This window comes from Spea bombifrons, chromosome 11, assembly GCF_027358695.1.
Source record: "Spea bombifrons isolate aSpeBom1 chromosome 11, aSpeBom1.2.pri, whole genome shotgun sequence".
Classification (NCBI taxonomy): Eukaryota; Metazoa; Chordata; class Amphibia; order Anura; family Pelobatidae; genus Spea; species Spea bombifrons.
This window is the reverse complement of record NC_071097.1, coordinates 8526187-8633081: the sequence shown is the minus strand read 5'-3', so window position 1 is coordinate 8633081 and position 106895 is coordinate 8526187. Positions and strand designations below refer to the sequence as shown.

The 106895-nt window shown below is 43.3% G+C and overlaps 1 protein-coding gene, 1 long non-coding RNA gene and 1 pseudogene across 2 annotated transcripts; all 3 read left to right on the top strand.

Annotated features, from left to right (window-relative positions):
• The first annotated feature begins 24735 nt into the window (after positions 1–24735).
• On the top strand, positions 24736–32234 carry LOC128468153 (uncharacterized). Its single transcript, XR_008345816.1, has 3 exons — positions 24736–24868; positions 28386–28416; positions 31545–32234. It is a non-coding gene; the product is annotated as an uncharacterized LOC128468153 (long non-coding RNA).
• Positions 32235–36027: 3793 nt separating this feature from the next.
• Positions 36028–36207, top strand: LOC128469524 (uncharacterized; annotated as a pseudogene).
• A 5627-nt stretch (positions 36208–41834) lies between these two features.
• Positions 41835–106580, top strand: VSTM4 (V-set and transmembrane domain containing 4). Its single transcript, XM_053449838.1, has 8 exons — positions 41835–41953; positions 61406–61795; positions 68542–68598; positions 71988–72095; positions 78449–78473; positions 81197–81300; positions 84631–84677; positions 105727–106580. Exons 1-8 carry the CDS (start codon positions 41902–41904, stop codon positions 105955–105957), a joined length of 1014 nt encoding a protein of 337 aa, XP_053305813.1. The 5' UTR covers positions 41835–41901; the 3' UTR covers positions 105958–106580.
• The last annotated feature ends 315 nt before the right edge of the window (positions 106581–106895 follow it).

The window sequence follows — 106895 nt, the reverse complement described above, 5'->3', positions numbered from 1 at the left end:
TGGCACTGAAAGGGTTAACCGCTGGTGTGTCTGCAGAAGGAAGCACAGCTTGGCGGAAGTACCCAGTTGAGGTACAGGGCTTCTCATCACACAATATATAATTTGTGGGGGTGCGCTACATGAGTAAGTGGGCAATCACAATTACATATAGCAAAAACAAAAAAAATGACTCTGGTCATTTAGCACAAGCATGGTAAAAAAAAGGTCCTGAACTAGAGGGGTTCTAGTAGGGAATTTACATAATGCAGAACAAAAACGAGGATTTGGTTTATATTAACCAACAGGGTTTAGGGGAAGGGCAGAATAAAAAACCTAGTTTTCCTCATTGAATATAGGGAACCAGCGCAAGCCAATAAAGGGCTAAACCTTTATTGAGAAAGGCTGCAATATGCTGAGTAGAATGGGTTTATCTTCACCAGCGGTGCAGTGGATGCGGGACAATGCATCTGCCTTGGTGTTCTTGGATCCACGACAGTAAGAAATGATGTAGCTGAATCGGGATAAAAACAGGGCCCAATGAGCTTGGCAGGGGTTACATTTTTTAGCATCACTGATGTATTGTAGGTTTTTATGGTCAGTAAGTAACAAGTAATGACACCATTGTGTGAGGGCTAAAATGACAGCAAGGAGTTCTCAGTTGCTTATGTCATAATTCTGCAGGAGTACATTTTTTAGAAAAGAAGCCACATGGATGAAGTGGCTTATCGTACAATTTCCTTTGATATAGTACAATGCCTGCTCCTATTAAAGAGGCATCTACTTCTAACATGAAAGATTGAGACAGGTCTTGGTGAATCAGAACTGCAGCAAAAGCAGTTATGTTCAATTTGTCAAAGGCCCAAATGGCCTTAGGAGGCCAATGATGGCAGTCAGCCCCCTTCTTGGTGAGAGCGGTCATAGGGGCCACCACCTTGGAAAAGTCTCTGATAAATTGCCTATAATAATTGGCAAAGCCCAAGAATCTTGAGTGGTTTTAGTCCACTGGGTTGGTGCCATTGCTGAACAGCTTAGAGCTTAGCTGGGTTCATTTCAAACCTGGTGCTGCTGATAACATACCCAATGAAAGACACCCTGGACACTTCAAATTCACACTTTTCTAGAGTAGCATAGAGTTTGTTTTCTCTCGATCTGAGTAGCACATGTTCCTCAAGGGAAGATAAGCCTGGGGAATGAACCAGAATATCATCAAGGTAAACAGTAACAAACTGTTGTAAGTAGTCCCGGAAGCATTCGTTTACAAACTCTTGAAAAACTGCAGGGGCATTGAATGGCATAACTGTATACTCGTAGGGGCCCAAGTAGGTGTTAAAGGCAGTCTTCTATTCATCATTCTGACGGATGCGTATTAAATTGTAAGGTCTAATTTAGTAAACACCGTGGAACCCTTGAGTCTATCAAACAGTTTAGATATCAGTGGAAGAGGGTAGGTGTTTTTGATAGTGATGCAATACAGTCCTCTGTAGTCAATGCAGGCTCCACCCTTCTTGGAGCCAAAAAAGAAACCCGGTCCCGCAGAGGAAGTGGAGCGACAAATAAAATCTTTTTGAGATTCTCCTAGATGTATTGGTCCATGGCCTCAGCCTCAGCAGGGATAAAGGGTAGACTCTACCAAGAGGTGGGATAGTACCTGACAACAAATCAATGGGGCAGTCATAGGCACGTGTGGAGGAAGGGAATCAGCCTCCTTTTTGCTGAAGACATCCGCAAAGCCCTAGCATTGGGGTGGTAAAGCTGCCAGGTGTATCCTAGGACCGGTGGAGTAGATGAAGAAATTACATTGAATAAGTCTCCTTATGAACTGTTTCAAAGATTATAGTGGCAAGTTGAAGGGGGTGGCCGTTGATGGCTTCCACATGAATTTGAGTCTTCTTAGCCAGCAACAGTATGTTGTTTACTTGGCAAAACTGTTGATCAACAAAATCCCCTGCTGCACCAGAATCAATGAGGGCCTGGGTGGGGATGCACCTATCCTGAATCCTGAAGCAAGCCCCCTAATCTTCTCTAGGAGTTGTAGCTTTCCGGTTTATTGGGACAAGCGTGGGCAAAGTGTCCCTTATGACCACAGTAGAAACAGAGTCCTTATCTACGGCGAAGGGCCTTCTCTTCCTCTGAAAGTCTGGTTGAACCAATCTGCATGGTTTCATCGGATGGAGAAGGAGATGACTCATGAGGGGTGAAGCAAGGAGCCATGCGATGAACAGGTCTCATTAGGCAATCTCATTGCTTCTGGCATTCTCGGAGTCATAGATCTATGCATCTTACAAGGGATATTATTTGCTCCAGGTCAAAGGGTAAATCATGGGTAGCCAATTCGTCCTTCAGGTGTTCTCATAAGCCGTTACTAAATGAGGCCACTAATGCTTAGTTATTCTATGCAACTTCGGCAGGGTCCAGAACTCGATGGCGTAGTCAGATAAACTACAGGAGCCTTGGTGGAGTGAAAAGAGACTGGAAGAAGCAATATAGCTGCGGCCTGGTATATCAAATACCTGCCTGAAAGCAGTGCCAAAGTCATTGTGGTTGTTCACAATAGGTGCACTACATTACGAGTGGAGAGGCCCAGGTCAGTGTCAGGAGGGTTATAACATACCCCACTCTGGCTCTGTCGGACAGAAACAGGTGAGGGCACATCTTGAAGTGGATTAAGCACTGGTTGAGGAATCCCCTGCATAGGGATGGATCGCACCTGTACCGAGGAGGAGTCGGAAGCTGCATAGTCTGCTGAAGCAGTGGGTCCAGCGGCGGAGGTGAAGGTGCCATAGCAGGGGGTTGGTCAGTGGGTGCAAGGAGCGTCTGCAAGGCCTGAGCAAACTGATCCATACGACGGTCAAGGCTTTCAATCCAGGCCTCACAAGCCGACATCTTCTGACCTATTTCTGCGAGGTCCATGATGACCCTTGGAACTGTTATGCGACTATACACTGGATCCTATAGGAGGGAGCAAAGTCAAACAGTCCCGGTCACAACATGTTAATGAGATCAAAACAGTAGAAGCACGTAAAAAGAAATAAAACACTGTCTAGGGACAAACATAGCAGAAACAAGATGTTTCTTGACAAAGATGACACTGGGAAGCTGTTTGGGTGCAAAGATAGCAGAAGAAAGCTGTTTGGGGACAACTATGACATAGTTAAGCGGTTTTCAGACAAAGATGGTACTGTTAAGCTGTTTGGGGACAAATATGGCATTGTTAGGCTGTTTGGGGACAGCTATGTCAGCGACAAGCTGTTTCGGCACAATTATGGCATTGTTAAGATTTGGCCACAAAGAGGGCACTGTATTTATGGTGCAAATGGTGTATGAATGTGCAGTTACAGCGGTTGCACACGCATCATGCTCAGATGATGGACTGATCACATCCTAATTCAACCAATTTGAACATATATGATCTTTCTAGTATACTGCAGTTCACATGGATGACTGATCTTTATGAAAATGCTTCACACTTTTAATTATTTTAACTATTATTATTATGGCTTAAAATAATAGATAAAGCATTTGACATTGTGCACAAAACAACAAAATATACCAGTAGGTACTCGCTCAACACCGCTATCACGGTAACCCAGGTCGCTATGGACACCTGTTGTCCCACCACGTCGTTCCTCTAAGGTTACATTATGCTCGTGGTGGGCAACATGCAGTGGTGGTTACTGAAAGGAAGCTCATTTAGGAACCCTAGTTTTATTACCCACCCTTAGCACTGGGGTTTACCCAGGTATGTCTATGGAACTCATCTACTGTGACATTCTGCCCTGGTTTCCTGGCTCCTGTATTGTGCATTCAGGTTTTTGGACTGTTCCTAGTTCAGCCTCTAGTGGCCGCTCTGCCTATGTTTCTGCTCTCTTCCTTTTGTTGTCACCTGGCCTCGTTACCTGCTGCCCTGCAGTATAAAGGGCTGTAGCTTCCTGCAAACTGGGCCTTGGCATTGTAGTAATAGGATCGTTTTGCCCTGGTCCTGTTCCTGAATTATTCCTGGCTTCCTTTTGTACCTGATTCTGTATTGCTCCTGCCTTCAGCCCTGCGAGTGGGCTTCTTGTCGTGTGCCCTGCGAGTGGGCTTCCTGTCGTGTGCCCAGCCTGAGGGCTTCCAGCAGCATGTCCAGTCCTGTGCTCTGCCAGTGAGCTTCCAGTCGTGTGCCCTGCCGGTGGGCTTCTATTTCAGCATCAGCCTTGCCAGTTCCAGTCCCGCACTTCTGTCTGCTGTGTGCCTGTCTACCTTGCACCATGAATCGCAGTGTACAAACAGACAACGCTATCCCTACACCGAGGCCCCTCGCCAACCTGCTTACCCAGTGTGTGACATCTACCACTCGGACTATTCCCAGACGTTTCCGATGCTGTCACTCAGGGTCAGAGTTTTTTGGAACATAACATCCTCAGACCCTGAGCTCTCCATTGGTACCACAGGATTGACGCCGCTTCTTCAGTTATTTTGTTTTTCTTTAATATTAGACCCTGCTGAAAATATATATATAAATATTAGACCCGATCAAAACCACACAAGTGTCTGCGCAACCAATTAATAAGTGAGTAAATTATATGTGCAACACAAAAATAATATATACAAAGATACCCTTCCAGCGAGCGTTCCCACACACAGTATCCAAAAGGTTCGTATATAAAAGGAAGAGAAAAAAGAAAGAAAAAATTATGGTGTAGTATATCAAAGTAGGTCTTACAAAAAAAAATTAAAAAAAACACTATTAAGCAGATCGGACCCTTACAATTTAAAGGGCATAAATACCCTTAGTCCTCTGATCCACTTCCTTGATGCTACTCCTCCTCCCAATGTCGTCAACATGCACCGGATGAAGCAATAAGCGAAACGCGTAGTGCGTGTTGACGACATTGGGAGGAGGAGTAGCATCAAGGAAGTGGATCAGAGGACTAAGACGGCGTCTCTTTGTGGTAGCGCTGCTACGAAGTTTGAAGCCTGGACTCTGTGACATCCGAGACGGAGGACAACAAGTTTGCCTTTCTTTTATACATTAAAATTATCGTTTTTACCTACTCCCCTCCGCTGCCTACCCTCTTTTATCTACAAATACCAGTGTGGGATAAAGAAACTCCTAAGGAGACCACTACACTCTATGTATGGGCATATTTATGCCCTTTAAATTGTAAGGGTCCGATCTGCTTAATAGCGTTTTTTATTTTTTATTTTTTTTTATTTTTGTGTTGCACATATAATTTACTCACTTATTAATTGGGTGCGCAGACACTTGTGTGGTTTTGATTGTGTTTAATTTGGAACATTTTTGGGGAGTTTGTTCCTGTGTCTTTGCAGCACCACTTCACCAGAAGGTGCAATACTTATATTTAATTCGAATATTGCGCTTCACTTTTTTGTATTTTAAATATTAGACCCGGCTGACAATATATTTTATATTGGAAAAATTGGACCCTAGGCAAGCATTCCCTTGTTAGTTTTCATTCTTTAATATTAGACCCTGCTGCTAATATATATTAATATTATACCCTGCTGCCAATATATATATATATTAATATTAGCCCCTGCTGCCCATATGTACTAATATAAGCCCCTGCTGCCAATATATATATATATATATATATATATATATATATATATATATAAATATTATACCCTGCTGCCAATACATATTATATTGAAAAAATTGGACCCCAAGCTAGAAAAGTATAAAAGCTTAAAGTGCAACTATTTGTAGCCAGCTGATATGCTGTTTGGTGGCCACTATTTTGCAATAAAAAAACACTATTATATTACTATTTTTGTGTAATGGTTCAACAATTTTGTAATACTAGTCAATAATAAATGCTAATTAGATAAATGTATAATCTTTCACTAACATATACATTATTCACTATACTATAGAACCTCTCTATTTAATTACTGGCACTATATTGACATAATATTAAGTAAAACTAATTGTATCAGTCCTTAATGTCATTTAAGTGTGTGCTAGATATTATCCTTTATATAGTTTCCATTAGCATATGTATTATTAATAAGGACACTGTTGGTCTTAGTGGTAATTAGCTACGGTATATTGGCCTGCTGTATTAGCTAGCTATGTGATATTATGGTTCTCTGCTTTGCATATGTCATATGCGTGCTGGATAATTCATTTTCATAAGCCTTTCACTGCCTCACAATTCAGTCTGTGATTGTTTTTCAGACTGACAATGCATGCACAGACACTAACTGTTGAAGCCTTAGGCAGTACATTGTTACCATAATTTCCCTATAACTGGAAAACATGTATGGAAAATGCACCCCGCATACCCACTTTAAATCATTGCTTTCTTGCTCTGCATATGTGCTTAATACACTATTTTGGTTGTGGTTGTTTTAATAAATTACCCAGTGAACTGTTGAAGTAAGGAGCACATTTATTTTTATTAAAAAAGCATAGGCTACATACAATACTGGTACACAAAAGAGTAGCTAAATTGACATAAATACACAATGTCAGAAAAGAAAGTACCGTATTTGCTCGATTATAAGACGAGGTTTTTTCCAGAGCAAATGCTCTGAAAAATACCCCTCGTCTTATAATCGGGGTCGTCTTCTCAGACCCCCCAAAAAATGTCTTATGGGGCCATGCTGCTTACCGGTCGCGAGCAGCGTCTCTTCTGTTAGAAGCAGGAGGACAGGAAGCTTGCAGCGTCCTCACAGAGCTCTATCTCCCCCTCCCTCCTCTGGGGGCGGGGCCAGAGAAGTTGCTCTACAGCCGGTCCCCTGCAGAAGTCTTCGAGTGAGAGATCTGCAGTTCAGGTAAGGGGGTGGGGGAGGGTTTTTGGGTAAGTATGTGTGATTAATGTGTGTTTAATGTGTGAAGTATGTGTGATTAATGGAATGAATGAGTATTTAAATGTGTTTGTGTGTGATAGCATGGATGTGTAAGGGGGGTGGGGGTTGTAGCATGGCATAGGGAGGCTGTAATCCCACTACTATCATCCCCAGGTTCCAGCATGTACTGGCTGCCTTGGCTTGATAGGAGTGTGATTGCTGTTAGCAGTTTGATATATATATATATATATATATATCAAACTGCTAACAGCAATCACACTCCTATCAAGCCAAGGCAGCCAGTACATGCTGGGTTAAAAGGCATATCATGGGGCTGAGTGGCATATAGGGGGTTAAAATGCATTTCTGGACCTCCAGAAATGCATTTTAACCCCCTATATGCCACTCAGCCCCATGATATGCCTATATACCTCCAGAAATGCATTTTAACCCCCTATATGCCACTCAGCCCCATGATATGCCTTTTAACCCCCTATATGCCAGAGTGGCATATAGGGGTATAAGGCATATCATGGGGCAGAGTGGCAAATAGGGGGGTATAAAGCATTTCTGGGGGCAGAGTGGCATAACTGGGGGGGGGGCAGGTTGGCAAATAAAAGGAAATTTAAAAAATATATTTTTCTCAATCATAGCTTTTATTAAACATGAAAAAATAATTTACATGAATTAATATTTACTGGTAAAACTTTTTTCCTATAGGGTCGTCTTATATTCAGGCTTTTTGTTTTTTTCCTAAATTAATATTTTGATTTTGGGGGGTCGTCTTATAATCGGGGTCGTCTTATAATCGAGCAAATACGGTACATTTGTTTGGGGATGCTTGGGAGTTGACAAAAAGAGAATTTGCAGCAGCTGGAGAAAAACAAGGTTTGTGTCAGGAACTGGGTCCATACAGAGGACTGTAAAGACCCAGAGCGCCCAAAGATTGTGTTCAGGAGTTACGGTGCAGTAGCGGAGTTGGACAGGGCCTGGTGCAGGGTGAAATCACTCTCACGGTGGGCATCTAGGGTTGTGCAGCCACATACCAGTACCATGACATAGCAGCAGATGATGACAGAACAGAACTTGGAGAAATCCGGCAGGCACCCTGGAGCAGGCATGAGACATATCACTGGCATCATGTGCAGGATGCTGCAGGCTGAGAATAGGGAAGCTAAGCAGAGTATATAGCAGAAACCTATAATCAGACAAGATATACATAATACAGTGCACTACAGTGAACAAGACAAGGAATACTCAAGATCAGAACAGGACACCCCTCTACCGGGGTTACAAGACAGGACACCCCTCTACCGGGGTTACAAGACAGGACACCCCTCTATTGGAGTTACAAGACAGGACACCCCTCTACCAGGAATACAGGACAACAAGGCACAGAGCTGACAAGACTTACCAGGCAACATATGACAAGAATACACAGAAACCACAGGACCAAACAGGACAAGCCTAGGACTACAAGATAACAATTGGAGATATGCAGCTCCACAGCCTGGGTAGGACATGATAGTTTGTACTTATTACTGCCAACTGCCCTTTGGCAAAGAGCTGTTTTTTATTTCTGTACCCTTCGTGACAATGGCTGTTTTAACATTTTTGCAGTGTTGCTGTTTAGGTGTAATTTTCATCTCTCTTTTAGTGTACCTGTCATGTCAACCTTCTGAGACTGAGGACACACAGGAGTTATGTTTGAGTTTGGGAGGGGAGGTGACGGGACACCCTGTACCCCAACTGGGTACTCCTGCCAAACATTGCTTCCTCCTGCAGGGACACCAGCGATTAACCCCTTCAGCACCAGACAGAACCAGCGTTGTACTGAGAAGGGGGGATGCCACTGCACCAGTGTGCCTATTGTCCTAAAAAGTGCAATAAAGTATCAGAGCAGCCCACCCCAAGCATCAGATAGCACTCATGTTGAGGTGAAAACAGGACTCGGCTTATTGACAGTTTAAGACAAAAAAGATATTTTTATAGGGTTAAGGGTTCAATCCCAACAACTACCAGACAGCCCTGCGTTCTATGGCCAGCAATGCCCACTTGACAAAGAATCACTATTTCAGGGTGATTCAGAGGGAGCGGTGCCAATCCCAGGGTTGAGAGCTCAGGGTCCAAGAATGTTATGGTCTAAAAAGCGACTTGATCCAACCTCGGGACCCTGAGCGACAGCGGCGGAAACGTCCCCTGGAATAGTCGGCGCGGTAGCCAGGCCAGCGTTACATAGCTGCTGCTGGGTAAACCCCGGTCCTAAAGATTGGTAATAAAACCAGGGTTCCCAAATTAACTCCCTCTCCGTATCCACCAGCGAATGTTGTCCACCATGAGCAAAGTGTAACCTCAAAAGAGTAGCGTGGTGGGACAAAAGGTGTCCATAGCGATGCAGTTCTAATTGTCGGCAGGCATCTCCACAGTTCCTAGCCGCACAGTTCCATGGAATTGTGGCTAGGTCCCGGTAAGCGGTAAGGCGTATGGAGTGTTTCCAACCATGTAGAGCCCCCATAGCCGGCTAGTTCATGGGAGTCTGGTTAGGGCAAACCAGATGGGGTTTCCCGTTCACTTAGACCAAAGAGGGGGCTGGGTATGCAGGCAAGGAGTCTCCCCAGAAATCCATCAGTATCCCCCTCCCAAACTCAAATCTACCCCCATGTGTCTTCAGCCTCAGGGGGTTACCGTGACAGAAAAGTCTTGAAAAAAAACAACCGATGCCCTTGATAGGGAAGATCTCGCACTTTATGGTAAGCTTCAAATATTCTTGTTTTGTCCTGAAAGTTCAGAACTTGAAAAATAAGCGCACAAGGTCGAGCCTGAGAACTCTTATTGTCAGGTCCAATCCGATGAACCCTTTCCACAGGGATCTTATTATAGGGAGAGGAGAGACCCAATTCTCTTGGTAGCCAGTTGCTAACTATGTCCATCAGGGAAGAGGCCTTCTGAGATTCCAGAAGTCCTAACAGCCTGTTGCGTGGGCTACGATTTCCTATATCCTCCAGACGACCTTGTAACTGAAGAATAACAGCCGCCTGATCCTATACTGTAGCCGTTAAGGATGTGTGGTCATCCTCCAGGTCTGAAACTCGCGTCTCAAGTTCACCGATCCTCTGACTCTGTGAAGTAAGCTCAGCCAGCGTACTATCTATTGAAGTTGTCAGTTTGTCGAGTTTCACGTCTAAGAGAGGAGAAATCAGATTGATTATATCATGTGCCATAAGTGGAGGCAGCTCGGCCGGATCGTGATAGCAGAGCCACGGGTTAGAGCAGGGTGACTACCGTTTGGCAGCCGGGAAAATGCAGACCAGGGCAGGAGATGATGTGGCGGCCAGGCAGAGGTCTTCTCGCAGCCGTCATCAAAGAAATGGGTGTGTGGAGATCGTCAATGTCGGGCCTATAGCTCCAGACAAGGCCTCGACTCCCGGGCCGCAACCACTTTGCACGAATAAGTTCGCTCCGAGAATAAAAAAAAAAAATTGTCAGCCGGATGGGTAGAATAATGGACGATTAGTCGTCTAGAGGGGATAGGCAGCAATAGCAGGGCTACCAAACTTGAGAGAGATGGAGAGAGAGTTGGGCTGAGAAGGAGCGCAGCTAAAAAGTGGCCATTTGTAGGGCCCGCCTCCCGGAACGTCCCATTTCTCATGATTGGTTTCAGCAAAGCAAAGTGACACAGAGGACAGCGCTCGGTTGCTTATTTTCCTCTCTCTACATGATGCAACACTTACCTTGTGACATTTTATGAGGCACCCTGGAACAGCACCTTCAAAAAATAATGTGAAATGTAAGTGAATTCTCTAAATGTGAAGAAGGGAAATCCCTGTTAGAGAAAGACATAATGCAAATGCTAAAAAGTCTCTTTTTCTGTAGAAGCCTTGGTCCTATTTTTTGTTTATAGCAGACTATTGCAATAGAGGAGGATAAGAAGCAATAATATTAAAATTTACAACATACAAAGTTGACAATTACATTAACACACATAATGCTACAGAAGGATAATAGCAGGATCTGAAAAACAAAGCAGGATCGCTAGATCCTGCTTTGTTTTTCAGATCCTGCTGTCAAGAAGCCATGGAATCTGAGGCCTTCTACCTTGGAACAACTTGGATCTGAAAGAGGTATCAAGACCCCCTCCTTCACTCACTCAGTGGCATGGGTGCCACCCCAGATTTCAAGGTGGGTTGAATCAGGCTGTGTGACCAAATAGGCATGCAGATAGTAGGCTCAAGCCTACCAAAAATGCCTGCAACACCTTCTCATGGGAAGTGTCGTATCTCAAGCCTTCCAGTGACGTAATTGTCATTTCTCTGCAATAGGATGGCCTTTTTAATGCCCCCAGGATTGGTCGACAACCTTTTCCCATAACTTCCTGGCCAAACAACCTCTCTACATAATACCTTAGGTATACATATGACTTATCAGAGCCCAGCTGTGCCCACTCAGGCCACACTTTACTGTTCCTTTTTCACAGCAGACTGATGTAACACAAGTAGGTAACGTTATACCCAGCTCAAATCAAAGTAAGAGCTCCCCCTGGGCACAAAGTCCGACTTGAACAGGGTGGGACTCCAAAGAACAGCATTGTTGGGATTGCAGAAACTTCACAGCCTTCCCAGACAGTGGCAGGAGAAAGTCTATTGGTACAAGCACAGGAGGACACAGTGCTAAGATTCCTGAAAAGCTAAGTAAAAAAATCTAGTCATAAGAAGAAGGACAAAAGTAAGCATTAAAAGTCGATGATAGAACAGAGATAGCATGCCATGCATATATATGTGCATATGAAGGAGATGATTAGAATGAAAATTAAACCCGAAAATACATTTATGTCTTTGATTTGATTTAGCAGATTGTTAAGGCTGAGGAGGAAAAATATGAGCGATGAGATGGAGACAAAATAGTTCATAAAGCATATTCCAATGGATGAAGTACGTTGACTTAATAGACAAGTTGTACATGTCATGCAGGGGTTCCATAAATGTGACTGTGAATAGTCTGAATTCAGGAAGGACAAGAAAGATCCAACGTTCTAAGCTTTGGTCAGAAAGATATTGATGTTTGGTCAAGAGTTTGGAAAGGGCAGAATGTGCTGGTAAACAGACACAATATCACCCCTTAATGACAAGACTGTTTTGGGACAAAGGCTCTTAACATTGCTGTTTAGATGTGATTTTCTTCTTTGTCATTTTGTGCTCCCACACACATTATATATTGTTTTTTCAGGATAAGCAAGGCTTTCTTAAGATACCATTTTTTGTCATAGCATCTAATTTACCATAAAACATGATAAAATATGATGATTCTTTTTGTTAAAGAAAGGACTTTTTCTCACTTTTATTTGAAAAATATTTTACTCATCAGCAAAAACTAATGAAAACACCTGCTAAATAGATTCTACTATTTGTCCAGAGCTTAAAAATACCCGGTGTTTTTATGTTTTTTTTTTTTTGCTTTTTTCTGCAAGTTATTGAGCAATAATTATAAGTAGCGTTTTGCTATTTCAAAACCATTTTTTCCCAAATCTGGTCATTCTGCTTCATGTGGTATTTGGGACATCTTTGAAGCCGGCCAATACAATTTACGCCATCAAACCATATATTTTTAAAAACTAGACACCCCAGGCTATTTCAAATGCTGGAATTTTAACCCTTTCCATGCACTAATTCTACCATCAGCCTTTGTCAAACCTTATGGCAGTAATTTATTTTTCTTTTTCCCACACATTGTACTTCAGGTGTGAATTTACCGCTCCTGGTATATGTCACTGTCAACCAACATCCCAGCATCTCCTGAGCACAGTGATACCCCACATGCATGTGTTGGGTTATTCAGAGACTAAAATGCCACATTTGGGAGATGTGCATTTTTCAAATTGGATTTTTTACATGTTCAAAATTCTGCCCACATATCCTATTTGGGATATCTTTGAACCCGGCCAATTCACTTTACCCCATCAAATCAAATATTTTTTTGTGACAGTGGGGCATAATTTTGACGTTACCAATTTTTATTTATTTTACTAATCACATTTTGATTAGTGAGCTGGGCTCCATTGACCTGCATGCATTCAACCTGCAGGGGGAGCTTGCGAGGTCTCTGGAGAGTCTGGATAGACCCTCTGTGAACTCTGACATTTGACAGTTGGTGCCGCCATCTTGTTAGTGGCGGCAATGCCATTCACTGATGGCACTTGTGGTTGCTCTTGAGCAATCACAAAGCAATTGGGATAGGGGGGTTGTGTTACTGACATGCCTCAAGGCATGTCAGCAACACCGATTATGCTTAGGAAGCAATTGCTGATCGCTTCCTAAGCTCTGTTTTAGCTGTTTGGACTTGGCCATTTTTCGTGGTTACTGTCACGCTAACGTACAAGAAATTTACAATAAATTCATAAATGCATGAATTATTGCTGTGGCGAGCACAGGAGGGACAATAAAATGAAAATTAGTTATTTTGACTGATATGTTTCCACAACACAAGGGGGAGGTCACTTATAGTTCCTATAGGTACACATTCCCTCCACTTATACCACCTCTGGGCCGGCTTGGAAACTCAAGATGAACTGGAAAAGGTATAAATGTAATGGTAGGAAATTGGTCAGTGTGCTTACTAGGGGCCAAGATCTATTTTTGAGTAAGTGCCATCTTTCCTTGCCGGAGCCCTACAGACAGAAAAACTGTTACTTTACCATTCAAGTGAGTAGGTTTTCTGTAATTCCTCCTTTTTATTTTATCTGTTTGGTGTAAATAATCTGTTTTTCATCTTTTTTGTATGCACTGTGACTATTTTTTGTTCATAATAAATATTCCTTTATTAAGTTCTGCCTTTGTCTGGTAAAGACTCACGTTACCTGATTAGACCAATTTATAGGTAATTTGAAATCACATAATTATTGTGTTGAAGTATATTGTGTGGGTTTTTAGTCTAATTAGCTTGGGGTACCAAGGCACCCAATTTATAAATTGTCTTGGTGGTGGCAGCGTTATATTAGTTAATGCCAAGACAGGCTCTAACACACTGATACAAAAATTGAAAAAACTATTTTCCACACTGCTTTGTCATTAACCCCACCCTTTTGTGTTTTTGCCCCCTTGTGTATCGCCGCTAGCCAGCCAGCACTATGTGTGTTTGAGCAACTCACAGGTAAGCAGCAGGGCCCCTGTGGATGCTTTAAAGGTGGCCATTTAGTTTAGATTTAGGGTGGCTTGGGGGGCAGATAGCACAATGCTTTAACTGTTAGGAATATTGCTGCAGTACATCTCCCAGATGAATGCCTAAATGCAGAGGGTTGTTTAAGGACCAGAGCCAGTTCAGCCCTAACCTCCATATCCTTTTTTAGTTTTTCCAAGGACGAACATTCTTGATTGGTGGTAATGCAGCCTTCCCTCCTCCCAAGGAAAATACTCTATACAGCTCGGTTTGACATTTGGCTGGGTGTAGGCATACTCATTCAGTCATGTTATTGGTCAATGCCAAGGACTGATTGTGTGGACAAGCATGTTTCAGGGCTGAATGGGGCCTTTGCCCCATGGCGATGACAATTCTAAAAAATGCCCTGGAGATCCTCTGTGGTGGGGTAGCCTAGCTCCCTGTTTTGTAGGCTGATTGACCTCCTAGCCTGCTTTAGACCGAGATGTCATGCCAGATGCAGGATGATCTGACTAGATGCTGAGTGCATGGTGCTCAGCAGCAATGCTCGGGGAGAGGGAATAAATGTGAAGTGCTCCTGTGTCTCAAGTAGGTACAATATTAATGTTACCATATGTTTATAAGGCTTTAATCATACAATGCAAAGCTGTTCCTAACCCTATGTGGTGTCTATACAAACAGGTAAAATTGGAATAGTTTAAAACCCTGTCCAAAGGAAAAATAATGAACCAGAGCTGACTGGAGTCTCTAAACTATATATTTTCTTCCAGCGCAAATTCAGTCATCTGGATTCTATCATAGCTTCTAAGTAGAGGAACGGAAGCATGTGACTAAAAAAGGCAGAGGGTTAAGACCTGAGATGATTATTCCAGCAACCACTGCATGTTAATGACTATACCACCAAAATTATTAAACAAGAATTACTGACTGCAGAAGTAATGCTTTCTCTTGCTATCCATCCCTACTCTGTCATTTCCAGGGGGGAGAACGAATGCTGCAGAGCTAATATCACATAGCTTGTGAAAATGGGTTTATATCTAGTGGGTGGATTGGTTACGTGTACAGATGAGTCCTAAATATCCAAAGCCGCCACCCACAAGATCTTATCTCTTAAGTTGATTTGAGGAAGCGGCTGAGTTTCACAGGGCACAAATGCATATTTGTTTGCTCCTATTTATACCTATTCAGCTCTGTACAGTGTGAATATTTGCAACAAACATTGCCTCTCTCCGTGTGGAGCATGTGGAGGTTTAACAGACTACTGTTTCTCACTGTCACTTTGATGTCTATAGGTAAGTTTTTTTTCACCCAGTGTTCTGTGAAATGTATATTTATATTAAAAATATTATAGAGTTCTAACGACAGTTTTATCTTTGGTTCTACCATGTGTCTCCTTGTAAGTCGTTTCTGTGTGGTTTTTTGAAACAGAATACTCTTTTTCAACATGATTGTTTGTAATTTATCACTAGAGTTTCATTTTCTTTGGAAACATTAATCGTAAAAATAGTATCCCAGTGATGTCACCATGAAAGAATCAGTGGTACAGTCTGGTTGCAAGAGAGATCTTTTTGAATACCTCATAGAAAGTAAACAAAGTGGAAAATAAGAAAGCACTTTGTACCGCTCCCACTAGAAATAAAACAGAAATATTTTGCACTCCCCAACTATTCAACTGTTTTATTCACAGAAATTAGCTTCTTATTTGGCAAGCTTCTTATTCAAAACAGAAAATATTTTGAATTATAAATCAATACCACTACAATACTTTTGTACAAAACAGATACTACAACAGTGCTATGATGCATAGACACTGCAAAGTTATTTTGATTAAGTGAGAATTTTGAGGCACTATAATCCTCTGGCCCACCCACATAACTATATGGATATGAAGGGACCAATCCCCTACATTAAAACCCAATTGAAAACCTGGACCAACTTTGGTTTTAAAAAATACAGTAATGGGAAGCACACTGGAATAAAATATGTTATGAATGCAACTTTCCTTGTTGTAATGTCATCAAATTATTGATAAGGTTTCATGGACGGGGGAATTAGTCCTGCTCCCTGGGTGGTATGATGGTCTTAAGAAGATCCCCCCTGGTAAGCCTATAGTTTCAGGTATTGGCTCAATAACCCTATAACCGCAATAATATCAGAATATATAGACATGCTATTACAACCATTTGTTACCATACAACCATCTTATCGAAAGGATACCACAACAATATTTAGAGCCCTGTCCAACATTACATGTCAGGAGAACTGTATTTTAGTACCATGCAATGTCGCCTCTCTGTAAACTATCATTAAACATACCCAGGGGCCTGAATTAGGGTTGCCACCTGGCCGGTATTTCACCAGCACAGCCGGTATTTAGAGCACCCTGATTGGCAGGAGCAGGGCCGGGAAATACCGGGAAATTTCCCCGTGGGCCAGCCAGTCCGTGGTTCCCAGGCGGCCGGCAGACCAACATTCAAAACAGCTGCTGCGAGCGGGATTGAAAGCCGCCTCCTCTGGAGCCTAATGAAATTAAAGTGGCCGGCGTGCACGCACCGCGCCGCCCAATGCCCATGGGATGAAGAGCTGAGGCACGACCATTGGGGGCATGGTGCATGCACACCGGCCCCTTTAATTTCGTGAATGCCAGCCTCTACCCGCTGCTCCCACCAGACACCAGGGAGTCAGAAGCAGTGGTAAGTCAGGGGAGGGGGTGTTATATGGGGGGCATAAGGCTTTTCTGGAGGCAGAGTGCCCCATGATATTCCTTTTAACCTCCTTTATGCCACTATACCTCTAGAAATGGCTTTTAACACCCTATATGCCACTCTGCCTCCAGAAATGCCTTATACCGCCCTATATGCCACTCTGTCCCATGATATGCCTTTTAACCCCCTATATATCTGGAGGCAGAGTGGCATATAGGGAGTGTAAGGCATTTCTGGAGGCAGAGTGGCATATAGGAGGGTATAAAGCATATCAGGGAGGCAGAGTGGCATATAGGGGGTATAAGGCATTTCTGGGGGCAGGGTGGCAAGCCTGGGGGAAGATGTGCATAACTGGGGGGGGCAGGTTGGCTAATAAAAGGAAATAAAAACAAAAAAAAATTTTCTCAATCATAGCTTTTCTGAAATATGAAAAATATTTTCCATGAATTAATAAAGAAAGAAAAGTTTCTTAGAAGAATATTGTGAAGAATAATGTGATCACTGTTTTCTTCCACTGAATAAAATGGAACTTTTTCATCTAAAAATGTTTGCAGGAGCAAATGTTTTGATTCCATTATGTCTAACGTATTAAATTTTTTAGGGCCTTTTAACACTTTTGCTTTCTGGCATTTTAATACAAAAAATGTGATAAAAATAACGTTTTATAGTTATTTGTATGGCAAATAGTGTGACTCGGGTATGTTTAAGGGGTGCATGTAAGTACAAGAGCTCGACCACGAGATAAACTATATGGGGCTGGTCTCCAAATGTTTCCAGGGCTGCTTTTCATTCCCAGTCCGGCCCTGGGCAGGAGGGGGAGCACTCATTAGAGCGCTCCCCCTCCTGCCGCTCTTTAGCGCAGCGCTACGTGCTGCGACGGCGTCAGGGCCGGCCGAAGACTTAACGCCGCCTGGGGCGACGTTTAAAACGCCGCCCCCCCCCCCGCCAACGCCGGTACTTACCTTTAAACAGTCCTGCGGTGAGTCTCCCTGCTCTGCCACGGTGCCGGCTTGTAATGCTGAGCGCCGGAAATTGACGTCACTTCCGGCGCTCTGCATTACAAGCCGGGACCGAACAGGGAGACTCGCCGCAGAGGAGAGAGAGAGAGGGGCGCCGAGCGGGTAAGCGAAAACCACTCGGTGCCCCTCTCTCTCTCCTCCGCTTCAAAAAAAAAATAGCGCTTGGGGCGGCAAAGTGCCGCCCCTTCTAAAGTGCCACCTGGGGCAATTGCCCCAGTCTGCCCCATTATAGGGCCGGCCCTGGACGGCGTGATTGGCGGAGGTTGAGAGCTGGGGGAAGTGATGTTTAATTTCATGATTTCATATTTTTTTATGTTTCTGTGACAGGAAATATTGGGGGGGTAGGTGCACATTACGTTTCTGTGACAGGAAATATTGGGGACGTAGGTGCACATTATGTTTCTGTGACAGGAAATCTTTTTTTGGGGGGACGTAGGTGCACATTATGTTTCTGTCACAGGAAATCTTTTTTGGGGGGTGAAGGTAGGTGCACATTATGTTTCTGTGACAAGAAATATTTTGGGGGGGTAGGTGCACATTATGTTTCAGTGATGTCATGCATATATAATTAATTATGGAAATTAGCATGGCCAGTATTTTTTTGCAAGAAAGGTGGCAACCCTAGCCTGAATCTGTACAACATTTTCTCAATCAAAATAATTATTTACCTTCAGAACAAATTGAATATATTTTAGAAGGGATATAACGTATTCTTACACATAATTACTTTAGGTATAACAATCTATTTTACCTACAAAATCCAGAAGCAGCCATATGGACTGGGTCACCAAATATGTATTATGGTCCTCCAGCCCCAGTACCTGTTCCTGGTCATCCTCTGTGGTAGACGGACTCTGGAGACACTGGGAGAGCAAACCTGGTTAGTTAGCATAAAGAGACCAATCAGGACACACCATAGAGGAGGACCAGAGCACAAGCAGACCTGAGCACAGATTTTTTTTTTGAGAGACTCTATTTCTGGGATGTCTGATGCAGTTTGCAGGCATCAGAGAGCCTCTATTAAATGAGGGAACTTCCAGGAGAGTTGACATGTCTGCATACATTGTCCTTACAAACACCTGCTAATAAAACCACATACACTGCATTTACACATGCCTACCCACATACACATTTTCAAATATATTGTCCACAGGGGCGCTTGATGAGCAGGGCAGGTTAGGGAGATGCTATCTTGCACCTGTCCTGGTGCAGGCCTGAATCCCAGCCCAGGGGAGGCAGACTCCCGTTGGCCTCCTCTCTCTCTATAGATACACTACTGTTTTAGGGGCTCTGTGGTGAATCACATTGCTGGCAGCAAGGTGATTTACCACAGGGTCCCTAGAACGCGAGGCCCCTGAGCAACTGCAATCTCTGAGTTTAGATCCCAATTTTGTTGAATGGATTAGGGAGTGGCTGAGTGACAGACAACAGAGGGTTGTAGTCAATGGCGTATATTCAGAGCAAGGTCTTGTTACCAGTGGGATACCTCAGGGATCTGTACTTGGACCCATTCTCTTTAATATTTTTATTAGTGATATTGCTGATGATCTTGATGGAAAAGTATGTCTATTTGCTGATGACACAAACATTTGCAACAGGGTTGATGTTCCTAGAGGGAGAAGCCAAATGACAAATGATGTAGGTAAACTGGAAACATGGTCAGAGCTCTGGCAGCTGGCATTTAATGTGGATAAATGCAAAGTAATGCATCTAGGGCATAAAAACCCAAGGGCAGAGTATAGAATATTTGATACTGTCTTAACGTCAACGTGCGAGGAAAGGGATTTAGGGGTAATTATTTCTGAGGATTTAAAGGTAGGTAGACAATGCAAGAAAGCAGCAGGTAATGCTAGCAGAATGCTTGGTTGTATAGCAAGAGGTATTAGCAGTAGAAAGAGGGAAGTGCTCATGCCGTTGTACAGATCACTGGTGAGACCTCACTTGGAGTATTGTATACAGACCTGAAGACCGTATCTCCAGAAGGATATAGATATGTTGGAGAAAGCTCAGAGAAGGTTTACTAAAATGGTTCATGGAATACAGGATAAACCTTACCAGGACAGGTCAAAGGATCTTAACATATATAGCCTGGAAGAAAGATGTGACAGGGGGGATATGATAGAAACATTTAAATACTTAAAGGGAATCAACTAGACAAAGGAAGAGAGTTTATTTAAAAGGAGAAATACTACCACAACAAGAAGATATAGTCATAAGCTAGAGGGGCAAAGGTTTAATGTTAACATCAGGAAATATTACTTTATGGAAAGGGTAGCAGACTCATGGAGTAGCCTTCCAGCAGAAGTGGTAGATGTTAATACAGTAAAGACATTTAAGCAAGCATGGGATAGGCATAAGGCCCAGCTCGCTATAGGATAAGGTCAGGTACTAAGGAAACTACTCTGAGGTCGGGCAGATGGATGGGCCTAATGGTTCTTATCTGCTGTCACTTTCTATATTTCTATGTTCACTGGGCACACATTTTATGGACAAAACCGCAGTTGGGCCAGCCTGAAATCAGCTGGGTTTTATGTAGAGGATTGAATCCTTGGGATCCGCATTGTAGATTCACTTAGCGAGCATTTTACCCCTCCAGAGCATAAATAGTCTATGTATGGATGTAGCCTATGGATATTACTATATTTGGGGATGTTAGCAAACTAAGAAATATACAGTTTTTATGTGGTGCTAATAATTTTATGTATCTGATATGAATATGGTTTGAAACAAAGCCCTATATTATTTGTACACGAAAAAAGGAAACTGTGGTTAAACAAACCTAGTTGTCATTTCCTGTGTTTTACATCAGAATTAAAACAAAAACTTACAAAGCAGGCCTGCATAGAAAGGCAACAAGAAACAAACAAAACTTTTATTTAAAGATTGTAAAGGGGAACTGTAACCTAATTGAGTGTAACTGAATTAATGTATTAACCTTATTAATGTAAGCATTTTCAACATTTCTGCTATGTCCTTGTTTAACTGTGATTTCTCTCTTTCTCATTTAGCGTACCCACACAAATTACCGTATATATCGTTTTTTTCTATAGAATACATCATTTAGTATGAAGAAAATATAAACACATTGGAACATTGTTTTATGTTGTTTTAAACGCAGCTAGTGCTAGTGTTTTGGACACAGCTAGTGCTAACGAGAAATAAAAATAACCACAGCTTATAGGGCAAATATTAATAATTTGGTATTCTGACCAAACGAAAACATGCTTTTGAAAGGTAGACAAACCAGGGTGCTGGGGGGACTCATTACTGTGATCTCTCACTTTAGAAAATGGGAATTTTAAAAAAATATAGTGATTAACTTTATGTAGTATGTATTTTTTGTAGGGTTTTTATTTTTTTAGGTGAGGGGAGGGGTACATGGTTGTACAGGTGATTATGTTTGTGTATTTATTTATTTTAAATAACTAGAGTCTTCAGAGCCCCAGGAATCTCCTTTGAAACAGGTGAATTACTTGTATTGACATGATGTTTTTATTTTATTTTATTTTAGAGGAAGAAACTTCTTGTTTCTACCTCTCTCCATACTCCTATAAGCTGCTGTGACAACTTGGGTAATGGCCGTTGATTACCGTAATATTAAACAATCCTATGGAATGCATAGACCCCAAGCCATGTCTGCTCCTCAAGTATCCACCCTGTCCCTGGTAGAATGTGGAGTTTAAGTAAAATAAATTACCCTAGTGAGCAAGGCCCAAATGAGAAACTTTGGGCCCTGCAGCAATTATAGAGAAGGGCCCCTTCTCTGAATTTCCTGCCTTTAGCCAGCTATTTATCACCTTTTTCTGCCTCTTGTGGTCTTTTTTTCCTTCTGTTCCATTCTTTCTTTGTCCCTATTTCTTTTTTTGTGCCTAACTTGCTGACACTTCACCCATCTCTGTCTTCTTTCCCATTTTTTCTTTTATCTTTCTTGTCTACTCTTAAAATGTTCCATCATCTTTATAACTTCTTTCATGCCCCCTCTCACGCACACATATACAAACACACACACATATATATATATATTGTGACAAACCCTGTAGCACGAGGGCCATAAACGTCACAGTTAGGGGTCTTAAGCACAGTACCCTAGGGCAGGGCTCGACAAATCCCAGGCGCCAGGTCGCCATGGCGACTCAGAATTTTGTCCTGGCGCCTAGGAGTTTGTCAGCCTCTTACATTCACAAAAAAATGCCCCCGTGTCACCACGCGGGGGCGCTGCTGTTGCTGTCTGCCCAGGAGTCTGGGCAGACAGCACAGCCACTCCGAGCCCGCCCCCGAGCCTGTGATCACTCCCACGGAGTGATCCTGTAGGCTGAAACCGCGATTGCAGAGAAACCTGCAATAGCGTTAGAGAGGAATACTTTTTTTTTATGTAGCCTTGTCCGTCCAGATGTGGGTGTCAGTGTGGCAGAGCCTGTCCTGGTGTGTGTGTTTGGGTCTCAGTGTGGCAAACCTTGTCCTGGTGTGTGTGCCTGCGTGTCCGTGTGGCATAACCTTTCCTGGTGTGTGTGTGTTTGGGTGTCGGTGTGGAAGAGCCTGTCCTGGTGCGTGTATTGCGTCATCTGTTTCCTGGCACTTTACTTACTATAGGAATAAATAGAACGATGGAATTTTTATTTATCCGGGAGAAAATGCCTTCCTACATTTGTAGTCACTTCAGAGGACAAAACTTTCTTGTAACACTATTGAGTCACATGACACCGGGGAGGGAAAATGGCTAATTGGGCCCAATTTGGACATAAGGGGTGTACTTACTTTTGTTGCCAAGGTTTAGACATTAATGGCTGTGTATTCAGTTATTTTGATGGACAGCAAATTTACACTGTTATACAGGCTGTACACTCACTACGTTACATTGTAGCAGAGTGTCATTTCTTCAGTATTGTCACATGAAAAGATATAATAAAATATTTACAAAAAGGTGAGGGGTGTACTCAATTTTGTGAGATAGTGTAAATACATACACACACACACATATATATATATATACACACACATACACACATACGTAAGCTATTTTCCTGCATGCAACACTACTGTTTTTACCGATCCATGTTTAATCCCTGACCATAATTGATGTGGCACATGATAAGGTTGAATGAGTCTAGAAAGCAATTGCCTTCTTCGCTCAGATGGTGTTGCTGCACCTCCCAAATGTGACATTTTAACCCCCAAACAACCTAACAAACCTATGCATGGGTGGTATCACTGTACTCAGGTGTTGTTTGGCATAATTCAAACCTGAAGTACAGTGTGTGTGTGTGTGTGTGGGGGGGATTATGGAAAGGGTTAAAATATTAGCATTTGAAATACCCTGCAGTGTCTAGTTTTCAAGCATACCGTATTGGCTCGAATATAGGCCGCACTTTTTCCCCCCACTTTAAGTCTTTAAAGTGGGGGTGCGGCCTATATTCGGGGTCTAGCGCCCGACGCCCGGGACATGCAGTCCCGGGCGCCGGGCAGGCAGCGGGGTTAGGATACAGATCCCCCGCAGCAGTGCAGGGGACCTGCATCCTACTCCCCGATACGCTCAGACAGCCTCCCCTGCCAGCACTTCCCACGGGGGGGGTGCCGGCACGGGAGGTTGTCTAAGCGCATCGTCCGCATCCAGTGCCGGCACTGGAAGTTGTATTGCGTAGATGTCCCCCGCCGGCCACGCAAGATACTCGGGAGTCTGCTCCGGTAAGTCGGGGGGGGAGTGAGAGGAGGACAGTGGTAGCATATCTCGGGGAGGGAGGACAGTGGCAGCATATCTCGGGGGGGCAGAGGAGGACAGTGGTAGCATATCTCGGGGGGGGGCAGAGGAGGACAGTGGTAGCATATCTCGGGGGGGGCAGAGGAGGACAGTGGTAGCATATCTCGGGGGGGCAGAGGAGGACAGTGGTAGCGTATCTCGGGGAGGGAGGACAGTGGCAGCATATCTCGGGGAGGGAGGACAATGGTAGCGTATCTCGGGGAGGGAGGACAGTGGCAGCATATCTCGGGGAGGGAGGACAGTGGTAGCATATCTCGGGGAGGGAGGACAGTGGCAGCATATCTGGGGGGGGACAGAGTGGCAGCATGTTTTTTTGGTGCTTTTTTAAAGAAAAAAACTTTTTCTTTAAAAAAGCACCAAACTTTTAGGGTGCGGCCTATATACGGGGGCGGCCTATATCCGAGCCAATACGGTATATGGCTTGATGGAGTAAACTGAACTGACCAGCTGCAAAGATGTTCCAAACAGGACACAGGGGAAGAATGACCACATGCCAAAATTCTAAGTTAAAAAAAACCCCTGAATTGCACATGCCCAAGTGTGGCTTTTTACCAGACAAACAACCTGACAAACCTATGCATGAGTGACACCACTGCACATACTACTGCAAAGTGTCAACAAAGTGTGTTAGTAGAATTAGTGCATGGAAAGAGTTAAAATGCTACCACTTGAAATACCCAAATAAGTAGATTACTAACAGTCCAAAAAGTATAATCATGTAATGGGTAATGTTTTTCTTGTTTGTATAGATTGTTTCTTTGCAAGTAAAGGAGAAGAAGAAGAAGAGGTGGTAGGTGAGTGTCTCGACAAAGTTTACACACAGTTCTATTATTTAAATTCTCAGGCTCTCCGTTTCTTAGTTTTAAAGTCTCTTGTCTTTGGTATTTTTTAGGGAATTACCACCCTTTTTAAAAACATGTGAGGGGAGACCTTTTTATATTTGGGGTCTGATTTGTGATACAGCCAAGTGAGACTTGGCAATGTTTTTTTGTTTTTTTTTGCAGTTTCCAGACTATTTTTATAAATAAGCTACACTGAAGTTATGGGCAGAAAAAGCTCACAAGTGTAGTAGGTTGGTCCTCTTCTAGCTAACAAGCTAGCATTATTGTGTATTCCAATTTAAAATGTTTTTAGTTTTACTTTATAAAATGTTGGGGTGTTTTGGCAGAAGGGTGGTGGTATGAGAAAGTCCATTTTGCCCCATCAAAATGTCTTTTTGTGTAAACAACTGTTTAAGAATATATTGAAGGCCACACTAGTATTTTTGTCCCTTGCAAGATATACTTACATAACACAGGGCTCAGTAAGCAGTCTTTCCTTATAACGTGTAGCTTGTCTATTTTTATCTTACTCAGATGTGCGTTATGCTGTCTTGGGAGCCTCTCTAGGTGCATTTTTTGGGATCAGCTTTATTGCTGTGAAACTCTGCTTGTTAAAAAAGCACAGTCCGGACTATTGGTTTTCAGGTAAGATGCAATTATCTTCTTATGGACCCATTTTTTTTTTCTAGGCTTACTGAGCTTCGCACATTTTAGGTCACTAGCTCCATTTTTTGGATAAATTCAAGCCAAGTCTTTCAGCACTATTTGAACAGTTTATGATCCTACTTTATGTGCTTTTCATGTATTGCCTTTTAGTGTGTACTCATCAGGGTCAAGATCAGGTTGGGCCCTAGGAAAACACTTTTTAGATATGCATACATGCATAAATATACATACAGGGAGTACAGTAGCAAATAACTGGGTTCCCTTCTAGAATTATGGATTATTGTTTAAAATGTACCCGTCGGCAGTCACAGGAAGTAAGCTGTAAATTGCATCCCTAGGAAACATACTCAAGGGAACAGGAAGGGAACCACACACAATGCTGGTGGGGCATCATGTAAAGCAATTTTTTGTTTTCACAAAACTGCATGAAATTACCTGAATTTCACACATAACTAGGCACCCATCAGACAAAATGGTAAAAATAGCATACAGGGAAAAAAATGTCGGTGCGCTAAGCTAGTCTCAGGCGCAAATAATACAAATGTATAATATGAGGCTAACCAAACAGTGTGAGCATGCTGCAAATACAGTGTGTTGGCTGTAAAGTGTATACAAAAAACAAAAACTGTCTGCGCTTCTCAACCTAATAAAGTTGGCAACAAATATATAAACATAATATAAATGAGAGGTTTTTGTTATATGAATTGGCCAAAGCATAATTAAGCTCACCCACCACGTCAAGGCACACTCTCAATAGGGTGAGAACCTACTCTCACCTCCTACATAGTGGGCACACAATGCAGTTTATACTGCTACCAAAACCTTATTAATGTGTTGGGGGAGGTGCAATTAAGCGAATTGAAGCGAATCACGAGCACGGAATAAATTTTTTTTTAAAAAAAAACTGCGGTCTTCAAGGGAAGATGCAGTAGAAGAATGCCCATCCTGAAGGGGTTAAAAAATAATAGTAAAACAAATTTCCCCAAATACAGTGATTTATTCACGTTTTGGGCTGGCTGGGACCTTAGCAAGTACTTTGCATGAGGTTAAAGGGACATAAGGGACAATGAGACAGTAAAGTAACATTTGGCACTCTAGAGGTTTTGTAATCTCCATGATGCACGTGGAGGGGTTATAACACAGTCCTCTTCAGCATACTGTACAGTTAGCCGAACATAGATATGATACGGTCCAGCTCATGGTGATCATAAGCACATAGTAAGCCTGACGTATGTGGTACAGCATTAATCCAATTACTATTCATTGAGCCAGACAATGATGGTTGTACACCTTAACTCCCACATCACTATTTATGAGCCAGAGATAGACAGTGGTACAGTATAACAGTATAAATACCTGTGCTGTCTTCAATAAAGAGAATTCTATTTTACCCCTACACCAAGTCTCGGCTAGTGCTTGGGGGAATATGAAGGGTTAATCCCTTGAGCAATTAAGCTTTCAGCGACAAGGAAGATCTCTATGGCGGAGCTACTCAGTCAGAGTACAGGTCTCTGTGACGTTTGGTGGCAGCGGTGGGATGTCTTTCCTTGCCATAGGATATTCAAACCACCACCGGGATACCTTCCTCATCCTCGGATAAGTCACAGCTGATGGAAAGGCACTTTTAGAATCTCAAGCTTTGGGACACTTCCTTTCTACTGGGATTGACTGACAGGACAGCAGACTTCGGTCACCTTGTGGGGGGATATGAACGTGGCATCAGAGTTCCAGGGGCTGCTGCGGGTCACTCTCCCCTGCTACACCACTGCTCTGCCTACGGAACAATACCTGAAACTGAGGCAACAGATTTGAGGGTGACTATGCAAGGTGACACTCCAGGAGGCTGTTATAAGCCGAGGCCAGTGTTTTCCAAGCTCAGGACAAAGGATTGGAGACCAAAGGGAACTATGGATGTCATTCCTGGGACAGCGACTCCAGAAAAAATGGGTATCAACATTGCATAAGCTGGTCCCACAGGAGGTAGAGCTGGACAGTCGATATTGGGCTCTGCAGTGGCATGCAGAGCAAGCATATTTGGGGACTGTGACAGAATGGTCTCCAGAGGGTTATGATTTTGATGGCCCTGGATTGCTGTGGGAGAGCCTCACCGATTTCTTTGAATTAAGCAGTGAAGGGGACTCTGACCTGGAGGACATTGGGGAGTACAGAGAGGCAATGCTTGGTCTCGGAGAAGTTCCAGAGCTGAGATCTGATCTGGACTATCTGGTCAAAGAGCGGCAGCTGGAAAGGGCATACAGAGAGCTGCTAGACTGCGTTTGGCAGACTGCCCCACAGCCAGAGAATATTACAACCCCAGCAGAAGTGCTGGCATCAGAGCAGACTACCACTACCACTGGTCTCTGGCCACTTCTGACGGTCAAACACCATTCGGCCCTACCGCCCCAGCTGAAGTTCTGCCATCCAGGCAGAGTGTCGCTAGCCTCTCCTCTTCATCAGGGAGCTACTCAGTCCGAGTATGGGTCTCCGTCACACTCACGCTCTCACACTCTGACTCATTCTCACACTCTCAGGCTCTCACACTCTCTCAAGCTCTCACTCAATCATACTCTTATTCAGGCTCTCTCATTTTCTTTCAGACTCTCTCTCCCACAATCTCACGCACTCTCTCACACTCATGCTGTCTCATACTCTCTCATGCTCTCATATTCTCATTCATGCTCACTTACACTTTCAAGCTCACCCACGTTCTCTCACACTCTCACTCATGCTCTCTCACACTTTCACGCTCTTATGACCTCTCACTTTCATACACTCTCACAGTCTCACTCACTCTTAATTACATTCTCTCTCACTCATGCTCTCTTACACTCTTACTCACTCTCTCACATGCTCTCACTGCCTCTCTCAGTGTCTCCCTACCTTATCTGCCAACAGCTTCCATGTCTCTGTCTCATTTCCTGCAGCTCCACTTCTTCTCTTGCATCTTCTTCTTGTGTCTTCTTTTCTCCTCCCCTGGTAGCAGCTCCACTGACCAAGGCCTCAATGAGCACTTCCTCAAAGGTCCAGAAGAGGGTGTGAATGGAGGCTTAGGTCCCTTTAAGGAAACACTCCAGAAGGACTGGTGAGAAGAAGATGCTACAGCTTTACTGAGCCGCGGAAGCTTAGTAAAGCTTGTTGGAAAGCCACAAGCCGGTCTCTTCAGCGAGAGGTGACGCATAAGCCAGGAGAAAACTTTGCCATTACAGTGCCTTAAAAATCAGGACAGTTGGCAGGTATGAGTAAGTAAGCAGCAAGTGGAAGTCCTTTTGCTACCAGGGGCCCTGGGGCAATTGCCCTTCACTTTTAATGCCTCTGTACTCATAACTAGCACCATAGCTAAGCTGTGCTAAATGTGATTTTTGTTTTGTTTTCCTGCTGTAGTCTTGCGCTAGATCTAAAGTTGTCAGCTTGCCAGACACAATTGATGTTTCAAACACTGGCTTATCACAGTACAGATGTTTTCTTACCATGTTTTCTTTTTCTGTTAATACCATAGATTCAGAATCATTTAATCTGAAGGCGTTTAGGTAAGAACTTTTTTCTGCTTTTTTGTAAGCCAATTGACCAGAAATGTCAATTTGTATCTCAGTATCTCCCGCTAAATAATAATGTGAAGAATTTGAAGTATTTGTTCATATATAGTGTGCTCTTTTCTTTTTTTTAATAGTTCAATTTATTTGCATATTTCTATTTTCCCATGGGAGATTGATGGTATGAGCAAATATACCTCATCTAATTTGCCTGCTTCCTCTCTAGCAAGCTTCATTGTTATTACTGCTCAGGATATGCTTAAGTTTTTATATACATTCTCGACCGACCCTACAATAAGATATTTTTCTCAGTCTACCTTATTTTTAATACTTATTAAGTAAATGTACCTTTTGCCCTTTCTGCAGATAATTTTGCAGTGATATGGAAAAAAAATTACTGCACGGCGAGCAAAAACACTTTTTTTTCTTTTCATTTTTGCTGGATTCATTTTCAGGCAATGTATTTAGTTTCCAATCTGTTCTGCTTGGATGACATTTGTGGGCCTTTTTTATTTGGAATGACATTTAGGCGAAGGGGTGTTTCCAAAGGAGGAGGTCCCTGACACCTTCTGGACTCACCTTTCTTTATAGAATTTTTTTTAAAAAAAGGTTGCCCCAGAGGTAGGACAGTCAAAGAGGTGCAGCAGCAATAGTAGTGGTAGTAGTAGTAGTAGTAGTAGGGCATTGGCCTTGAGCAGGTAGACACTGGCAGATAATAGGAATGTGCAGCCTCATGGAGCATAACTGAATTTCCACAATATCATGGACATTTTAAGAAAAAAGGTTTCACCAGAGTTAGGCAGAGGTGTAGTTGTAGTAGGGCACTGGGCCTGGGCAGGCAGGCACTGGCAAATGATAGGCAAATGCAGCCCCATGGAGCAGTGCTGATTTCCACCACAATATTCTAGAAATGTAAAGGTTCCCCTAGAGTAAGGACGGTTAAAGAGGTGAGCAGCAGTAGTAGAGCACTGTGCCTGAGCAGGCAGACACTGGCAGATGATCCACATGCATCCCTGTGGAGCAGGACTGAGTTTCCCCAGTATAATATATTGTACATACTATATTGTCACCAATATTTATCAATTAAGAAGAATAATAGATAATATTATAGAATGGTTAAAAAATTTACTTATCCACAAATTACACAAAAAGGTTTGGCTAGTAGTATAAATGGCCAATTGTGTTAATCAATTAAACTCTACTCAGGAATAGGGGGAAAATATTTGCTTCAGCCCCTGTAATTCACCACAGCTTCTCCAATCCACCCAACATTTTCTGCAGTAAAATGAATTAACTATTAATTAAACTAAGCCAACTGTCACTGTCTCACACGCCAACTCTCATCAGTCTGTAACTGCTGCTACTGACTAGTAAAATAGCATCAGGAGATTCACAGTGGATATAAACTGTCTACACACCGCTGTTAAAATTGAATTGTTCACGTTATAGGTCACATAAAAGATGGAAAAAGTTCTGGCAGTTCTCATTCTTTAAAATCACAAGAACCTGGCATTTTAGCAGGGGTGTGTAGACTTTTTATATCCACGGTATTTATCTAATGCATGTCCATTCCCCTTGTAAATGCTGATTGGCCAGAGTGAAAAAAGTAAGGAGAAACTCCCACAGGTTGTTAGACCCATCAATACAGCCATTACCATCAATGAGACCACCCCCCTTTTTTGGGCTATTTCTACCAATCCGTCATTATGTACCCTGGTATACATAGTCCCTCCCACTATGCCTCATCAACAAGCGCCAAAATGGCTTGTAATGGTGGTCGTGCACGTGATGACGAATGGGTGAATCATGATGAATGAAATGAATGCACAAGTCTAATATTTACACCTCCTTATCAGAACACCTCATTTACAGCTAGCTGAACTTGTACCTTAATATTGTGTAGAGCATGTCAGCTAATCTACAACTCACTGTTTAGTAAAGAAGCCTCAATTAAATTATTCTAACTTCCTATAACACCTCTAAACATTTTCGAACAGCAAAGAAGGACTTTTTTGTCTCATGGGATGTAGTAAGAGGCATGGCTGGAGAGCAGGTCTTTACTGAGGCTTTCAATGTTTACCCTTCCTGAGTCAAGAGTCGGCTGAACACATCTACATCCACGTGACATACTTACCACCAATCTGTTCCAGTGCTGCCTCAGTGAATGCTGAGAGCTGGGGTGTGTTCACAGTAAACTGTCTCTTTAAGTTTATAGCTACACTAAATGGACTTGGACATTGGAACACCTGACCATTACACCAACATCACATTCTATTCCTCCTTCAGCATACCAATAAATTTTGGACAATGCTATGCTTCCAACTTTGTGGGAATAGTTTGGGGAAGGCCCATCTCTATTCTAGCATGCCTGTGCTCAAGTGCAAAAGGCAAGGCCATGATTGAATGACCTCAGAAATGCTCTACTGAATGAATGGGCAAATTCGTACAGAAACACCCACAAATCTTGTGGTAAGCCTTCCCAGAAGATTGAAAGCTATTATAGCTGCAAAGGGGGACCCACTACCTAATGTATACAGTATGTATTTTTATAATATTTCAGAATATGATGTCATAAAAGTCCCTATTCGTGTAATGGTCAAGTGTCCCTATACTTTTTTCCATATAGTGTATTTTGTAATATGCAATATGCATAACAGAAGAATATAATAAACTGAATTGCAATTTGTAGTATTTGGAAACATTGATTAATTGCAGTTCACTTTGATGATAATTGCTAACTCAAGTAAGTCAACTCTACTGCAACTCCTCTGAATTTACGCCAGGATACCTAACAGCTAAATAGATATTTGCATGATTCAGAAAAAGTCAACTAAGAAACAAGGAGTTACTTGAGCTGTAATGTCTAGTTCCATGAACATCAAAAATGATGCAAAACAGTTTTTTTGTAACGCCTTCAAAATGTCATGCATAACCAGGTTGGGATAAGTAGACTTGATGTACCATAGGTTAACACAATCATTATGATCAGTAGCCAGTTTTTTTTTATGCAGATTAAATTTTACCATAACTGTCTAGTTACTGTCATTACTTTACCTGCTGTTGCTCCAGGGCAACTTTTGCCATTTCTAATCTTGTCTATCTAATCTTTTCTATCTGACTTTCAGACAAGGAGATGTAGGGACACCATGATTTGTAGTATAAATATTGAAGACTGACGACAATGTGAAATTTATGGGGATTCATGGACATCTTTTTGGTATCATCATATGGAGACATGCATGTATATATATACGGCTCTCTATCACGCTTCCTGCCTACTGTAAACATAGTATGGATATTTTGGCTGGCTAACAAAACACTATATACATGGACAAAGTTCTACTGGAATCCACATTTTAGGACAAAACAGGTAGACCTCTATGGAGTCAATGCTTGTAATGATTTATTGTAAAACACATTATGTAAATGTTAGAAAAAAATGCAGCCATAGAAACGTGCAGTTATTGACAACTGCAGATATCTTAGATGGAAATGCAAAAACATAAAACAAGGGAAGGGCCAATTTTGTTTCTTTAAGAAAGCTTTGTTATTAAACCACTTAATTTCCCACATGTTAAAAAACAGGTGTCATTTACAGTTGTTACATTTGTTAATCATAACTAAATATTGACCATAACAAGCATTTTTAATTTCACACTGGCTGGTTTAGTTCCCTAATAACTATGCTGGCATGTATGTATACAGCAGTAAAAATAGCTATTGTACTGACAAATTATGTTTATGTGCATTATAAGTTTGTAAAATGGACGTCCCCACACTGCTCAGTCTGTGTTAATAAAATGTTCATGGTGTAATATTATGACCCTTTTTCAAAGTTTTTTCTTTAAAGGACAAAATAGAGCACATATACTAGTGTATAAAATACATATATTATACATATATTTATGAGTTTATCTCATAGTTACACTCTAAAAAGTTACACTATTCTACACATAAAAACAATACAACAAAATCTAAAAAATCTATACAACATAAAAAATTACATGAGATAGTAAAACTAAAGTAAGATTGCTTAAATTTTCACTAAATACAGCATTATCAGAATCCTACATTCAACAATTTCTAGTACTATTGAATACCTAAACCTTACCCACAAATTATCCAATTACATACAATTCTGACTAATTTCTCAGGGGATGCTTAATTGTCAGAAAATCAGCCACTTATATGTTATATGTGCCATGCAGCAGAAGAGCATTCTTAAAAGTTTATGTGTTGTTTCTGTGTGAATAAAACTTAAGAGTAAACAATTAAATGACAGCTCTGTTTTATCTAAATGGAACAGCACATTTAGACGCATCGTTTTATGCAGTAATGAGGTAACTTAATTACGTCTCTTGTACCTCCCACGGGAAGCAGGAACCCAGTGGAGTCACGTCAATATACATCACATCACATGACCCTGCTCCCTTCCTGCTTCCCTTAGGCGGTACAAGAGAAGTTGCTTGCACAGTGCGAGCTACACAGAGGGGAGCAGCGGCACCTGTGGATGTCTGTGAGTGGCACAGATAGTTCTGCAGTTCAGGTAAAGGGGTGGGGGAGTGTCGCATGAATGAGTATGCGTGATTGAGTGAATGAATGAGTATCTGTGAAATGAGGGAATGAGTATCTGGGAATGAGTGAATTAATGAGTATTTGAGAATGAATGAGTATCTGTGATGAAAATGAATAAGCAATGAGAATATTGTGTATGGTCCTCCCCAAGCGGCCTGGAATTTGTAACACTCAGTACTCAGGAATCAGTATTCACAATCCTTAGCTTTTGAGTCAAACCAGACCTTTTGTTTGGTCGTGGCTGCATGGAGGTTTTGGTACACTAAACGTATTAGTTGTTGTTCTCTCTGTTTCAATATATAAAGGCAACCGGGGTTTTCTCTGATTCACACTGTTGCTCCCAGTATTCCCTTATCCAGCTGACCGTACACTTTCCACCCATACAAAAATTCTAAGAGGGAGAAGCCAGTAGATACATGGGGCACTTCCCAATATGGAAATAGCAGGTCCAGCAAGAATATTTCCCAATCAGCATGTTCTGCTATGAATACAAATATGTCAAGGTTCCATTAAATCATTCACAGAGACTGGTGGTGGTAAGAGGAGGTCTGAATAGGCCGTACGCCACAGAGACACAACTTTGTTGGGCTAGATCGACATAAACTGATGTCCCAGACAATATTGTCCACGGACAACCCATCTTTGTAAATATTTTGATTTTGGCATCCACAGCTGTCTCAGAAGAAACATTTTACAGGGCTACAGTTTCTGGACCAAGTGGCATATATGTCTTACCCATATGACTGGCTTTTGGTAATGTCCACTGCTACCTTCTGGAACTTCTAGTTAACTACAGGTAGTGAGTGTAGGAATGCCGAGCAGTCGTCTCACCTATTTTCTGGCAGGTCTCACAGATCTGACAAAACCATCAGACATTGTGACATTGTGAGTCCTGGCCACAAAAGGCTTTTTGCCCTTGTTACCCCTTGTTGGTATGCTAAGAGGATCTCATTGCCCTCAACCCCCAGTATTTTTGGGAACAATATATTAATATATAAGGTCATGCATAATACTGTTCCTCCATGGATCTCTGCCCTCATAAGCAAATACTCTCCTACTCAATCCCTACGTTCTTCCCATGGGCTAAGGCTCTCCTCCTCACTTATCACCTCTTCCTTTTCCCGTCTACAAGATTTCACTCAAGCTGCCCCATATCTCTGGAATCTACTCCCAACGAACCTTCAGCTTTCACCCTCCCTCCCAACATTCAAGAAACATCTCAAAACTGACTTCTTCAGAGAAGCATACCATCTTAGCTGCTAGAACTTCATTGTCATTGATACAACCACCACACTACCTCTCACCCGTCTCTGTGCCTTATGTTTGTCACCCCATTCCCTCAAGATTGTAAGCTTGCGAGCAGGGCTCTCTCCACCTAATGTATCGGTTTGTCTTAGTCTGTCAATTCTTGTCTTGTCATACCCCTTGAATTTATGTATTGTATTAAGCGCTGCGTAAACTGTTGGCGCTATATAAATAAAAGATAATAATAATAATAATAATTGAGGGGTGTTATTTCTGGCTCTTCAATATAACCAATAGAAGATGATTCTTGGTAATAGTTGGGCCTTCCCTGGCGTGCATAACGGCCTGTGGTCGAGCCCTTAATTGTTTCAAAGGTGACCTTGCTGACGTGTCACAGGTGACCTTGCAGTCGATTACAGACTCTACAGCAGGGATGGACTGCACCTCAATTAAGAGGGGGTTGCAGTGCTAGAGGAGAGGATGGCTAGAGGAATTCAGGGTCTTTTAAACTAGGTTCTGGGGGAGGATAAAGATAGAAATTAAGTGCTAGCTAGAGTAGACTGGGAAGGGGGTCTAGCTATGGGAAAAGGGGGTGAGAGCAGTGGTAGGGTCAACATAGACAATATGGAGCTACATAGTACAAAACCTGCAGTCATGAAGTGTCACAGGAGCATCTGTGGCAAGATTGTAGGGGTCTGTTAGGTACGCACTGTCCCTATTGGTTGCTACAGCCACACCCCCGGAAATCCATATGTGGTAGGGAGGGTAGCTCCCCTTTTGATTGGCCCCTAAGTTAATAGGACATGGGCTGCCCCTGACCACACCCCCTGCACTGTGATTGGTTGCTCCCTGTTCCAGCTCTCTCCTGATTGGTGCCAGTTAAAGTGTTTAAGCTAATGTATTTATGTATTGTTCTTTTCAAGATCGTCTCAGGTATAAAGTTGGTGTTTGGTGTACAATAAAGGAGATTCTTACTTGTTCAAGCCTAAAACCGTGTCTGTGTCTGTGATTTGGGGACAAGGGACACTTCATCGTGGAGTGTAACTACTTGATTACTGGAAGTCTGGAGTATACCGAGGGGACCATAGGAGATCGCTGGAACTATTGACGGCAGAGACCATCCGTCTCTACAGAGTCCGTCACATTAAGTATTTGTCAACTGATGAACCACAATCGGGGAGTAACCTTAAATGTCTTTTAGCAAATGCAAGAAGCTTGGCAAACAAAATGGGTGAGCTGGAAATACTGGTAAGTGAGGAATGATTATGATCGGTATCACTGAAATGTAGTGGGATGGTATGCATGACTGGTCAGTTAATTTACAAGGTTAGTTGCTTTTTAGAAGGGGCAGAGTAACTAGAATACGTAAGGGGATTTGTTTAAATGCAAACCCTAAACTAAAGCCCAGTATTAAGGAAGGTGTACCTGGTGACAATAGTAATCCAGGCTAATCTCCACTGTGGGTGGGGAGTAGCCTAGATAGTAAAAAGAGTTGCACACTACTTGTAGGTGTATGCTACTAGTCACCAAACATTAGCAATGTAGGGGAGGATCAGCTGCTATTTTAAAGTGAAAAGGCTGCAAATAGGAATGAAGTTTTAATTACCCAGATATGGATTGGAATAGTGGAACTAGTTCTGCTGAGGGCAGCAAGTTTCTGAACCTGCTTAATGACCAATTAGTAGACACCCCAACCAGAATGGATGCTTGTCTGGATCTGGTAGTAACTAACAATGAGGAACTTATCTCAAATATCAAAGTAAGAGAACACCTGGGGAATAGTTACCAATCGCTTCTCGGCCTTTTGGCTAAGATCAAGTGTAGTCTCTCTTGTGGTGGGGAGGGGTGACACTGATCCTCTGGCCTTAGGGTTCGGGAAAGCAATGGAACCCGAGGTGAAATTGCCCTGGCAGAAATGCCGGAGTCACCGTGTGTGGTATTGCATGCCACTGCACACGGTGAGCGCACGTTTCCACTGGCGGCCTTCCACGGCTTGAAATTCACGGCTTGGCCCCCACTACTCTACGGCACACGTTTTGTAACCACGTTTTGGACACTGTTTTTCTTTTTAGGAGGCAGTGAAGTCTGGACTTTGCTGGAGGAGGATTGGAGCCTTCTGGCCCTTTCCTCTCTTCAAGAAGGCCAGCAAGGAGTCTCACTCTTCGGGGTGAGACTCAAGATCCGACCCTCCCATGGGGGGGGGGTTGGAATTTGTCTGAGTTCTCCGTGAGGGAACTCGGTATCGTAGTCTGGCTTCTGCTGCCTTGTGGACAGAATGCGGCACCAAAGGAGCACGCACCTCGGGCTTCCAAAAAAAAAAAAAAGAACACCTGGGGAATAGTTACCATAACATTGTTTTTATTTGAGATTAATTCCAAAAAGCAAATGAGTAACTACTCTACCCAAACATTCAATTTCAGAAGGGCAAACTTTGACATGCTAAGGTCAACTATGGAATGTATAGATTGGGATAGATTGTTCTCTGGACTAAACAGAGAGGACAAATGGAATACCTTTAAGCCCAGATTGAAAAATGACAAATCCCAATATATACCTATAAATGCGAAGTCAGCAGTGTCATTTATGGCATACAAAGATGCCAACAAAGCCTGCAATACCTCACAACATTTAAAAATATGAAAGAGGGACACTTTTTTTTTTTTTTTTTTTTAAATCTTGCAGAACTCACTGACACAAGCAATTGCGCTTTACAATGTCGCGCTTGCATCGCCACTTAAAACGTGCTTCGTTTTTGGCAGCACTCATGCATATTAAAAATAACCAACACATTGAATTGAATTCCCATGAGGCTCAGCCAGACATACTACTTCCATGATGCTGGCTGAGCGTCATGAGAAATGCAGCAACAGTAAAGCTGCAGATGCTAGCTGTGAACAAAAATTCCCAAGATTCTCAGCCAGCCAGGTGTCCACCATAATGCTGGCTGAGCATCATTGGAAGAGTAGTCTACAGCAGCAGAGATTTTTTTAAATGAAAAAGGCTAATGTTAGTCTCCCTCCCAGGACCCTTACACACACCTGCCCATAAACACACATATACACATTCACTGTCTTTACACACACATATACACTGCCCTTACACACACACCTGCCCATAAACACACATATACACATACACTGCACTTACACACACCCGCCCATAAACTCACATATACACATACACTGCCCTCACACACACATACACGCACACTGCCCTTTCACACACACACACATACATGTACACTGCCCTTACACACACCTGCCCATAAACACGCGTATACACATACACTGCCTTTACACACACATATACACATACACTGCCCTTAGACACACACATGCACGTACACTGCCCTTACACACACATATACATGTACACTGCCCTTAGACACACACATACACGTACAGTGCCCTTACACACATAAACATGTACACTGCCCTTACACACACACACACATATACACATACACTGCCCTTACACACACATATATACACGTACAGTGCCCTTACACACACACACACAGGGCCGGCCCTATAATGGGGCAGACTGGGGCAATTGCCCCAGGCGGCACTTTAGAAGGGGCGGCACTTTGCCGCCCCAAGCGCTTTTTTTTTTTTTTTTTTTTTGAAGCGGAGGAGAGAGAGAGGGGCACCGAGTGGTTTTCGCTTACCCGCTCGGCGCCCCTCTCTCTCTCTCCTCTGCGGCGAGTCTCCCTGTTCGGTCCCGGTGCCGGCTTGTAATGCAGAGCGCCGGAAGTGACGTCAATTTCCGGCGCTCAGCATTACAAGCCGGCACCGTGGCAGAGCAGGGAGACTCGCCGCAGGACTGTTTAAAGGTAAGTACCGGGGGGGGTAACGTAGATTATGGCGTCGGCGAAGTTTAAAATGCGGCGTTTTAAACTTCGCCCCAGGCGGCGTTAAGTCTTCGGCCGGCCCTGCACACACACACATATGTACACACTGCCCTTACACACACACTTATACACGTACACTGTCCTTACACACACCTGAACATAAACACACACATACACGTACACTGCCCTTACACACTCACATATACACATCACTGCCCTTAGACACACACATACACATACACTGCCCTTACACACACACACATATACACGTACACTGCCCTTACGCACACATATATACACGTACACTGCTCTTACACACATACATGTACACTGCCCTTACACACACACATACATGTACACTGCCCTTAAACACAAACATATACACTGCCCTTACACACACATATACACTGCCCTTACACACACATATACACATACACTGCGTTTACACACCAGCTAACCAATACATATAGTGCTCTTACATACACAAGCCTACAAACACACACATACACATACACTGCCCTAACACCCCATCTCTTACCTCTTCCACCATCCACCATCCTTCTTCCTTCATCCTGTATCCTGCAGTGGGAGCACAAGGTCTGTCACTTCGCTTTACTACTCCCTCATCACTATGCACCAGCTATTGCTGCCGCCATATCCACGCGCTTGGTATTATTTGCCCAGGTTCTAGCATGTACTGGGTGCCTGGGCATGATAGCAGTGTATATATATATATATATATATATATATTAATATTGTTATTGCATTTTTTTCCCCATTTTGGTGTTACTTTTAATAAAAGTGTGGTTATTTTTTTAAGGAGGGGGGGTCATTTTCGTTTTTGGTTCGGTTTCGGCCAAATGAATCCTGAGTTTTCAGTTTCGGTCCAGAATTATCAATTTGGTGCAGAACCAAGGGTGACCCAGAAGTGGAAGTCCCAGGTTTAAATAGGGAGAGATGGAGGCGTTTCCTGCATGTAGAGGTTACCCGAGGTGTGTAAAGAGCACATTACAGGTGGCGGGAAGCCGCCTGAAATGGAGGCGTGACGTGGCATGGGAGCAGCCATGGATTGGGACCTGAGAGGCAGGTAAGTCCTTACATGCATAACTGGGGGGGCAGGTTGGGAAATGAAAATAAGAAATGCGTTTTTCTCAAAGTTTTTTTTTCATTCTGCTGTTTGTTTTTAACATCCTGTTTGTTTATTAAATTATTTTAAATAAATGAAACATTTTTATCCGATTAATCGAAAAAATAACCGGCCAACTAATTGATCATGAAAATATTTGTTAGTTGCAGCCCTAATTCAGACTAATATTGAAGTCTCTTCTTTGCAGGAGAATTTAGACAGAGTTGGGGACTGGGAGTGCAAGTGGCAGATGAGGGTACAGCATAACTGTTATCATTATATGCTGAGGCAAACATTGACGGGGGTACAGCATAACTGTTATAATTAAATACTGAGGCAAACATTGACGGTGGTACAGCATAATCCCTATCACTATTCATTGAGTCAGACATTGAGAGCGATGCAGCATAACCCTTGTCACTATATACTAATCCAAACATTAATGTGGTGTAGGCCTTCCACTTCAGTGTCTGGCTTAATATATAGTAGGAATGCATATATATATATATACATATATATAGTCTAAGGTGCTAGGTTATAGACCAAGTTATTAAGGTCAGTTGGGTGGTTCTCATAAAGGTGCTCAAAGAGGAGAAGTTGACTACAGTAATTGAGTGTGTGTGCGCAAGAGCTCCGAATGCAGTTAGAGTAAGCTCACCAAATCAGAGGTCACAGCAAGCCAGGCTTTTTTGCTTTACCTCGCCACTGCAGTGATAAGGTATGACCCAATAGGCCTCTGTAACGCCAGTAAGTTTCCCTACCAGGTGTACTGAATCATGGGGATAATGTTGTAGTGGTACTCAAAATCCTGCAAGTAGCCATTTATGTCATTAAATAGTTTAATGACTTAGAAGAGAATAGCCAAGCTACCACTGGATGAAATGCTCCTGTATAACCCTGCATCACCAGTATTCTCCCTGTCTGTCATCGCTATTCAGTCCATCAGCTCATCCTCAATCTCCTGTGCTGGATTTGGCCAAGGAAAGCTAGATTGGTTCCGGACAGCCCTTGCATTGGAATCTTCCTGCAGGAGGCTATCAACTCTACCAGTACCATCTGTTCACTACAAATGGCTAGTGGTGCCTGCGGAAGCAGCATCTAGTTCCATCAAGGTGGAGATGATTGTGTAGCTGCTTAACTCACTGATTACAACACTGTGGACCACCAACGCTCCTTCATTGTTGATTTACATACTCTTCCTCCATATGTCTGCACGTGGAAAATCATATACTCAGGTGGTTAATTTAGGGGAAGTTATGGTCAATGGGATGTTTAGGGTTAATTTAGGGGCAGTAATGGTTGATGGGGTCTTTAGGGTTCATTTAAGGGCAGTCATGGTTGATGGGGTCTTTAGTGTTAATTTAAGGGCAGTTATGGTTAATGGGGTGTTTAGGGTTAATTTAGGGACAGTTATGGTTGATGGAGTGTTTAGGGTTAATCTAGGGGCAGTTATGGTTAATGGGGTGTTTAAGGTTAATCTAGGGGCAGTTATGGTTAATGGGGTGTTTAGGGTTAATTTAGGGGCAGTTAATGGGGTCTTTAGGGTTAATTTAATGCTGAGAACTGAGGGTTAATTTAATTTAATAAAGTTAACTTAAGGTGCAGTTAGAGGTAAAGGGGGCAAACTAAGGGGAATCTAAATCCTGGGGGCAGTGAAGATTATTAATGTATTTATTTATAAAAGTATGGTGTCAGTCATTTTCTCTGAATGATTCGAATCTCTGAAAGACTCTAATCTTTGAACGACTCTCTGAATCTGAGTCATCGTTACTCTGTGAATTAATGAGCTGTAACCTGATCCCAGGGTCTGTGTCTGAGTGCTCTCCAGATGACTCACTCTAGGATCAGGTTACAACTGTAGTTCATGATTCACAGACTGAACTGTTACAAATGAATCGTTCAGTCTACTGAACCGATTCATCCGGATCACTGAAAATAATCAGATCAAAAGAACGATTCGTTCATGATCCGGACATCTGCCAGCACAATTTACTTTAGTAGTGAGCCTCATGTTAGCTGCCTTTACGGCATGCTGAAAATAAATAACCATAAATAATAACCATAAGACCTGACAGTCTAGTCTATCTTTCATAGTTCCCTAACATATGCCTTATGTTAAATCCTCTTAAATGCATTTTTTTTTTAAAAAAAATAGTATTCATGTCACCGACGTAAAAACATTTACTACTTCAGAGATGTACTGCCTTTCATGCTTTAAAGAAGTAGTGTGCTCGGATCCTCGCCGAAAGGACTCTCTCCATAAGTGCATATGGACTGTGTGGGTAATACCGGCACTGGTCAGTCCTTGATTGATTACTGTGCTTTTATGGGCCATTGTTAAGGTAGAAGGAAAGTTTCAGAATTCCTGTGGTAATGCTCCCTATGCTGTTTATTTTGTGGCGTGTTTCACTTTCAGTGTTTAAGCAACTACTGCAAAATGAAGCTATAGATAAAAATAACGTTAAGTATGTCTTTCAGACAACTCACACTAGCACAGTTGTATGATGAAGATTTTATTTCTTATCCACTATGCTGCATTTATGCTATTTTACTACAGTGATGTAGTGATCATGGGGATTTACAAATCTCTGTGCACTCTTTCCTCTCCCGGGGCCTCCGCGCGTCCCTCCCTACTCTCCCTCCCCCGTTTTCAGGAGAAGCTCCAAGCAGTTGTGGAAGCGGGACAATGACGCTGTGTATTCCAAAGTTTGTATTCTTTAGTCAAACTATCATAGCAGGTAAGAAATCTTTTTTTTTTTTTTTTTACCGGTATGAGTATGTGTGAGATTGCGTGTGTTACAAATGTAGAAATGTCCTCGTTTACATGAGTTATTTTACGATTTAATTTTATATATCTTTAACTAGCATGCAGTATGGCACTCACAATATCCAACACCCCTAATTATGTGTGTGTACATCAAGGCCATAGTAGGAAGCTGAGGGCATTGGAGCAGTTGTCTATTTTTCATATTAAGCGCTGACATCGCACCTAATATAAACCCTGACTACTGCACATGCGCAAGCCAGGTAAAGTATCCACTGTAAAATAAGCAGTAGATTGGCATTTCGTTGGTTGGACTGTTACATTGGACAGGACCGCTGGCAATTAGTCTCTCTCCATGAAAGACTGTCCCATTCATATCAAAAGAACGGGTAAAAAATAGAATAGGACATGAGATAATATTACATATATGACAAAACACATGGGGTAGTAAAAAATAGGCACTTAATCGCCTCTAAAAAAAATTTCTATCAGTCATTGCACTGAAAGACACTAACTTGGTGTCTGAGAGCTGCAATCCTCTCACCAGTAGTGTACAAGCTCATGTGCAGCCTGTGACTGGGCACACAAGCCCATTAACCCCTTAAGGACAACTGTTTTTTTTTTTTTTTTAACTCTTTGTTATAATGGGTTTTTACATTTGGTCATAGATGCCACTACTGAATATAGCTCCAGTGCTAGCAATGTAATATCCCACAAAGCTTTGTAGATTACTCTGAAGCGTGGCTGGTCTCCACTGAGGGGGGGGGGGAGTAATGTCTGTGAGTGTGTGTATATGCGACGTGAACAACCTGCACCACTGGGTACAGACGCTGCTTCCTTCTGCCCATAGCCACCAGGGATACAGAACTTAAATCATCAGGTGGAAATATCATCAAAGACACCAGGAAACACAGCTCCTCAGGAATCTCGGTGGCACTGTAGTATAGCAAGCTTACCCCGATAACAAGACAGACCCATCAACTACCAGACAGCCTGGCGGCTCCATACAGTTCTTTGGCCAGCAATGCCCACCCGACCAAAAGTCACTATTTCGGGGTGATCCCGAAGGGAGGGGCATCAATTCCGATGTACCAGAGGAGAGCTCAGGGTTTAAGGACGTCATGTTACCAAAAGCGACCTTATCCAAAGTCGGGACCCTGAGTGATGGAGTTGGAAACACCCTCAAGAATAGTCCACGCAGTAGCTGAGTTCCATAGTCGCGGCTGGGTAAAGATGGGTAATAATACCAGAGTTCCTAAATAAGCTCCATCTCCATAACCACCAATTATTGCTTACCACAAGCATAGTATAACCTCAAAAGAGCAGGCGTATGGAGCGTTTCAGACCATGTAGAGCACCCATAGCCGACTAGTTCATGGGAGTCTGCTTAAGACAGACAAGACAGGGTTTTCCGGTCACCATGTGCCCCCCGATGAGAGATAAGAGGGGACTGGGCAGGCAGGCAAGGAGTTTCCCCAGGAATGCATCAGTGCCCCCCTCCCAAACTCAAATCTGCCCCAATGTGTTAGTTAGCGTAATATCTACTGTACCTGACAGTAGGTTAGGTAAGAGAAATCAATTCTAGAACCTGAGTAGTGTGCTCTTTATGTATGTCTGTGTATATCACTTTACCGTTGGATGAGAAATTTGAATGCCTGAAATGGAAGTGTGAGTTTGTCAAGTTCTGTACTGTTCAGTCTCTAAGATTGTGTTAACCTACTATCGTTACTAGGGAGTACTAGCAAGCATTTCCACATTTCTCACTAAGAATTTGTTTGGTTAATAAATTGTAACATCTTAATTTGTGTATCATTCACCAGAGTCCAATATAGAGGAATGTATAACCTGAGGCAGGGATTTATTTATCAGGATTGCCACCCCCTTTTTTATGCATAAGTATATTCAGGGGGGATCTTAACATGAATGAAGTACTTTGTAGCCTTTTATTGGGGTGTTAAGATCTGCCACATTCCATGATATAATTTTTATTATGTGTGGGATCACTTTATTGGGAACACAACACTCTTGGGTTTGGTTACCTGTCATGAGGTGCATGAAGCAGACAGAATGAGAGAAAACTTTCTAATGGGAGCCCCAGCTGACAGCCCAATGGCTCCTAAATATCTCATGGGAGGGGTGCAAATAATCCATCTTTACATTGTTATGTAACCCATCTAGTAGCATTCTAGCAATTAGTAAATATATAATTGTTAACTGAAGTATAATGAATTGCAAGTTTTCAAGACTATCTATGTCACTTCTTACACATTTGAAGCAGAAATTGCTCATATATTTTTACAGAAAAATGGAGACAGTCACAGCAAGATTGTGAATCAAGATATTGATGCAAAAAGGAAATGCAAATGTGTTGTTAGTGTGTATAAAAAGTAGCATTTAGCTCCAGCAGTCTCTTTTGGTGTTGTAGACTGCCGCAGACTATGTACCTATGTGTAAAATTTCCCATTAATATGGTGAACCAAAGATCTTTGATGCCTATTTTGGCAGAAGTGGTCTCCTACAGGTGTGCCTGGCCTTTTTCCATTCACATTATGTTTATTTAAATTTATCTGCCTCCTTACTGCCTGTTTCACTTACGTATATTCAGAAATTGGGGCAGCAAACACATATTATTATTGTTTTATATAGTGCTATCAAATTCCGTAGTGCTGTACAAAGGGTAGACAAGACAAGTAGCATGTAACATAACAAATTGACTAACAGAGACAACAGGTGATGAGGACCCTGCTCAAACGAGCTTACAATCTAGAGATATGAGGTATACCACATTGGATGACTTACACGAGAAGGTACCATTAACTTTATGGTCTAGGCCAGTATGTGGTATTGGTACTGTGTTTCTTCCACCATATAACCTTACGGTAACCTTACTATCAAATCCTCTTGTGCATACAATAATAGTGTTTTTTCCCTTTCCACTAGATCGCCTACAGATCATCTTCCTTTCACAATAACCTACACCAAGCTTACATCATTGCCAGCCCTGGCCATGTCCCATAGGCTCTATTTTGTCTTCACCAACCCCTACCATGTCCCTATTAGCCCTTGCCATGCCCCCCCAGGCCCAGTATTGATCCCACCAGCAGTTTTATTGCCCTCTCCAGTCTCTACCATGTCCCTGCAGGCCCTGTTTCGTCCCCACCAGCCTGTATCATGTCTCCCAGGCCTTGTATTGTCTTCACCTGCTCCTGCCATGTCCCCACCAGCCCCTGTATTGTCCTCTCCATCCTTTACCATGTCCTCTCAGGGCCTGCATTTTGCCCACCTGCTCCTGCCATGTCCCCACCAGCCCCTATGTTGTCCCTTCAGCCTTTATAAAACCCATCACCTTAGTGGAACGGTGAAGCCATGACAGGTCCTGTGTTGCTGCTGCCCTCTTGAGTCCAGGTCTAATTGGGATTATTTATTAAAGGAATAGCATACTTATCTGACATGCCTGTGAGCACTCTAATATACATTCTTCTAAATAAAAGAACATTGTGTCTGACACAGAACAGGCAATCGCTTCTTAAGCATAATCGGTCTTGCTGACATGCCTTGATATCGACCTCCCCTTACCCCGATCGCCTTGTGATTGCTCCAAAGAGCAACCACAAGCGCCATCAGTGAATGGCAATGCTGCCACTAACAAGATGGCAGCGCCAACTGTCGCATCAATGAGTTCACAGAGGGTCTATCCAGGTAGCAGGAACTACATTCAACCCTGCAAGTCAATGGAACCCAGCCCCCTAATCACAATGTGATTAGTAAAATAATAATAATAGAAAAGAAAAATTGAATAATTCCAAACAACCCAACAAACACATGCATGTTGGGTATCATTGTGCTCAGGAGATGTTGCTGAACACATATTGGGGTGTTATTTGACAGTGACATATACCAGGAGTGGTAAATTCATACCTGAAGTACAATGTGTGCAGGGGAAAAAACAACTTACTACCATAAAGTTTGACGAAGGCTGGTGGTAGAATTAGTGCATGGAAAGGGTTTGCTCCATTATGCAAATGCTCTGAAAAATAACCATCGTCTTATATTCACGGTCGTCTCCTAATCAGACCTCAAATAGAGGTCTGACTACAAGCCTAAGATCCAGATCCCCCGCAGCGCTGTAGGGGACCCAAATGGTCCTCTCTGGCAGCCAGTGGACATCTGTGTTATGCGCGCAGACAACCTCCGCCACTGCCGGCACTTTCTCTGGGGCTTCTATGTCAGAGTCACATGACTTTCCGGTGCTCATTCATAGAAGCCCCAGCGGAAGTGCCGGGAGCAGCAGCAAAGATTGTCTGTGCAGATCTCCACCGGCTGCCCCACTAGACACCAAGGAATCTGAATTCTTGCCCAATAAGCTGCAGAAAAAAAGCAAAAAAAACATAAAAATATTGGGTATTTCTAAACACCAGGACAAATAGGCAGATGAGTAAAAGATTTTTCAAATAAAAGTGAAAGTCCTTTTTTTAATTTTAAAAATATCAGTAAATTAGATATGATAAAAATAATGGTATCTTAAGATACCATTAAGGGGTTAATAAAAACTGAGAAAATGCATTTCGTTTTATCTGCCGGCCTGCCCACAGTTATGCACATCTGCCCATAGTTATGCACAGCTGCCCCCAGGCTTACCACTCTGCTCCCAGATATGCCCTATACCCCCTTCTATACCACTCTGTCCCCAGAAATCCCTTATACCCTCCTATATGCCACTCTGCCCCCCTGATATGCCTTATACCCTCTATATGCCACTCTGCTCCCAGACTTACCAGTGCATCCCGAGACTTGTCCCCCGTGCTTCAGACTCCCTGGCAGCCGGTAGACGTGTGCGTGCTGCACGTAGACAACCTCCGCTTCTTCCCGGCACTTCCGCCGGGACTTCTATGACTGAAAACTGAAAGGTCATGTGCTCCATCATAGAAGCCCCAGCAGAAATGGTGGGCAGAAGCGAAGTTTTTCTTTATTCTGTTTGTTTTTAACATCCTGTTTGTTAAATTTTTTTTTTTATTTTTTTTTTATCCGATTAACCGAAAAAATAATTGACCAACTAATCGATTATGAAAATAATCGTTAGTTGCAGCCCTAGATCCAGGTCCCTTGCAGTGGTGCGGGGGATCTGGATCTTAGTCTTATAGTCAGACCTCTTTATATATATATTTGCTCTGGAAGAAAATCTTATATTCAAGCAAATATGGTACATAGACATTAATATGTAGTTGACATACCCCCCCTTTTGCAGCTATAACGGCTTCCTCTCTTCTGAGAAAGCTTTCGACAAGATTTTGGAGTGTTTCTCTGGGAATTTTTGCCCATTCAGTAGACTGTTTGTGAGGTCAGGCACTTATGTTGGATGAGAAGGCCTGGCCCGCAATCTCCGTTCCAGTCATCCCAAAGGTTTTCAATGGGGTGGAGGTCAGGGCTTTGTGCAGGCCAGTCACGTTCTTCCACACTAAAACTAATCCAACCATGTCTTTATGGATCTTGCTTTGTGCACTGGGGCAGAGTCATGCTGGAATAGAAAAGGGCCTTCCCCAAACTGTTCCCACAAAGTTGGAAGCATAACGTTGTCCAAAATGTTTTGTTATCCTAAAGGGGACATACCAGGGCTGTGACAGCCCATCTTTTTATACCCTATGTTATTTTGGCCCAATACCTGTTTTCCTGTATTACAACCCATCCCTGTGGTTTTCCCAAGGATTAAAGGCTCACGGACCCTGTATACCCCTAATGTTGGTTGGATCCCACCTGCCCTCTGCTTGGTGCCTGACCAGGACTTAGCCACAAATTCATGGAACTGTGCAGCGGCTAGGAACTGCGGCGACGCCTGCCGACAATTGAAACGGTGTCGCTACGGACATCCTTTGTCCCACCACCTCGTTCTTTTAAGGGTTACATTAAACTCGTGGTGGGCACCACTCGGTGGCAGTCACAAATACCTGTGCTGTCTTTAATAAAGTCAGTTCTGTTTTACCCCTACACTAAGTCTCGGCTAGTGCCTTTGGGAATATGAAGGGTTAATCCCTTGAGCAATTGAGCTTTCAGCGGCTAGGAAGATCTATACGATTACGGGTCTCCGTCACAAAGACATTTTGGAACATGCTGGAAGGAGCATTATCTTTTTTTTAAACAATGACTCTCTCTCCCACAACATCACTGCAGCAACTTTTCCCTGGGTCACTAATCCGGAAGTGACATTACAACATCAAGGTGAAACTGGGAAGTCCAGCGATTAAGCTTTAAGGCAGCCTCACCAGCTGGTTTTGGTTGTGTGGTTTGGTACTGATTTTCAGGTATCCACACCTCCATGCATGCAAACTGACCATAACCGTCAACGTTGCCCCACATATAACAAGCCTGCATGTGTGTTACGCTTCATGTTGCATGTGCTACGCTTTTTGTCTGCGGCTTGCAATGTGTCTTACTCATTGTGAGTACCATGGAGTCTCCAGCTCTTTGTGGAGTGCATGTGTTGTGTGGATATTTCTTTTTGTGTGTTGATTCTGTTACACTTTGCAGATTTCAAAAAAACATATTTCTGCTTGTCACTGTAGAACAATTTTAAAGCCTATTTGTAAGTGGTCGAGGCATATATGTAAGTGGTTGCTTTCCATTTGTTTAGTGTACCCACAAAAGTTATACATTGGTTTTTTTTCTTCCCAGAACAAGAAGAGCTTTCTTCAAATACCATATTATCATAAGATGTGGTGAAAAATTTAAAAAAAAATATTTATTTGAAAAATTGTTTACTTGTCAACAAAAGCTAATGGGGGGAAAAAAAGTACCCAATGTTTTTGTGACACCCAAGGTATTTCAAATGCTAAAATTTTAACCTTTTCCATGCAAAGTTTGTGGTATTAATTATTTTTGTATTTTTTTTTCACACAAATTGTACTTCATGTATGAATTCATAGCTCCTAAAGCAACATCTCTTAAGTCAGGGCTTGACAAATTTGTTGTGAATCCAGGCGCCAGGTAAAAAAGTTAGGAGCCAGGATTTTTTTTAAACTAACAGTTGGTCAGGAGTGATCTGATCATAATCAGCCCACTTACTAAACTCACACTTTCAGGTCAGTGCTGTTTTTTGTTTTTTTTTTAATTATTTTTTTTTTTAACCCTTTCAATGCTGATGTTCCATTGGAGCACAGCATTGACTGATATTTAGTCCCCACAAGCTTGTGGGGACAAATGTTAACCCCTGCAATGCCACGAATGTGTCATACACAATTGTGGCATTGAAGGGGTTAACGCTGCACTGTCGTTCTCAGGGAGCGATCAGGCAGCAGGGGGGTGTTGGGGCTGGTCTCCACACTCATGGGGAGACCAAAGAACCCTCTCCCCTGTCCCTGAAGCTGCCTCTGGCAGCTGGGACTCAATTGCTGGTCTATAGACCAGCCATTGCAGGGGGAGTCTCTTTGATGACTGCTGTAGGCTTCCATGCCTACAGGAATCATCAAAGGGCTTGTGGGGGCTCGTTTTTGCTGTTGCTGGTCTGCCTGGGCTTCCATGCAGACTACCACCAGCAGAGCCCCGTACAAAACGGGAATTAACCCCTAAATGCCACGATCGCGACATTGAAGGGGTTAACGCTGCACTGTCGCTCTCATGGAGCGATCAGGCAGCTGGGGGGTGTTGTGTCAGGTCCCCACACTTGTGTGGGGACCCAATCAACACACAACCCCCTTCCCTGAAGCTGCCTGTGGCAGCTGAAAACGCGATTGCTGGTTTTGCAGCAACCGCGTTTTCAGCCTACAGGCTCACTCCGTTGGAGTGATCTCAGGCTGGGGAGGGGGGCTCTGAGTGGCCGTGCTGTCTGCCCAGACTCCTGGGCAGACAGCAGCAGCAGCAGCGCCCCCGTGTGGTGACTCAGCCTCTTACATCCACAATTTTTTCTGGATGTAAGAGGCTGACAAAACCTAGGCGCTAGGACAAAACCTAGGGATTTGTCGAGCCCTGTCTTAAGTACATAGATACCACCTATTTTTTCCCTTCATTTTAATATGTGGTCAGTCTGCGCCCATGGATATTTCAAATACTAATATTTTAACTCTTTTGGGAAGATACAGCTCTAATTTTAAGGGCGAGCCATAGTTACAGTGAGTTGTGGGGTGGGTTTTCGTGTACGAGACATCAGTTCATTATATTACATTTATTTATAAAGCGCCGGCAGATTCTGCAGCGCTGTTACAGTCAGAAGAACAATTTAGAAACGCATACAATAACAAACTGCTGCAAAGGAGAAGAGGGCCCTGCTCTTGTGAGCTTACTATCTAGTCGGTTGAGAGGGAAGTGAGACAATAGGGGAGGACTACTTGGATGGAGATGAGTTGATCTGGTTCCGCTGATGTGTTGAAGCTGTTGATTGTTGGGATGGCTTGATTATGATGATGGTTGGGAGTACTGGGAAGGAATGTTGTACACTTCCCTGAACAGGTGGGTTTTCAGAGAGGTTTTAAAGGTTGTGTACGAGGGAGAAAGTCTAAGTGCACAGGGAAGGGAATTCCACAGGAGGGGTGCAGCGTGGGTGAAATCCTGAATACGGGAGTGGGAAGAGGTAACAACAGTAAATTGTGAGATGAGCGAAGGGGCCGGGTAGGGGTGTATTTGGATAGGAGGATAGAGATGCAAGGTGGTGCAGAGTATTTGAGGGCTCTATAGGTCAGAAGTTTAAAATTGATTCTGGAGGGTATGGGGAGCCAGTGAAGTGATTGGCATAGTGGGGCAGCGGGTGAGGAACTGCGGCAGAGAAAAAGTGATCTGGCTGCAGTGTTGAGGATGGATTGAAGCGGTGAGAGGAGATCAGTTAGCAGGGGGTTGCAATAATCCAGGCGAGATTTCACAAAGGAGTGGATTAGTAATTTGGTGGTTTCTCTTGTGAGGAAAGGGCGGATACGGGAGGTGTTTCTCAGGTGCAGGTGGCAGGATTTGGTGAGGGATGAAGGACAGAGCAGAGTGAAGCACCCTTGACTCTGCTCTCTTCTTCATCCCTCACCAAGGCAGCGAACCTGGTCTGTTGGCTGGATAGCCGTGTTGTCAACGGTAATAGAGATGTCAGGAAAAGTGGACAGAACAGATGGTGGGAAGTTTGGTCTTAGAGATGTTGAGCTTTAGGTAACTGGACGCCATCCATGATCCAATTCCTGATAGACACTCAGTAAGGAGTTAGAAGAGAGGGGGGAAGGTCAGGAGCAGAGATATAGATTAGGGTGTCATCTGCATATAGGTAGTACTGGAAACCAAAGGAAGAAATAAATTGTGCGAGGGAAGAAGTGTAGATGGCGAATAGCAGAGGCCCAAGAACTGATCCTTGAGGAACACCAATAGTTAGCAGTAGGGGAGAGGAGCAAGTCCCAGTAAATGAGACACTAAAAGTACGGTTAGAAAAGTAGGATTTAAGTCATGAAAGAGCCATGTCACAGATGCCATGAGCATGGAGGCTTTGTAGGAGGAGGGGGTGGTCGACTGTGTCAAAGGCTGCCAAGAGAATAACCAGTGAGAATTGGCCTTTCTTTTTGGCTGCGAGGAGGTAATTAGTAATTTTAGTGAATGCAGTCACTGTTGAATGCTGTGGACGGAAATCAGATTGTAGAGGGTCAAGAAGAGAGTTTGAAGAGAGAAAGTTTGTTAGTTGATTGTAGGTTAATCGTTCCAGCAGTTTGGAATCTAGCGGGAGAAGTGAAATTGGACGGTAGTTTGGATCAAGGGAAGGTTTCTTTAGGATGGGGGCGTTGATGGCATGTTTGAATCAGGATGGGAATACGCCAGAGGAAAAGGAGAGATTAAAGATGTGGGTTAGGGTTGAGCTAAGGACACTAGAGAGGGGTGTTAGGAGATGTGAAGGTGCAAGGTCAAGGGGACAGGTGGTGAGGTGGGAGGACAACAGGACCTTAGAAACCTCAAAGGGTGTAACTGGGCTGAAGCAGGTGAGGAGGGAGGTTGAGGTACCATATGATTGACACAGTGGGGGAGGATGTTATCCCTGATGATGTCCATTTTGTTTTGGAAGTAGGTGGCAAGCTCTTGGGCAGAGAATATAATTGAGAGGAGTGGCCATAGTGTATCTGTAAGCTGTGGAGTGTTGAGGTTGCAGATGTTACGATAGGTTTGAGGTGGTTTCTTGGGTAGGGAAGGTGTGTGTGGTATATTGAGATTAAATGTAAGCAGGCTGTGATCAGATAGACAGATGGGAGAGTTAGAGAAATGAGATGTGGAACAAAGGTGGGAGAACACTAGATCGATTTGATGACCGCCACGGTGCCTCAGGGAGTTAGTCCATTGTGAGAGTCCGAGGGAGGAGGAGAGTGAAAGTAGTTTGGAAGCAGCAGGTGAGGATGGGTCATCAATAGGTATATTATAGTCCCCTAGGATTAGTGTAGGGATGGTGGAGGAAAGAAAGTGGAAAAGCCAAGCAGCAAAGTGATCAAAGAAAATTGAGGTGGGTCCAGGAGGCCGGTAGATCACTGCAACGCGAAGCGCAATCGGGGAGAAAAGGCAGACAGAGTGTACTTCGAAAGACGAGAGAGGGAATTGGCGGTAGACATTGAAAGGTGCAGCGGGGAGAGAGTAGAATACCAACATCACCTCCCTGTTTCTCTTCAGGTCTGGGAGTGTGGCTGAAATGAAGGCCACCGTAAGAGAGAGCAGCAGGAGAGGTTGTGTCTGAGGATGTCAACCATGTTTTGGTGAGTGCAGGAAGACTTAAGGAGGTTAGAGATGAAAAGGTCATGGACAGCAGTTAGTTTGTTGCACACATGAGCACCAAACCCAACCCCCAATCCCATCAGCCACATCCCATCACAAATCCCATCAGTATACAGGGGATGGATCAGGTGAGGAGATTAAGGAATACAATGGGTTTCCTCCACCTAGTGCGGGTGCCGTCTGGGCAGACAGGGCCGTGCTGGCTGATTAAGAGCCCCAGCCAGATTATAGGATTGTCTCTTTGAAGGTTGGCGCTGCAGCCACAGGTTATAAATAAATATAATAATAATAATAATAACAGTGAAGATCAGACACGGTTCTTCACAGATGCCTTCACTTGAGCATGGTTAGTGTTGTTGGGGTATGAAGAAACTACGGTTTGGTGATAGACAGGATGGTGATATGTGGACTGTAGAGGGGTTGTCAATGGGTGCAGAGGCTGCAGTAATTGTAAGATTTGTGGGAAAAGGACATAGTAACATGTACAGGTTCATAGTAAGGATGGAGGTGAAGCAAGCAAGTACTTATGTGGGTTACCTGCTTTCTACAATGGTACTCGGTATGTCGTTTGTAGTTTCCCTCCAGTTTAAATTCAGTGTAACTCTTAACTATCCACTTGGGAAGAGGCCACAGCAGCTACGTTAACATTTGTTCACACCTTTTCCTTTGGAGCCAGAAGGGTGAAGGGCCAGAAATCCTGGCTACATCCCCCTGGGGTGGAGACAGAGTTTCAATGGACACAGGGTAAAATTATTGAAGAAATAACAAAATATGTTTGGTGCATAACCTTGGGGCCCCCAGAGTATATTACACCACTGCCTGCGATGTGCTGGGAGACCAAACATGTCATGCAGGCACAACCATAGCAGGACCTTTTGCCAACTGATAGAGGTGTGGAGTTTGGACTGGCATTTTGGAAGGGGGTTCACTGGGACTAGAGAATTATGATGATCCTGGTGTCATAATTATACCAAGCTCAGCGTGTGTCATATTATTGAGTATTTTGTGATCCCGGACAAAAGTGGAACAGATATGATCCCGCCTTTAGGACGTTAATCTGCTGAACCCCTACTCTCCCATCCCCTTGCTCAGGTGACAGAAAAAGGGTGGTCTTTTCTTCTTTCTTCGCTCTTCATCCGCAACTCTGCAGGCATAACTTCCCAGTGAACGTCTACCAAAATGGAGAGTCCGGTAAAGTCCTCTCCCCGATCCTCCAATCCATTTTGTCGGAAGTTTTTCCTGGGAGGGTATGTCTGCAGAGATGCGGTCATAGAAAGAAGAGAGAAAAGAGAAGAACAAGAAGATAAGATACTGAAGCGGAGCTGCGGGACACAGAAGTGTAAGTGAAGTAGTGAAGTGAGTGTAAGTAGGAACCTGTATTCAACCAGCAGGGGGAGTTCAGTGCGTCCTTGGGTGGGTTTTTGGTGTTGTTGAATGCCTCCCAAGCTCTTTAAATCAATCATCCCTTGCCATAGAATATATGGCGAACCTTGATCTCTGGGGAAGGGGTCACATGGGGCTCCTGCTGCTGACCTCAGTGTTGTTGAATGCCTTGACATCAAGACATTACAGCAACAATGTTTGGGTGACGAGATCATAGATCGCTTTCTACAACCATTTAAAATCACGATGTTTCTTTTAATATTTTTATATATGATTTTTATACATCTTATTTTAGTATCTATCTACACGTGTTTGGGTAAATATGTATATGTGCATGCTATAAGTTTAAGTTATTGTTTTGCGTTTTATTGATGGAGTAAGAGACACTTTGCCGATTTATTGCCCTGCATGTTTGGATTTCCGTGACTTATGCAGTTCATATTACCAAACATACATACATCTACTTAAGGAGGAGGACAGAGATCACACCTGACAAAGCAACCAGCGAAACGCGTAGTGCATGTCCACGTCATCAGGAGGAGCCATGCACGGAAGTTTGCTAGGAGGACTGCAAACAAGGTGTCAAGCCCCATTTAGGAGCTTCTCATCAGAGTATCAGATAAGCAGGAACATCGAGCCTCCTGCGTGTGCACTACCTCCCACTTCCCTTGGTGTGATGGGACGCTCTGTACCCCGACTGGGCACTCCAGCCAAACGTTGCTTCCTCCTGCCGGGACACTAGCGATTAACCCCTTCAGTGGAAGACAGAACCAGTGTTGTAGAGAGAAGGGGGAATACTGCTGCACTGCTGTATTGGCACTGTGGCTAGACGAAGCTTAGCTACACAGTATGACTATTGTCCTAAAAAGGACAATAAAGTATCATAGCAGCCCACCCCAAGCATCAGACCGCACTCATGTTGAGGGGAAAACAGGACTCGGTTTATTTGGTAAAACACCAGTATTTAAACAGAACAAGGGGGTAACTTGCATACAATAGAGCGCAAACCACACAGTTCTCCATCAGGTCTTCCTTTGCACATGGCTCAGTATTTGCACTCATGCCAGTAGGGGGTCGCTATTGTAGTCTGTGAGAAGGATGGTAAACACGGGACGTTCCCTGACTTCTGGCTGAAACCTGCTGGCTGTCAGCTCCAGGTGTAAATACTGGTCATAGAAGTCCTGACCCGATGGAGAGTACAACCAAACATAAACTCCCTTCTAAAATGCAAGTGTCCCACATTTGTGTCTGAGCTACACAGTCTTTAGAGTCTCTGGTACTCTGTACCAGGGGGAAGAAGTAGTCCTAATAGCCCCCCCATACCCACCTTCCAAGGTCCCTAGGGGGGCGGGGGGCGGAAGCTGGCTTCAGTGACCGGCAGTCCAGTGAGCAAGCTACCTGCGATGTCAGCCTATCCGGGAGCATTCAGAAGAGTTCCCTGCTTGCTGAAAAGACGCTTGGTTTATTGGGGGTACCGTTCCTTCGCAGAAAAAAAGGGCTTCATTCTTATATGACAGCCACAGTCCATGCAATACCTACAAGTACTATTACTACACATAGTCAAAGTCACATCAGCCACCGCACAATTATCACCTTCCACAGAAGTTATTCCAAACGAGAACCTACATACATGATTTAGAGGAACTAAAGGAAGTGGATTAGTGAAGAAACAAACTATAATAGATAAAAAAAAGAGGCTCTTAGAAAAGTGACTGGAATATTTATCATCCTGTAAATTGACTTTTGGATACATTTCAGTCCTAAGTAAAGACCTCAAATTTGCACCCACCCAACAATTAGACACATTTTAAGCATACATTGATTTAAATAAGTTAACAAGATACTTTACATTAAAAAGATATTTTGCAGGGTCAGAATTAAAAACATAATCACCAAAATTAGTGAAGAAATCACATCCGCACGTATTTTTAAAAGCACAAATTTGAGGAACAAATCTTCCTTTTATCCTCAGGTCTGCAAATATGGTGCAATCTAGACATTTGAAATGGCAGTGGCCAATGAATTTGAAAAGATCTTCAATTAATTTTGTACTCAAAGAACCAAAATTTCACAACAACTTTCAGAATCTACTACATATGAACATATTAAAAAGAATCCACTCCCTGAAATTAAGGAAAATACCACTTGTGACTGAACTTTACGTCACTGGGGCTTTTGGAGGGGACTGATGACTAGCCTGCTGACAATGGACCCGGGTATAAGAAGGTTTTCTGTTCTTGGGGAAATGGGTACAGGGGCCCCTTTCTACTGATTTTCCCCTGGTACGTGTTTTATCACATTTCCCACTCAGAACTGTAAATACCAACTGGACACCCTGGTGTAAGAAGTAGGCCGATTATCTGTGTTGTGTGAAGACGTGTATTAAGGTGCTAGATGTTAGTACTTTCCTGCCACCCACTGTCTTTTGTAATGTCAGGATATAAGTGTGTGTTTTGATTACTTTTACCCCCTACTGCTGTCTATATAATTACCAAATACACAGCCAGTAGCTATTAATCCTGTTGGCCCGTTAGCTCTGTCACAAGCCATTGTCTATTTCAATTCAATGATATGTCTGTCATAATTCTATGTCTACCTCCCCAATTAATGTAATTACTTATGTCTCATGTTATTCTGTCTTTCCCTGGATATTGTGTTGCAGGATGTGATCTAATTACTTCCTTCCTGACATGGTAATTAGATCCTGTCATATCTGCCTTTCCCTTTCCTTACTTGTATATATAGTTCTGTATTTGGTTCAAATAAAGCAGTTCCTGTGGTACTTCGATGCGAGTTCTGTCTTGTTTTGGGGGTAAGCCTCAGTGCTGTCTTTGTCAGGACAGTAAAGCACTGTATTGCTACAGTGTCACCGAGGTTCCTGAGAGGCTGTATTTCCTGCCGTCATCAACGATATTACCACCTGACGATCCAAGTCTTGTATTCCTGGTGACTATGGACAGAAGGAAGCAAGGTCTGGCGGTTGTACCAAGTCGGGGTATAGGTTTTTCCCGTCACACCACTATATTAATATTCAACATCACAAATTACCTTTTATTTATATATTACCTCTAATACATAAAAGTCCAACAAAACCACCAGGAAGACCTATAATTTCCAGTGTTGACTCACTAGCCACCTATAACTTTATATAGATTTGCACTTACAACCTTTTGTTATAAAACAGAAGTCTTAATTGAAGGAATCTATAGATGTAATTAAAAAAACACAGTTCAGTTGGATAGTGAATGTACTATCACAAGCAACATAGTCATTATACACTAATATTAAACATGATTTGGGTTTAAAAGCTCTGGTCAATTCCTTTCAGAGGAGAATAGTTTTGATAAAGATGAATCAATTTATACTGAACAATGTAGGGTTTTATTTGAAAAATAACTACTTTGGTTTAATGAGAAATATTATCTTCAAGTGAAAGGTACGCCAACCTTTTTGTTGCTAGTTGAGAAGATCAACTCGTGGACAAATCACAAATGGAGGAATACTTTATTTATTTCAGGTATATAGATGATATAGTTGATGTGAATGCATATATATCTCTCCAAAGTTGCCATTTCCCCCCTGGCTTTTAAATATGCCTAAGAGACAGTTTGATAGAAAAGACCTATTAGTATATAAACATCTAGAATCTAGAATGACCACAGTCCCAGCAATGTTTGACTTTCTTAGGGATCCCATATTAAATACATAATTAGGAGATACACCTAGGTAACTCCTTAATGACAAGACTTTCTTACTCGTAGTATACTTTGGGCCAAAGGCTCTTGTAACATTTTTCAGTGTTGCTGTAGTTAAGATTTTCTCCTTTTTCATTTTGTGCACCCACACACATTATATATTGGTTTTTTTTCCAAGACAAACAGGGCTTTCTTTAGATACCATTATTTTTATCAAATCTAATTTACTATAAAACAATATCTTTAAAAAAAATGACTTTTTCTCGCTTTTATTTGAAAGATTTTACTCGTTGTCTGGTCCCATTCAGGCTGCGGAGCTACTTCTCTCTAGTTCCTCTGTCTCACTACTGTTCCCCTGTCTCGCTACTGTTCCCCCTTGGCTGTAATCCATTCCTGGATTTCCTTAAGCTCTGTCCTGAACTTTTGATTCTAGAGTTCCAGTCTTGCTCTTAACATCAGCTTCTGTTTCCTTTATAAGGTGTGCGCCACCTGTTTGTTATGTTTGTCTCAGTCAGCAGTCTAAAGGTATGTCCTTCTCTGTTCTGTGTTTAGATTTAATGTTTAGTTTCAGCTTTAGTGATTCAGTAGGCAGGGTTTAGCGCTAGGACCGAATATTGGAGTACTTTGGCGTAATGGTGGGCTAAGCATACTATGGCTAAGATGTGACTGAATCTCTAATTGTTATCATATAGTCCTAGACTAGTCCTGTATTTATATGAGTCAGTATTTTATGTGCCTTTGCTCTCTTCCCTGAATCATCTGAGGATTTCAGTTCCTCTCCCCATGTCCCAGTTTAAGATATCCTATCCTTGCTTAAAGGAGGAGTCTGAGGATCTCGGCTCCTCGCTCCATCTCATGTGTTCCTTGCCTTGTTCCGTATTGTGTCCTGTACCATGTATACGTTCCTTGCTTGGTCTCCCTGTTCCTTACCCTCTCCCCCTTGTTCGCTATGTTTCTGCTGTTACGCTGCTTAGCTTCCCTACTCCCAGCCTGCAGCATCTTGCACATATCTCTGTTGAACTGTATCTCATGCCTGCTCCAGGTTGCCTACAGAATATCTTTGTTTTGTTCTGGACAACATTCGCTGCTATGATCCTAGGTGCTCAACACCCTGGAGAGTGCAGTCGCCCTGAACCAGGCCCTGTCCAACTCTGCTACTGCGTGATAACTCCTGCATACCATCATTGGGCGCTCTGGGTCTTTACAGTCGTTATTGTTATTTCAAAACCATATTTTTCCGAAAACTGATCAAATGTGTATATATATGTATTTTAACCCTTTCCATGCACTAAATATGTCTATGCCAAACTTTATGGTAGTAATTATTTTTTAAAAAAAATTTCACCCACGTACTTCAGGTATGAATTTACCGCACCTGGCATATGTCCCTGTCAAACAACAGTGATACCCCCCATGCATGGGTTTGTTGGCTTATTTGGGAGGTAAAAGGCCACCTTTGTGAGGTTGTGCATTTTTTGGCATTTGGACATCTGGTCAGTCTGTGCTCATGTCCCATATTTGGGACATCTTTGAAGCCGGCCAGTTCAATTCACCCCATTAAATCATATATTTTGTTTTAAACTAGGCACCCCATGGGCTTTTAAAATGCCAATATATTTTTTTAAAGATATATATGGACTTTTTTGTGACAGTGGGGGATTATTTTGACATGTCACTCATTTTTTAAAATTATTTTATTTTACTAATCATATTGTGATTAGCGAGCTGGGCTCCATTGACCTGCATGGTTGAATGCAGTTTTCGGAGCAATCACAAGGCAATTGGGACCCCCTGATGAGTACGCTTAAGGTACGCTACTGGGGCCACTTTAACCTTGTACGTGCTGTGTATCTACCGTTTCCATCTATGGACCGCTGTTGTACCTTACTGCACATCTATAGTGTCCTGCAACCACACCCTGAACTTTTAACCCTTCAGCTGCTATCTACTTACCACATCCTGCATTCCTGCACAGAGCAGTTCCTTCATTTTCGTGTAAGTACCGCTCCCCCATACTGAACTTACCACACACAAAGATATCAGATTACTGCTGCTACGAGCGTGACTACAAGTTATTGAACTCTGACTTTGTGAATTAATTTTAATGCGATAGTGGATATTTGACTTTGTTCTTAACCCCTTAATGACCACTGAAGCTCCAGGCACATCACGGAAAAACCATGCCTGGCAGATCTTTGCTTGGGGTAAATTTGGCATATATTTGGACACGTAGCCTTGTGATATTGCAGCCTTGTTGCTTGGCTGCAGTTCACCCCTTCCGAACCAATTAAGCTGTGACTATGATTGGAAATGTAACGGTGGACTTAGGAAAGGAACCCAGTATGCAGGGACTTGTGTGGAAACAGATTTATTGAACCAAATGAGGAACAGGATAAGGCAACAGCGATGTAGTATGTACCAGCGCTATGTATGTTGCTGCGAAATAGTTAAAAGCATAGTTAAAACCATAAGTATAGCAAGAAGTCAATGAACTCCGTGGAGTTATAGTTGCAGGGTGCAGCAGGTTACAGGGTGCAGCTGGTTGCAGCGGATTGCCTACAGAACAACCAAGCACTGAATGAATGTCAGTGCTTGGTTTTAAACATGCCACGCTCCATCACCCCCCCCCGGCCCGTGATGTCACAGAGTAGGCATCCCTCCTTCACCATGGAGGCAGGGGATAAGAAGGTGAGTGCGCGTGCCTCTTGCCCACCTCCTGGCGACAGAAGAAGGCCAGCACAGGAGGGGGGATCGTCGCGGGTGTTCGGGGATGTCGGCAGCCGACTGTGTGGGTAAGTGCCGAGTGCCCGCTAGATGTGGGTACTCTGGTGAGGCGCTCAGTTGTGGGGCATGACAGGAGACCTCCAAAGATGGAACCTCACTTTACTTTGTTTCTTCTCTACCCCCTTTTTTCTTCTATTATTCTATGATTTTAGTAGGCATTGTATACCAAGAACCAACTACATATTGTGTGGTATTTGCAGTCATCGTTATGGTAACAGCTTCCTTCATTTCACACTCCTTGTGCCATTCTGACAGGCACCGTTTCGTACCTGTGGTGCGAAAGGAGGAGTCCAATATGCAGGGGTGACTGGAGATGTCCAACAACACCAGGTCACTGAGATCAGTAGCAATCCAACAATCAAGGTCAGTAGGTTATCCGAGGCCAAGTTCAGGCAGCAATCAATAGGCAAGGTCAGTAGATAATCCGAGGTCAAGTTCAGGGAGCAATCAAATAAGCATGGTAGAGATAAGGTAGCTAGGTCACAGCAGGGACAGGAGCACGGAACTAAGGATACTCTGTAGTGCACAGAACATCTCAGAATATCTAAGCACCGACATGATGTTGTCCAGGGGTTTTTATAGAGATCTGAGGCATGACGTCACGCATCACGCCTGCAGATCAGCCCACTGTACAACCCCTCCTAATGTTAGGTGAGGGAGCCAGTGCTGGAAGCCTCTCCTGTTATAAAACCCTCTGTCCCACTCTGCCAAAATGAAGCTTCTGAATAGCATGAGCCATTCAGGTCTGTAGCTGCATTTTTTGGCCTTCAGTTTTGCTAAGCTTTATGTCCTGTATTTCTTTTTTTGTGGTTACTTTGTCTTATTTTTTTTCAACTGTGCTCTTTATGTTTCTCCCCTAGGTCTTTGCTACACACTTAATGTGACGATATCACCTTCTCCGTGGGTGCTGCACCCTGTTGGTGAGAATGCTTCACTTTGGTGTTCTGTTACACAGAAGAGGCGAAAGGACAGCCTGTTGACTGCACGCTGGATTTTTTCCCCAGATTCTGGACATGAACAGATTATTGGCCGTATTACAAAATTTGGCACAGCTCACATTGCTGCTAACTGGAGTCACAGAGGGGATATGAGCACTGACAGCACTGATAAAGGATACCATTTCTTGCTATTACTCATCGACTTGCGTCCTTCAGACCAGGGTCACTACACTTGCCGTATTCAGGAGGTGACCAGATACAGGAGCCGTTGGATTGCTGTATCTAATGGCACAGCAGTTACCCAGTTGAGGGGTGAGCAGATATTGCATGAGGTTAATCCTCTGATTGGGATCTAGCATTACCAGGGTAATAAATCTAGCTGAGCTGTCTAGTGCTAAAACCATGGATTCTAAATGGTTTCTCTATAAATTGGGCTGCTTTTTATAATATCTGTTATCTTTAAAGTGTTGTCAATGAAACACGAGTCTTATGCAATGTTTCCTAAAGTGACAGTAAATACTACAGTAGCTGTACAGAAAAGATTGTAGGCACTATACGATTACTTAAAGTGAATCTGATGCTTCTCCCAAATATTGAAATCTACAATACTAAATTAAATCCGAGTTTATACAATAAAATATGTATTAGAAACCCACTTAATGTGCAATAGGGATGCATTGGCAGTGGGACAAAAGAGGCAATTATACATGTTGTCAGGGGCCCCCACTTGCAGCAGTGCAATTCATGTATGTGATGTATTTGTCTGCCAGAGAAAGAATACAGTTGAGAAGAGATGTAAAATTTTGAAGCCAAGGAAAAGAACAAGTTTTTCGTCTGGGAAAAAATTAGAGTGGAATAGTTTCACAAATTTAAAATTATTTTGTTACAATAGGAACATAAAATGCAGTTTAAACGGATGGGTGAGCAGTTGCTTTGGTCTTTCAGTTCCTGCTTCTTGCTGTTTTCTAGGGTGCTGTTGCATCTTGGGCTTTCATGTCAGCTCCTGATAATTCTGAGCCCCCCTCTGTTGAGGAACAACCAAAAAAGCCTTAATGAAAACCAAACATGCACAGTGCCCTGGGTGTCACAAAGCCTTGCAAGATTCTAGGAAGAAACTGCACCACTTGCCTGAAATCGGTTGCAGATTCTGAGGCATCTGGAGGAAGAGAGTTTTTGGCCTGGCTTGCCTTTTGTCAAGCTGTTCCTGTACCTTCCTACCCTTACCTTCCATCAGTGCAAGATCCCACTCTCCTGGGGACTCAGAATTCGATCATCCTGAGGTGGAGGAATTTTCATCTGAAGAGGGGGAAATCCGAGAAGACAGTTCCTTTCTTTTTCCAGTGGAGGAAATTGATGCATCTGGAAGAAACTTCTATCCAGAAGAGTGACCCCTTCTTTGCCAGTTTTTCAAGCATTCAGCCTCCTTTCCTGTGCATCCTGCTCTGTCTGAGATTATTAAACAGGAATTGCATCACCCAGAAAGAAGGGTTAACTTGTCAAGGCATGTGAAGCGTTTATTCCTCTTTGATGAGGCCTTTGCCCGGTTTTGTGCTACGGTTACGAGGGTCTCCAGAAAGACCACTTTGCCACTTGAAGATGGCTCACATTTCTCTGACCTTATGGAGGAGAAAGCTGTAGCAGCCGTAAAAAAGTTTTTTGAGGCCTCTGCTCTGTTTTCAAGACTGGAATCGCATCTGCTTCAGCATCCAGAGCAGTTAAGATTTGGCTTTCACAGATTGAGGAGGATATTGCCGCCAAGACTTCTAGAGATTGTATCCTCAAGAATGTCGCCGCTGTTAAACTGGCTGTGGACTTTCTCTGCAATGCTTCTATTGAGACCATCAGAATAACAGCCAGGGCTTCTGCGCTCTCTGTTGCGGCTAGACGGGCCTTATGGTCCAAAAGACAGCTGCAGTTGTACTTCCCAGGCCAGTCCATAGGCCATGGTTCCCGATTCTCTTGCTCTTCAGGGGATCAGGGCTTCCGGGGCAGTATTGACAGTTTCTTCTTCCTGCCCCAGGACCCCAAGAGCTCTGCATGATGCCACCCCCATTCTGGTGGGAGGGAGGCTCCATGTTTTATTTAGAGACAACTGATTCTCCATCACTTGAGACCCCTGGGTAAGAACTATCGCATCTGAGGGTTACCGGGTTCATTTTCTTATCAGGCCTCCAAAACGTTTTTTGGTTTCCCGCCTTCCTTGAGATCGGGCAAAGCGGGTTTTCCTGTTGGGACTATGTCTGGATTCCCGCTCAGGGAAGGCCTTTCTTCCACCTTCCAAGATCAACGGAATTTGTTCACTGGTCCGCAGGGTTCTCTCTGCGCACAGAAGCTCCATAAGTACATGCATGTCTCTGCTGGGCAGAATGGCCTCCACAAGGTACGCAGTTCCTTGGGCCCTGGCCCACATGAGGATTCTTCAGAACTTTATAATTAATCATCTAGACAAAAACCGGTTCGCTTTGGACAGGCTTGACTGTCTCTCTCCTCATGGCAGAGCGCCTCTCACCTGGTGGCTTCAAAGAAACACTCTAGCTGCAGGGAGAAGTTGGTAATTATCAGCCAAGGAGCTCCTCACCGACACAAGCATCAGAGGATGGGGAGCCACTTAACAAGACAGATTTGTTCAAGGTCTTTGGTCTCCAGCTGTGCAACTCCTTCCTTCCAACTGCCTGGAGTTGCTTGCGGTGTAAAGAACCCTGCATCATTGGGTAGCGCTGCTGTTGGGCTATGCTCTGACAACCAGGCAGTAATAGCATAAATCAACAAGCAAGGAGGTACCAAGAGTCTGCGTCTTCTGCGTATAGCTCTCAGAATCTCCTTCTGGGCAGAGGCCCGTTATATTACCCTGACCGCAGTCCACCTCAGAGGGACGTTGAACTCTCAAGAGGATTTCCTGAGCAGAGCTCCTATTCTGAGGGGCGAGTGGGCTCTGCATTCAGCGGCCTTCAGGTTCATTGCCCTGCAGTGGGGATTACCCGAAATCGATCTTATGACCTCCAGAAACAATGCTCAGGTGCAGGCCTTCTTCTCCCTCAATCCTCGGGATCGTCCTTTGGTGATAGATGCCTTTGCCCAGACCTGGAATTTCTGTCTCGCCTATGTTTTTCTTCCTTTTTCTCTGATCTCCAAGGTTCTGCAGAAGATCAAGACCGACCAGGACTGTGTTATCCTAATAGCTCCAGACTGGCCAAGGCACGTCTGTATACTTACTTACTTAATCAACCTCAGTTTCAGGAGTCCTCTGAGGCTCCCTGTTTGGAGAGACCTTCTTCATCAGGACCAGTTTCTACACCCGTATCAGGAGATCTTCGAGCTGGTGGCCTAGATGTTGAACGTAAGATCCCGAGGGCCCAGGGTTTCTCTGTTCCAGTGGCTGAGACTCTTCTTCTCAGTAGGAAGAAGATTACCACCCTCTGGTATATTAAGATCTGAAAGATGTTTTGCAGTTGTTGTGGTTCCAGAGGGACTATCCCCTTCCTTTGTTCCCCTGGATTGGTTCTGGAGTTTTTGCAGGAGGAGTTTGACATTGGTCTTTAACCGTCTACCATCAAGTGCCTTACTGGGTTTCGATCTCATCTCACTTCCAGTCGTCAGAATGTTTTCAGGAGCCATAGTCCGTATGCGTCCTCACCCCGTCACCAAGATGGTTCCCTGGGACCTTAATCTCATCCTTCGAAGGCTCATGTTGCCACCTTTTGAGCCTCTTCAGTCTATATCTCTACACCTGTTTACTTATAATCAAGTAAATACAGTACTTACCGAGAGCTTCTTTTTCCTGCCGATCCCTGGTGACACGTTTGTTCATTCCCTTCCTTTGAATATTTTTTTGTATTATGTGGTGCATGGGTATATGCAGTGAGACAGATTGGTGATGGCAGCCATGCCATGTGACATGATCAGCTTGTAAGAAGTTACTTTTGTAGTCACGTGTTGCACTCAGTAAGAGTGTATGGCTACGAAAGAAAATGCAATGCTCAGAATTATTAGTGTGTGTGTGTGTGTATATGGGATATCTCAGTATGTGGTTGTGAATTTGAAGCATGTGTGCAGGCATTATACCTTTGTGTTTCTATGCATATCAGTGTAGCATACTGAAGCAATACCCCTAAATAAGTAACCACACTTTTATTAAAAGTAAGTAACACACCAAAATTGGATGTGTGTGTGTATATATATATATATATATATATATATATATATATATATATATATATATATATATATATATATAATTGCTAACAGCTATCACTCTTACGATTACACTCCTATCGTGCCCAGGTTCTAGCATGTACTGGTTGCCTGGGCATGACAGGAGTGTAATTGCTGTTAACAATTACATATATATATTATAATACCGTATTGGCTCGAATATAGGCCGCACCCTTAAAGTTTGGTGCTATTTTAAAGAAAAAATATATTTAAAGAAAAAATACACATTAGTGGAATAAACAGGAATACATGTATTTTAACATTTTTGGTATCTCTCAGTTTGTCAGCATATGTTATATACAGACGGAAAACCAATAGCCATTTTAAGGTCCCCCCCTTAATTGATAATGCACCTTACTTACAGATATGTCCCTCTGCCCCCAGATATGCCACTCTGACACCTGAGATATGCTTTATGCCCCCAGAAATGGCCACCTGCCCCCTAGATATCCCACTCTTCTTCCTAGAAGTGCCCCCCGACTTACCAGTGCATCCCCTGACTCCCTGGTGTCTAGCGGGGCCAGTGGACGTCTGTGCAATGCACGCAAACAACCTCCGCTGCCGGCACTCCAGCGGCAGATGCACCGGCTGAAGTGCCGGCAGCGGAGGTTGTCTACGTGCATCGCCGCATCACTATACGCGTCCGTGCCGTGGACGTCTGCGCGATGACCTCCTCTGCCGGAACTTGTGCCTATGGTGGAGCGCCGGCATGACATAACCTTCCGGTGCTCCACCATAGGTCGGAAGTTCCGGCAGCGGAGGTCATCGCGCAGGTGCAGAGCTGCAGGGTATCTGGATCCTACCCCTGCTGCTTACCCGCAGCAGGGATAAATGAAAACGGAACAAAAGCACCCGCCTGGCACCCAGGACTGCATGAATATAGGCTGATTATAGGCCGCACCCCCACTTTAAATACCTAAAGGCCTATATTCAGGCCAATACAATATATATATTAGGGATGCAGCGAAATGAAAATTCTGGACCAAAACTGAACCCGAAAATGCAGGATTCCCTTGGCCGAAACCGAAAATGACCCCCCCACACCTTTTAAAAAAACAAAACAAGAAAAACACTTTTAATAAAAGTAAGTAACACCAAAATTGGACAAATAAAATCAATAACAATATTAATATATACTGTATTTATGATTAACACACTCCTATCATGCACAGGCATACCCAGATTCCAGCATATATTAGCTGATAGAAGTGTGATTGCTGTTAACAATCATAGATATAGATATATAGATATAGATATTAATATTGTTATTGATTTTTTCTGTCGACTGTTATATATTATACATTGCTAACAGTAATCACACTGCTATCATGCCCAGGCAGCCAGTACAGGCTAGAACCTGAGCATGATAGGAGTGTAATTACAGAGTCCCTATGCCATGCTACCTGCCACACACACTTACACATCCATGCTGTCATACACACACTCACAAACATTCATATACTCATTCATATGCCCTCTCCCACCCCCTTACCTGAACTGCAGATCTCCCACTCGCAGACTTCTACAGGGGCCCTGCTGCTTCCCTCTGTGTTCCTGTGCGAGCAACGTCTCTTGTCCCGCCCCCAAGGGAGTAGAGTCATGTGACGTGCATTCAATTGACTCCGCTGATTCTCCTGGAGTGTAAAAGAGATGCTGCTCGCACAGTGTGTGCCAGCAACGCACAGGTAAGCCTGGCCCCTGCGGACTATATATTTCAGCCGCCGATATATCTGTACATCCCTAATATATATATATATATATAATATTTTTTTTTTTTTTTTTTTTTTATTATTTTTTTTTTTGTCCAATTTTCGTGTTACCAAAATTGGACAAACAAAATCAATAACAATATTGCCTGGGCATGATAGGAATGTGATTACAAGCCCCCTATGCCATGCCACCCCCCCCACACACACTTACACATCCATGCTATCACACACTCATTCACTGATTCATATACTCATTCATGCACAGATATTCATTCCCTTAATCATGCATACTTGCTCATATACCCTCCCCCACCCCCTTACCTGAACTGCAGATCTCTCGCTGGCAGACTTCTGCAGAGGCTTTGCAGCTTCCCTCTGTATGAACAACTTCTCTTGCCATTCTCAGTCATTTTTTTTTTTTTAGTTCGGCATTTTCTTATAAATTTTTTTATTAATGTCCTTTTCAGGCGATGTATTTCGGCCACAGATATATCAGGGCATCCCTATTTGTTGTCTGATGGGTACATAGTTATGAGTGAACGTTCGGTTAGCTTTTTTAACTTTCATAGAGCTTTATGGGAACAAAACTTTGCTTTGCATTACGGTCCTGCTAGGCTTGTCTAAGATCCCTGGTGATGCAACATACAGTTGAATTGTGCTGTGATTGCCTATGTGTGAATAAAAAAAAATCCAGAATTGGCCCCACCTGATCTTGATCTGTGTCAAATATAATCTTTTCTTCTCCCTGTATAGTAGTGGTTTTCATTTCGGCAAAAAGAGGAGGTAAGGGCGGAAAAAATCCAGAATGCCTGTCAAAAGTATTTTTTTCCTCCTTTCTAAATACTTTCATATGTGCTTCATTGTGAAATAGAATGTGTTGTAGGAAACATTTTAATAGGATTATTTAACTCTGTTGATTGTATCGTTTTTATTACTGTGTCCCGTAGAATCAGTGTTTATCGCAATAGACTGTACTCTTGTATTATGAAACTTCTTACAGACTCAACATTTTATAGCCACAACATTTGGCAATCACAATACAGTAAAATCTGATAAATTCAGGCTCCCAAACTGTGTGCTCTCTTTGAATTATGTGTTTGCTGGGATCCTGAGTATATGTGACTTTCTATTTTGCAGTGACATCTCTTACAATATCTGAGGAAAAAAAGCTGTTCACGTGGAATTTATTTCAAGGTAAAAATAAAACGTAAAATGCGTAAGAAATGAGAGCTCTACATTTTTTATTTGTATAGGCCAGACTGGTTAGTATATAATATGTTGGTGTAATTATGCACTTTGATTCATAGATTTTCTCACTGGATCACCTTGTTTCTTATATGTTCATATTTCTATAACTTAATCCACTATACTTTTTCGGGAATATATTACATAGATATTGTGAGTACTGTCACATGCCATTTATCGAAAAATGTTTCAACAAAAGGCTCCCATTTTCTCTCATGGATAATACATATATACAGAATAATAGAACTGTATACATTTTCTCAACCTTCACATTGTTCCCTTAAATCACCTGATCATGAAACTGTTGTCTTATTTTGTAGGGGAGATTGAAAACTTTGAAACCAAACAAATGACCAGGGAAAACGATAGTCCAAAATCTTAGTTTGAACATGAGCTAGGTTTACCAGATAATCTCTTTAATTGAATACACATTTGAATGCACAATGCAGTCCGCTTTGAAGTCACTGTTGATTTTTATGATGCAATTTTTATAGGTGTTCCTACATAAGGGGAAAGTCCCTTGGAAAAAAAATATATTTAAGCATAAAATACCATACTGTATACAATAGCGTAGGTGAGCATTAGCAAAAACCTGGTTTTATCTCATTTTTCTTTGCAGATCTGAAGCCTGCCATTGTTGTCAGTACTGTGCATTTTTCAATGTCCTTCCCTGCTCAAATCTCACACTGAGTTGTTTTATTTATGGTAATGCTAATAGTCAGTTCCTCCATTAACCATTAAACCATTCTATTGGTTACCACAGGCAGTGTCATAAGGAGTCATTTTGTTCTGAAACTTTATGCAAAAACTAGAACTGTTCTAGGGCTGCAACAACTAATCGATAAAATGGATAATGAAAATATTTGTCAATGATTTTCATTATCGATTTGTTGAATGATCGATTTACCATATTTACTTGAATATAAGACAAGTCGTTTTATATTCAAGGTTGTTTTATAATCCAACCTCAAATAGAGGTCTGACTATAACACTAAGATCCAGATCAGCGCTGCAAGGGACCTGGATCCTCCTCTCTGGCAGCCTGTGGACGTCTGCACAATGTGCATAGACAACCTCCGCTGCTGTCACTTCTGCAGGGGTTTCTATGGCGGAGCACCGTGACATACCCTTCCGGTGCTCTGTCATAGAAGTGCCGGGCAGCAGAGGTTGTCTTTGCGCATTAAGCAGACGTCCACCGGCTGCCCCTAAACCCCAGGGAGCCTGGATTTGGGGGGGCAAATCTGGGGACGCATTGGTAAGTCTAGGAATAGTGGCAAATCAGGGGGGCTGAGGTGCATAACTGGGGTCAGATGTGCAAAACTAGGGATCAGATTGCCAAAAAAAGGAAATAAAAACAAGGAATGCGTTTTTCTCAATCATAGCTTTTAATAAATATGAAAAAAAAATATTTACATGTTAATATTTAATAGTAAAACTTTTTTCTTATATTCAGGCTTTTTCCTTTTTTCTGCACCTTTAAAATATAGATAAGTGTTGTGTGCACAGAGTACAATACGTTAATGTAAATTTTAAGGTTTTTTTTTATTCTGATGTTTGTTTTTAACACCCAGTTTGTTCATTAAATTATTTTAAATGAAAAATTTGCATATATTTTTTTTATCCAATTAATTGAAAAAATCATCGGCCAACTAATCATTTTAGAAAATAATCGTTAGTTGCAGTCTTAGACTGTTATTTTTTAATATTTTTAGAAAATGGCACAATATTTCCCCCCAGAAAAGCCATGTGGACATTCTAACACAGTGCTAACAGGCTCAATTCACGCTAGGGGACGGAAGAGGAAGCAGCAGAGTAGGTATGCATTGAGTACCCGCTAATTACGGGTACTCTGGTGACTGGCTACGCTGCGGACCGTGACAGGCTCCTCCCCCTAAGCAGAGACCTCCGGGCTCTCAATGGACCAGGTTTACATGGAAAGCTCGCACCAACACATCGCATGTATCCAGAGCCGGCCTTAAGCATTGTGGTGCCCTGTGCGGACTACTCCTCTGGCGCCCCCCTCACTACCCCCCCTCTCTGCCCCTTCAAACTACCCGCCCTCTCTGCCCCTTCAAACTACCCCTCCTCTCAGCCCCTTCAAACTACCCCCTTCAAACTACCCCTCCCCCCTGCCCCTTCAAACTACACCCCCCCCTCTGCCCCTTCAAACTACACCCCCCTCTGCCCCTTCAAAATACACACCCCCCCTGCCCCTTCAAAATACACCCCCCCCTGCCCCTTCAAAATACACCCCCCCCCCCCACACACACACTTACCTTGCGGGAGGCATCCGTCTTCTCGCTCTGCCGCGGTGCCGGCATTTCATGTTGAGCGCCGGAATAGTCCAGAGCTTGGGGTTCTTCAGACAATAGAGAGATGACTCCATGGATCTTGATATATTCCGAGGTGTATGTTCTTGGTTTGAGGTTGAACATGATTTGGCAAGAGGTCATGAATGTATTATACTTCTTGCGGTCACCGGAGTATCTTTCTGGCATAGGTATCAGTGGTAATTTGTGGTTTTCACATATCACATAAATATAAGGATTAAATATATATTAAATAATACTGACAGCAGTTGAAAAATACAACTAACTCTAATAGGGTGACCACGTTTTATTTCTGCCATTCAGGGACACACTATGAAGCGCATGAGAACTGGCAGTTTCTTTAATATTAGCCCCTGCTGCCAATATATATTAATATTAGGCCCTGCTGCCGATATGTATTAATATTAGGCCCTGCTGCCGATTATATAATACTATTAGCCCCTGCTGCCAATATATATATATAAATAGGTATACATAAATAATGTATGGGAACATAGCATAGCAGGTATAGATCAACACATTAACACACAAACCCAGCTTTGCATGTATAGATCAATTGAAATTCACATGTGAACTCAGCACTGAAGGCATCAAATCAGACATACAAATCCTGTATTTGCAGGTATACAATAATAATGTATGGAAACATAGCATAGCAGATATGGATCAACAGAACACACAAGTCCAACATTGCAGGTATAGATCAATTGGAATTTACAAAAAAACCTCAGCGTTAAAGGTATAGATAAAACCCCCTAAATTACAGGCATAGATCACAGGTTGCAAAACCCAAAGCCAGCCCTGGCGTCCACACTGCCCACATAGAACCTGACCAGCACCCAGATAACACACACAGGACTTATTTGTCCCCAAACAGTCCAGCATGAGTCAACTCATTCAGACAATTCATCCACACAATTCATTCATTCTCTCACATTCATTAGCTTTTAATATTGATGGGATTTACGGTATATTTTGTATGCTCTCTTAATTGTTCATTCTTCACAGATGTGTATGTATATGCTGTGCTTCTCTGCTGTGTGGGCATCCTTAGCATCATGACCTTCCTTCTCATTCTCCTGTGCCAGGGCATATACCACATGAGGCACTCCAAAGGTGAGAAGCCATATTTAATCCTGTTTGAATTAGTTATTTGATTATTATTTATTGCTTTATATAGCACCATTACAATGGGTAGAAGGACATAAGTAGTATATAACATAACAATTTGACTTACAGAAACACCAGATGAGTAGGGCCCTGCTCAAACAAGTTTTCAATGTAGAAGATTTGATATCAAAATGTATAGACTACTAGAGGTTCTATTCACCTTTTTCAAGCTTGATAGTTAAACCTTTAGGAAACTGAAACACAAACGTTGAATTCCTGTTGAATTTAACTGAGTCTGTGTTTGTTGCTGAGCTACTGGCAGCAACCAACAATGGGATTATTCACTTAATTAAGCAGTCATGTACCATGTCCCATTTGCAGATATTCAATTGAATATACCAATTTTTAACTGCCCTTTTTTAAAATGCCAAATCTGGTGGCCCGATGGGATTTTGCATTTGAACTATTAGTCATAGACGGTACACAAACCATGTGAAACATAACTAGAAAATCATAGCTGGCTTGCCATATAAAAAGGGTAGATGTGGTAGATTTGTAGTTGGGACAAACACCAAAGTGTTGGAGCAGTAATATGGTTGCAAAAAAAAAAAAAAGGGCTTGGGGCGGCAAAGTGCCGCCTGGAGCGGTTGCCCCACTCGGCTCCATTGTCGGGCCGGCCATGAAATCTACAGATACAGAGCTATAATATATTCCTGTATAGACTGTGTCAATTATATCTTACAAGTAACTATAAAAAAATCAGTGAACCACCCAATTAGTGCAAATTACCATCCGGGAGCAGGGTTAATTGGAATACAAGCTAGAAAACCAGGAATAGAGCTGCTTATCCTGCTTATCTTATGTAAACATATGTAAATATATTTTTATTTAAATGTTGTTGTCTATTTATTGGTGCAGCACTAATTACTGAGGCTTATCATTGCAATTTGTTTAGGACTTTGTGTTTATACCCTTGTTAATTGCCTTTTTCACTAGGTGTACCCTTAACTCCCTTGCTCTTCTTAGGGCGAATGCTGGCACCATCACTCAAAATCCAGTAAATATGTCAAATATATAAAGAAAACGAACATTTGAAGTGTGACAATATTAAATATAGCATGAAGCTATACAGGGGGATTAACTTTTTGCCAAAGATTTTACCTCTCAGTAACTGAACCTGAGGGATTAGGTAACCATGCAGCTGCTGGAGTGCTCCATATAAGTGTACATATATCCACTGCTTCTAAGCTCATTTAACCCCATAATGTGCCTGGCACATCAATTATCAGCACTGCACCAATGAACCATAAATCCAGCAGCATGCTATGGAACTAAATTTCGCAAAAACTGGACTATTTTGATTAATTAATTTAATTGAGTAAAAAGGGTCTATGGCAGTGGCAGCAGTAGTATTAAGGAGCTGAGTGTGCATAAAGACACTGAATTGCCCCCAAAATGAGACACATTTTTGAAGATATACAGATGATTGGGGCGCAGGTACATATAGGGAAGAGAAAAACAAATATATATAGTGTAAATCGTATAGACACTGAAAAGTGTATGGAAATATGAATGCACTCACAAACGAACAGAATGCTTCAGGCCTCTCAAATGTTGTAAACAGTGAAATCTTTAATTGATCTTCATATAAGATCTAGAAAATAAAACTGAACATAGTGCAGTATCTCAATAAAAGCAAAAATACTTCTTTAGATTGCACTCACAGTTCATCCATGCACGGAGTGCATTTAAAAGCAAATGAAGTCCACCAAGGGGGGGGGGGGAGGGAGTCCCGTGTGGTGTTTTCTTCGTGAATAAAAAATAATAAATAATAGATCCGCTGTGGGGGTTCCGTATGGTCCTTCTGACGCGTTTCGCCCTGTGGCTTCCTCAAGAGAAGGATTTTCCATTTTTGAAGGCAGGGCAAGGCACAGGGCAGGTATTGGCAGACTTAATCCACCCCAACGTATTAGAAAAAAGAATCCCCCAGGGTGAGGAAGGATATTGAGGCTTAGGGACAGACCGGGGTATGGACCAGTTATACAGGCATATTATAAGGTGTGCATTATGGTTTCAAAACTGTTTAATTGTTATATTTGGTAGAAAGCAAAAAAAATACCCACAAACAGTATATATTTCTCTAAAGCAGACAACCCAGGGTATTTCATCAGGAGCATTTCAACAATTTCTATGCAGCTGTTTGGCAACCAATAACTGCCAAAGAAATAATTTCCTTCCTTCTTTTCACCAACACTTCTGTGTTTTTTGGGGTTTTTTTGTGCTTTTTTTTTCTGGATATTACAGGCCACATGGTGGAACATGCCTGTTATTGATTCCAAGCATGACGTTTTCACATTTTGCTTTAGTGGCCATGTGTCTCATTTGGGCCTGTTTAACACCCTCCTAATTCAAAATACCCCCAAAAATTATATATTTCTGTAAAACAGACAACTCAGAGTATTTCATTAGCAGCGTCTGGACACTTGTCATGCAACCGTTTGGTCACCAATCAGTGCTAAAACAATTTCCTGCACCTTCACCTACACTTCTGTGTTGCTTAGGATTTTTTGCACAGGTTGAGTTATGGTGAGAAATCATGCCTGATATAGTCTACACAGATTAAACTGGATTAGTTAAAGGAAGAAGTGCATCTGATAATATACGAAAAGTGCTAAATCTCATTCAGAGTAAACTCCAACCATATTAAATCAGTCTTTTTGGCACTTGTCAAAAAATGCTTTTGATTGGGTAGATCAGAGATTTATGGATCTAGTTCTTCAAATAATTTGTCTGGTCAGCTTGTTTAGAGATTACATGATGGCACTTTACTCTAATCCCAGTCCAAAAGTTATAGGCCCAATGATAGAATCAGATTGATTTCTGATGAAGAGTGTTGCTGTTTAGCACAATTATTATATATATATATATATATTCTAGCAATGGAGCCCTTAGAAACTATGATTATTTAATCCAATGAAATATGTGGTATAAAATAAGAAATCAGGTAACAAAAATAACATTGTATGCAGATGTTGTCCTTGATAAATCCCCGTAGTTCAATTCTAGTTATACTAAGAGTTAACAATGACTATGGAAGATATTTGAATTATAAACTAAATATTACTAAAACCCTAACCTTACCATTATATTTTTAATTTTGGAGTGGTCTATACATAGACTATTTGAGGGGAAAAGATCAGCTCTGAAATTGGGAATTTCACTAACTATCTGGGATTGTTAACCCCTTACAGACCAAGGACGTGCCAGGCACGTTAACTGATCCTTTTTCCATGACGTGCCTGGCATACCATACCATGGCATTGGATAAGCTTAGAAAGTGATCAATGGTCACTCTGTTCGCTTTAACAGTGTTGCTGTAATGCTTCGATGTTGAGGCATTCAGCAACACCAAAAACCGCAGCAGGGGCTCTTTGTCACCCCTCCCCTGGGCCTCAATGTTTTCCTAATTTAAAACAGCTTAGGAAGTGATCAACACTGCTGAAATGCCTCAATAGAGAAGCATGCAGTTACCCCAAATCTGTGTCCGAGCTCCACAGTCTTTAGAGTCTCTGGTAATTTGAGGAAACGTACCAGGGGAAGAAGTAGTCCCAATGGACCTCTTGTACCTACCTCCCCAAAAACAGAACCCCTTCCAAGGCCAGGGCACGTAATTTGTCGGAAGAGTCTGGCCATCAGGCCCCTCTAGAAGCTAAGGGTCCATGACACTCCCCATATATCATCATATTTCTTTCCACCCCCTTATAATTTTTATTCCCTACCATTATCACCCCATGTTGCACTGCAATCATCCCCCTTCATCTTCATGCTCCCTATAACTTCTCATAATCTTAATATCCTTCTCTTAGCATGAGAGAATGAATGAATTCATACAATTTTACACAGGGAATGTAACTAGAAACCGCAGGTTTTTTCATCCCTGTATCCAAACAACTTGCCTGTCCCATCCTTGCCCCCAAACAGCCTGCCTATGCCATCTTCGGTCCCAAACAGCTTTTCAGTGCACTCAAGAAGCCTGTCTGTGCCACCAAACAGCCTGTGTGTTCTATCTTTGCTAAAGAGACTGCCATCTTTGCCTCCCCAGCAAACACACATCCATGCTCAAACACACAAACATGCTTAATGAATTCATACAATTTTACACAGGGAATGTAACTAGAAACCGCAGTTTTTTTCATTCCTGCATCCAAACAACTTGCCTGTCCCATCCTTGCCCCCAAACAGCCTGCCTATGCCATCTTCGGTCCCAAACAGCTTTTCAGTGCACTCAAGAAGCCTGCCTGTGCCACCAAACAGCCTGTGTGTTCTATCTTTGCTAAAGAGACTGCCATCTTTGCCTCCCCAGCAAACACACATCCATGCTCAAACACACAAACACCTACACAAGTACACAATCACGCTCACACTTACACATTCATGTTAACATACACACATGCATAGATTCTCATTCTAATATACTTGCTCTGTCTCGCACACCCTTACCTCACCTGCAGCTATCTCTCTATCTAAGAGCAGTCCATTTAAAGCTGCTCTCTCTGCACACCATGGGCCCCCAGCTTTCATCTCTGCCGCTCGCGCACCGGGCAAGTAGCTTCACTTTTACCGCAGGTTCATGGTTGCCACTCAGCCCCACGCCAGATATGACATCATATCTGGTGCAGCGCTGACTGGCATACGCACAGCGAGAGTAATTTTTACTTATAATTATATTAATTAGACTGGGAAAACTGATATCTTGTTGGGCCAGTCCAGCCCTGTTAGTACTTATACTGAAATGGTAGCAGACAAATTACCAAAAGAAACAAAGATGGTAAATGTGTAAATTACACTCCCACCCCTGTTCAAAGGTCTGCATACCCTTAGTTCTTAATACTGTGTATCGACCCCTTTAGTATCAATGACAGCGTGCAGTCTTTTGTAATAATGAGGCCCCAAATTCTTGCAGGTGGTATAGCTGCCCATTTATCATGGCAAAATGCCTCCAGGTCATGCAAAGTCTTTGGTCCTCTTGCGTGTACCACACTTTTGAGATCTCCCCAGAATGGCTTGATGACATTAAGGTCAGGAGACTGTGATGGCCACTCCAAAACTTTCTCCTTTTTCTGCTGTAACCACTGGAAAGGATCAACTTGGCCTTTTGTGTAGCTTTTGTGTGAAAGAAAGCAAATTGTCTGCCAGTACTTTCTGATAACATGCTGCATTCATCTTGCCATCAATTTCCACATGATTCTATGTGCCTTTAGAGCTCACACACCCTTAAAACATCAGTGAGCCACCACAATGCTTCACAGTGGAGAATAGGCCAACATAGCACTTATCGTTGTTTATAAAGCTCTATTTTGGTCTATACAGTATTTCTCCTAACGTTACCTGTGGGGTTTTCTTTGAGTCCCGTACGTTCTGGCAGTTGTTGCTGAAATCTTTCTTGGTCTACCTGACCTTGGCTTGGTATCAAGAGATCCCCACATTTTCCACTTCTTAATAAGTGATTGAAAAGTACTGACTGGCATTTTCAAGGCATCTTTTTATATCTTTTTCCATCATTATAAAGTTCCACTACCTTGTTGCACAGGTTTTTTTTCCCCTATGGCTCAGTATCTAGCCTGTGCATCCATATGAGAGCTAACAACCTCATTGACTATTTATACACAGACACTAAATTAAATTTAAAAAGCCACACGTGTGGGAATTTAACCTTTAATTGCCATTTTAACCTGTGTGTGTGTCACCTTGTGTTTCTGTAACAAGGCCAAACATTCAATGCTGTGTAAACTTTTGATCAGGGCAATTTGGGTGAAATCTTATCATTATCATTTAGAAAGGAGCCAAACAAGCATATGATAATAAATGGCTTCATATGATATAGTCTGTGCATGTTAACACCTAATACGATAAGTCGGAAAATTTCAATATGTTGAGTAAGTCTCTATCTTGTAGAACAGTTGGTTAGGTGTAGTTCTCTCTTTGTGTGAATGTAAGCAAAAAATATATATCTTGTTCTCAGCAAAAACAAAAAGTCTTATAGAATACAGGTGAAATGCTGGAAATAATATATTATTTCTTTAAGATATACAACAACATATGAGAGGGTCTCATAGAGGGTCTGTAGAAATGTAGGTAAAATACAACATTTCCACCACAGGAAACATAAAATAAAACAAATATATCACTATTATTTGTAGTTTATGTAAGGCATCTTATTTACTAATTCTGTATAAATAGCGATCAGATCAGTGCATAATTACATGCTATAAGCCGTTGGAAAAAGTAATCACATGCATAAAATGTTTGTTAAAGCTACAGTATGTTATACTAAATGGTTTCCTTTTTTTTTCTTTTAGTGAAATGGAAGAGCTCCCAAGAGAGGTGAGAACATTCATCACAGTCATTAACTTTGGAATCTTCTGTCTGCAAATTGTCATGCCTTTTTGATCTGCAGCATATTGCCTCATTAACCTTGCCTTTGAACATAATCAACCATTGTATTAACCGTTTTAATCAAGAGCAAGTGGCTTTTGGTATGTGGTTGGTTTTATCCCTTTAGTGTCCACCGCTCCCTATCCCGTGCAGTTTTCATTCCAAGTTTAACTTCACAAAAGACACTGATTATAATACTAAGATGCATATTTAAAGCACAGCTTGGAAAGAACGCATAATAAAATACTTGTGACAGCCCATCTGTTTATCCCCTATGTTATTTAGGCGCCTGACCCGGACCTAGCCACGGCTATAAACTGGGGCGATGCCCGCCGACAATTGGAACAGCGTCGCTACTGATGCCCTTTGCCCCACCACGTCGCTCTTTTGAATTTATATTAAGCTTATGATGGACAACACTCGGTGGTGGTTACAGAGAGGGAGGCCATTCGGGAACCCTCGTTTTATTACCAGTTTTTAGGACCAGGGATTACCCAGCCGCGGCTATGGAACTCTGGCCTGGCTACCGCGTGGACTATTCCCGGGGAAGTTTTGGACGCTGTCAGATCTGGTTACTTTTTGGATTATCTCATTTTTGCACCCTGTGCTCTCCAAGTAGGGTTTCAGCATGTTCACATGAAACGTTCTGCGGATCCTTTCATCTGAACAGCAGCCCACTCTGTAGGTGGTGTTGCAGAGCTGTTCTACTATCTGGTAGGGCCCCTGACAACCTGCCTGCAGCTTGTTCTGCTTGAGAGTCAGCACCTTCTGTCACACCTGAAGGACAAAGCAGGACAAAGAGCGCTCTCACAAAACAACAAACAGGGGATGCAGGGCAGGAAAAGAACTGTGGGTAAAGTGGGAGGTTCTGGGGATTTTATTGATTTCCTGGCCTATTCGGATATGCGGAGCTATCTCATGTGCTACTGGAAGTAACAAGGGGAATAAGGATACATGAGGGCAATTTAGGTGACAAATATAATAGGGAGGAAAAGAGAGAAATATATTCTGACTGTGGTAGACTAGGGGACACAATACCCAGAGGCTGTAGCTCTGAGCAATGTCCAGGCAGAGACGGTAGCTGAGGCTCTGCTTCGGATATTCTCCCAACTGAAGTTCCCCCAAGAAATTTTATTCAACCAGGCCACACAGTTCAAAGCTGAACTGACCCAGTAGTTGCGGAAGCTATGCGGGATTAAACCCATATATAGCTCCCCGTACCATCCGCAGTCCAACGGGCTTTGCGAACGGTTTAACGGCACTCTGAAGCAACTTCTCTGGAAGTTCCCTGTCATCCATAAGGAATGGGAACGCCACTTGCCCCACCTCGTCTTCGACTTTCGAGAGGTTCCCCAAAAGGCCACTTGTTTCTCCCTCTTTGAATTACTCTATGGGAGGCAGGTAAGGGGGCCCTTAGATCTGCTGAGGGAACACTGGGAGTGAGCCCTAGCTACTGAGGACCCTTCAGTGGTAGCTTATTTATTCAGGTTCAGAGACAGGCTCCAGAAGTTAAAGGATCTGGTGCAAGCTAACCTCCAAAACGCTCAACGTAGGCCGGTCAGCTAGGGATCGTGTCCTTCAGGTGGAACAGAAGGTGCTGGCTCTCTAGCAGAACAAGCTGCAGGCAGCTTGGCAGAGGCCCTACCAGATAGTAGAACAGCTCTGCAACACCACCTACATAGTGGCCCGCTGTTCAGATGAAAGGATCCGCAGAACCTTTCATGTGAACATGCTGAAACCCTACTTAGAGAGGGAAGTAGCCGTGGTGGGAGACTGAGAGAGTCTTCCCTTACCGACACTGCCTGGGGTGGGAAGATCTGAGGCAGGGATAGCAAGGGTCAGGATTAGTGAAGAACTTGACCCGCAGTCTCAGGAACAGGTCCAGCAGGTGCTTTGTGAGTGCCAGGCCATGTTCCCTTCTCTCCCCTGTTTTACCTCTATAACAGTGCACTGGGTAGATACGCAGGGACAAGCCCCCTTGAGGCAGTCAATGTATCGAATCCCAGATGCTGTAAGGAGATCCGGAAGATGCTGGATCTTCGGTTGATAGAACCCTCCGTTAGCCCTTGGGCTTCTCCAGTGGTTCTTATACCAAAAAGATGGCACTATCAGGTTTTGTTTGGACTACTAGCCGACATTGCAGGGTACTATAGGAAGTTTGTTTCCAACTACAGTACAATTGCTAAGCCCCTGACTGACTTGACCCGCAAACATCTTCCCTGTCCTAGCCGCTCCTGACCCAAATAAAGGATTTGTCATTAGGTCTCACAGAGAACCCCCTTCTCCTGCTCCCAGTTATTTGTTGTCTTCAAAGTATTCAGGAAATGGAGGATTCGGTGCATACAGCAAGGGGGCATGAATATTATATGGGCCTCTGTTGGGTCCAATTTCTGTCCTCAGACCTATGTAAAAGCATGTTGCTGGAGGATATAGGGAGGAGAGTAGCATGTTATGTGCGAAGGAGTTGCTTTTCTATCAGAATAAAATAGATGGAATGAAGGGGTTTAGTTATCTCTACATTTTGTATGATTTATGTGCACTTACATATCAAAAATATATAAGGTGTCTCAATTGGTATCTTGTATTTATGTCTTAACTGAATGTGTTATACATTTTTGCAATGTTTTGCTAAAATACTTCAGTCTGTAAGTCTATATTTCCCTTGCTTCTAGGTCTTGTGGCCAGAATCCAAGTTCCATGGATCTGTGGTCAGTTCAGCACCACAAAAAGAAGAGGGCAGATGACCAGGAGGCTCCTCCTGCCATTCCCGTAAAAAGTAACCATGGGGATGATTGTTGCTTAGATGGTGAACTTGTGAACACATGTGGAAGTTTTAACACAATTAACATATTTCAAAACTAGACAGATGGCATCTTTATGGGGAATTTTTCTATGGCCCACTTCCATGGGCTAAAGATGAGCACTTGAAGGCTTAATTTGAAGGTTCTTTTTATTCTCATTAACATCCATGCTTCAAAAATAAAGATTTACAAAGCACAAATATAGATCCAAACAGAGTCCCGTATGAAGATAGTGTACAGATAGAACAGCAGCCGTATCTACTAGGAAGTCCTATTACATGATTTTACAAAGTAAATTGTAATTAAATCACAGAAGCACTTAGTATTTTAGTAGCACGTTTGTTTTTATTGATTTATAGCTGTTGGGTTGCAAGGAGATTACTGAATCCAAAGAATGCATTGCATGCTTTATATCACTTAAAAAGAAGAGGTATAGTATGGATTAGAGGACTGCCAAAAAACTTGCGGGTGGTTTTTCGGGAGTTGCGGGCGGGAGGGGACGGTCAGACAATGTACCTGCGGGTCCCAGTAATCCCGCGCAATCCCGCAAGGCTGCCTTCGTATTGCTCCCTCGCAGCGTCTCTTCTCTTGTTCTGCCCAGGAACCCAGCGGAGTCGTGTGATTTTACGTCACTTCCCGTGACTCCGCTGGGTTTCTGGGCGGAACAAGAGAAGTGGCGCTGTGAGGGAGCAATGCGAAGGCAGCCTTGCGGGACTGCAGCAAGACTGAGAGTGGTGTTCCCAATCCCAAGCAATCTCGTTCTTTCTCAAGGAGGCTTTTTGTAGATAATCCACCTCCCAAGACCATCACCTCCACCACCACTAGTGCTGCGCCTGCTGTTCCCACCGGTACCGCCAAACCATTTCCTCCTAGCACCACCTCTTGCAATCCACCAAGTTCTTACAATGTTTTTGTGAAGACAGAGAAATGGCTACATGTAGTAGAACTCCATTTAGCAAGGTACCAGAGGAGCGTGAGACTGAGAGGCCAAGTGCAGAGTTAGGCTCTGTTCTTCCTGCTAGTACTACTACAAGTAGTAGTCAAACTAGTCATGATATCAGTCTTAGCTCCAACGTAGCAGGAATTCGATTTGATCTGGCTATTGAAGAACTTGACTATGAGCCAGAGGAAGTGGAGGAGAGAATAGAGGAGATGAGTAGTCAGGAATCAGATTCCTCGGGGAGCAGTCTATGAATGACTAGTGCACAATTTTCCCCTCCACCTTCTCCGCTAATACTATCATCATCACCACCAACAACAAAACTTACCAAATCTGGTAGTATTAAAGAAATTAGCAGTCCCACTAGCATTTCTATTGTCAATACTCCAGTATTGTAACTGTGCCAATAGGAAGACCAACCACTGTTAGTAGCAGTTTAGAGAGCCTAGAGACAGAGAGATGTGCTATCTCCCGGTGTTCACAGAACTAGTCCTGCTGCTGCTCATCCACCCAGAGCAGTAGAAGCAGCACCCAAAAGTGCACAGTCCAAGGCTCTCCGCGCCCCAATTGGAAAGTGCAAACATTGTGGGAAGCTAATAAGCGAAAGTGTCTGGACATTTCAACAGTGCTGCCATGAAGCATCACCTCAACACTACGCTGTGTTATTGGGGAAAGATGCAGAAAAACGTACTGCTACAACAACAAGTACCATCTCCAGAGAGAGTGGAAAAAACCCAACAGCTGCTTCTGAGCCAATAGCAGCTACAGCTAGTGCTGGCAGGCAAAGACCAAGGCAGGTTGGAGCACTGCAACATGTCCAGCCCACCCTGGAAGATTTTGGAGCATTCCACTCCAGGAGGTCAATGCCCAAACAGCAGGCCAATAAAATAATCCGACTTATTGGGCAGTTCATTGCTGTTGGAAGGGCATCCTTTTCCATGATTGAAGGGGAGCCTTTCAAACAATTGATGGCGGCTGTGGCTCCATAATACAAAGTTCCCTCATGTTCCACTTTCAGTAGGAATATTGTCCCCTCACGCATGGCACCTCATCTGATTGAGCAGATTGCCTTTCTTAAATTCAATCTGCCAAAGTTGGGGTACCCAGCTCTTAGCTTGGAAAGTTAATTTTCCCAAATGGTAAAGGTATTTTCTCCCCCCCCCTGGATGCGTCTGTTTGTGGTGTGGCAACGCCTACTACCTCCGCCGGAGTGGCCAGTTTACACTAGGGCCTAGTGTTTGAGCTCTGGAAGTCCTCTCCCAAATGTCATGGACTGGGGGTGAAACAGGTGAGTGAGTCGCGAATTGCCCACTCATTCACCTTTTCCATTTCCAATGCTGCTGGTGGTGGTGCCAGTGTCTCTTCCTTGCCAGTTCGTTTCCTGGCTAAAGTCATGCCCAAAATCCCCCCAATGGTAAAGGTAGTTTCTCCCCCCGGCTGCATCTGTTTGCGGTGTGGCAACGCCTGCTACCTCTGCCGGTGTAGCCATCTTACGCTAGGGCCTAGTGTTTGAGCTCTGGAAGTCCGCTGCCAAACATCATGGACTGGCAGTGTTTGAATGCTTTGCCCTGGGGGTGAAACAGGTGAGTGGGTCCTCAATTGCCCACTCATTCACCATTTCCATTTTTCAAACATTTTCTTTTTCTCTGTAAATCTTGCTTTTTCCTTCCTTTCATTTCATTTTTTCCGTCTGATTCAGATAGATCTTTAACCAAACCAGTTCACTACTACTATTCTTAACCTTACATTAACCCTATAAGTCTAAGCTTATTTTGAGTTTTTGTCCCACATTTTTTCATCTGCATACCTGTCAACAGCCCCTATTTTTCCGGGACAGTCCTGTTTTTTCCCCCCAGTCCTGTCCTGTAAAATTCGGGTTGTTAGAAGGTATGCCACTGTAGATTAGTTGCAAATGTTAGCCAAGTATGTAAAATTGGTCTTAAATCCCCTATTATTCTTTTATTCAACTTCTGTTGATGTTATACGATAAATATTCCACGTTCCACCCAGGCCAAGTTGCTCAGAGTGTTTGTCTGAGACAACTGCTCTGAGCAACTTGGCCTGGGAGGAATGGGGATTTAATTTTAGGGCAAGGTACACTTCAGAGCACCTCGGATCTCGCCAGGATTTAAAGGTCCGTGTGTGCGACTCTATTGGTAGCCGGCAGGGGGCTCGCCTGGCATCAATGAATGAACCTTTAAATCCTGGCGCCAAAGCTGCTGCTGCTGCTAGGAAACTGGTGAAAACGAACACGAAGAACATATACAAGTATTCGCTTACAGTCTAGCGTGATCTCAATATTTAATTTTCTCAACCTTTAATTTTTCATGTTAAAAAGTTCTTTCATTTTTAACATGTTTTGCAGGCCCTTTGATCAGTGTGACAAAGAATCCTCAGCAATTCCCACTGCTGGTGAGTGCCTATATTATCGTTGCTACTTAAATGTACATAGCATTACATATTATTCAGTAATGTACATCTCACCAATACTGTTATTATAGCATCCTTCTAAGGAGGGGGATTTCCCCTAAACCAATTTCACCTTTTTACCCCCAGCTTCAATATCAGCAGGGCATATGTAAGTCATAATACATTTTCACTGAAAAACAGCTTCAATTAAAAACTGTTGGCATTTAAGCCATCTTACTCTTGAGGAACCAAGCAGTTTTTGAGCTAAATATAGCTGTAAGCAGCAATGCAGGTGGCCATGCCTGGTGGCTGAGCTGCAGAGCCCTAGTGAATGTCTAGTTAAGTGCCTTCACTCCTCCAAAGCCATTTTGATGGCTAACAGTTCACAGTTTCCAATGTCATTGTTTTTCTCAGCAGCAGATAAAAGCTTGGAAAAGAAGGAACAGAGGTGTATATGCTTTGATATCTGATCTTGTTGTGATAGAATTGCCCCTGCCCCCAGTTTCTAGGCATCTACTTCCAGAATGAATGAGTGGTATCTGGAACAGGAGAGGACAAAGTGACAAGGAAGATCTGTGATCTGTGTCAGGTACAGGAAGTGGACGCAGTCGGCCAGCTTCTCTGGAAGCCCTGGAAACAATTAGTTGAAGGGCTGCATGACTGGGGCAGTACAGCCTGACCATGAAGAGGTTAACAATTTAATTAGCAGGATTGTTTAAAGGTGGTAGGGAGGTGAAGCAGAGGTCACCAGATTTGGAAAAGGTATAAAAGGTACATGATTGAGCACATAGCATATTCATTCAGTTAACTAGCTAACCTCGTTGCTGAACACGTCTTTCCTTGTCTGAATATGGAGCAAGTTTTTGAGAGTGTTGCCATTTGAATTATTAGGATAGGATAACCGGGTATATAAGAAATTTATATATATAAAGATGGAGGCAAAACACACAGGTACTCCTTGCTTCTGTGTCTTTTATTGAAACATATTAACTGCTTCTCTTCCTGTTCAGGAGGAAGGAGGAGATAACAACAAACTTTATTTATACTTTTCTTAACTATACATAGGCTATAGCACTGTGAGAGCACATTCAGATTATATCTCAACACCCCCACTTGCTCTCAAATGTGTAATCCCTTTTTTTATATACATGACTTACATTCCAAACATATAACTCAAAAACTTTTCTAACTTTAGTTTTGTTGCAGGTTTAGTCATAACATCTGCTACCATCTTGTCTGTTGGACAATACTCAAGAACTGTCTTACCCTCACTGATTACTGATCGAATGAAGTGGTACTTGATATCAATATGTTTGCATCTCTGTCGGCAAACAGGATTCTTTGAAAGGGCTATTGAACCTTGATTGTCACCAAAAATTGTTACTGGTTCATTGTGATAACCATTGTCCATTCCCTTGAGTAACTGCACAAGGTACAGACTTTCCTGCGTGGTTGCAGCCAATGCCATGTATTCAGCTTCACATGTAGATAAAGCTACTGTGGACTGTTTCTTTGACTTCCATGCAATCAGTGTACCTTTCTTTGTTAGACTAAAGCAATATCCAGTCGTACTTCTTCTATCGTTCACATCAGAGGCCCAATCAGCATCGCTATACGCTTCAAGTTTTCACTACACCTTCTGTAGCAAAGCTCATAGTCAATAGTACGTTTTAAATACCTCATCACATGCTTAGCTGTGGCTAAATGTTGTTCTGTTGGTTCTGATAGGTATTGTGACAGTTTACTGATTACCCAGCTTAAATCCGGTCTTGTACAGGTCATTGCATATAACAAGCTTCCTACTATCTCTCGATATCTTTTTGTATCTACCAGATCATTGTGATCATTATGGTCCAACTTCTGTTCACATGGCGTTGATCTGGGCTTGCAATCTGTCATTCCAAACTTCTCCATAATCTTTGATATGTATCTCTTTTGGTTCATCTTAACCAAACCATCACTTTGTTCAAAATCAATACCTAGGAAATGTTTGATCCTCCCAAGATCTTTCATCTTAAATTTTGCTGTGAGCATTTTCTTCACGTCAGTGAGTACTGTTTCTTCACTGGAGCCAATAATGAGATCATCAACCCATATTAGCAATATTACTCTCACATGTCCAGAATGTTTGACATATACACAGTGGTCTGCTGAGTTTTGTTCAAACCCATTCTCAGTTAAATGATCATGCAGCATCTTGTTCCAATTTCTACCTGATTGTTTTAGACCATACAATGACTTGTTCAATTTTAGAACTAGTCTCTCGTTTTGTTTGGACTCTACCTCAAATCCCTCTGGTTGTTCCACGTAAACCTCACAATCAATTGGAGCATGTAGGTAGGCTGTTTTCACATCCATCTGGTGAAGAAGTAAACCATACTGTGCTGCCAGTTGCATAAAAATACGTACGGATATAATGTTCGCAGTTGGAGAAAAAATTTCCTTGTAATCAATTCCCTTTACTTGACAATAACCTTTAGCAACGTATCTGGCTTTGTACGTTTCTAATCCGTCAACATTATTTTTCATTGCATACACCCATCGTCCCCCCACTGAACATTTACCTACTGGTAAAGTTGTCAAGGTGAAGGTGTCATTTTCTTTCAACGAATCAATTTCCTCTGTCATAGCATTAAGCCAATTCTGTGACTGAGGTGAGCTCATAGCTTCTTTAAAGTTTTGTGGTACATCAAACACCTTGTAGCAATAATCAATGCTTGTTAGTATTTGATCGTCACATTCCACTTCTGAAACATAGTCCTCCAAATACTGAGGAGTTTTTCTGTCTCTTTTAGGATAACGTGTACTATGGTCATTCCCTGCTTGACCATTGTCCTTGCTCTTCAAAGTTTCTTTTTCAGAAATTTGAATCGAGTTTGGACACTCAGTTTCAGTTGGATTAATCTTTGGTATAGAGGGTACATAGTTCTCCCTATGGCATTCCTCATCATCATGTAACAGATCAGTTTGAGTCTCTCTTTCAAAAACTCTCTTTGTGATAAACTTCACAAGTCTGTGTTTAAGGACCTTTCCAGTGTCTGGGTAAAACACTAGGTAAGCAGGACTGTTCTTGTCATAGCCAATGAAAATCCCTCTCTCACATTTTGAGTCTAGTTTCTTTCTGTCATACCTGTATGCAAAACACTCTGACCCAAAAACTCTCATCTTAGAAAGATTAGGTTTTCTGCCTGTTAAAAGGTAATATGGAGTTTGTGCTAAACGGTTGTTAAAACACCTGTTTCGCATATGAGCGGCAGTCATTACTGCATATGTCCATAATTCTTTTGGTAATTTACTCTCAACTAACAGACATCTTGCCATTTCAAATAGCGTTCTCCAATTTCTCTCAGCAGTCCCATTTTGGTGGGGTGAGTAAGGTGCTGAGGTTTCGTGTCTTATGCCTCTCTTATTTAGCAGTGACTTAAAACTGCTTGCCATAAACTCTGTACCGTTATCTGATCTTATACATTTTATGACTCCATACAAGGCTGTGTCAGCAATAAACCTTTCAGTGGCTAACACTGCATCACTCTTGAGTTTTAAGAAATATACAAATATTGCACCAGAGTAATCATCAGTGAATGCTATTGTATATCTGAAACCTTCTTTAGCTGGTGGTTCTATAGGACCTGATAAATCAGTGTGTACTAGCTCTAATATAGCTGTGGCTCTTGTATCAGATTCTCTGTTTCTGCTCTGAACAAATTTTCCTTGAATGCAAACTTCACAATTTAGATTAGACTTATCAATCTTACCCTTAATTTTCATTCCTTCTACCACATTTTGTAGTTTTGCAATATCATCATAATTACAGTGACCTAAGATTTCATGCCACATTTGTATATCATGACATTCATGACAACTGTCATCATTTTTAACAAAAACATTCAGATAGTAAAGTCTATTGTACTTCTGGATTGTGAATTTGGTACCGTTTTTATGCACAAGTTCATTCCTGCCTTGCTGGAAGCTGACTAATGCTCCACTGTTTGTTGCTGTATCTACAGAGAAGATGTCTTGGGGGTATGAAGGTATGTATAATGCATTCTTCAGTGTTATCATCTTTTGCTGTCCCTCGCTGTCAAGCAAACAAACCTCTGCATCGCCTCTTCTCAGCGCCACACCAGTTGTCTTTTTTCCATCTGCAAGTTCCATTGAATGTTTCTCCGGTTTAAAAGTGTCATCAAAGCTCTTAAATTTTCTGATGTCAGTAATGATATGGGACGTTGCTCCTGTATCAACCATTAGTCCCTTTAGTTTTAACTCATCTAGTGGGTCATCTCTAATTTTAAAAGCAAATGAGTGTCTGTTGTCGGCATCATCTGTTGCTTGTCTGACATTGTCTTTCTTTTTGCGTCTGCAATTTGCATCTTTGTGTGTTGAGCTTTTGCAATAGCTACACCACAGCGATTGACCTTTATTTTTATTGTTTGAACACACTCTGGCCCTGTGTCCCTTTTGGCCGCAATTGTAACAAACAATGCTAGGATTATCTCTCTCTTTAAATCTTGGAGTTGTGTTGCTCACTTTTAATATATTATCATTAATTGCACTGCTGCTGTATTTTTCAGTATCCTCAAAACTTCTCAATTGTGTTTTAAACTCTGCAAAAGTAACTTTTTCATCCCCTTGTGTAATGTGGATGGCAAATAGTTTAAATGATTCAGGTAAACCTTTCAAAATCATTGCAATCAACAGTCCGTCACTTAATGTTTCTCCAGCATTTCTCAGTGCTGTAATGGCTGTCTCTGCACGTATAATATAGTCAGTTACACTCTCATTTACAGCCTTCTGTAGAGATGTTAGTTCAGTATATAAACTGATTATGCGTGGCTTTCCTTTACCTGCATAATAGTCTCTCAATATTTGAAGCGCTTTTCTTCCATCATCAGCTGCTTCTCTCATAACCAGGGACAAACTTTTATCATCTAAAAATTGAATTAATTCAGCATATGCTTCTTCATTCTTACTGTTATCTTCATCCTCATCTTCAGTGTCTGCAGGCACATTCAGGATGGTCTTTTTAAGATTCATTAACCTCAGATGTCCCAAGAACTTATTCTCCCAAAGTTCATAATTCTTTTCATCTCCATCAAAGCAAAGTCTGCTCCATCGGTTTCCTGCATCCTTCCTGGGCCCATAACCTGTTGCCATTTGAATTATTAGGATAGGATAACCGGGTATATAAGAAATTTATATATATAAAGATGGAGGCAAAACACACAGGTACTCCTTGCTTCTGTGTCTTTTATTGAAACATATTAACTGCTTCTCTTCCTGTTCAGGAGGAAGGAGGAGATAACAACAAACTTTATTTATACTTTTCTTAACTATACATAGGCTATAGCACTGTGAGAGCACATTCAGATTATATCTCAACAGAGAGGCTGCGTGCTGCTGCGTCTGTTCAAGGTGCAGATTGGGTGCAACATCAGGTTGATTCCCTGCTGGGAGCACTCCCGGTTGATGTCCCCTTACCGGCTGCTGAGCCCAGAAGATCTGCAAGCGGCAGGGTGTCCAGACCTCCGGTATGCCTTAACCCTTCTGCGGCTGTTTCCGCTCGACGGTCGGCAGGTGGCACAGTTTCAGCAGCAGCACGTCCCGGTTCATTCCCTCGGCGGTCCCAGCGCTGGGGCGCTTCCGGTGAGCAGCGTGTCTTGGCTCCTGGGCCATCTCCGTGTGCTTCGCCGTCCATTTCACTGTTCGGGTCTTCACCTGATGCTGAGGTCTCCCGTGCGGGATCGGACTTCTCACGATCCCGCTCTCGGTCTCGTTCCGGCTCTCGCGGGAGCTGGGAACTCCGTGGGTCGCCGGTGGCCAGGAGCAGTGGCGGGGTTGTCGGGGATGACGCTGTTCTCCCGGCTGGTGACAGGCTGACGTCGTCCAGGAGGAGGGGAGCAGTGGCTGGTCGTCAGGACGGCGTGTCGTCGCGGACGGAGGAGCAACGCGGCAGTTCCCAGTCGGGCGGTGAACCCACCGGACAGGTCAGCGTTGGATGAAGGTACCTCGGGGGGTCGGGTGTCTGCAGGCGTTTCCAGGGGGCTCCAGGGAGAGTTAACTCCTGGAGGGCGGTCGGGAGTCCCTCTGGTTCACACCCTGGGATGACCGGTGCTCCTAGTTCGGGTGGTCCGGCGGCAGCCTTGCCCTCTGCACGGCCGGTGCAGGAGGAGGGAGCGTTGGGGGGTGTCTCGCCCAGCCAACAGGCATCAGGAGCTGGACCTGGCCGCAGGGTCCCTTCCCTTCTTCTCTATCCTCTTTTCCTCCGGTTAACCCTTTCTTGTTTGGTGGGACTGGGGGTGGGAATTGCTCGCCTGGTTTGTTGCCGTGGGTTGTACCGTTTTGGGGTTCTCAGGCTTCTGCTACTGCTCAGGGGGGTTTGTCTCCCTTGGGCCCGTGGGTCCCTGTTGCGCAGGCAGGTTCGGGGTCTCTGCAGACACCGGTCCCGCAGGTGGTGGCTGGTGTGGTTTCTGTGGCACAGCCTAGTTCGGGTGGGTCGCAGGTAGCTGCGCCTGTGGTTGCTTCTGCGTCGGTGTCTGGGGTCAGTGTGGCGGCGGCGAAATTAGATGATGCTGCTAAGGGTGATGTGTATGTGTGTTTCGAGGGACCTTTGGGGGCACATCTTAAGGCGGATGTCAGGGAGAAAATTTGGAAGGGCGCGTATGTTGATATTTTTTCTTTACTCCCGCTCGAGCGTTTTAATTTGGATAAGGGTAGTCAGACTGATGATTCTAAGAAAGAGGATGAGGACAAACGGAGGTATCGTTTGATCCCCAGGACCTTCTCCAGTTGGTTGCAAGCCTTTGCAATTTTGGCTGGTGTCGTGGGTGAAAAGCACCCTGAGCATTGTTCTGGACTTTTTTGTTATTTAGACAGTATCGGCGAGGCATACCGGGTTTATGGCAGTCAGGGCTGGCTTCGTTATGACGAGCAATTTCGTCAACGGATGTCTGTTCGCCCTGGTATGCGTTGGGATCACAAGGAAAAAGCGTTATGGTTGCGGGTTTCTGCTCCTTCGGTTCGGGCTGGGTTGTCCTTTCAGGGTTCTGGGGGGACAGGTAGTGGAAGTCACTCCTCCAGTTCGGGTAAAAAGGGTGTCTGCTGGCAGTACAATGAAGGGCAGTGCCGATGGGGGTCGGCGTGCAAGTTCCGCCATGAATGTTCCACTTGTAATGGGTCTCACCCGCTTACCCGTTGTTTTCGAAAGATCAAATCCTCTTCCAAGTCATCCGAGTTTGCTAAAAAGGGGGTCGACTCTGGTGCGCGTAAAACGGATGGAGCCGTGGCTTCGTCTGTATCCTAGGGTGGAGGATGCGGACTTGTTGCGTGTAGGTTTCACTGATGGTTTTTGTATTCCTTTTGTTGATTCGTTTGGTTTTTCTGTAAGCAGGAATTTAAAATCGGCGTTGGAGCATCCTGATGTGGTGCGTGTTAAGCTGGCAAAGGAAGTGGAGTTGGGTCGGGTGGCTGGGCCGTTTGTTGAATCGCCTTTAGTCAATTTAAGGGTTTCTCCTTTGGGAGTAGTTCCCAAAAAGGAGCCGGGCAAATTCCGTCTTATTCACCATTTGTCCCATCCCCCTGGTTTTTCGGCGAATGATGGGATTGATCCGGAGCTTTGCGGGGTTTCGTATACGTCTTTTGATGCGGCTTTGGGCTGGGTTCGGCATTTTGGAAAGGGGGCTCTTTTAGCTAAGGTTGATATAGAGGCCGCCTTTCGGTTGCTGCCCGTTCATCCTTCTTGTTTCCACCTCCTAGGTTGTTTTTGGGATGGTGGGTTTTTCGTTGACAAATGCCTCCCGATGGGGTGTTCCATTTCATGTTCCTTATTTGAGACTTTTAGTTCCTTTGTGGAGTGGGTGGTTCGTTTGGATTCCGGTATTTCTTCGCTTTTGCATTATTTGGACGACTTTTTGTGCATCGGGCCTCCAGATTCGGATGTTTGTGGGGTATTGTTGGCTTCGTTACAATTTCGGGCGGCTGATTTCGGTATTCCCTTGGCGCCTGAAAAAACGGAGGGTCCTTGTACGTCGTTAAAATTTCTGGGTATTGAAATTGATACGGTCGAAATGGTTTTTCGTTTGCCCCAGGATAAGTTGTTCGATCTGATGGAACATGTTGTGTAGGTCCGGTCCGCGGTTAAGGTGACTTTGCGCCAGTTGCAGTCACTATTGGGCAAACTTAATTTTGCCTGCCGCATAATGCCCATGGGTCGGATTTTCTGTAGGCGTCTTGCTCTCGCGACGTGTGGCGTTAGGGCTCCTCACCGTTTCATTAGGGTGACACGGTCTTTGAAGAAAGATCTGCGGGTTTGGGCATCCTTTTTGCAGGCTTATAATGGGCGTTCGGTGTGGTTGGGATCTGAGGAGTTTCATGCCGATTTAGAGCTTTTCACGGATGCAGCCGGCGGTCATGGTTTTGGGGCATTTTTTGCGGGCAGGTGGTGTTCGGCTGCTTGGCCTTCTTCATGGGTGAGGGCGGGTTTCACGGCGAACCTTACGCTGCTGGTTTCCCATTGTGGTTGCTTTGGAACCTTACGCTGCTTGTTTCCCATTGTGGTTGCTTTGGAGTTGTGGGGTGCCAGTTTGGCGAATAAACAGGTTCTGTTTTTCTGTGACAACATGTCTGTGGTTCAGGTTGTTACATAGTAACATAGTAACATAGTTCATAAGGTTGAAAAAAGACCAAAGTCCATCAAGTTCAACCTATATACATATTGTGTCCCTACTGTGTTGATCCAGAGGAAGGCAAAAAAACCCTTATGAAGCAGATGCCAATTGCCCCATACCAGGGGGAAAATTCCTTCCCGACTCCAAATATGGCAATCAGAATGAATCCCTGGATCAACGTTCTGTCCTTATTAATCTAATATCCATAACTTGTAATATTATTGCTTTCAAGAAACACGTCCAGGCTCCTTTTAAACTCTTTTATTGAGTTTACCATTACCACTTCCTCTGGCAGAGAGTTCCACAGTCTCACCGCTCTTACTGTAAAGAACCCCCGTCTGTGCTGGTGTAGAAACCTTCTTTCCTCCAGCCGTAGAGGATGTCCCCTTGTTATAGATACAGTCCTGGGTATAAATAGGTCCTGGGAGTGATCTCTGTACTGCCCCCTTATATATTTATACATAGTTATTAAGTCCCCCCTAAGCAGTCTTTTTTTCCAAACTAAATAACCCTAATTCTGATAATCTTTCTGGGTACTGTAGTCCTTCCATTCCCCTTATTACTCTGGTTGCCCGTCTTTGAACCCTCTCCAGCTTCACTATATCTTTCTTGTACACTGGTGCCCAGTACTGTACACAGTATTCCATGTGTGGTCTGACTAGTGACTTGTACAATGGTAGAATTATTTCCTTGTCGTGGGCATCTATGCCCCTTTTGATGCACCCCATGATTTTATTTGCCTTAGCAGCAGCTGCCCGACACTGGTCGCTACAGGTAAATTTACTGTTAACCAAGACTCCTAAGTCCTTTTCCATGTCAGTCGTCCCCAGTGTTTTCCCATTTAATACATATTCCCAGCCTGGATTTTTCTTCCCCATGTGCATAACCTTACATTTATCTGTGTTGAACCTCATCTGCCACATCCCAGCCCAAGCCTCCAACCTATGCAGATCCATTTGTAATCGTGCACTGTCCTCTATTGTGTTAACCACGTTACAGAGCTTAGTATCGTCTGCAAAGATTGATACTTTACTATACAATCCCTCTACAAGGTCACTAATAAATATATTAAAAAGAATAGGACCCAAAACTGACCCCTGTGGTACCCCACTAGTAACAGTCACCCACTCAGAGTATGTACCATTAATAACCACCCTCTGTTTCTTATCACTGAGCCAGTTACTTACCCACATACACACATTCTCCCCCAGCCCAAGCATTCTCATTTTATGTACCAGCCTTTAATGTGGCACCGTATCAAACGCTTTGGAAAAATCAAGATATACGACATCCAGCGATTCACCCCGATCCAGTCTTGAGCTCACCTCCTCATAAAAGCTGATCAGGTTAGTTTGACATGACCGATCCCTTGTAAACCCATGCTGATATGGAGTCATACATTTATTTTCATTGAGATACTCCAAAATAGCATCTCTTAGGAAAGACTCAAACAGTTTACATACAACAGAAGTTAAACTAACAGGCCTATAATTCCCCGGGTCACTTTTTGTCCCCTTTTTGAATATTGGCATAACATTTGCTATGCGCCAGTCCTGGGGAACAGACCCTGTCACTATAGAGTCCTTGAATATTAGAAATAGGGGTCTGTCTATTACATTACTTAACTCCCTTAGAACTCGGGGGGGTGAATGCCATCTGGACCTGGTGATTTGTCTATTTTGATTTTTTTTAGGCGGCACTGCACTTCTTCCTGGGTTAGACAGGCGACATGTACTGGGGCATTTATCTCATCCTGCTGTATATTACCTGGCATTTCATTTTCCTCTGTGAATACAGCAGAGAAGAATATATTTAATAGATTAGCTTTTTCCTGATCCCCGTCTATAACTTCTCCCTCATTACTTTTTCAGGGGCCAACGCTTTCATTTTTAACCTTTTTACTATTTATATAGTTAAAGAACATTTTGGGGTTTGTTTTACTCTCTTTGGCAATGAGTCTTTCTGTCTCCACTTTTGCTGCTTTTATCTGATTTTTACATATTTTATTTTTTCCCCGATAGCTTCTTAGTGCTTCCTCACTGCCTTCCTGTTTTAGTAGCTTAAATGCCTTTTTTTGCCATTTATTGCCACATTTACATTTTTATTTATCCACATTGGTTTTCTCTTGTTCCTGACTCTTTTATTCCCATACGGTATGTACTTTTCACAGTGAGAATTTAAGATATTTTTAAAAATCTCCCATTTAGTGTCTGTGCTATTGTTTTTGAGGACATTTTCCCAATTTACAGTGTTAAGGGCTTCTCTTAGTTGATCAAACTTTGCCTTCCTAAAGTTCATAGTTCTTGCGGCTCCTCTAAGAGTTCCCTTATTGAATGACAAGTTATAATGTATTATATTGTGATCACTATTTCCTAGGTGCCCTCTGACCTGCACATTAGTTACTCTGTCAGGTCCAGGCCCGGACTGGCCATCGGGCACACCGGGCATTTGCCCGGTGGGCCGGGCCACGGCAGGGCCGCACTGACTTAGGGGCTGATGGAGCTGCAGCTCCAGGCCCCTACCCTACCTACGGCCGCATTAACGCAGGGCATAAGGGGCCGGGAAGTCCCCACCAAGGCCGGCCTTACGGGTCTGCGGCCGCACAGGGCTTAAATTAAAACATCGGGGGTTTTTTTTTTAACTTTATTTAACATCCTCCATGTTAAATAAAGTTTTTTTAAGTTGAAAAAAAAAAAACCCCGATGTTTTAATTTAAACCCTGTACGGCCGCAGACCCTTAAGGCCGGCCCTGGTGGGGGCTTCCCGGCCCCTTAGGGCAGGGCCGACCTTTGGGGTGTGCGACCACCCTCCAGGGGGCGGCGGCGGGGGGGCGGTCCGCACTGGGTGGAGCAGGCTCGCAAGGGAGCGGTATCGGAGGTCTTTGACAGACCTCCGGTTCCCTTGAGTGATTTTAAGCCGGGTTCAACCCGGCTTAAAATCACTCAAGGGAGCCGGAGGTCTGTTAAAGACCTCCGATACCGCTCCCTTGTGATCCGTGCGGCAACAGCTGCTGTGCGCCGGGGTTTGTTGTCAGATCCCGGCGCACAGCACTGAAGCCGCGCCCACCGCTGTCCGTGCCCTCTGACCCGGAAGAAGACAGAAGAACTGAAGAAGAGGAAAAGAAGCTGAAAGAAGAAAGGAAAGGTAGGAAAGCATTAAGTGAGAGTGGATTGGTGTATATGTGTGTGGATTGGTATATGTGTGTGGATTGGTATATATGTGTGTGGATTAGTGTATGTGTGGATTGGTATATATGTGAGGATTGGTGTATATGTGAGGATTGGTGTATATGTGTGGATTGGTATACATGTGTGGATTGGTATACATGTGTGGATTGGTATGTGTGTGGATTGGTATGTGTGTGGCTTAGTATATATGTGTGGATTGGTGTATATGTGTGGATTGGTATATATGTGTGGATTGGTATATATGTGTGGATTGGTATACGTGTGGATTGGTATGCGTGTGGATTGGTATATGTGTGGATTGGTATATGTGTGTGGATTGGTATATATGTGTGGATTGGTATATATGTGTGGATTGGTATGTGTGTGGATTAGTATATATGTGTGGTTTGGTGTATGTGTGTGGATTGGTATATGTGTGTGGATTGGTATATGTGTGTGGATTGGTATATGTGTGTGGATTGGTAAGTGTGTGAGAGTGATGGGTGTTATGCTGTACCATTTCCAATGTCTTTTTTCATGATCTAATTATGCTCTAAAAGTACATCATAACTCCCATCACTCTATACTGTTCCATACAGTGGCAGAGCTGGGAGGCAGAGGCCTTGCACCCCCACCGCAGGACTCCTGAAAGGTAAGTGAACTTCAAAGAGGGAGAGGGTAGATAGTTAGGAGGGGGTAGTTGCGGCGGGCTTAAGGGGCTCTGCGTTAATGCGGCCATATAGGACCAGTCAGTCCGGTCCTGAGTGGGCCTATTTTAAGGTGGGGGCCTGGAGCTGCAGCTCCATTAGCCCCTAAGTCAATCCTGCCCTGCCACAGGCGCGGTCGCAGTTGCTGCTTGCTTCGGCAACAAGGTAAGTAGGGTGAGGTAGGGGGGTGCAGTGAGAAGGGGCAGAGGGGGGTTAGATAGTGAGAAAGGGGGAGGGGATAGATAGAGGCGCTACATATTGAGAAGTGGGGAAGGGGGTTACATAGTGAAAAGGGGCAGATAAGATGAAGAGAGGGGGTAGTGTGAATGCGTATGAGAATGAATGAATAAATGTGTGGATGAATTGTGTGAATGCGTATGACAATTAATGAATTCATGTGAGGATGAATTGCTTGAATGATTTGTGAGACTGCATTAATGAATGTGTTAATGATTTGTGTGAATGATTAAATGCAAAGGTGGTACATGAAGGGTGGGCTTTAACAATAAATAAATAAATAAATAAATATGCGCTGCTCAGGCTTAAATGCCCGGGCCTATTTTTTGTCCCAGTCCGGGCCTGGTCAGGTCTGTTGGTTAATATTAAGTCCAGTAGAGCGCCCCCTCTGGTTGGGTCCTGTACCATTTGGGACAGATAATTATCTTTACTTATAGTCAGAAACCGGTTTCCTTTATGAGATTCACAGGTCTCGGTTTCCCAGTTTATGTCGGGATAGTTAAAGTCCCCCATAATAACCACCTCATTGTGATTTGCTGCCTTGTTTATTTGCTTTAATAATTGATCTTCTGCTGCTTCAATTATATTTGGTGGCTTATAGCAAACCCCGATCAGTATTTGTTTTATTTTTCTTTCCATATATTTCTACCCATAATGACTCCACATCATCATTTCCCTCACAAATATTCTCCCGCAGTGTGGCCTTTAGGCTGGACTTTACATAAAGGCAAACTCCTCCCCCTTTTTGTTTTTTTCGATCCTTCCTGAATAGACTATAACCCTGTATGTTAACCGCCCAGTCATAGCTATCATCCAACCATGTCTCTGTTATACCCACTATGTCATAATTTTCTACAGACATTATTAACTCCAGTTCGCCAGTTTTATTGGTCAGACTTCTGGCATTAGTAACCATACAATTTAGAGATGTATGGTTTTTTTCTCCTATGAAGCCTATCCCTATTAACTATTCTAACCCCTCCCTCCGCTCCACCCCCAGGTACATTTATAAGCCACAGCTCTCTATCTATACTATCTTCCCCTTCTATATTGTAGTTTCCCTCTCCCCTTTTCCCTAGTTTAAACACTCCTCCACCCTTCTGGCCATCTTCTCCCCGAGCACAGCTGCACCCTCCCCATTGAGGTGCAGCCCGTCCCTACCGTAGAGCCTGTATCCGACAGAGAAGTCGGCCCAGTTCTCTATGAACCCAAACCCCTCCTTCCTACACCAGCTTCTGAGCCACTTGTTTAGCTCCCTAATCTCCCGCTGCCTCTCTGGTGTGGCACGTGGTACAGGTAATATTTCAGAAAATACTACCTTGGAGGTCCTTGCCATGAGCTTGCTACCTAAGTCCCTGAAATAATTTTTAAGGACACTCCGCCTACCTCTTACTTTGTCATTGGTGCCAATGTGCACCATGACTGCTGGGTCTTCTCCAGCCCCTCCCAGTAATCTGTCAACCCGATCCGCAATGTGCCGAACTCGAGCGCCAGGCAGACAACACACTGTTCGGCGATCCCGGTCTTTGTGACAGATCGCCCTGTCTGTCCCCCTAATAATAGAGTCCCCCACTACCAGCACCTGTCTGGCCTGCCCTGTGCTCCTCCTTCCCTCCTTACTGGAGCAGACACCGCTCTGGAGGTCAGAGGCAGCGACTTGCTGCAGTACTGCTAACTCTGAACTAACATCCCCCTCATCTGCCATCCGGGCAAACTTGTTGGGGTGTGCTAGATCAGGACTAGCCTCCCTGGCGCTTTTCCCCCTACCCCGCCTTCTAACTGTAACCCAGCTAGCTGCCCGACTGTCCTGTACCTCCATCCCGCTATCCTCCCCCACCTCTACCCGCGAGAGAGCTTGCTGCTGTGAGCAGCAGACTCCTCTCCAAGTTGTCAATAGATCTCAGTGTTGCCAGATGCTCCTCTAGACTCAGGACTTGTGCTTCCAAATGAGCAACCTGCACACATCTCGCACAGCAATATGCACCCTCGAAGCGCTGATCAAGGATTGCATACATTGAGCAAGATGTACACCTGACCGCATTGTCAAACATGGAGGACATCTTTACTCTGAATACCACAAACAAACAAAACACAGTGCTCCCCTTGCAATAGATATAAATATACTCTCCTTCTTTGCTTGTAACTCCTCACTTAGAGATGTCACTTAGGAGATTCGCCCCAGCTCAGGATTCGCTTGTGTGTCCAAGCTAAATGCAACTGCAAAATGCCAAGCAGAACTCACTTGTTACCAATCTCACATCTTCTCCCCCCCCCTGTCATAGCGCTGGTTAGATATTTGGTTTTGCTCTGTTTACAGCTTAATGTGTCCTTGCGGATGCGTCATGTTCCGGGTGTTACTAACGATATCGCTGGTGCGTTGTCTCGTTTTCAGTGGGACCGTTTCCGGCTGTTAGCTCCTTCGGCAGAGCAGCAGAGTACTCCTTTCCTGGACACGCTGTGGGACTTGGTCTTCGATATGCCGACGAGCTAATTCGGCGGTCTGTGGCTCCGGGCACGTGGTCCGCGTATTCCGCGGATTGGGATGATTGGGTGAGATTCTTGGCCTCCGCAGGTATGGACGTTGTGGGTCCTCCAGATGAGGACGCGCTTCTTTGGTTCGTAAGTTTGTCCTTCGTGGACGGGGTGTCTTATTCTTCGATTTCTAAGAAAAATTGGCAGGTTTGGCTTTTTGTTTTAAGTATTTTTACTTCATTGATATTACCAAATCCTTTAAAGTTAAGCAGGCGTTAAAGGGGTATCGTAAGGGTTTCCTTCGCCGGGATGATCGTCTCCGGGTTCCTTGTCTTTACTGGTTGATCTGGGGGTGGTTTTATCCTCGGTATGTGTGTCGGCGTATGACTCGGTGTTGTTCCGATTGGCATTTTCGTGGGCATTTTTCGGTGCTTGTAGGATTGGTGAACTGATTAGTCCTAGCAGGTCTCGCTGCGGGGCTGTGTTATTGAAGGATGTTAGGGGTTTTTCCACTGCGGTGGAATTTGGGTTGTGGGGGTCCAAAACTGATAAGTCGGGTAAAGGCTTTAAGGTTACTTTGAGTAATCTGGCTGGGCCCGGTATGTGCCCTGTGGCTTGTTTTTGGGACTTCTTGGGGGTTCGGCCTTCGTTGGGACAGGACACCCCCCTTTTGATTCATGAGGATGGTTCTGCGCTGTCCCGGTTCCAATTCATTGCCGTGTTTCGGAAGTCGCTTGGGGCTTTGGGTTTGTCTGATAAGCGTTACAGCTCCCATTCCTTTAGGATCGGGGCTCCCACTGAGACGGCTCGCTGGGGCCTCCCTGAGGAGGCTATTTAGAAAATTGGGAGGTGAGAATCTCGTCGTTTTCGTTCATATGTTCGTCCACATTTGTTATGATTTCATTCATTATTTTGGTTGTTGTCGTTGTTTATGTCCTGCAGTGTCCGTCTGGATCTTTGGGCATTCCTTTATTTCTTGGGCATCCAGACGTTCGGATGTTCAGCCCAGCGGGAGACAGCTTGGCTTTCCTCGTTCTCAAGTTCTATTGCATTGCATTGGATTGGCGTTCGCGGAATGGTTTGGTCTCAAGTCTTACCTGAGGTGGTGCGGCGGTCGCGCTGGGCCGGACATCCTGATATTCTCGTACTTCATGCGGGGGGTAACGACCTGGGTTTGGTTCCAATTCGTTGTCTTATCAAGGATATTAAATCTGATTTGGTCGCGTTTTCCGGGTTTAGTTATGGTATGGTCTGAAATTGTGCACCGGGTCTCTTGGCGGATGGCTAGATCTACGGCGGCTTTAATTAAGGCTCGCATTAAGGTCAATAAGGCAATTTCGCGTTTTGTTTCCCGGAATGGGGGGGTGGTGGTTCGGCATCGCTCTTTAGAGGATGATAACACGGATCTTTTGCGTGAGGATGGGGTGCACCTTAACAATATCGGTTTGGATATCCTTTGTTCTGGTTTGCAGGAGGGGATCGAGAAGGCTTTGGTGGTTTGGGGGAGTCGGTCAGTTTAAGGTGTCAAACTGCCCTCCTTGGCGGTGAAGGGGTGGATAAATAAGGTGGGGGGGGGGTCCGGCCTAGTTAATAGAATTGTTTGTTGCTAATGGGGTCACTTCAACGGCTAGCCAGCAGGTGGTGGTACTTGGTTTAGTACATTGGGCCCTCTGGTGTTTTGCGGCTAGGGGGTTAGAAAATATCAGTGAGTTTAGGGCTGGTGCTTAGCCGTGGGTGACAGGGTTACCGGTCTTTCCCTCAGTTGTGGTATTATGAAAATATATGTTGATATATTTATCCACTCATGTTAATATTTTTATATCTCATGTTAATAAAGCTGTGGCCTTCTCAATCCAAAAAGGTGTCGGTGTTCTTATATAACAAATAAAATTATGGGAAGGAAAATTGCCTAAGTCATGTGTTGCGGTACGTTGTTCCTTCCACAGAGGTCGCAGGCTTGTACAAGGCAGACACGTTGGTGTGACGGACTGACCAGGGACCTCAGGTTGTGCCTTTCCGCCAAGAGCGACTTCTCCCTTCAGGACGATAATCCGCTGCAATCCGTAGGCAATATCCCCAAGCAAAGTAAAGGGATATCGCTATCCAGTACCCAAATAACCAGGCGAGACTAGTCTTTAGGTACAACAAAAGGAATCTGTTTATTATGGGACAAGTGTTGCCTTTTATTGGAAGGGACACCACAGGGGGAACAATACAAAAGGGCACAGGTGCACCTAAATCTGGGAGATAAGGAGCACACGTTATCTTTATTAGATTATCCCCAGACCTTAGTGTGCCGTGTGCAAACTATTACAAAATAAGACAATAACATACATTTTTATTAATATCACAATAAAAAGCTTCATGTCACTGGATAACATTAAAGGAAGGGCACACTTGAAAATAGCAACGTTCTAGAGTCCAGCAAAGTTCCGGGACCACCGGGTGGAAGAACCAGCAGACCGCACACGAGGTGGTAGCCGCAAACAGTTCCATAGGAAACAGTCCTAGGTACCACTGGCCTCCGGAGCTAACTTACTTGGTGGTCGATGTACTCAGCCCTCTGCTAATTCCAGGATAGACTCCCAGGGATGTAAAGATGATACGGTGAAAATAGCGACCTGATCCCAGTAGAAGAAAAGGAAAGCGATGTGATTGAAATGTCCCGGTCTCACTCACGAACGCCTTCTGTGGTCCAATCAGGTCACTCTTTAGGTAATAGTCCTCTGGGAGTCAGGGCAACAATAGCCGAGGGGTAGGGTGACTCTAATAACAGTCCCAATCAGCAAACATATTGGGCCACCAAAAGCGTGGACGAAGGACTTAAAGAATATTCTGGATACCCCGGTGGCTAGCAATGGGAGATTCATGAGCCCAGGACAATAATTCATGACGGCACTGTGGGGGAACATAGAGATGACCAGGAGGTGGAGCAGGTTTGCGAGGTTTGAGATGTTGAGAGTGTCCTTGATTGGTTCATTTGGTCTCTACGGAAAGCTGCTTTGAGGGCTTGGGAGTTCCAATCGGTCCTGTAGGCTAAAGTCCGAAATTCTACTGCATATTGAGCCACAGACTTTCTTCCCTGGTGTAGATCCATGAGACTGGACTTGGCAGCCTCAACTCTGGCAGCGTCAAAAACAGCCCTGAGGGCAGAAACAAAAGCCTTGACGTTGTCTAGCAGTGAGGAATTATGTTCCATCAATGGAGAGGCCCATGCCAAGGTGTCCCCGCGGAGCAGGTTTATTATAAACGAGAGGTGTAAGCAGCAAAAGTCTCTGGCTGGGTACTAAAATGTAGCTGACACTGACTCAAGAAGCCCTGACATTCCAAAGATGGCCAGCAAATTTGTCAAGCATAGGCATTTTAGGAGGCTTTATTCCAGGTATCCCAGAGCCCTCATGGGGTTCTGGTTGAGGAGTAGAAACAGGCACAACTGGAGATGAAGGTGAAACTCGTAAGCAGATTGGTGATAGTGTCCATCTTCTGTTCCAAGGATTGAAGCTGAGAGGCATGAGAGGCTAACACCTGATTGGATGTCTAACCAATAAAAACTGGAGTAGTTTGTCTGGCAGCCATGGGGAGAGAAGAGGTAAGTGCGGTTCAAATTTTAAAGTTGTTGGAATTGTTTACTTCACCAATCCAAGATGGCCACCAAACGAAGGACGCTACCGAGTCGCCACCTACAACGGTTCTCCAGACCCATGAGATGATTATACACACCAAGTTTGAAGTCTTTTGCATAAGTGGTTTCTGTATAAAACAGTTTTATTGATTTAGAACGTGTGTGTGTGCACAAAAAACAAAATGGCTGCTACAGGAAGCATCAGAGAGTGGCGGGTTGATGCATATCAGAGAGCTGTTGTTCATTTCCAAAATGGCGCCCCCTACAGGTGACATTGACCCTCAATGGACATTGGGGCATCCATAGTGTCATGTGATGTTGGTTGTAGTTAATTCTAATAAGGTTTAATAGCAGTGCATGGGCAGATTTGCAATTGCACACAACCAATGGTGTTTTGGTGCACTGCGCACACAAGTTTTAATGAAACAACTTACATTGAACAAACTTCACATTTGCAAGTGATTGTGAGCTGTGGTTCATGGAAAGAAGTCGATTAAAGAGAAATCGAATATAGAGGGTGCAATTGCAGAGCTAGAGACTTTAGTCGGGTCATAGTGTGGAGCAACTGTGAAAGTTTTAGATACATAGCTATGGTGGTTGTAGAGAAGAAGATTGCTGAAGTTGGAGAAAAAATAATGATTAAAAAACATAGCGGACACAGACCATGTGACCTAGGGGCCCAAAATTGTATGAGCACTATACAGTGGTGTCTATAAATTTGAAGTGTTTTGGTGCAGTAGTTCAAGTTATTGCAGTTTTAAAAACAGCATAATAATAATAATCTGAGTAATAACAATAGGTTGGGCAAGCGACTGCTTTACTAAAAGTAAAAAAAGGTAACTGTAAAATGTCTACAATGTGCCCAAATAGCTTGTACCCCTTGCACTGAAGTATAAAATAAAATAAAAACTGTAGTATGTAAGGGAGCGTTATTACTGTACAATACATGTTAGAAATGTTTAAGCATATTATTTTCAGCAGTGACATCCTATAAAAGAAATCCTGGAACATTTATGTGCCTTCAATATTTTTGTGCTAATAACCATTATGTATATTTATATAATATATATAATATATATACACTCACTGGCCACTTTATTAGGTACACCAGTTCAATCACATGGCAGCAACTGAATGCATTAAGGCATGTAGATGTGGTCAAGACAACTTGCTGAAGTTCAAACCGAGCATCAGAATGGGGAAGAAAGGGGATTTAAGTGACTTTGAACGTGGCATGGCTGTTGGTGCCAGACGGGCTGATCTGAGTATTTCAGAAACTGCTGATCTACTGGGAATTTCATGCACAGCCATCTCTAGGGTTTACAGAGAATGGTCCGAAAAAGAGAAAATGTCCAGTAAGCGGCAGTTGTGTGCCGAAAATGCCTTATTGATGTCAGAGGAGAATGGGCAGATGACAGAGAGATGACAGAAAGGCAACAGTAACTCAAATAACCACTCGTTACAACCAAGGTATGCAAAATACCATCTCTGAACGCACAACATGTTGAACTTCGAAGCAGATGAGCTACAGCAGCCACACCGGTTGCCACTGCTGTCAGCTAAGATCAGAAAACTCGGGCTACAATTCACACAGGCTAACCAAAATTGGGCAACGTTGCCTGGTCTGATGAGTCTCGTTTCCAGCTGCGGCATTCAATTGGCAGGGTCAGACATTGGTGTAAACAACGTGAAAGCATGGATCCATCCTGCCTTGTATCAACGGTATCTTCTGATGGCTACTTCGAGCAGGATAATGCTCCATGTCACAAAGCTCACATCACCTCAAACTGGTTTCTTGAACATGACAATAAGTTCCCTGTACTCCAATGGGCTCCACAGTCACCAGATCCCGATACAATAGAGCACTTTTGGGATATGGTGAAACGGGAGATTCGCATTGTGGATCCTCAAAATCTCTGAGGAATGTTTTCTTGTAGAAAGTGTGCCATGAAGAATAAAGGCAGTTCTGGAGGCAAAAGGGGGTCCAAACCGGTACTAGCAAGGTGCACCTAATAATGTGGCCAGTGAGTGTATATGCATACTGTGTAAAAACTAAGTAACAATGTGTTACATGTGTTGCATAAAACCTGTTCAAACAGCTTTACACCCTCTCAAAACTTTGAAGCCATGTCTGCACTGTTCTGTATTATTAAGTGTAATTCAAATCTGTTCTATTCTTCTCAGCCTCAACTGGTAGAGGAAGGTTTGGCTTATGCAGAGCTGGAGTTGATGAAATCCCCAGTGCCAGTTAAAGATCCCAAGTCCACCACAGTGTATGCACAGATACTTTTCGAAGAGAGCTCATTGGGACAGGAAAATAGGCCTGCGGAAGAAAGGATAACCACTGAGAGCCCAAATGTAACATTCGACCCAAGGGGCCCAAGAGTACACAGCTTCTATAACACAGGGTGGTGATTTTTGCTTCTTGGATCTCAAACTGGATGGTACTTGCAGCTGTTTTAAAAAGACTGTACTTTTAGATTTTTCCACCGAGGGAGCTAATTATGTGTTGATACAAACCAAGTGTTTGCTTGCGGTCCATGTGAGATGATCAGCAGCCATGATCGGTGTGTAATGGCAGCCTGTTGGCTGCCTGTGTGACATGTGATTGACAGCAATTTGTGATGGCCAGGGTCATCTTTAACATTGATTGGACCCTTGGCAAGCATTTCCTTTGGCCTCCCTCTGTGCTCCCTAGCATGCAATCACTCCATCCGCTCCCATGCCAAAATTGCCACACTTTGCCAGTGTGAGAGACAGAGTGCAGTCTTCCCTCCTTCTGACCCTGCCGTGAGTTTGAGAGGTCCTCTTTCTCGTAATAATCACCAGAGTCCCTTTGTCCCCTCATTCACTAAGCCACATCTCTCTTTTCCTTCCTTCCTGTAGTTCAGGTAAACATCAAATAAACCACACATGTAAACAACCCTTGCATGTGTAGATCAACTGAATAACACACACACACACACACAGCATATATAGAGCAATTGAAAATCACATGTGAACTCGGCATTGAAGCTATAGATCAAATAAACAGAATCAGGCATACAATAATAATGGATGGAAACATAGCATAGTGGGTATAGAGCAACAGAATAACACACAAAACCAGCTTTGCACGTTTAGATGAACTGGAAATTAAATATAAGTATTAAAGATATAGATACAAAAACCCTAAATGACAGACACAGATCACAGGTTGCGCACCCCAATGGACAGCCCTGGCATCTACACTGCCCACACCGAACCTGACCATCACCCAGATTATACTCATAGGACTTCCCATCTTTCTCCCCAAACAGCCCAGCCTGAGCGAACTTTGTCCCCAAACAGCCCAGCATGACCCACCATTCATC

Coding starts and splice junctions, on each gene's coding strand:
- VSTM4 (XM_053449838.1), top strand. CDS start 41,902: ATGACGCTGTGTATTCCAAAGTTTGTATTCTTTAGTCAAACTATCATA. Junction 68,599..71,987: donor CACGTGGAATTTATTTCAAG/GTAAAAATAAAA, acceptor CATTCTTCACAG/ATGTGTATGTATATGCTGTG. Junction 72,096..78,448: donor CCACATGAGGCACTCCAAAG/GTGAGAAGCCAT, acceptor TTTTTCTTTTAG/TGAAATGGAAGAGCTCCCAA.